Source organism: Coregonus lavaretus (genome assembly GCF_964263955.1).
Source record: "Coregonus lavaretus genome assembly, chromosome: 2".
NCBI lineage: Eukaryota > Metazoa > Chordata > Actinopteri > Salmoniformes > Salmonidae > Coregonus > Coregonus lavaretus.
Genome location: NC_139989.1, coordinates 40,249,087 through 40,392,696, shown reverse-complemented (window position 1 = coordinate 40,392,696; position 143,610 = coordinate 40,249,087). Strand labels below are relative to the sequence as shown.

Here is a 143,610-nt window from a genome sequence, read left to right as displayed (position 1 = left end):
GTTTAAATGTCAGCCTTTACTGAATACAACAGGGGCATATCTAGGTTTACTGACTTTGCTGATAACTACTTTATTGAAGAAAAATATATTACAATGAATGCACTAACTGTAAGTCACTCTGGATAAGAGCGTCTGCTAAATGACTGAAATGTAAATGTAAAATGTTGTTTAACTGTCAGCCTTTACAGAATGCAACAGGGGCTTATCTAAGTTTAACTTATATAAATACCATAAAGAAAAATATGAAATTAATATGATTAATATTATATGCAATATTCATTTTATTAAATGAAAGTAATAAATAATTGATGAATCATTGTATTGTTTGTATTTTGTGCTTTTACATATGGCTATGGCTACGACTTATTACCTATGTGGTATTAGAGAAACATACTGCATATCTGACCCCTGTGGGTAATCAGACTTGTGCTTAGCCCTCATAGTAACCGTGGGAAACTGTAGCATTATTGGAAGTTACAAGCATTTTGATTTCCCTCAGGGAGCATCAATGAGGACCAGGTTACGTTTAGACCCTGGTGCAACTATACGGTCCATTATATGACTGGACGGAATGGATCAAATGACCTATAAACAAATATCCCATGCAGCAGGTCAGTCAAATGAGCAAAATTAGTAGAATAATGTCTCTAGAATAAACACTGATGACCACAGACTACCATCACAACTATGTTATAATATCAACTAAGAATTCCTCGCAGGTAATTAAATGCCATGTATTGTGATGAAATAGTATGTGTGCCAGACTTGCAGCATTGCATGGGGTGACAACAGTCCCAAAGCCAGATTAGATAGTGTTAGTTTATGGAGATGCCGGGTGTTTTTATGAGAGCCCATGACTCTGGTAGTCCAGTCTGTAGAGTAGAAGAGCAGCAGGTGCTCCTCCCTGCCTACGCTCTTGTATTAATCTCCTTCACAAGGCAGCGACCCCTCACCCCTCAGACTGCTCCATACGGGCGCCATGCTAATCACAGTCACAGCCTTGCCTGCCAGCCAGCCACACGGCCCACCACAGATGTGCCTGAGATCAGACTGAACATAAACACCCAGGCCCAGGCCAGCCCAGAAGTCTGGGTATGGGCTAGGCTGTAAAGCCTGGGTTAGCCTGTGTTTAGCCTGTGTTTAGCTAGCACCCCCTTAGCATGGACCATGGGGAGCAGGATTTGCCTTTACTGGGATATAGTCCTACTGCATGCATACCTCAATGTCTTCAAGTGTCGTCTCCCCACATTTTAGTTCTTAATTTTTGACAGAACGTTTAACTATATCAACTTCAATTTGTCACAGTAAAATATCCCATCAAACATTGTCATTTTTCCCTCAATGCATATTTTTTCAAGGCAGCTCTGTCTGGGGACCAAGGAGAGAGCGAGAGATCCACCTGTCTATCTTCCTTTTCATAGAGCATCTGTGCTCATATGACCTGATGACGTGGTGGGGAGGGGACGATCGCTAAAGCTCCCCTACTAAGGCCTCATTAGTAAACACACACCACCATCACTTTTGTCCCCAAGACAAGTTGTGACAGAGACTGTGAACATGTGATCTCCCCACACTGAACCCATTGGCTCTGTTGGGCCCTCCCCAATATCGTTAACCTCCACAGAGCTATTCACTGCGACCAGTGCCAGCCCCAATCAAGGCCACACTCTCTCGCTGGGCCTTTCCCACAACCTCCAGGCACCTTGGAGGAAGTCATCCATGGCTAACTGTGCTCCTTAATCTAAGGCTGAATGTAGAAGTTGTCCCGGAGGTTGGCTGCTGCAAGTGCGGCATTAGCAAAGCACATGCTCTCCTTTCTGCAGAAAACAATGGCACCCATTGTCTTGGTGCAGAACTGTCCATTTTGATTTAGAGGGGCTCGTTCCAGCAGATAGACAATACAGAGGGGATATATTTGGCCCCAATACAGCAGTGCACTATTGGGACTTCACAACATCAGAAAATCAAAAGAGCTCTTTTTATTTGTTATGGCATATGACTCATATCATTATTTTCTAATGTTTGTATTGGAAACATTATGAATTACAGTCTTTTTTAGGTGGGGAAAATGTAACTCAGAAGAACAAAAGTTATACTTGTTTATGATGCATACCTGTTGCTCTCCAAAGCTTACCATAATAAACTAACCATATCAGCAGATTATTGAGTGGTGTTTCATCTACTTAAAGGGTGTCCTTTGTTCAGTGTGTTGTCGTTGTGACAATATGGATTCTACTAGAACTGATGTAACTGGCTCAAGTGAATGTCACAACAAGGGCTTACTGTGACAAATGGATGTTGGGAGAGACAGGACAGGATCCCTGCCTGGGTTTCCTCTCTGATAACAGTAGGTCTACACTGTCTCTAGCAGGAGTGGAATGCTCAGGTTACCCTTCAACAAAAGAAGACAAGAAATGCTCACAGTAAAATACTCTTTTAAATTAGTCTTTAATCCAGACTAGCAATGACATGCTTACAGAATGTGGGATCCATGCCTTAAAATCAAAGACCTGAATATAGGGTCAAAAATATTAACCTTCAACTGTTCTGCTAAAGCCTTATCTCGTGTTGTTTGACCCAATAACTTCAATTGGTTTATTAATAGCACTAACCCATACATAAAAAATAAAAAATAAAACGTTTTGTCCATTGTGTTCCCTTCCTGGTACTGTCCTCACCATTAATGCTCACATCTCTGCCATTCGCTGGTAAACATCCTGCAAACCGTTTGAACTGACCTATTACCACTCACATGGATGATGAGAGTCCTTTTGTCTCAATGGCGATTTCATCATGTAAATATGGTCAAATGAACTGTCAAACTAACAGTCTTCTTTGTTGTGATGATTTTGTACAAAAATACATCTGAAAGTTGTGGCTGGGATTATGACCAGAGCTATTTCAATCTGACATGTAGTGAAATATAAATAAAATATTTGTTAAGATGTTTGAGCGTAACCATGGACAACAGTAGTCCACATGATTGGATGTGTTTGGGAAAAACCTCAAGAGAAGTCTAACAGTGCTGGACTGTTTCATTTTTTTGTTTTGTTTGGTCACTTTCCTGGTGGGACAACTAGAACCAACTGATTGCAACTGGCACTTATGAAAACAATGTCCCAGAACATCAGTTGCTTGACATCACTTTTCATCATGTGGTCAGTTAAATGAAATAAATATAGCATCAACCTGTCAAACCTTATCGCTTGTTGTGTTTTTGTGTTTTAGAAATAAACCCCAGCCTCCAAACAACCAACTTTGCAGATGGCTTTAAATATATATCTTTATGTTTTGTTTACACTTATCATTGACAAGTTTTTCGCTTTTAATGTTATAACTGTTTATTGCATACGTTGGGTTTAGATATCCATTTCCTACACCATAACGGCTGTCTTTGAACTTGCTGACATGTTAACGCAAAAAAAGGGGCAGCTTTTAAAGGGAGAACATAAAACTTGGTCAGACATGGTTTCTTTTCTCTACGTGATTATGCTCCGTATCAGACTGTTTAAGAGGAGCGTTTTAAAGGGAGCTTTAGGGGCTTTAAGCTGGGGCGGTGTGCTGAAGTGGAGGCTCTCCTTTATCCTCTTTCTCTGGGGGCTGCCATTTTCATTGAAATGAAGGCAATCTATCAAGGGCCCGTATAGCTCTTTTCACAGCAGAATAAAGGGTTTGCTGTAGACAGACCTGTCCATGGGCTGCACAGACATGGGACACAACAGATGTGTTAAACACAGTGAACCCTCTGACAAAAGTTTAGAAGGGGGACTTCTGCATTCTTTAAGAGGGGCAGCTTTATGCTAATTGCTGAATAGAGTTGGTCAAAGCTGGTTTATCCCCGATGCCTTTGGTGAGCACGTCCGCGGACGCCCATGTCACAAAGCAAAGAGTAACTGTCTCTTCCCTCCATTTTCAGGTTGTGAGTGTGAGTGAGGTTGTTAAACAAAAGGCTAAGTATGAGCTTCTTCCACTCAGTGAAATACAACGATGCCGCATGACCCCAACATCACAACCCTAGTTTGAGGGGGAAATTGATTTTTTGGTATACATTTCATTCAGTCAAAGTAGTACACACCATACTGTCCTGTTTTTTCATCTATTAAATCTATAAGCCTACTATAGAATCTTAAAATCTATCGATTTGTATCTTCATTTGAACAGGTAGCATGATATTGATCTGTTGTAGTCTGGGGACAGACACATTGTATAGTCAGATCACATGATTTACTATGGTGCTACGTACAGCCTGAAGCCATGTTGGTGCTGGGGCCAAGCCTGACTCCTACTGTGTCAGAGACTCCTGTGGGAATAAAGGTTTAGCACTATCCATATGGGACTGCAGCCTATTCTCCCAATGTAAATCCAACTACACAAAACAAAACTCCCTGGGTTGTGTGAATCTTTTACTTCACTTGAAAAAGTATTTCTCATCTAAAAAGTAAGCAATATCCCTAAACAGAACGTAACCAGTTGTTCAAGAAAAACCTAACTTCTATATTTCATCTGTTACATTTAAATGTCCCTTCTCTGGCGCTGAAGTAGGTGGAGTGACGGTCCCGGCAAGCAGCTTTAAACCCAGGGTAAACAATGGGAGCTTGGTGTGGACAGCCCAAGGCAAGCCATCTGCCATGGAAAGAGTGGAGTCCCATTGTCAGTCATTGTGGAATGTGTGGCCAGATTGATGAGGGCCTGGCATGGGTGATTCCTTCAGGGTCCTCCGAGGCAGCAGACAGCACAGAGAGAACACCATGCACAGGGCACACCACAGGGAACGTCCCCTGGCTCCCTCCCTCTCTCTGTCCCTGTCTCTGTCCCTGTCCACACACATATCCACCAATCACAGGAGGATTCAGCAGGAGGGCCTCACCGAATAGACTTTCTGTAAATATAGAGGAAATTTACTTTTTTAAGTCAATGTGAAGTTAGCCTATGTAAAACCAAGGTTATCAGTGCTCTCAAGGGTTATTTTTCACTTCAGTGGAACATTGTGGACATACCACAAGAGATTAAGCAGATGCTTTGTGGTTTGTAAATGTAGTTTGTAAGACCCATTGAAATTGGGCAATTTCTCAAAGTTAATAGATGAAAGTACTTTAAGAGAATTAATCCTCTTACATCTAGAATGGTTGAACCCATCATACGTTTCAAAGTGAATTCCTTGTTATAAACCCTGTTAATGCCCTACAACAGATCTTTCCAATAGATCACAGTCATTCTCTGTGAAACAACATTTTGATCTGTGTGACATTTCTTTGTGAACCTTATTCGATAACAAATTGCCATATGACTTCATTGGTTGATAATCATCCATAAGATTTTACATTGACTGTAAAATACACAGTCAGGAACGAGAGAGAGGGTATGACTTTCTCCTGAACGTTGGGAGAGAGGGAAACCCCAGGCCTGCCATTGGTTGACAGGAGGCTGGAGTCCTGCTGTGTTGTGGGTAATGTGTGCATGCCTTGGTCGGCGACCCCTGACCCTCTCAGCAGGTGTGTGTGGCCAGGCTTTATTGAGAGAGGCGCCCTCTCTGGCCTTTTCTAGAGGGGGCGGGTCATTGGTGGGGGCAGAGGGGCCTGCATAGGACAGATGTTGTATGTGAAAACCTCTAGGGAAAGTGTGCCGTCACTAAAGGAGGAGGGCAGAACAATAAGGCAGATCTCTGACACAAGCAGCTACACAACACACAAGCCCCTTGGTTTCCATGGCAGCTTGTTGCTCTGGCAGCAGTACTAAGACCCGTCTGTTCACTGTGACATAAACTATGCCCTGGGATCCTGGATCCCCAAAAACAAAATATGCCTTTATTTCACTACTTACTGCAATCATACAACCATGTCTGTTCTAGTTAGAATCCCACAAAATGCATCTGCTTAGCTTCTCATTCAACGCCCTTGATATGGTCAAAACCCACAATGTTTTTGTAAATAGAGAAGTCAGTATGATGACATTGCTTGTCCATATATGTATATATTTATTCTTAAATCCCCTTCCTTACTAGTTTTGTGTGTACTGGGTATATGTTGTGAAATTGTTAGATATTACTGCACTGTCGGAGCTAGAAGCACAAGCATTTCGCTACACCCGCTATAACATCTGCTAAACACGTGTATGTGACAAATAAAATTTGATTTGTTTTGAACCAAATAACAACACTTCACACAGAGCATTGTTGCAGCCATATGGTTTCATCATCTCTCTCACCATCTGTTTGTATGTGACTTCATGAATAGATCATGCCTGCACCACTCATTTGTATAAAACCAAAATGGAGGTTGCACAATATGGTTAACTGTGCCACAAATGTAGAGTAATTTCCATTATGTGGGATGATGAAAGAAGAGCGGTTGCATTTGAACCGTCTCTGACAAACAAACAGTTTTGTGTCCGCTGGGCAGTCAGATAGTCAGTGTTCTGCAGGGTTCATAAAGCGTCTCAGAGTAGGAGTGCTGATCTAGGATCAGTTTAGCCTTTTAGATCATATGTTTATATGGACAAGGGGGACCTGTTCCTGGATCAGCACTCCTAATCTGAGACGAATTATGAATACAGGCCCAGGTCCTATAGTTGTAATAGACTCCATCTTGAATCCTGACCAACGCACATGGACAGAGTGTCTGAGGAATGCACTGTGTCTGTGTCTGGGGACAATTCCAACATGGAATTGCTAAAGCTTCAAAGCGGTGGGGTGTAGCAGACAGCACAGCTTGTTGTCCTGTCTGTTTACTGCGCTTGGGTCGTTTGCTTTGAGGAGATGGCTGCTGCAGAGGAATGTTAGAGTCTGCCGCCGTATTTGATTAAACCACGGCCTAATCAGGTCACAGTACACAATAAATGAGCAGTAAACCAGTCACTTCAATAGCTTATATCGCTGACAACTCTTTCCAATTGAGTAATAATGCACACAAACACATTGCATTGTTACTGTAGTAAACGTTTCTCCAGCTTGGCCACCATAAAATGATATTGGAAGTCACATTGGATCTTGGAAGTCACATCTTTGAAGTGATATTGGATAGCGTAGCTACATGGAAGGTCATAAAACCAAAACAACAAGACAAATCTGTGGGGAGACCTTGCATTCACTTTTCTCTGTGCTGACCTGTTTTTATTGCATTGAATTTACATTCAGAGAGCATTTTGAACTTCGTTCCTGGAAGGTTTTCACTTGAATTACTCAGGGGGAAACGGAGGAAGAACAGGCAACCTCTAAGAATAAATGGTAATCGGACAGGAACCGAGGAGAAAAGTCTTAGGAATAAGTTCTAAAAGGAAGCTGCTGTGAGGAGAAAACATTGCCTCACTGTGCTAGTGTGGTTTTTCCAACATGACCTTGTCTATAAAACATAATTGTTCATTTTGCCAGAGGTCTCTGCTCTTCTCTGCCTGCAGGACAATGTTTGGAGGTTAAACGCTGGCGACTTGTATGGGAGATGTCAGTCCAATGATGCATGACATTTGTATAGCATTACTGATTTCACAGCCTTGGGTCGAAGTGATCCAGGGAAAAGAAAGAGCCAGGGAGAAAGCACAGGTCAAACAACCCTTAGATACGCATCTTGGCTGTAGCTCGGCTTTGAAATTATCTCAAAATTATTGCTTTCAATTTTTTGCACCAAAAGCCATGGTCATCATCGCTCATTGAGAGAGATCGAGCTGCAGCTGCTGCTAAAGGTCTGCAGAAGGACACCAAAGAAGGCCCCTTCAGAACCTATAGAGATGATATACAGTTTGTACAATATGAGGTCTACCATTTGCTTATTCTAATTGTAACCACTTCATTTATTTACCTTACGGAATTTGTGTTGACAAAAGGAATACTATTGAATGGAATGGTTTTTTATTAAGGGGGATGAAGATATGTTATATTTTTTGGACAGATACATAATGTGGGCTCTTGAATGTCTCTGGTTTAGCCAACTTTCACGTGTATATATTTTGTGAGATTAGTAAATGATACACCAGTGATTTACCATGTGATTTGCTTAGCATGCAAATTCACTGACCTGGGCCCGGTTTCCCGATAGCAATGGAATTTAGGCTTACGAGTGTTTTAACGATGCATCTTTCCTACAAGGGCCGATGATGTAACATGCATTTCCCAAAACACCACGCAGAGAACGTTCGCTAAGTGCGTTGTTGAGGCGTGTCGATACTGATAGGATCGAAAGAAAGACAGCGCTGCTCTCGGGTCAGCTTTTTCCATTCAAATCTTACCTAAACAATATAATTATTCCACAATACTGACGACGGATCATCTCCTAGAAAGATATTATCACCTATGGCTGCAAATATTGAGGGGTCTTATTCTAATGCTTACCTTATAATAATGCACTAAATCAAGATTTGGCACATTATTGTGACCATGTAAGGCTATACGTCAACAAATATATTGAGGCAAGAATTTAACAGTAGCCAAATAGCAGATAAAACTAAATTGAATGAACATGAAATTGATTTCAATATCATTGAAATATACAGAAAGTATTCATACCCCTTGACTTATTCCACATTTTGTTGAGTTACAGCCTGAATTCAACATTGATTAAATTGAGTTTTTTTCTCACCCATCTACACACAATACCAATCATGACAAAGTGAAAACATGTTTAATTTTTTGTGTGCAAATGTATTGAAAATGAAATACAGAAATATCTAATTTACATAAGTTTGCACACCCCTGACTCAATACTTTTTAGAAGCCCCTTTGGCAGTGATTACATCTGTGAGTCTTTCTGGGTAAGTCTTTAAGAGCTTTCCACACCTGGATTGTGCAACATTTGCCCATTATTCTTTTCAAAATTCTTCAAATTGTCAAATTTGTAGTTGATCATTGCTAGACAACCATTTTCAGGTCTTGCCATAGATTCTCAAGTAGATTTAAGTCAAAACTGCAACTCGGCCACTCAGGAACATTCACTGTCTTCTTGGTAAGCAACTCCAGTGTAGATTTGGCCTTGTGTTTTAGGTTATTGTCCTGCTGAAAGGTGAATTCCTCTCCCAGTTAATGGCTGCATCACCTTCCTCTGTAGCTCTGCTAGCTCTTTCTATATAATTTAAATTTGTATCACTTTCAGCTCTCAGTAACCACCACAAACACCTTATAGAAAATAGGCTAAAATATAAGGCTGGGTTTCTTCAAATCTAAATGAAGACTCTACCTGTTTTTTTGTCAGACTTTCACATTTTCTACCACAACCACAAACCCTACAGCAGTTTCTCGTTCTCACCTCTGAAATATGATCTTCCTCACAGACAAACTGACAACAGCCTTTCCCAGGGTTTGTTTCCTATTGTGTCATTACAATACAGACAAAACTATTACAATAGAGAGGAGCAACTTAGAGGTTATTCTTTACCACTGTATTGTTAGGACAAAGGGGTTTAAAAGCAATGGTTATTTTAGGAATCCAGCACTGCAGCTAATTTTAAGACATCTTGCTCAATCATATTGGCGTAGTCCAGAACATGCCTAGAGGCAGAAAAATATATTTAAAAAACATATAAACGCAACATGTAAAGTGTTGGTCCCATGTCTCATGAGCTGAAATAAAACATCCAAGACATTTTCCATATGCACAAAAAGTGTATTTCTCTCAAATTTTGTGCACAAATTTGTTTACATCCCTGTTAGTGAGTATTTCTCCTTTGCCAAGATAATCCATCCACCTGGCAGGTGTAGCATATTAAGAAGCTGATTAAACAGCATGATCATTACGCAGGTGCACCTTGTGTTGGGGACAATAATAATAATAATAATAATAATAATAATATGCCATTTAGCAGACGCTTTTATCCAAAGCGACTTACAGTCACAATAAAAGGCCATTCTAAAATGTGCAGTTTTGTCACACAACACAATGCCACAGATGTCTCAAGTTGAGAGAGCGTGCGATTGGCATGCTGACTGCAGAAATGTCCACCAGAGCTGTTGGCAGATAATTAAATGTTAATTTCTCTAATATAAGCCGCCTCCAATGTCGTAACGACGCCAGCCCAGGACCTCCACATCCGGCTTCTTCACCTGCAGGATCGTCTGAGACCAGCCACCCGGATAGCTGATGAAACTGTGGGTTTGCACAACCAAATAATTTCTGCACAAACTGTCAGAAACCGTCCCAGGGTCTTTATCTGACTTCAGTTTGGCGTCACAACTGACTTCAGTGGGCAAATGCTCACCTTCGATGGCCACTGGCACGCTGGAGAAGTGTGCTCTTCACGGATGTATCCCAGTTTTAACTGTACTGGGCAGATGGCAGACAGCGTGTATGGCATCGTGTGGGTGAGCAGTTTGCTGATGTCAACATTGTGAACAGAGTGCCCCATGGTGGCGGTGGGGTTACGGTATGGGCAGGCATAAGCTACGGACAACGAACACAATTGCATTTTAACGAAGGCAATTTGACTGCACAGAGATACCGTGACGAGATCCTGAGGCCCATTGTCGTGCCATTCATCCGCTGCCATCACCTCATGTTTCAGCATGATACTGCACGGCTCCATGTCGCAAGGATCTGTACACAATTCTTGGAAGCTGAAAATGTCCCAGTTCCTCCATGGCCTGCATACTCACTAGACATGTCACCCATTGAGCATGTTTGGGATGCTCTGGATCGATGTGTACGACAGCGAGTTCCAGTTCCCGCCAATATCCAGCAACTTCGCACAGCCATTTAAGAGGAGTGGGACAACATCCCATAGGCCACAATCAACAGCTTGATCAACTCTATGCGAAGGAGATGTGTCATGCTGCATGAGGCAAATGGTGGTCACACCAGATACTGACTGGTTTTCTGATACTGACTGGTTTTCTGATCCACACCCCTACCTTTTGTTTAAGATATATGTGACCAACAGATGCATATCTTTATTCCAGTCATGTGAAATCCATAGATTAGGGCCTAATGAATTTATTTCAATTGAAAGACTCCTTATATGAACTGAAACTCAGTAAATTCTTTGAAATTGTTGCATGTTGCGTTTAAATTTTTGTTCAGTGTAATTTCCAGCAGTTTTGAGTGACCAGCACCCTGGCTATGTAGAGGGATTTAAAACAAATTGAATGAGATTACATTTAAATAATTCATTGAGTGAGCACATGAGCCAGGGTGCTCAGTCAGTAGCAAGCCAGGAGCATTACGATCAATCCTCGTATCCGTGTTTTTCAGTTTGAGCCAAGTCAAACATGGAAACCTCATCATAGTGTGAGCAGAGGTTAGGCCCAGGGGAGGACCCCTTCCTCTCAGCCTATCTCCTCCTGATTAGTGGGAATAAAGGGTCATCCTCCCCTGACATCCCTTTGTGTCTGTACCGACGGAAAATATGAATATCCACTGTTTCCCCTAGGGGAGAGGATCATTACTGATCACGGAACCATCGTTGGTCCAAGCCAAGGAATGTCTGATGTAGACCTGGCTCACCTTTGGCAGGTCTGACCCCTGCTGTAAGACCATATGGACACGGTCACATCTGCAGGAAGACTCCAGATTATGATTAGACCTTTGTGGTCAGCATGGGTTCCTCTTGGTGCCTCTCCCATTTCCTCCTTATCGTGGACACAGGCCTACTTTATTTGTATCTCTGATATGTTTCCAATATGTATGCAGCGTGTCAATTTTCAAAGAGTGACTGAAGCTTGGGCGTTCAAGTTGAGGCGGTGTTGACTTTGAGAGTCCTTTTATGTGTTCAGTAGTGTTTACTGTTTTCAATCTGTTATTTCCCACCATTGTCTGCTGTAAAGGCGTTTTCTGGAAAGCATCAAGATATTTGTTTATCATCTACTTTAACTCTTGCCTTGTCCAAAGAAGCCGCTGCTAAAGATGTCTGTTTAGAAGGTCAGGCTATCTGTTTAGAAATATATATTTGTCTAGAAGTGTTTTATGCTGGGGATATATTTAGCAGCTGGGGGTGATCCTTTGCTATTGTAGGCAGAATGAAAATAACTTCTCAGAGTGTCATTATGTTCTGTTCAAACTCAGGAACATGGTTGTGTACATAACATACATCTTGAAGATACTGTATGCATACTGTCTATAGAGAAACAGAAACTGAGAAACACACCACTGTCTGTATAACAGAAATAGTCAAAACACTAACAAAGGAAAATCATATGAGGATAAGGGATAGTACACAGAATGGTCCAGAAAACGTTTGTTTACAACTTCAGTAAATCTGAAGTGAGCAAACATGAAATTTGGCTGATCTGGGATTTGATCAATTTAGCCTCAGGTGTTGGTTTAAAATCTTCGGAGTTAAAGGGCTTGCTACTGGCACCGCCATGTTCTCTTCTGGCTCTATGGTCTATTGTACACTGTTAATACCATGTTGTCTTCTGGCTCTATGGTCTATTGTACACTGCTAATACCATGTTGTCTTCTGGCTCTATGGTCTATTGTACACTGCTAATACCATGTTGTCTTCTGGCTCTATGGTCTATTGTACACTGTTAATACCATGTTGTCTTCTGGCTCTATGGTCTATTGTACACTGTTAATACCATGTTGTCTTCTGGCTCTATGGTCTATTGTACACTGCTAATACCATGTTGTCTTCTGGCTCTATGGTCTATTGTACACTGTTAATACCATGTTGTCTTCTGGCTCTATGGTCTATTGTACACTGTTAATACCATGTTGTCTTCTGGCTCTATGGTCTATTGTACACTGCTAATACCATGTTGTCTTCTGGCTCTATGGTCTATTGTACACTGCTAATACCATGTTGTCTTCTGGCTCTATGGTCTATTGTACACTGCTAATACCATGTTGTCTTCTGGCTCTATGGTCTATTGTACACAGTTAATACCATGTTCTCTTCTGGCTCTATGGTCTATTGTACACTGTTAATACCATGTTGTCTTCTGGCTCTATGGTCTATTGTACACTGCTAATACCATGTTGTCTTCTGGCTCTATGGTCTATTGTACACTGCCAATACCATGTTGTCTTCTGGCTCTATGGTCTATTGTACACTGCTAATACCATGTTGTCTTCTGGCTCTATGGTCTATTGTACACTGTTAATACCATGTTGTCTTCTGGCTCTATGGTCTATTGTACACTGCTAATACCATGTTGTCTTCTGGCTCTATGGTCTATTGTACACTGTTAATACCATGTTCTCTTCTGGCTCTATGGTCTATTGTACACTGTTAGACGGAGCTGCTCTTCCTCCCGGGGAAGGACTGCCCGCTCCATGATCTCGCCCTCACGGTTGACAACTCCATTGTGTCCTCCTCCCAGAGTGCAAAGAGCCTTGGTGTGACCCTGGACAACACCCTGTCGTTCTCCGCTAACATCAAAGCGGTGACCCGATCCTGCAGGTTCATGCTCTACAACATTCGCAGAGTACGACCCTACCTTACACAGAAAGCGGCACAGGTCCTAATCCAGGCACTTGTCATCTCCCGTCTGGATTACTGCAACTCGCTGTTGGCTGGGCTCCCTGCCTGTGCCATTAAACCCCTACAACTTATCCAGAACGCCGCAGCCCGTCTGGTGTTCGACCTTCCCAAGTTCTCTCATGTCACCCCGCTCCTCCGCACATTCCACTGGCTTCCAGTTGAGGCTTGCATCTACTACAAGACCATGGTGCTTGCCTACGGAGCTGTGAGGGGAAGACCCTACACCCAAACGAGGGCACTACGTTCATCCACCTCTGGCCTGCTAGCTCCCCTACCTCTACGGAAGCACAGTTCCCACTCAGCCCAGGCCAAAGCTATTTGCTGCTCTGGCACCCCAATGGTGGAACAAGCTCCCCCACGACGCCAGGACAGCGGAGTCACTGACCACCTTCCGGAGACACTTGAAACCCTACCTCTTTAAGGAATACCTGGAATAGTATAAAGTCATCCTTCTACCACCCCCCCCCCCCCCCTCCCCCACCCCCCCATTTAAAAAAAAGAAGAAAAAAAGTGGCTGTCCCACTTGCTATCATAAGTTGAATGCACCAATTTGTAAGTAGCTCTGGATAAGAGCATCTGCTAAATGATGTAAATGTCTGCTAAATGATGTAAATGTTAATACCAGCTTAGCAGGAGAGCCTTGGCTAATTATCCTGGTTTACCAGCTCTATGTGATATTAGATGACAGTAGCTCTGATGACCAGAAAAATCTGTACAGTTATGTGACCAAAAACGATCATGGGTGGACCAGGACCCATTACAACCAAAACCTTACTCTTATATTTGCATCCTCACTGAGAGAAAACAAGTCTTAGTGAGAACAAAACTGAGAAAATGAATCATTTGTTTTAGACAGTCCTGTCTATGTGTGTGTGTGTGTCTGTGTGAGCTGGGACGAGGGAATGGAATAACAGGCTAAATTGTGAGTAGGATGTGAGCACCCAACTCTGACCTCCCTCCCCACTGCTTCCTCTCCCAACTCCCTGGGTGGGACTCCCCCCAGGCTGCTAGAAATCACACATATCTACTGTTCTCATGACCATTGTCTTCAATTACGCTAGCCATGCATTCTCTCTCTCTCTCTCTCTCTCTCTCTGCCTGACTAGTGCTTCTCTAGTTAGTAGTCTTAGGGACTGGGACTGAGAGATAACATTTATTGCCTGGCTGGCTGGAGTAGCAGGGAGGGAAATCTGTCAGTTTGTTTCAGTTGGGTTCCTGCCATGGGAGATGTTTTTAAGCAGGAAATGAAAAATAATCCTTAAAACACGTCAAAAGGGTGAAACAGTTAATGAATCCTCTGTCATAACAATAACACTGTGGTATGTCCCTGTTTTCTTTTATAACCTTCCCTTATTATGATCAGTGACTGAGGATTCGAGAGATCAGGCCTTGGTAAGATTTAAATGGTGCATTCGGCAAAATAACAAATCATGAATAATTGCATAATAAATTACGAAAAAGACGTCAGTATAGTCCAGGAACGTGTGACATTTCTGTCTCATACGTGTCACTGAATTTGACATAGCTCATGTTGTCATATCACATCATAAAGCATTCTGCATCACACACAACATGTTGACAATACGTTTAGATGAGTACACGTTTCTGTGCACAAGAGCAGCATTGAAAAGGACACATGGCTTGAATTTGCATCAGTGGATTGTTTGCCTGTGGCCTAAAACAGCTTTAATCTTTATGAAGAAGAGGCGGCTTCTATCTGATGCAGCTCTATCTCTATAGTCTCAACCCCCCAGGAAGCGTGTGCACCAGCACAAGCATGGAAAGTTTACACTGCAGCTGAATAGATCAGTGTTTACGTTGGAGCCACCTCAGTAGGAAGCAGTGTAGCAGCAGCAGTGGTGGGCTCCGACTCCCTGTGTCATTAAATGAGTCATTTTTTCCATTTAATAAGTACAAAGCAAACAGTTTGATTCCACTGTTATTGTGACTCTGCTCTAGAAGACATCATAGAGTTGTTCGGATCTATTGAAATTCCAAAGGAATGTTACAATGGTCCATTATAATCCCATTGACCTAGAATCCACAAAGAGGTTTATCAAGTTAACACTATCTAGATAGAATAACATGAAAAGTCATGTTTTTCTATGACTGGCTATGATGTGGGTTAGTAGTGTATGGAAAATATATACTGGTTCTGTAGTTTCCAGGGGAAAGGTGTGTTGGACCTCAGCTGCTGGTTGAGAATACAAAGTGCTGATAACAGGATTTGCTTTCATGCAGGTTTCCTCCCATAAAGCACACACTCATCACTTTTACTGCTGGGACTGAGAGTCAGTGTAAAAAGTTGTCCTCTCGCTTTAAAATGAGCATAACTGAATTCTGGATCAGGTCCAATACAGCCATTTTTATCTCAATATCAAAATAATTTTGGGTAACAATTAAGTACCTTACTGTGATTGTTTTCAATTAAAATGGTCAAAAGGAAACAAAAGAGCAATTTCTCAAGCAATAATTTTGCTAGGACATTCTGGGACTGGTCTGAGTGTGGAGGGGAATACTGAAAACTAGCTGTTATTGGCAGAGAGGGTTGGAACTCTCTTTCTTATTGGTCTATTAACTAATTTACCGCCTGGGGATGTCACCAGGCAGGCCAAAACTTCATCCTACCAAAACAGGCTGAAATTTCAGGCAGTCTTTTCAAACTGCTCTTACACTAAAAGGGCATTATCATCATTTTCACAATTTTACAGTATTATTCCAACCTCATAGTGTGGAAATATATATAAAACACAAGAAAAACACATCTTTGACTGCACTGGGCCTTTAAAGCTATTTGGGAAACGTTTCTGCATAGTGCGTAATGTATCTCCTTAACTCTATCATGATTGCCTCAAATCAGTTTATTTGGTGCCATACTCTAATATACTCTCTTCTTTGTATACACTTTCTATAATTTTCCAATAGCAGAAAAGAAAGAGATGGAAATGTGTTAGCTCCCTGTCCCCTAGGGCATTAAAATACCCAGAAACCCCTCATGCTTGCTTTGAATTGATGTGGTTTCAGAGATGCTATCTGTCTCCAGATAACAGGAGATACTGTGTGTTTTAACATAGCACAGAATGGGTGACTTTGAGATTTTCAGTCATCTATTTCAAGCCTGTCACACCATAGACTGATGAGAGATATGTTCTTCTGGCAACAAATACAGTAATATTACACAGAGGCACAAGGTTTATCTGTTGCTGTCACTTTTCTGCCTCCCTTTAGAATGACTTAACAGACAAACACGCTCATGAAACCCCCCTCTCTCTCAGTTAGTGCCTGATCACAGCTCTCATTCCCAGCATGCAGGGGATGTCACGGACTGCTGCCTCACTGCCACTGCAAACATCAGACCTGACATGGTGGTCAGCTGCAAACTCTTTTTGTACCTCATTACCATAGGAACTGCAAATCAATCTATTTTTGACCCAGCTACACCACAGTCCCCACTCATTGTGCTAGTATACATATCTGTAGAGTCATGTAAAACCTGAGAAATCTTTTTAAATGCTGAGCTGCAGCAGATTCCTGACCCTACCCCAGTAGAGCCACGATACAGTGTTCTCATTGAGCCTGGTCTGAAACAAGGTTCAATAGAAAACCCTTTTTTCCCCCTTTTCTCGGTCACATTATCATTTTGTCACTATGATGGAATCACAACCTGAAGGTTCTCAGAGAGCACTTGGGTGTGCGCTCACCATTTGATCTCTATTGTTCGCTCTTTCCCTCTACAATTTGCTGAAGGAACAAGATACAGTTTCTTTCTCCTCTCCATAGAAAGTACCTCATTTATGGAACTCCCTTGAAATGGGACTTTTTGCCTCTTTGTACACTTCAGTTTCATCAATTGAGTTTGTTGAAAGACTCTCATAGATAGATTCCACTGGGCACACACTGGTTGAATCAACGTTGCTTCCACGTCATTTCAATGAAATTACATTGAACCAACGTGGAATAGACGTTGAATCGTGGGATTGCTCATTAAGAACCAAATATAATCATATTTTCTATTCATGTTTATAAAGGCGGATGGTTAAAACATTATCTTCAGTGATTATATTTGTTGGGGGTCTTTTTTGAAGGATTATCTTTTTTGTAAATGAGAACAGTGGAATTGATGGACTAATGATCATTGGAGAGCAGTGAGAATGGGGACATTGGGTCAGTCACTATCTGATAGAGATATGCTGGGGTCAGCATGGCGTCTTCTCATTAACATATTCTACTGATTGTATCTGGCCTACATATGACCATTTGTTTTGGCATCTTGAGAAAATGTCCTGGGTACTGGCATATCTTACTGTCATGGTAATGACACTGTATGCATTGTGTGCATTTTATTAAAAGGCATCAGTCAGTTTCCTTCTAACTTGGAGCTAACCCTTTGTCTTCTTGGGGGAACATTATTGTTAAGTGGTTACTCTCTGCTATTCTTTCTGTCTCTCCTTTGTTTGGTTGCACTGTATTTACACTATATTTGCCTTGTGTAACACATCAGGAACAAAAGAGAGAACAAACTACCATATCCACCCACTTTATCTAGCATCACAGCCTGGTCTCATAGACTAGACGTAACATAGTAAAAGTACATCCGAAACACTTAAATTAGTATGATATGTTATGTTTGGTATGGTTACATAAGACAAATGGTTACTTAAGGCAATAACAAAAGAATAACACGAATGTTAAACAACCCAAAGGTTGCGAGTTCGAATCTCATCACAGGCAACTTTAGTTAATTAGCAACTTTTCAACTACTTACTACTTTTTAGCTACTTTGCAACTATTTAGCAGGTTAGCTAACCCTTCCCTAACCTTAACCCTTTTTAGCTAACCTTTCCCTAACCTTAACCCTTTAACCTCTCCTAAACTTAACCCTAATCTTAACCATAACCCCTAACTCCTAGTCTAGCTGGAATTCGTAACATATCATACATTTTGCAAATTCGTAACATATTGTACATTTTGCAAATTTGTAACATATTGTACTAAATGGTCTCTGATTTCGTAAAGAATAATACTAAATGCTCTGAGACCAGGTTGAGCATCAGCAAAAACCACATTACAAACAATCCCAAGTATCTACACTGACACCCAAAGATGTAATTCAACAGATTCCACTAAAAGCATAGTCATTGGTAGCTGACCTCAAATACCAGCAGCAGCAGGAGCAGCAGTATCTAGACTAGCTGTGTGCTGTGATATGAAACGAGATACACTGCTGAGGCAAGATGGAGAGATTGGGCCTGTGTGCTGATTACTGCCAGGTTCCCAGGGTCTTGTCTCTCTCTGGGGAGAGACCTGATCACAGCTTGGGTCTCCCCACTGTCATTACTGCCAATGAGTGCCACAATAGGTCAGGGAGATGAGATAACATTGTGGGTGAAGAGCAGCAGGTGAGAAGCTCAACAGGGCATTATTAGGTATCCGGGTCCCAGGGTGTAGCATTGCCGCTGGCCTCAGGGGTTTAGACTCACCATCTGCCACAGACAATTCCTCCTGCTCAGAGCTCAAGCCAAGGGCCAATTCAACAGGGAAACATTATTTTTGTGTTGTTTTGGCTTTGGTTTGTATCGTTTCTTTGTCTCTTTTTGTTTAGAATAAATAGATGCATGATAATTAATATGCTTTCAAAAAGTGATATCTATAGTAGTGTCTGTTTATCAGAGCCTTAGTGGCAGACTACATCCTAAGGAAAAACTGCTTTGTATTATTTCAGATGTATTCTATCTAGGCTACAGTCATAGGAGCTGACCTGTAGAACACAATGCATGAACAATGAAAATGGAACCTGTCCTTCTGCTAGTCAGATATGTGGCCCACATTATATGGGTTTTCAGATTCTCAGATGTACTGTCTCCAGTAGACTTGCAGAACCATCAGTCACTGAGAGCACACCCCAGGGATGCTCTGATGAAAGCCATGTTGAATGGTTCACACACATGACCCCAGTGTGCTGACGCTGGTTACACCCTGTACCTTGACCTCTGACCCCAGCGCATGTTTGATCTGAAACCCTGGTGTAAAATCAGAGGTACCCATCACACCCACACATGCCAGCCATCCATCCGTTCTGACAGGCAGACACGGCAGAACCTGGGAATATTGAATTAGGACCTGCTGCTTTGACTGGAAAGCAGGAGCCAGTGGTTAAGAGGAGGAGGCTGGCCCCACGTCCTGTCTCTGACCAGCCAGCTTCAAGAGCAGCTGGTAACAGCTGTCAGATTTCACTGACAGACCAAGTGATGTATAATCATTGTGCATTTCTATTAAATATCTCACTGCTCAAAACAAACTTGTAAGTTTGTTTTGAGAGTAAATGCACCAAATTTGAATTACCTGCATTTTCATTTGCATTGATTTATAATTAAACCTTCAACATTGAATAAGGAAATTAAACTTTGATAAGATTATGCTCACTTAATGGATGCAACTCAAGCCATTTCATAAACAAAATTCAGAGATTAATTTATGGTATGGATATCACATTTTGATGAAATGAGACAAGGGTAAGCCCCATCTGCAAAATCCATTAAAATCAGTTAAGGAGTCGACCTCACACTTCTAAATACACTGCTGTTGTTGGTACCAGACACCTCAAGCCATGACCAGCACCTCCGACCTAGGCCTCATATATTCTGACATGCTAATTATCAGCACATCAACTACTATCACTGGCACCAAACATCTTCAGCTCATCCTATATCATCCACAAAAGAGGCTTTTAAGGGTGTAATATACACAATAGAATGCATATGGGTGCCTGTTTGTCTGTTTTTCTATTGACACCCTTGTCATTCAACAGGAAGTTGTTGGACACAAATATAGTTTATTTGATCCAGGGACAGTGGATATCCTTGTGCGCATCTGAAGGGCTGATACATTGTCCAGATGTGGTGTGTGACCCGGCGCTGACCCACATTGCCCCAGAAGACTGCCCGAGACGGAAAATGTACTCCCCTTTGAGAAACAGAAAAGCGTGCAGCTATACATCAGCAAAGCCAATAATTGCTCATTTCGTAACATCTCAAGAGAATGATAACAAACATCAACAAAGACAAGAAAAAAAACTGCAAAACATTAACATACATTTCAGAAGTAGAAATGTTTCTGTATGATTACATACACATGTTGATAGTCCTCTACAACAACTCTTAACATAACATTCACATAATCATACATAAGCCACCAGTGCATCATAGTAAGACAATATCCTCTTCCTACGTACAACCTCAGAGTGCAGTACCTTGACAGCTCTGTGTTGGTAACCCCAGTAGAGCAGATGACCCGGCCCCCACCCCACTCCCGCCTCTGGCTCTGTGCTGACTGCTGACAGAGGGCAGGGGGCCATCTGAGGGGCTGCTGATGCCCAGCCAGGGTCCAGGGTCCACTACGTTACAGTATACAACCCCGCTCTGCTCCCATCTGCTCAAATCATCAGGCCTCCTCCACTGCTGCTGGAAAAGATTTTGTGTGCTTCTTGCTGACATGTTAAAATAAAGCTAGATGAGGGCCCAGTGCAGCACCGTGACCCCTCCTGTCCTGCCCCCTGCCCAGACCCCTGCTGGGACACCATAAGGCCTGTGTTTTTCTTTCAGACATTACCCTTACTGAGATGACCCTCTGAACTAACATCCCTGCTGCTGAATAGACAAGTAAGAAAGCCTGTGTGCATGCTCAATGACACAGGGTAAACATGTAAACATGCAATGTACTGGACTGTTAAGTGGTGGACAGTAAATGTTGTAGAGAGGAAATTAAACCAGGCAGTGATCTGCTGTGGGCTGTAGTGCCATCCCACTGGGAACAAACTGGTTGAATCAACAATGTTTCCACGTTATTTCAACAACAAAAATAAATGTGATGACGTTTAATCAATGGGGAAAACTGATTGGATTTGCAAAAAGTCGTCAATCTAAAGGAATTCTGAATTTTTTCTGCACAATTTTTTTCTTCTTCCCCAAATCCAATAGCACGGTTCAAATTCTTGTTGATTTCACGTTGAATATGCGTTCGCTGACAACTCAATCAAATGTAAATCAAAACTAGATGTTGAAATGATGTCTGTGGCCAGTGGGATGCCACAGTTTAGAGCAGCTCTCTCTCTCCACCCTGGCTGTCTAATCTGAACCTGCTGGGGCAGCATGGGCCCAGGTCACATGCCAGTAATTGATGGTCCATTCACTTCTAACCCTCTCAGTAGTGGTCAGATGTACCTTTTGGGACTTTCTCCAGCTGGAAAGTGTTGAGCTCTTTAGCAGAGAAATTAGATGGGCAGGGACAGGTTTTCCATGGGCCCTCTGTCAACCGTATCCTCACCTGGAGAAATAGCTAGATTCTCCATCAGGATGTTACATGGAAATGATCCCCACTCCATCAGGATGTTACATAGAAATGATCCCCACTCCATCAGGATGTTACATGGAAATGATCCCCACTCCATCAGGATGTTACATGGAAATGATCCCCACTCCATCAGGATGTTACATGGAAATGATCCCCACTCCATCAGGATGTTACATGGAAATGATCCCCACTCCATCAGGATGTTACATGGAAATGATCCCCACTCCATCAGGATGTTACATGGAAATGATCCCCACTCCATCAGGATGTTACATGGAAATGATCCCCCCTCCATCAGGATGTTACATGGAAATGATGCAGATGTTGGTTTAGTGAAGACTTACAGCCACATTACTCACAGCTCAAAAAGTAGCAAATCTCATGAGTCAGGTTACCTAACTAATGATACAGTGAAGATTGAGACATGGAAGAAAATACAAATTAGATGATATTGTAGAGAGAGCAAATCATCTAGAGAGTTTGGCATCTTATTTGAAGCTATAAAAAATATTGAAAACTTACAAGAATAATAATTTAGTCCCATTCTACCCACCGAAAACAGCTAAAAAAGTATCTGACTGAGAAGGAACCAAAAGACGAGAACAATATAGAATATCTGCATCTTCTTCCTGTCTTTCTGCGTTGCTAACATTTATTTTAGAGTTACATTTAATTATTTGGATCCCCCAGTGGGTCATTGGTATTGAACTAACAGCTGCGGCAGGTGTGAGCACAATGATGCACGTATCAAGATGGACTAACAATGAGGTATACTCCATAACAGACTTTAACTGCCATGTAATAAATGAAACAGATATGCTTTGAACTGCTGCAAGTGGTTGCTTCTCAAGTTGTTACATAAGTTAATATTTCCTTGCTTGATGGCATTGTTGTGTGCACCTAGGGTAATGAAATCAGTCACAGGAGTTCCCCCTCTTTGCCAATGGTTTGGTCAGAAAACCTGCAATGCAAAATGTATGTACACAAAATCAGAGATGGGTAACTTCCCACTGGGCACATAACTGGTTGAATCACCGTTGTTTCCACATAATTTCAATGAAATTACATTGAACCAATGTGGAATAGACATTGAATTGACATCTGTGCACAGTGGGTTACTGTACCATGGTTATATGTATTTTATCCACTACAGAAACTAAATCAAGCTGGATTTATGAAAGAGATTTTATTTAAACGCCTTATAAAGACGATATCATAAAACCTTCAAGTATTCTTTCGCAAAACGCATTGCAAAGGTCAATGGCTCAATCTATTTTATGAGGACTGGACAGTGGTGACACTGTGTTCCACACCTTAAAAACCTCCACAACCTTTGATCTCCTGTAATTTATGGACCTATCCTCATCAGACTGAGTCCTGTGTTTATGATTAATAATAAAACCATTCTATAGTCTCTTTAGTTCCAGAATCCTCCATCCTCCACAGAAAACTATAGGGGCTGATTACCTTCCTTGCAATTGATTTCCTTAGCAAATCACCAACTAACACCAAAACAATGATGCGTAGTGACCATTTTAAACATGAGGCTAACAACTTAGTATTTGTCAGTGAAATAAAGTGATATACTCAATTTGAGGGTATTGTCATCCATATCGGGTGAACCGTTTAGAAATTACAGCACTTTTTGGAGTCACTTTTATTTGAAATAAGAAGAGAATATGTTTCTAAACTCTTCTACATTCATGTGGATGCTACCCTGATTACGGTTAATGATGAGTGAGAAAGTTACAGAGGCATAAATATCATACCCCCCAAAAAATTATTGGTAATGCTGAGAGGTTAGCATGTCTTGGGGGTTTGATCTTTGTGCTTGTAACTTCCTCACTCATCATTATTCACGATTCATTCAGGATTATCCGTAATCATGGTAGCAACCAGAAACATATTCTATTCTTATTTACAATAAAAGTGTCTCCAAAATGATACAATACATTAATTACCATTCATTACTATTGGGCACAAAATAATCTGAAACACAACCAAAACGAACTGCAAATGCATCCAACAAGTTTATATTGTCACAAGCTTGATGTAGTCATTTCGTGCTAGGAATATGAGACCAAATACTAAACTTTTAACTACTTTAATACAAATATAAGTGAATTTGTCAGAATACTTTTGGTCCCCAAAAAGTGCTGTAATTTCTACACGGTTCACCCAATATGGATGAAAATACCCTCAAATTAAAGCTGACAGTATGCATTTTAACATCATAGTCATTGTATCATTTCAAATCCAAAGTGCTGGAGTACAGAGTCAAAACAACAAAAAATGTGACACTGTCCAAATACTTTTGGACCTCACTGTAAGTGACGCGGCAAGGTTAAGAGTATCATTAAAGAGAACAAAACCAGATGGACACTATGACTGCTCACTAAACAAACTCACTAAATGATGATTCAGCGCTCTCTCTCCTCTCCCTGGGGTGTCTGCATGTGAGAGAAGCTATGGTCCACAGAGCACCCCAGGGGCCTATCCTAACCCCATCACACAGTCCCCTCTGTCTATGGAGGCCTATGGAGTGATCCCTGACGACCCCATCGTTGGAGACAAGCCTTGCTGATGAAGTAATGCAGTTGGCCCTGTAGTTGTTTGTTTAATCCAGTATTTAGAATGATTTCCATTGAAATGATGTGTCATAATCTTGTGAGTTGATAGAAACTCTACCCTGTTAGACATGTTTCATTTATTTATTTCTGTGTTACTACCTTTCTTGAGAAGCTGTATTGTATGCCATGATTCTGCAGTGATAAGGAGTCAGACAACAGTCTGGTAGAAGGTTTAGGGCTGGATTCAATCCGTATCACTGAAGTATCGTGGAAGAACCACGTTCAAAGGTCATTTCCGATTGAGCCGACCTTGGCAGCGTTTTACCGTGAATGCAGTCTCCGCGAACGTGGGAACATTGCCTTTAAATTTCAATCAAGCTATAACGCGGATCTTCCTCGATACGGATTGAATCCAGCCCTTAATCTGTGATCAGGTCTAATGGGTGGTGAGCTAAGGCTCAGGGATTCTGTGGGACTGCAACCTTCCTATGAATGCTGTCACTTATGGGTCTGGCTTCATCAGTGTGTCTACAATGTGAGAACATGCCCCACTCAGCCCCCTACCATGGCTGGACTCACTCACATCAGCAACATGGGCCTTCCACATCACCACCATATGGTCCACATTCACATAGGCACTGGGAAAGCAGCACCCTCAGCATAATTATGTAAATGCAGATGCCAAGGCCTTGGTAGACCCAGGCAGCAAAGTAGACAGAAGCCCAGCCTGAGGGAGGGGCTGAGGGGCTCTATCTCTCATTCCCATGCAGAGACACTGATGGGTTGGCTGTCAGAATCAAGGTCACGTGATAATGCCTCAGATGATGCATGCAGGCCATTTAGCATGTGTTGCATATGTTTGGGTATGTTTTTGTCTGGATCTCAGACGCCATTGGGCATACAGGCCTATAGCAAAACACCTATGAAACAATGGAACAAGCTGTAAAACAAGCCAATACTAGAATGAGTCCAACCAAGGACTTGTATACGTGATTTTATGTTTGGGTTCAAATGTCTATGGTCTCGTGCGATAAATACTATATTGTGCATCATTCAGACCAACCAAAATTAGGGCACAATAAAAAAAGAATAAAATCTCACATTGCCAGTTCGAAAGGGAAAGCCCCACTGGTATTTGGCAGTTGAAACATTTGAATATTTGATTTCTAAAAGCATTTATTTTGTATTCCACATTGACATGTTTCTTTGTATTCACATTGGGAGTTTCAGTAGCATGTCACAACTCAAAGCAGACCTCCCCCATGAATTGCGAGTACTTCGAATCTATGCTATGTGGACCATGGACCAAGCCTCAGCTGTTTGCCGTGTTGTACGACACACTAAATGTGAATGAATTAAAGGACTGATAAAAATGAATTAATGTTACTACTTTATTTGTCTGATATCACAGATTACTTAAATAAAACTACATCTGAGAATCATTGTTTACTGTTATGGTACTAATAACAATACTTTTTTTCCTCTTTATACACCCAATTTACCTCAATTCCTAAGGTGGAAGCCAGCGTGCTGATATTACCTCAAATCTCATCAGTACATTTTGTTTTGATTTTAAAATAGGTGTTTGTCTCCCTCTGTTGGTTATGCATAGGACAAGCCCACACGCTTTTTGAGTCTTGACGTGGATTTAGTTATCCACTAGGGGTCACTATTGCGTATCCCTCTTTTATTTAACCTTTATTTAACCAGGTAAACCAGTTGAGAACAAGTTCTCATTTACAACTGCGACCTGGCCAAGATAAAGCAAAGCAGTGCGATAAAAACAACAACAACACAGAGTTACATATGGAATAAACAAAACGTACAGTCAATAACACAATAGAAATTATATATACAGTGTGTGCAAAAGTTAAGGAGGTAATGCAATAAATAGGGCATAATACTAAATTGTAATTATTTTGCACTAACACTGGAATGATAGATGTGCAGAAGATGATGTGCAAATAGAGATACTGGGGTGCAAATGAGCAAAATAAATAACAATGTAAATAACAATATGGGTTTGAGGTAGTTGGGTGGGCTAATTAAAGATGGGCTGTGTACAGGTGCAGTGATCGGTAAGCTGCTCTGACAACTGATGCTTAAAGTTAGTGAGGGAGATAAGAGTCTCCAGCTTCAGAGATTTTTGCAGTTTGTTCCAGTCATTTGCAGCAGAGAACTGGAAGGAATGGAGGCCAAAGGAGGTGTTGGCTTTGGGGATGACCAGTGAGATATACCTGCTGGAATGCATGCTACAGGTGGGTGTTGCTATGGTGACCAAAGATCTAAGATAAGGCAGGGATTTGCCTAGAAGTGATTTATAAATGACCTGGAGCCAGTGGGTTTAGCGACGAATATGTAGTGAGGGCCAGCCAACGAGAGCGTACAGGTCACAATGGTGGGTAGTATATGGGGCTTTGGTGACAAAACGGATGGCACTGTGATAGACTACATCCAATTTGCTGAGTAGAGTGTTGGAAGCTATTTTGTAAATGACATCGCCGAAGTCAAGGATCGGTAGGATAGTCAGTTTTACGAGGGCATGTTTAGCAGCATGAGTGAAGGAGGCTTTGGTGCGAAATAGGAAGCTGATTCTAGATTTAACTTTGGATTGGAGATGCTTAATGTGAGTCTGGAAGGAGAGTTTACGGTCTAACCAGACACCTAGGTATTTGTAGTTGCCCACATATTCTAAGTCAGACCCACCGAGAGTAGTGATTCTAGTCGGGCGGGCGGGTGCAAGCACCGTTCGATTGAAGAGCATGCATTTAGTTTTACTAGCATTTAAGAGCAGTTGGAGGCTACGGAAGGAGTGTTGTATGGCATTGAAGCTCGTTTGGAGGTTTGTTAACACAGTGTCCAATGAAGGGCCAGATGTATACAAAATGGTGTCGTCTGCGAAGAGGTGGATCTGAGCGTCACCAGCAGCAAGAGCGACATCATTGATATACACAGAGAATAAAGTCGGCCCGAGAATTGAACCCTGTGGCACCCCGATAGAGACTGCCAGAGGTCCAGACAATAGGCCCTCCGATTTGACACGTTGAACTCTATCTGACAAGTAGTTGGTGAACAAGGCGACGCAGTCATTTGAGAAACCAAGGCTATTTAGTCTGCCAATAAGAATGCGGTGATTGACAGAGTCAAAAGCCTTGGCCAGGTCGATGAAGACGGCTGCACAGTCCTGTCTTTTATCGATCGCGGTTATTATATCGTTTAGGACCTTGAGCGTGGCTGAGGTGCACCCATGACCAGCTCGGAAACCAGATTGCATAGCGGAGAAGGTACGGTGGGATTCTAAATGGTCGGTGATCTGTTTGTTAACTTGGTTTTCAAATACTTTCGAAAGGCAGGGTAAGATGGATATACAGTGAGGGAAAAAAGTATTTGATCCCCTGCTGATTTTGTACGTTTGCCCACTGACAAATAAATTATCAGTCTATAATTTTAATGGTAGGTTTATTTGAACAGTGAGAGACAGAATAACAACAAAAAAATCCAGAAAAACGCATGTCAAAAATGTTATAAATTGATTTGCATTTTAACGAGGGAAAAAAGTATTTGACCCCCTCTCAATCAGAAAGATTTCTGGCTCCCAGGTGTCTTTTATACAGGTAACGAGCTGAGATTAGGAGCACACTCTTAAAGGGAGTGCTCCTAATCTCAGTTTGTTATCTGTATAAAAGACACCTGTCCACAGAAGCAATCAATCAATCAGATTCCAAACTCTCCACCATGGCCAAGACCAAAGAGCTCTCGAAGGATGTCAGGGACAAGATTGTAGACCTACACAAGGCTGGAATGGGCTACAAGACCATCACCAAGCAGCTTGGTGAGAAGGTGACAACAGTGGTGCGATTATTCGCAAATGGAAGAAACACAAAAGAACTGTCAATCTCCCTCGGCCTGGGGCTCCATGCAAGATCTCACCTCGTGGAGTTGCAATGATCATGAGAACGGTGAGGAATCAGCCCAGAACTACACGGGAGGATCTTGTCAATGATCTCAAGGCAGCTGGGACCATAGTCACCAAGAAAACAATTGGTAACACACTACGCCGTGAAGGACTGAAATCCTGCAGTGCCCGCAAGGTCCCCCTGCTCAAGAAAGCACATATACAGGGCCGTCTGAAGTTTGCCAATGAACATCTGAATGATTCAGAGGAGAACTGGGTGAAAGTGTTGTGGTCAGATGAGACCAAAATCGAGCTCTTTGGCATCAAATCAACTCGCCGTGTTTGGAGGAGGAGGAATGCTGCCTATGACCCCAAGAACACCATCCCCAACATCAAACATGGAGGTGGAAACATTATGCTTTGGGGGTGTTTTTATGCTAAGGACACAGGACCACTTCACCGCATCAAAGGGACAATAGACGGGGCCATGTACCCTCAAATCTTGGGTGAGAACCTCCTTCCCTCAGCCAGGGCATTGAAAATAAGTTGTGGATGGGTATTCCAACATGACAATGACCCAAAACACACGGCCAAGGCAACAAAGGAGTGGCTCAAGAAGAAGCACATTAAGGTCCTGGAGTGGCCTAGCCAGTCTCCAGACCATAATCCCATAGAAAATCTGTGGAGGAAGCTGAAGGTTCGAGTTGCCAAACGTCAGCCTCGAAACCTTAATGACGGAGAAGATCTGCAAAGAGGAGTGGGACAAAATCCCTCCTGAGATGTGTGCAAACCTGGTGGCCAACTACAAGAAACGTCTGACCTCTGTGATTGCCAACAAGGGTTTTGCCACCAAGTACTAAGTCATGTTTTGCAGAGGGGTCAAATACTTATTTCCCTCATTAAAATGCAAATCAATTTATAACATTATTGACATGAATTTTCTGGATTTTTTTTGTTGTTATTCTGTCTCTCACTGTTCAAATAAACCTACCATTAAAATTATAGACTGATCATGTCTTTGTCAGTGGGCAAACGTACAAAATCAGCAGGGGATCAAATACTTTTTCCCCTCACTGTAGGTCTGTAACAGCTTGGATCTAGAATGTCACCCCCTTTGAAGAGGGGGATGACCGTGGCAGCTTTCCAATCTCTGGGGATCTCAGACGATACGAAAGAGAGGTTGAACAGGCTAGTAATAGGGGTTGTGACAATTTCGGCGGCTAATTTTAGAAAGAAAGGGTCCAGATTGTCTAGCCCAGCTGATTTGTAGGGGTCCAGATTTAGCAGCTCTTTCAGGACATCAGCTATCTGAATTTGGGTGAAGGAGAAGCAGGGGGGGGGCATGGGCAAGTTGCAGCGGAGGGTGCAGAGCTGGTGGCCGGGGTAGGGGTAGCCAGGTGGAAAGCATGGCCAGCTGTAGCAAAATGCTTATTGAAAGTCTCGATTATCGTAGATTTATCGGTGGTGACAGTGTTTCCTAGCCTCAGTGCAGTGGGTACCTGGGAGGAGGTGCTCTTATTCTCCATGGACTTTACAGTGTCCCAAAACTTTTTGGAGTTAGTGCTACAGGATGCAAATTTCTCTTTGAAAAAGCTAGCCTTTGCTTTCCTAACTGATTGTGTATATTGGTTCCTGACTTCCCTGAAAAGTTGCATATCGCGGGGGCTGTTCGATGCTAATGCGGTACACCACAGGATGTTTTTGTGCTGGTCAAGGGCAGTCAAGTCTGGGGTGAACCAGGGGCTATATCTGTTCTTAGTTCTGAATTTTTTGAATGGGGCATGCTTATTTAAGATGGAGAGGAAAGCACTTTTGAAGAACATCCAGGCATCCTCTACTGACGGAATGAGGTCAATATCCATCCAGGATACCCGGGCCAGGTCAATTAGAAAGGCCTGCTCGCTGAAGTGTTTTAGGGAGCGTTTGACAGTGATGAGGGGTGGTCGTTTGACTGCGGACCCATTACGGACGCAGGCAATGAGGCAGTGATCGCTGAGATCCTGGTTGAAGACAGCGGAGGTGTATTTAGAGGGTCAATTAGTCAGGATGATATCTTTGAGGGTGCCCATGTTTACGGATTTAGTGTTGTACCTGGTAGGTTCCTTGATAATTTGTGTGAGATTGAGGGCATCTAGTTTAGATTGTAGGACCGGCGGGGTGTTAAGCATATCCCAGTTTAGGTCACCAAGCAGTACGAACTCTGAGGATAGATGGGGGGCAAGCAATTCACATATGGTGTCCAGGGCACAACTGGGGGCTGAGCGGCAACAGTGAGACTTATTTCTGGAAAGGTGGATTTTTTTCAAACTGTTTGGGCACAGACCTCTACAGTAGATTGCAACTCCGCCCCCTTTGGCAGTTCTATCTAGACGGAAAATGTTGTAGTTCGGAATGGAAATTACTGAATTTTTGGTGGCCTTCCTAAGCCAAGATTCAGACACTGCTAGAACATCCGGGTTGGCAGAGTGTGCTAACGCAGTGAATAACTCAAACTTGGGGAGGAGACTTCTGATGTTAACATGCAAGAAACCAAGGCTTTTACGGTGACAGAAGTCAACAAATGATAGCGCCTGGGGGGTAGGAGTGATACTGGGGGCTACAGGGCCTGGGTTAACATCTACATCACCAGAGGAACAGAGGAGGAATAGAATAAGGATACGGCTAAAGGCTTTAAGAACTGGTCTTCCAGTGCGTTGGGTACAGAGAATAAAAGGGGCAGATTTCCGGCCGTTGTAGAATACATTCAGGGCATTATGTACAGACAAGGATATGAGTACAGTGGAGGTACACCTAAGCATTGGGTAACTATGAAAGAGATAGCATCGCTGGAGGTACCGATTGAGCCGGTCTCCACGTGTATGGGGGGTGGGACAAAGGAGCTCTCTGAGGCTGGTTGAGCTGAACTTGGGGCTCTACAGTGAAATTGTATAATAAGAACTAACACAAACCGCAATAGGCTAGGCATATTGACATGGGAGAGAGGCATAACGCAATCACAGGTGTTATTCGAGAGGGCTAAGACAACAACTGGTATTGGCGACGAAAGTTTGGGCTGAGGCTAAACAGATAAACAGGATGGGGTACCGTGTAAAGGAACAGTCCAGCAGGCATTAGCTGTGTAGCTGAGTGATCATAAGGTCCAGTGAACAGCACTAAGTAAGTCCGGGAGCAGATCGTAGGCAGCTAAAGCACAGGCGAGCAGGAGGAACGGCTGTTGACTGCGCGTGCTAGTGGGCCGGGGCTAGCAGATGGATCTTCATGGTCGTCGCAAAGGGAAGCCTGTTGAAACCACATCAGACGATTACATCGGCAGACCAGTCGTGATGGATCGGCGGGGCTCCGTGTCGACACTAGGAGGTCCCGTCCGGTTGACAGAGATGGGTTGAAAGCACGCTGTGCAGACTGGCCGATAATTGTCCGGGCTAGAGCTGGCTGGTAGGTAGTGCAGGCCACGGACAGTGGTGAAGACCGCTAACGGTGGCTAATAGCATGTAGCTAGTTAGCTGGCTAGCTGGCTAGTTTCAGCCGTATGTTCTTGATAAAAATAAAGAAATAATAGAATCCGTTCCACATTGGGTGAGGCGGGTTGCAGGAAAGTATATTTGACTGTTGAGCCCAATGATGTGTAGAGTATATAAATAAATATACACTGAGTGTACAAAACATGCACTTTCCATGACAGACTGACCAGGTGAATGCTATGATCCCTTATTGATGTCACTTGTTAAATCCACTTCAATCAGTATAGATGAAGGGGAGGAGTCAAGTTAAAGAAGGATTTTTAAGCCTTGAGGCAATTGAGACATGGATTATATAAATGCGCCATTCAGAGAGTGAATGGGCAAGACAAAAGATTGAAGTGCCTTTGAACGGGGTACGGTAGTAGGTGCCAGGCGCACTGGATTGTGTCAAGACCTGCTACGCTGCTAGGTTTTTTACGCTCAACAGTTTCCTGTGTGTATCAAGAATGGTCATCCAGCCAATTTGACACAACTGTGGAAAGCATTGGAGCCAACATGGGCCAGCATCCCTCTGGAACGCTTTCGACACCTTGTAGCGTCCATGCCCAGACGAATTGAGACTATTCTGTGGGCAAAATTCAATATTAGGAAGGTGTTCTTAATGTTTTGTACAGTCAGTGTAGGCTATATATACACTGAACAAAAATTGGGAAATTTTCAGCTTCCAGGAATTGTGTACAGATCCTTGCGACATTGGGCCATGCATTATCATGCTGAAACATGAGTTGATGTCGGCGAATGAATGGCACGACAATGGGCCTCAGGACCTCGTCACAGTATCTCTGTGCATTAAAATTGCCATAGATAAAATGCAATTGTGTTCGTTGCCCGTAGTTTATGCCTGTCCATGCCATAACCCCACTGTCACCATGGGGCACTCTTGTCTCGCTTCCTCTTCAGTCTCTATGACTTAGACCTGGGACACCAGGTGGGCGCAATTAATTATCAGGTAAAATAGAAAACCAGCAATACTCTGCAGGCTCAGATTTGAATACGTCCAGCTTTGATTATCAGATCCTATTACAATAAAACTAAAGTAGGCCTAAGTTTAACTTGATCTAGGGTGCATTCATGCCAATTCTGTTGCAAAACGTTCTGCAACAGAAAGCATTTACGCCAAACAGAAACCGTTTTGCAGCAAAAGCTAGTTTATTGGACAGATTGAGGTAGGCCTGTTTCATTGCTAGAGTGAACGTTTCATTGCAAGACGTAATTAATACATCCCTAAGTGTTACAATGGGTACATTCATTACTCCAATTCTGTTGCAAAACCTACCCGAATGTCTCCAATAGAAACTAGTTGTTGCAAAACGTGTTGGGTGTAAAATGTTTCCACTGCAAAACATTTTCGCAACACTGACTAATGAATATACCGAAAGGAAAAAGTATTTATTTTTACACTTATTTTTATTTAACTAGGCAAGTCAGTTAAGAATAAATTCTTATTTACAATGACTGCCTACAACGGCCAAACCCGGACGATTCTGGGCCAATTGTGCGCCGCCCTATGGGACTCCCCAATTACAGCCGGTTGTGATACAGCCTGGAATCGAAGCAGGGGGTCTGTAGTGATGCCTCAAGCACTGAGGTGCAGTGCCTTAGACCGCTGCGCCACTCGGGAGCCCAAGGCTGATTTTTCTTGGCGGTCCACAATTTAATGGATCTTGTATACAATTATCTAAGAACCTATACATTTGTGGAAAAGCAAGATCACTGTGCTGGAGTTCCATTTGTACTCCAAGAAAAAAGATTTGCTTTAAAATAGATGGGCAAACAGTCCTGCGGTTCGAGATACCGATTTCACGTTCACAAGGCTACAGGAACACAAGATTTTCTGAAAATTATGGCTGAGCCAATGGTTTTTGAATGGGAGTCATCAGTTGATGGATGGACAACGGAGAGAATTGTCCGGCAGAACGCACAATAAATCAGCCTCAGCCATTACACAAATCGCTCCTTTTCAGTTAATTGGCAAAGGTTCCCCTTTGAATTGTACAAACATAAGTATTTAACAAAAGACAGGCCAGAAGACCAAGAAACAGAACATTTTCTTTATTTCAGATACTACAGAGCAGGTCAGCCTAGAAAGGAAGCCTTCTTGTCAATTGGTCTCATCTCCTGCACATCCTAGATTAGAACTTCTGGAACTGCTTCTTGGCTCCAGCGGCCTTTGTGACCTTGAGGACGTTGAACCTCACAGTCTTGCTGAGGGGTCTGCACTCTCCGACGGTAACTATGTCTCCGACCGAGACGTCTCTGCAGAGAAAAGGAGGGCATTATTGGAGCATAATCCTGAAGTGACCAAGGCACTGCTGTTCAAGGTATGACAACGTCAAGATAATCCAAGGGAAATTGAGAAACCTGGAAACCACTGTGCCATCTCATGTGATAGGTAGGTTCAAACTGCATCAGTGTTGCCATTAGGCAGTGTCGTCAGAGCCACATGGGCTTGGAAGACCATCGTGAGAAAAACATCATTTGCAGCCAACATCAAATCTGATTCAATGGAACTTCAACTGTAGTGTAACAGTAAATTACAGCCATCCTTGCAATAGGAAAGCCACTAGCTAGGCATGATGAGCCCATTATTGGATACAGCCTGGCGAGCAATTTAATTTGGAGAAAAAACATGTGTAAGGAAGAGAGGTTGAAAAGGCTCAACAGTATGACAGGGATCCTCTTACCTGAAGGCAGGTGAGAGATGGACAGACATGTTCTTGTGCCTCTTCTCAAATCGGTTGTATTTGCGGATGTAATGCAGGTAGTCACGTCTGATGACGATGGTCCTCTGCATCTTCATCTTGGTCACCACGCCTGAAAAGGCAGAATCAGGTCAATGTGTGGTCAATCTTAGAATACATCTAAGCACTGATCTAGGGATAGGAGTAGACCGTTGAATAGGGTGAGCAGGGGGTTTGGGTCGTTGCATCAGTAATGCCATAAGGCGTTGTCGTCATAACCAGAAGGCTTGGAAGACCATCGTGAGAAAAACATCATTTGCATTTCAGTGAGAAAACAGTTGGTAATAAAGTTTTACATCCAAACCAAAAACAATGAACAGCAAGTAAATTTAAAGACTAACCGGAGAGGATACGACCACGGATGGAGACATTTCCAGTGAAGGGGCATTTCTTGTCAATGTAAGTGCCATCAATAGCCTGTTGAAACAACATATGTTAGGTTCTCTGCAACTCCTTCCAAAACTCTCAAACCTGGGTAAAAATAAACTATTACTGACCAAAAATATAAGATAACATTCAACAATTTCAACGATTTTACAGAGTTAGTTCATATAAGGAAATCAGTCAATTGAAATAAAATCATTAGGCCCTAATCTTTGGATTTCACAACTGGACAGGGGCGTAGCCATGGGTGGGCCTGGGAGGGCATAGGCCCACCCACTGGGGAGCCAGACCCAGCCAATCAGAATTAGTTTTACCCCACAAAAGGGCTTTAGACAGAAATACTCCTCAGTTTCATCAGCTGCCTGGGTGGCTGGTCTCAGACGATCCCACAGGTGAAGAAGCTGGATGTGGAGGCCCTGGGCTGGCAGTTGTGAGGCCAGTTGGACGCACTGCCAAATTGTCTAAAACGACGTTGGAGGTGGCTTATGGTAGAGAAATGAACATTCAATTCTGGCAACAGCTCTGGTGGACATTCCGGCTGTCAGCATGCCAATTGCACGCTCCCGCAAAACATGAGACATCCGTTGCATTGTGTTGTGACAAAACTGCACATTTTAGTGGCCCTTTATTGTACCCAGCACAAGGTGCACCTGTGTAATGATCATGCTGTTTAATCAGCTTCTTGATATGCCACAGGTGGATGGATTATCTTGGCAAAGGAAAAATCCTCACTAACAGGGATATAAACAAATTTGTGCATTTTAGAGAAATAAGCTTTTTGTGCATATGGAACATTTCTGGGATCTTTTATTTCAGCGCATGAAACATGTTGCATCTATATTTTTGTTCAGTATAGATGCCAAAAGCCCTTCTATAACTGCATCAGTGTTGCCATTAGGCAGTGTCGTCAGAGCCTCAGGCTTGGAAGACCATCGTGAGAAAAACATCATTTGCAGCTTGCAAAGAGCAGTTAACCATACAAGCTAATTGACTACTAGACAAAGCCAGTGTCATGTATTCCAAAGACAATTCAACAAATTAATCATACTGCCCATAAGGAGCACAACTGTAGTTTCAGGATAGTTTAGGTCGTTGGGTAAGTTACCTCTCTTGGGGTTTTGAAGCCTAGCCCAACACTCTTGTGGTAGCGTGGGAGCTTCTCCTTGGCCACCTTGCCACCTTCACCAACAAGAACACGCTTCTTGTTCTGGAAGATGGTCGGCTGCTTCTGATAAGCCCTCTCGGTCTGTGTGGAAGACATAACACCAGGTCAAAAAATGTATCTACGCAGAGACTAACTTGTGGCTCCATCATGGATCTGAAAAGACCCATCTTCAAGTTACACTGCATCAGTGTTGCCATTAGGCAGTGTCGTCAGTGCCGCATAGGCTAGGAAGACCATCGTGAGAAAAACATCATTTGCAGGTAAATCAATGTGCGTTTTGAAATAGACCTGACTACTGTGCATTCATGTTTACAAAATATTGTACGTTCATGAACAGATAAGCAGTAGATCTGAAAGGATGCACTAGCAAGATTTACAATTTATATAGCTGGCCGTAATGAAAGTTCAAAAAAGTTAGATCTGGCTGGAATCAAAAGTAAAGCAAAATAACTAGGTAGCTAAAACAATATCCATAGTACGTCCATAACATTTGGAATATTCAAGTTGAGAAAGTAGACAAAGCAGGTACGACAGTTGAGTTTAGCCAACGAAAGGGTGATCTGGCTAGGTAGCCAGCCAAGTTAGTGTAAAAACTAACCGAACGGCTATAGCTTTTTCCAATACGTCAAGGCTCAGCTTCTCGCGCATACATTTATCTAGCAATGACATGTTTAAGCTATCAACTCTGCCATAAGTCAGTAAACTTCGATTATCAACTACAGATGAAGCATAGGCCCAATGCTGTAAAGGCCTAGTTAGCAAACTTCCCAGCTGGATCTCCGACAATGCGCTCCACAGCACAGGGCCGGTAACGCGATAGTCGAAGTCGATCATACAATTAAGGGCCCAGTCTACTTTGAGAAACTTCAATCGCGTGCTCTTCGCTTAACTAACGCTATATATTGTACGCTACGATGACATGACGTTTATTTTTCTATCAAAAAAGCACATTCATTTCACCACGCTGTTTTGCTGAACGTACTTGTGCGTCCGCCATCTTTGCCAGCCGAGTCGTAAAGAGAACTAAGCATGCGCGCGACGGACAGAAGTCAGAAAGGACAGGATATGACGTTTAAGGAAGGGCAAGGCAGAAGCGAAATGTTGGGTTTCCATTTGTGTCAAAATGTTTGTATTCATTGCTGATTAAACTTGCTATAGTCTTAGTTTTTTGTAAGTTGACTACTCATAAATGTTAACGGCCCTCTGCATAGCGCTCTTGCAAGCTGGCATTTGTGAACGAGCTAAACGAAGCCACTCCTCTGTTGCCGTAAACATATGTCACATGACTGCAGGCGGACGCAGACTCGAAGTAATCTTAGTACAAGATGGCAGCGCCGTCGGGAGGAGGCGATTCAGGTAAGTGACCTAACTATGATAAACACAATCGATACGGAATCGTGCCACTGATATCGTAATTATCGTGAGCCGGACCGAAAAGTGTTTGTCACGATTTAGCTAACTTGTTAAAGAATTTAGGTTTGTTGCCGGTTGGACGCAGGCGTGTTGAGCTAGCAAGCTAACGTTAACTAGCTAACATAACACCCAGCCATCCCATCTCTGAAACATGTCCGTACAAATAACTATGTAAGCTAGCCATCTAGGAAAGCTCAATTATTGTTATCTAGCTGTTCAACTGGGGGAAAGTGTTATAGTTAACTTGCTTACGTTACTCAACAAGCTAGCTTGTAATAAACAATTAATTGGTATATACATATACAGCCCAAACGTTTGTTTTATATTTGATATTCGGTTTTCTCTCGTCAATAACTATTGAACCAAGCATGCCATGACAATGAATGCTGTATATTCTGAATCAGGTGAGGATGCAGAACACGTTTTTTGTGTATATCTTAAAAAATATTTTGAATATTGAAATCTGAAAAGAAAATGAGAAATTCACGCAAAAAGCTCTGGATTGTTCTCCATCCTCCCCTGATTTAGAATATACCACTTTCATTGTCATGGCATGCTTGGTTCAATAGCTATTGACGAGAGAACTGAATATCCATGGAGAATAAAAGCACCTCCTCCCAGCTACCCACTGCACCGAGGCTAGGAAACACTGTCACCACCGATAAATCTACGATAATCGAGAATTTCAATAAGCATTTTGCTACAGCTGGCCATGCTTTCCACCTGGCTACCCCTACCCCGGCCACCAGCTCTGCACCCTCCACTGCAACTTGCCCCCCCCCTCTCCTCCTTCACCCAAATTCAGATAGCTGATGTCCTGAAAGAGCTGCTAAATCTGGACCCCTACAAATCAGCTGGGCTAGACAATCTGGACCCTTTCTTTCTAAAGTTAGCCGCCGAAATTGTCACAACCCCTATTACTAGCCTGTTCAACCTCTCTTTCGTATCATCTGAGATCCCCAGAGATTGGAAAGCTGCCGCGGTCATCCCCCTCTTCAAAGTGGGTGACACTCTAGATCCAAGCTGTTACAGACCTACAGTGAGGGGAAAAAAGTATTTGATCCCCTGCTGATTTTGTACGTTTGCCCACTGACAAAGACATGATCAGTCTATAATTTTAATGGTAGGTTTATTTGAACAGTGAGAGACAGAATAACAACAAAAAAATCCAGAAAATTCATGTCAATAATGTTATAAATTGATTTGCATTTTAATGAGGGAAATAAGTATTTGACCCCTCTGCAAAACATGACTTAGTACTTGGTGGCAAAACCCTTGTTGGCAATCACAGAGGTCAGACGTTTCTTGTAGTTGGCCACCAGGTTTGCACACATCTCAGGAGGGATTTTGTCCCACTCCTCTTTGCAGATCTTCTCCAAGTCATTAAGGTTTCGAGGCTGACGTTTGGCAACTCGAACCTTCAGCTCCCTCCACAGATTTTCTATGGGATTATGGTCTGGAGACTGGCTAGGCCACTCCAGGACCTTAATGTGCTTCTTCTTGAGCCACTCCTTTGTTGCCTTGGCCGTGTGTTTTGGGTCATTGTCATGCTGGAATACCCATCCACAACTTATTTTCAATGCCCTGGCTGAGGGAAGGAGGTTCTCACCCAAGATTTGAGGGTACATGGCCCCGTCCATTGTCCCTTTGATGCGGTGAAGTGGTCCTGTGTCCTTAGCATAAAAACACCCCCAAAGCATAATTTTTCCACCTCCATGTTTGATCTATTAAAGTATTTGAAAGCCAAGTTAACTAACAGATCACCGACCACTTCGAATCCCACCGTACTTTCTCCGCTATGCAGCTCAAGGTCCTAAACGATATAATAACCGCGATTGATAAAATACAGTACTGTGCAGCCGTCTTCATCGACCTGGCCAAGGCTTTTGACTCTGTCAATCACCACATTCTTATTGGCAGACTAAATAGCCTTGGTTTCTCAACTGACTGCCTTGCCTGGTTCACCAACTACTTCTCAGATTTACATTTAACATTTAAGTCATTTAGCAGACGCTCTTATCCAGAGCAACTTACAAATTGGGACCCCAGTATCTCTATTTGCACATCATCTTCTGCACATCTATCACTCCAGTCTTAATACTAAATTGTAATTATTTTCCACTATGGCCTATTTATTGCCTTACCTCCATAACTTACTACATTTGCACACACTGTATATAGATTTTCTATTGTGTTATTGACTGTACGTTTTTGTTTATTCCATATGTAACTGTGTTGTTTTTATCGCACTGCGTTGCTTTATCTTGGCCAGGTCGCAGTTGTAAATGAGAACTTGTTCTCAACTGGCTTACCTGGTTAAATAAAGGTGAAATAAAATATCCTATATAAAACAACCTTTACCTTGGTACTGAACCATATACCTACCGGCTCTCTAAAAAGTCGGTTAAACAATACTTTCCTGGGGATATTTTGTCTCAAATCTCGAGCAGATGAATGACAAACCACACAGACAATCTGTATAGTAAGTTAAAATGTAATTTTATTCAACATTCTGGCAAGGAACATTTACACGATTTTGCAGGCATTCGTTTCAGGCTGTATATACCAATTAATTGTGTATTGCAGACTGATTAGTCAGACTAGTATGTGAGTGCTAGCTAGCTGTGTTTTTACATTTTATTCATTTAGCAGACGCTCTTATCCAGAGTGACTTACAGTTAGTGCATTCATCTTAAGATAGCTAGGTGGGACAACCACATATCACAGTCATAGTAAGTACATTTTTCCTCTAAAGTAGCTGTGGGATTATTTAAGGTACTCTTTTAAGGGGCAGGGACTCTGCTGTTTTCAGGGGGAAGCTGGTTCCACCATTGGGGTGCCAGGACACAGAAGAGCTTGGACTGGGCTGTAGGGGTGGGAGGGCCAGAGGTGGCAGTCCAACGAGTCTTCATATTTAATTGTTGTCATTCCAGAAACATCATTGGCAACTAGCCTAACTGTAGTACATCTTTGGTTCAGTCCAACTGTTACTAATGTCAGCTGACAACTCAACTTTAGAAATTGAGCCAAATGGTGTTTTAACTTTGTTTCACATTCCAAAACTCTCAAACCTGGGTAAAAATAAACGATTACTGAACAAAAATATAAAGGCAACTTTCAACGATTTTACCGAGTTCATATAAGGAAATCAGTCAATTGAAATAAAATCATTAGGCCCTAATCTTTGGATTTCACAACTGAACTGGTCATGAGACATGCATGCTTCATTAGCTATTATATTTATGACTGCCCAGTTTTGATATGACAGACACGCATACCTGGCTGACGCTACCCAAGTGACTCACTGTCAGGAGGACTTCGAGAGTTAGGTGTTAGCCAGACTACCCACACATAGGCCTAGTCTTAAATTGCCTCTACCTGCCCTTGGTTTATGTCCTGGAAATACTCTTAAGTCCAGTGCTGCTTTGTGTTCTCAGGTAATGGAACTGATCAGGTGCTAGAACTGGGAAAAACATTACTGACAGAGTGAGTATACCTTCTTGTTTACTCCTGAATTTGATCTTTATTCACATTTGTCTGATTAGGCTAATCAGGCTGTAATACACAATTGAATTGGTATATATAGCCTGAAACATTGGAGTGCCAAATCTTGTAAATGTTCCTTACAAGCCAGAATGTTGAATACAATTACATTTGTACTTACTTTACCGGTTTTCTGTGCGGTTTGTCCTTCAGCCACTCGAAATTTGAGACAAAATATCCACAGGGCCGGGAGACCCATGGGGCGACGCACAATTGGCCCAGCGTCGTCCAGGGTAGGGGAGGGTTTGGCCGGCAGGGATGTTCTTGTCCCATCGCGCACTAGCGACTCCTGTGGCGGGCCGGGCGCAGTGCACGCTGACGCGGTCGCCAGGTGTACAGTGTTTCCTCCAACACATTGGTGCGGCTGGCTTCCGGGTTAAGCGGGCACTGTGTCAAGAAGCAGTGCAGCTCGGTTGGGTTGTGTTTCGGAGGACGCACGACTCTCGACCTTCGCCTCTCCGTACGGGAGTTGCAGCGATGGGACAAGACTGTAACTACCAATTGGATACCACGAAATTGGGGAGAAAAAAGGGGAAAATCCCCCACCCCCCAAAAAAACGTTTGGACCTGATCAACCACAGGGAAGTATTGTTTACCAAATTTTTAGAGAGCCGGTAGGTATATGGTTCTGTTGGCTTGTATTGCTGGTGTCTATTTTCAATCTACTGACGGATGCGACATACTTGCACAATATGTAAACAATAGCCAAACGTTGCTCGCATTCAGCTGGCGGTGGCAAACCTACCAGCTCTCTAAAGTCTGGTAAAACAATACTTTACCATGGATATTTGGTCTCAAATTTCGAGCGTCTGGAGAACAAACCGCACAGACAACCAGTAGAGTAAGTTAAAATGTTATTCTATTCAGCATTCTGGCTGAACATTTTATAAGATTTTGCACTCTGTATATACCAATTATTCATTTTTCATTTTAGTCATTTAGCAGACGCTCTTATCCAGAGCGACTTACAGGAGCAATTAGGGTTAAGTGCCGTGCTTAAGGGCACATCGAAAGATTTTTCACCTAGTCGGCTCGGGGATTAGAACCAGCGACCTTTCGGTTACTGGCACAACGCTCTTACCCACTAAGCTACCTGCCGCCCTATTAATTGTCTGTTTAATCAGTCACAGATCACATAGTTGTTTACCCGTGACCCTCTCTTCGCAGTTTCATCTATGAGCGGGTTCGTCGCCATGGTGACAGCAGTACTCAGTTGTCAGTGTCACGGACCCAGTTGGGTGGGAGTGAGCTGTGTGACCCCAACCACAAGAAACTGGCCCTGTGCCTGCAGCAGATTGGGGATGAGCTGGATGGCAATGCACAGCTCCAAAGGTATCTTCAACCAAGGACTTAGAAAGGGACTCCAGCTCTTTGCTTGAATAGATAATCACTTTGAATTGACCTCTGGAGTTTGTGCAATACTCAGAGCATCTCTCGTTTTTCCCTTCAGTATGTTAAATGATTCTGCACTCCAGCCCAGCCAGGAGGTTTTTATGAGAGTGGCCTGTGAGATCTTCTCTGATGGGAAGTTCAACTGGGGCAGGGTGGTGGCACTCTTCTACTTTGCCTGTCGGCTGGTCATCAAGGTGAGGGTTGGCAGTGGTAGTATTTTATTTAGCTCTCCTTTCTCTTAATCAATCTCTCGCTCTCTTGTCCTCCGTTAGACAAAGGAAACAGTCGGAATAGATTCCCTGTTTTGTCAACCGTTGCGCTTGTTTGGAATGGAATTGCATTTGATAAGTTTTGGGATGAGTTGGCTTATTCATTGTATAATAAGATGACACTGTCTTTTTCTCCTCAGGCTCTGTTGACCAAGGTCCCCGACATCATCAGAACTATTATCAGCTGGGCCACAGACTACCTGCGAGATCATGTGATCAGCTGGATTACGGAGCAGGGTGGCTGGGTAAGGAATCAGTAGATGTGCTTTCCCCACATTGACTTAAAGGTTTCATACATGTTTTTTTATAAATGTCTTTTTGAAATTGTAATGATGGTTGAAGACAATGGTGTCTCTCTTTTCCTAATTCTTAGGAGGGAATCCGTTCCTACTTTGGCACTCCCACCTGGCAGACCGTGGGGGTGTTCCTCGCTGGAGTTCTTACCACTGTGCTGGTCATCCGCAAGATGTGAGGGGGAGGAGAGCCTGAGAGAAGAAATGACAGAGGGAAGGACAGAAGACTGGGAGGGAAACTGGGTAGTAGAGGCAGACATGATGTGAGGGTAAATGGGAAGTGTTTCTGGTGAAGGAAAAAGTGAGAAATAGAGTTGGGGATGGAAAAACACCAATGTTTGGACCTGATCAACCACTCTTCTTTCCCGCCCTCCATTCATTCATCCATGGCAAAGGATTGAGAGTCAGATTCAAAGTTCTTCTTACCTCCGTTCTTTACACCGCTGAAAATGTGAGCAGCTTTTGACTGCACACACAGGAGAGAAGGATGTGTACAGACTCTGCCAGGGCACATCTTTTAATTAATTTATTTTTTATTTCTTACAAACAAGTCGCTGCATGACATTTTGTTGCTTAAGTCTTATGACATGAACTGAATATTTTTGTCCTCAGGTTAGCCATGAGAATCTCCTATGCTTTCCTGCTGTGCTTTATTTTTGTTGCACTTCTCTTCCATTGAGTCTCCTTTTTCCTATGATCATTGGTATCTCTGCTAGAGTATGCATTTTGGAGTGTGTGTCTGTGAGCATTTACGTGTGATCATAGGATCAACAGATGTTGCAGGTACGTGTGTGCAATTCTACTGCAGACACACACAGCACTGTCCTTCTCTCACAGATGTTTACCCCTCTCTCAGCATAGTGTTCAAAGTACTGTATTCTATGGTGGGCTATTTAAAAGTAGCCCATACCATAATCCTTCACAATCAAATGCTCTTTTTATACACCTTGTTAATGTGTTAACAAATAAGGAAACCTTTTCTTATTTCTTTTAAGTTGTCAGTGCCTTGGACCTTTTTTTTTTTTTTTTTTTTAATTTTCTACAATAAATTGCTTTGATATTGTTCACATTTTCTATATCTTTTGTAAAACTCATGTCCCCCAAAATAATCTTTTTGCAGTGACACTTGTTTGTTTTGTATGTTGTAATATGAACATAAAATAAAATCATTTTATGGATTGCGATCACTATTTAGCTGTGACATATTTGGGGAAAGATTGTGGGGTGTGAATGAAATGAATTTAAAACTACTGCCTGCTTGTACACGAATTCTCAACTGGAAGTATTATATCTAAAGAATATGTCTAGTAGTAATTGGATTTGATTGAATCTTTCCTATTGATCAGCAAATGGATATGAAATACTCGAGTACAGCTTTTATTTCATGACATGATTCCATGTGTACCTGGTTCCATGTTACTGTAAGGTACACAGGGTTGAGATGTTAACATCCTACTGGCTCAGTGCTACTGTTGGGTGTGCTCTAAGTACAGAAAAGGGCTGTCATTTTTGGACAGCTGTATAAAATTATGCTAGGTCTACAGCACTGTCAAGACTTTCCATACCTTTCTTTGAGAAAAGGCAGTTGTAGCTGATTCACATGAACTAATTTTCTCTTGTAAAGAGAACACAAACACCACACGTGTGTGCTTCTGTAATTTACAGGGATATCCATTTATAAGAAACGCATGACGTTTGTCCCTTTATACAAAACGCACAGTTTGATAAAAAGCAGGATAGGCTTTAAGACCGGCGTACAGGAGTGAGTCCACAGTCCTGATGCTTGATGAGACGGGTACTGAATGGGGAGAGTTGATTGATGGCTCAGTCACGAGTCTCCAGAACCCCCTCCTTGACCCTCCATCTCCAGGCCTGACTGTAGTCAGGAGCAGGGACACAGCGGAGCAGAAGGCCAGAGTCCTGCACCTCCTCATCATGGGCCACTGGCTCCCGCTCCTGAGTCTCCATGGTGAACACCCTCTCAGAGATCTAGGGGAGAGAGAGAGACACACAGGTGTAAGGTTTATGGTGGTGTAATGAAGGCCTGTGTGTAGTCGCCTGTGAAAAGGATGAGCATCAAAATGAAAATATGATCATGCATGACTTGTTGTCAGGGGAGGCAGATTCAGCCATGAGCCCTCACTCACCTGGTCGCTGATCCCTGTGGCGATGTGGCCCACCTTCACCCTGCGTTTCTCTCGGATCCGGATGCTTTGCCCATTTACGTCCGTGATGCAGACGTCAACTCCTGAGCCAAACACAGTGCAGAGAAACAGCCAACATGAGTGCACTGCACATGCTTTCTCAGCATGAATGAGATCTCTATGGGATTGAGGAGAATGAGGTCCTATCCAGTGGGAAACAATATGACATGATACTCTTATCTAAACATCCTGAGCTGTAGCACCTTCCTGAATAAGCCCCAGGGTCAGATAATGAGAGATGTCACTCACCCTCAAAGCATTGTGGTGGAGACAGGTGGGTATGGTGAACCAGCCAGTCCATACTGAGAATCTGTCCGTCCGGTTGGCTGTTGTAGGAGAACACGCCAGAGCTGAGGTCATCACCTGGGCTGATGGACCAACGGCCAGAGTCCTGTAGTCAGGGAGTGGGAGAACTGTGAATGTGCTGATAAAATACCAACCCACAGAAACACATTACACACCCTACATCTGGCCATATTATATGGTGGGTTACCTTTCTGTCCCATAAGTCCCTGTTGGAGTAACAGTCACTGCTGCTCAGGCAGGACAGTAGCTGCTCCTGGGTTTCAGCTGAGTGCAGCTGAGACAGACTGGTCAGGTAGAACTCTGCAGACAAACACAGCAAAAGAAGAGTGTTAAGAACAGAAGAGTTGACTTGACTTGATATACCGTAGACACACAGATACACATCAAGTAAAATTTACTTAGATACATAGACTGACAGACAGAAAACACGCAGAATGTTGTAACAACCCTCACCTCTCTCCAGTTTGCGCAGTTCAAGCTCGGACACGGTGGAGGTGACGTCGGCCATCTTGGGATTTTGCCATTCATGGAGTTGTGTCAGTAGAGAGCGAGGTGAGTCTGGAGGTGAGGTTGTCTCTTCACTGCCTTCCTCCTCCTCCTCATCATCATTGTTCATCTCCTTCCCCCCTGGGTTCATGGATTCCAGCCATAGCTCAGGGCTCTCCTCAGAGCAGGTGTCGCTGCTGAAGGGAGGCCGGGGCTGGCTAGACTGGCTGGGGCTGTCATCTATCTGTAGTGGCTCCTTATAGGACCCTCTGATGGGGCTGCTGAGTCCTCCCACTACAGGCACACAGTAGGGTTGTTAGTCAGTTATAACAAAGTTATAACATCTAAGGACTGATCTAAAAGCAGTAGGTTGGTTAGCCAGTATTCACATGAACATGGTTAACAGCCAGTTTTTAACATCTAAGAACTGATCTAAAAACAGTGGCGGTGCTACCCCCTCACCTTCTCTCAGAGCTCTGGCTGCTCTTCCCTTGAGCTCCGAAGCGGAGGCCCTCTTGGTTGGCTCCTTCTGTAGTCCCGCCTTTATGACATCAGCAGTGAAGGGACTGCAGTCGGGCGGGATCTCCCTCAGAGGCGGAGGCTCATTGGCTATCTGTAACCATAGCGACATGAACAATCAATCCATGACATGAAGATTAAATCCAATCAGGGCCTAATATTGGCTACAATTTCCAAAAAAGATCTTCATATAGCTACATACAGTATGTGTCACATGTCAAGTATGAAGACAGGGTGTTGAATGATACCTTGAAGTACAGTGGGCGGGAGTAGTATCGTGTCCAGGGCTGGCAGCCAATGAGCATGTGTAGTAACATGCAGCAGCTGCTCCACACATCTGCTTTGGCTCCGCGGGTTTCCCCTTTCACAATCTCCGGGGCCATGTGAGTCTCTGTCCCCTTCAGATCTGCTCCCACACACATACACAGTGTATACATTTAGACATGACAACCAGGTCAAACCCTCTGTATTTCATAGTGGAGGCTTGAGTTCATATTTTGCTACCTCCTTGGGATGCACTTAGGCTCTGTCCATGAATGTCCATTCTCTCCGAGTGTCCAAAGTCACACAGAAAGGTGTCCCTCCCGTCCTCTGACAGCAACACATTGTCCGCTGCAACACACACACAGGAAGGCATGTTAATCTATGGCTATATGCTGGATTCGGTTATTGTTGTTCTGTAATCCCGGGATGAGACAGCCATATTTAGCAGCACTGTAGCTATGCAGACGGGGCGATGTTCTGGTAGCCAGGGGGAAAAGAGTCAAATCCAAGTCATGTTGGCTATTAAGAAACGGCTGTTGGGGAAGGAATGAATCTGGGGCTTATAGCATAATAGACAGGCAGCAGGTGACTTGGCCAAACCTCCCTGTTGTATCTGTGCCTGTGTGGTGTGGCATGTCTGACACCAGGTGGCGTCTGAGCACTGAGCCTTGCGGTTACGACTGTCTATCCTTTGCTTTCTCGCTTAATCTCTAGTTCTGGCTCTCCCTCTCTGGCTGGCGAGCGCATGCGCCCTCTCTAAAGAGCAGCGGTGAGTCACACTGTGGGAAATTCCCGGCTTGGCGCGTTCTCAGCCTGTGGTGCTCTGGTTTCACAACACAGGTGCTCGAGATCAAGACACGATCTGTGACTCTTGTGTTCCACATAACAACTGCAAAAACAACCGAGAAATAACTTACTCTCACCAAGGCAAAATATGAATATCCTGAACGTCTGCTTCTTCTATTGCTCTTTACATGTGTCGACTGTCAAGACACAAGTCTTGTAATTACTGTTTTAATAGCTGCCATAATCAAACGCCATAATCAAACCTAGTTTGAAAATGCCTAGTGTCATCACCAGAGTCAGTGTATGTGCCCAGACATTTAGTTGCCATGTGTGTTATTAACCTTCTGCTGTAGTTTTGTTCATAAGTCAGCCATTTTCATTATCTCATGTCTCGGCCTACCCTTTATGTCCAGATGCAGCACTCGTCTCTTCAGCAGGTGTTCCAGCGCCCCCAGGACCTGACAGTGGTAGTGCAGGGCCAGGTCCTCAGGTAGCCGACCCCTCTCTTTAATAAGCTGACCCACAGAGCCTAGAAGCAGACAATAGAGAAGAGGGCAGGAGGGGTCAGTGGGTGATGGAAAATCACCTCAAAATCATAGTGGTAATTAGAGGCATCCTACGAGAAACTGTAACAGAGGCATCTAGTTGTGATGCCCTGGTTGACTCATATCCCGCGGTTTCGGATCATTAAATATTGTGTTGATGAAGGGCGGGTGGGTGGCGGGCCGGTTGAATAAAGAGAAACAATACCTTGAAAAAATGCATAAATGTATAATTATTGCGCAATTTATATCTATAGGCTACATTGAGGTTTTTCTTTAATCATTTTAGGCTATCTGGCATTAGTGCATAAACCTAGGGTCTAACTGTACGCGCGCCAAATAGCCTACACGCTAATAACCACGTTTTTGGGAACGGGCAGAAAAAGTTACCGTCAATCCACGGAGGCAAAAAGGACAATGTCAGAGTTGAATACAATAAGAGAAAAGCTACGAAAGGAGAGTTGAAAATAAAGAGAAGGGAGGGCCAGAAAAGTTATGTTTGAGAAAGATTTGGTGAAGTGGTAAAAGTGTGATGATTGTGAGGTGCTATACACATTCAACAGTCACAAGACGGGGACTTCAAATAGGGAAGTTCAAGGGAACTGTAGCCTACTGTTCAGATGGGTTAACTGGAAACTGAAATCTGGACACTGACTGTAGGTCTATAACCTCTCACATAGCCGTAATATTAACTCCTGCAGAATAAAGGATTTCTTGCAGTAAAATGATACACCAAATGTAGGCAAAATTTGGACTCAGGAACAGGAGTGGATAAATATGATTTATTTATTTCAGCATCTTGAGAGAATGCGAATGCTCAGTTAGTACCTCTACATATGGTATCTATCTCTATCAGCATCATAAAAGCTGATAGTATTTCAACCACATGAAAGAGGCATTCTAGACTAACTGAAATATTTTCAGAAACATGTTGGGTCAAACTGATGTCATTTGGAAATTTAGCACAGAAAATCGTTCCCCCTTTAATTATGTTTTGGTCCCTAAACATCTTTGCTCCACGAAAGAAGATGACAGAGAAAAACTATTTTACCGATGTCAACTAGATTGAAGCATTAATTCTATAATTTATTATGTTTCTGGTGAGGAAGGGTTTATTTAGTCTTCCAGGGCAACATATAATGACAGAAGAGAAGCTGCATGTATCTAATTATAGACAAGATGAGTAACAAATAGTCTACCAAAATGTCAGAAATTATAAGCAGAAACATATCTAAAATCAGGAAAAAAACATTCCACTGTCTTGGACTGTAGCCTACAGCATTTTTCTATATTAGCGGGTTAGGGTCGGGCCTCAAATTTTCACTTTATCACATATAGTCGGGCGGTTGCAGATGGGTTATTAGCAATTGCGGGCGGGAGCGGGTGAACAAACAGCTGGCCCGCGCATCACTAGTGTCTAGGTCACTGCCTGAGATCAAGGTACAGTATAGTATATAGTTCACCAGCTTTGAGGTCCATTAAGAGGATGACGTAGGGCCCCTCTCTGATCACTCCGAAGAGTTCCACCACGCGAGGAGACTTCAGGGCACTCCACGTACCCACTTCCTCACTACTAAAACTCTTCAGGAGAATCTGTGAGGAAGGAGAGAGTTCTATAGTTATCAATAGCGAGAGATAACACACAGATAATGTATACACAGAGAGTGTAAGTGCTGTTGTACCTTTTTGGCAGCAAATCTGAAGTGTGTTCTGTTGTCTTGCACACTGCACACTTCCCCGTATGATCCTGTGTTGATAGACTTGCAGAGGCTGTAGTCCTTCTCCTCCCTGTACTCATAATTGACAGGCTGGATATTCTAATAGGAAATGGGAAAGAACAATTGGCTGAGTGAATAAGGAGGAATCAGAAAAAGCCACAAGTAAACAACTGCCTTCATCGACAACTATTGCAGTCTGGAAAGTTACCTCATTGAAGATCAGGCCCTCGTTGGTGTCAGTCTCTGAGACTTCTCCCTCCTCCCTGACATCCCTTTCCACGTCTTTGCAGATGTCTTTGCAGAAGGGACCTGCGTAGCATCGGTCCTCTTGACTGACACTGCCCCTGAGCCCCGCTAGGGCCAGTGAACAGTCTCCCACACTGCAGAGAGGAGAGTCCGAGTCACTCTCCTGCCCATAGATTAAGAGGTTGGAGGGGGGGCTAAACACCTGGGGGCCCCAGCTTTGGTGGGGAGGGCTGGGGCCCCTGTTGCAGTCCTGGAGGGGGTAAGGGGGGCGTCTTGTGTCATGCACCTCTAAACTCTGGATACTGCTACTGCAGAAAGTGCTGATGTTACTTTGGCATCTTTGGGGCTCTGAAGCGTCCTCCTAAAGGGGAGAAAAACAACAACCACCAGGTGATTAAAGGTGACTGTCTGCCAGGAAATAGCTTTCAACTCCAGGTGATGATGCTGACACTGACAACTATCTGTGTGGGTGAGGCTTCAAGACTATGAACACCTGAAAGGAAGCTTTGTCTCAGACAGTCAAGAGTTCTCTGAATCACTTCCTCCTGGTTGGAATGCTAATGTTTGTGCTAGGATGTTTGCTGATAGAAGCTCAAACACTATATGAGACTGTCTACGGTTTATACTACAGACTATGAATCACAAGAAAGGCACTTCAAGTTCAACTAGAGTTCAACATCATCCATTTTGTGTCTGACGGTAGGATGTTACAGGGAGAGTGCTCATCTTACCTGGGTCTGGATCAGTTGAGGAGAACTGCCAGTCTGGCTCTCCTGCTCAGGGACACCAGAAGGCACTCTACGTCTCTGTCTCTGGTTCCCTGTCTCCCTCTCCTCCTCTTTCTTCTCCTTCCTCTTCTGTTTCTTCCTTTGCTTCTTCCTGGGGGAGCGGTGGGCCAGGGAGCCTGGTTTGTCCTGGTTGGAGGCTGCAGTGGAACACGCCACATTGTTGTGCTCTGAGGAGGCCCTGTGGAAGACACAACAGCAATGCCTGTGTGAATAGAGTACTGCCACGAAAACAGAAGACTGTATGAAGACATTAGTGGTTTGACTAATGCTTTGTAGCTAAAGAAGAAAACCAAAGATTGAGAGAGTTGGAAGGAGAGATAATGATGGAGTGTGTTATGGAGGGATAAGTGAGGTCATACCGGTTGATTAAGCAGTTGGGGGATGGGACATAGGAGTGTTTGGAGCCGGAGGGGATGAGCTCCTGGGTCTCTTGGGTTTCACCTGGGGAAGCACAGACAGCAGGTGTTAGCTTGGTGCCATTCTCTCTCTCTCTCTGCAAATAATCCTATTAAAACTAGTATCGCCCCGTCCTGAGTATACTCACATACAGCCTGGGCTATGAACAAGCGATTCTGATAGTTCAGTGGACCTTCTTCACCCACTTGTTCTGCTGTGCCCTGTGTTAGGGCTTGAACTAGTCTGGGTTTTAAACAAGCCATGAAGTCCCCTTTGCTCTTCTTCCCCTTCTCGTCACTCGTCCTGCCTGCTGGGCTGGGGAGGCCTGGGCAAGACCCCTTCAGCTCTATTTGGGATGAATCTAAGAACGGTGTGGTCGAGTTTAAGGGCCTTTGACTCACCGCCATCTCACCTGCTGGAGAAGGAAACAGAAAATGATGTCAATTCAGAATAAAACATGGTTTTATCCTGTTTACTAACTTCGCTGTTGGTTGGACTATTCAAAACGGTCCATCCTTGAACAGCTCAGTGTACAGCACTTCAGTTGAAGCAGATTTCCACAACAACCAACTTGCTGATCTAAGTGATCCTCACACCTGTCCATTAGCAGAGAGCGGAGCAGAGCTTGTGATTGCAGGGACAGCGACTGGGTAATCAAAAACCACAGTATAGCTGATTAACTTCTGCAAAGATCCTCCCTCATGTCAACTGAACTTCACACCTGCTAAGAATGGAACCATGGCCGGCTTTGTGTGGCAGTGAAACAAGTCAATGTAGTAATGGTTTATCTCTGCCTTGTATTGTGGCTCATCACCCCAAAAAAATATTTAGCTAATCTTTTTCTTACTTTTTAACTCTGCATTGTTGGGAATGGGCTCATAAATAAGTATTTCACGGTAAAGTCTACACCTGTTGTATTCGGCGCATGTGACCAATAAAATTTGATTTGAAACATATAACTTTCTCAACATGGAGGAAGTGTATGCTTGACACAGAAACTTGATCGCAACTCCTTCTCTGCTGAAACTTCAAGTTTTGCGGTGAGCGAATGAGACAGGAAACTCGATCACGGCCTTGTTTTGACAGTTACAACTGTGTAGTTAACACCAGGAAGTAGTCGTGTTGTAAAGACTGCTACATGGCATGTTCAAGGAACAGGCCTGCCTCAGTTCCACAGAATAGAAGGAGTGTGTGTGTGTGTGTGTGTGTGTGTGTGTGTGTGTGTGTGTGTGTGTGTTGGAGAGCGCAATATAGGTTCAACAGCACAAAACAATGTGCAAAACACCTGCCAAGATTTACACCTTGAGTTGAAACTCTCTGACAGCCTCTACGCAAAATAAAATACACATGAAAACTGCTGGGATAAGATACAATGAGCTAGACTGGTCAAACATGGCATGATTTCTGTTTGTATACCAACGATATAGGTGTATGCTGTATTCATGTATTTAATGTCAGTTAACAAGCATCAAGCATGGAGTTTGTCTTTCAAATGAAAACTCAGACCCCTCTGATCTGAGCATGTTTAAATCAGTAGAGAAATGGCAGAGAGGCTTTGGACCTAGGCCTGCTTAGTGTACACTGTAAGCTGAGAGCTGTAGAGGTTGCTGCATGTTGCATCAGTGTGCCTGCATTTCACAGGAGTTTATCTTTCCCCCTCACTTTTGATGTTATAATAATAATAATAATATGCCATTTAGCAGACGCTTTTATCCAAAGCGACTTACAGTCATGCATGCATAAAAAAAAAAAATTGTGTATGGGTGGTCCCAGGGATCGAACCCACTACCTTGGCGTTACAAGCGCCGTGCTCTACCAGCTGAGCTACAGAGGACCACATCCCTTAGACAGGTGCCCTGTTCCCTTTATGACAGACCAAGCTCAGGTTGACTGCCAGGGTAAATGCTAAGTAAATACTCAACTACCCTGTTTATACCCAGATATGCAAATCATGTAAGAAATCTCTTAGAACCTGTATAGCATTAGAATAAAACAATCCACACACTGTTCAGTGAATTTTGCTTCCTTGAGAGTCAACTCCCCACTTTGCTGTCTATCTCTCTGTCCCATCCTCCACACACACTTTGTCTAACACAGACTCTGAGCAGGCACACCAGTTTTCTCATTCACTGATCATTACTTCCTGCTAAAGCGAGAGCTCCGCACACGTACCCCTCCTCCAAAACACAGCACCACACCCCAACTGAAGTCAAGTGGGGCTTAAGTAAGAACAGGCCCTTTGACAAAGAACTGGACAGAAAAACAGACGTTGAGGAAGGAAACATAGACCTACCGACAGAGGCAGGTCTGAATTGAAGGTCTGCAGTCTCTTCTGGTTATCCGTTTTTCACTAAACTAAACTGGAGTCATATATTCTGCTAGTATATACCCCTATCCTTACAAATGACAACTAACTCTCTGTAATATAGGTCTCTTTTGACTCTCTCTCTCTCTCTCTCTCTCTCTACTTCACTCTGTAATTTTGCTGTGTATCTCGGTTGCTTGGTGTCGCTTGATCCCACTGGCCCACTGCCAACCTGGGTAGGAGCTGTGATTGGTTGATGGTGATTTACGGGAAATCCATCTCACTTCCCCACATCCCCCCTCCCTCTTTTCCCTGCAGCAGCAGCTTGCTCTTTCTGTGCTTTCTCTCTCTCTCGTGCTCTTTCTGTCCCCTTTCACTCTCCCTAAATAATGGGAAAATTAGAGCACATTATTAAAAAGGGCACCCAACTGTGTCCAAATCTAACCTGGCTAACTCTTTAAATGTTCATTTGGGACCCAAAACAACAAACCCTGAAGAGGGTGAGATTTTTTTTATCTCACCTTTATTTAAGCAGGTAAGCCAGTTGAGAACAAGTTCTCATTTACAACTGCGACCTGGCCAAGATAGAGCAAAGCAGTGCGATAAAAACAACACAGAGTTACATATGGGGTAAACAAAACCTACAGTCAAAAATACAACAGAAAATATATATACAGTGTGTGCGAATGTAGCAAGTTATGGAGGTAAGGCAATAAATAGGCCATAGTGCAAAATAATTACAATTAGTATTAACACTGGAGTGATAGATGTGCAAAAGATGATGTGCAAATAGAGATACTGGGGTGCAAATTAGCAAAATAAATAACAATATGGGGATGAGGTAGTTGGGTGGGCTAATTTCAGATGGGCTGTGTACAGGTGCAGTGATCGCTAATTCCCCAAAGCAAGGGGCTACGTGTTAGTTATTTACTATACTTTGTTATACTCTTTGGCCACACTAAGCCTCTCATTGTGCTACGTTGAGGCTGTAGAATGGGGTCTGGTTTCAGGGTTATGCTCTTAAAACACACTCAGGGACAAATACCAAGCAAACGATGATGCATGAATAAGCCACTTGATCCCATCAGGGTAGAGTAGTCGCATCACTCATGTCCACAGGAACACCATGGTTCTGTTCTACATATAACCAAAGTTATGAGCTCCCATAAATCAATGATGCAGCTATCAATCTCCTCTGTCTGTATAATCTATCATCTATGATTCTTTGTTGTGGGTGTTGAGCTCCGACCTTTAACCCATGCAGTTTGCCCTGCTTATTTAATTGTAATAAATAAAACAACATCAGATTGACATGTGAGAATTGTGAGGTTTTAACTCATAGCAGGGAAAAGGTCGGCCTCCTTTGGGATAATCTCACTTCCCTTTTTGGTTTCCTCTTTTTTTGAGAGAGGAACAACAAATTCCTCAGAACAGAGCCACTAAAGGGCAACTGGGACCTCATGTCTCCTGAGTGGCGCAGTGGTCTAAGGCACTGCATCGCAGTGCTAGCTGTGCCACTAGAGATCCTGGTTCGAATCCAGGCTCTGTTGCAGCCGGCCGCGACCGGGAGACTCATGGGCGGTGCACAATTGGCCCAGCGTCGTCCAGGGTAGGGGAGGGAATGGCCGGCAGGGATGTAGCTCAGTTGATAGAGGGTTTGATTCCCATGGGGGGCCAGTATGAAAAAATATATATATATATGTATTCACTAACTGTAAGTCGCTCTGGATAAGAGCGTCTGCTAAATGACGTAAAATTTGGACATGTCAAACAGCCAACACTTGTATCAAATCATCACAGTGAGTGACAGCTTAAAGCAAGTAGCCTATATGAACTTATCATCACCCTTGACTCTTGCTTTATTTGACCTTGAGTAATATAAAATATTTTACTTGTGATCGTTTAAACAGAGTGAATGTGATCATTTTCTATCCTGGGATTAGCCTACATCCTCTGGCCTTGATGGATCACTCACAAGTAATTTGCCCTCTAATGATAGGTTGTAGCGCTGCACTCCACAGCCCAGAAAACCACTCTGACCATAGGGACCAGTCATTGCAATATATAAAGTAAGTCCTCCCCTAGCTGTACTCAGCATTTGGCAAACTGTGTGCAGATTTTGTGTTTTTAATTTCTCTATGTTGTGTTATTACAGCAATGTAACAACTTTGCTATAACAACATAGGCCCCAGCCTAACTGTCAATGTGACAATCTAACTATGCTTGAGGACCTCTCGACTACCTATCAAAAACACATGCATGAAAAACATGAGCATGATACTCAGTGAGCAGAGGGGTGGTGGACAGTTGGAATCTTGGTAGAGGAGTGAGAGAATGTGGGGGCAGAAAGGACATGAAGGGGAGGAGGTGTGGAAAGGGGACCCCAAAAATGGCAGCTAGATTCTGGGGGAGTGAATGTAGAGAATACAACAAAGAAAGGAACAAATAGAGGAACTGCTGAAAAGATTCAGGATGGATACACACAGACACACAATGATCACTGACTCATATACGCCCACTCAGATTAGCAGAATACCAGAGGCTTGAGTAAGGACTGCCGAGGGCTCCATCTCCTGCAGGACCTGGCTAATTTAACACACCAGTACGCCTCCGCCATCCCTGGATACCTGCCAGTACTCCTGGGCCCCCCAGTCCCTCACAAAGCACTGGTCCGAGGCATTCATTCAGTGACTAGCAAGCAACTCATGGGAATCCAAAATGAATGTCTCAATGAGTGAGTGACGCAGGGTATCAGAGGGGGTGAAGGCCTCTGTGCATAGCAACACATCCTTCACACACCAGAAAGACAAGCACACCTATTTACATGGGTTGCTTCTCTTTCTCACTTCATCAGGTTCGCGTCTGGTCATTGGGTGGAAGACTTTAGCCCAGTGGTGTAATGGGGGCTATACGCAGGTATACGCCGTACACCCACAATGTTTTCAGTGGGCATTGCGTATACTCACTTTTTAATCCCCACTGATAGGGTTCTCTTTTTTTGTTCTACGACCCCCACAAGTGTCACAGGATTAGTCTGAAGGTAACCCAAAAAGGGTTAAATATGTATTTTTTTTTTAATTACAAAATTCTGAGCTTTCTTATATCTCATAGCTATAGGACAGACACTTCAAAACCTTATTCCTTAAGATGTATTTTTTGACTGTCTGTTTTTTATGAATGTGTTATTCAATGCGTTTCTATGGGCAAATTCAATATTTTATCAAATAATGTGTAAATATATTTTTTGCCTTAAATTCTAAATTAAATAGCTAAATGATCCATGGTATGACCGACCATCTTAAAACAATTCCACCCCCCCCCCCCCCCCGTTACCAAGAGGAACTTGATCGCAAGAAGCTAACCACTTAAGCTTACTACAAGCTCTATGCAGACGCACGATTTGGAGTGTTGCAATGTCGTTTTTCGGCACAAAAGGGGCGTCTCTTTGTAATACGCTCCGGCATTTGACATACTTTTTTTACTACAATTATTTTTTAGACACGCCGTATCATTCCTTCCACAGCCGTGGGGGCAGTGTTGTCGCTTGGCTCCTTGATCTGATCTATAAGCTATATAGGCTATTCATCAAGGTTGGGATGGGCATGAGTAATGGAGTACTCGAACGGATGTCAAAGCTCAACCTTTAACCAGAGATCACTTCTTTTTCAAATACAGTAAAACTATTTGGTGGAATGTGATTTGTGGCTGCCCGAATGTGCAAGTAAAATGTTGTCCCAATTGTTTTATTTATTTTGTCTTGAAGATAACTTTAATTTGCTTTGACTCTAGTGTTCCATTTGTACATGTGCATTTGTGGGGCACAACAAAAAAGAAACCAAGCCAAGCATCACACAGTTCTTCTCCCTAAATTCTCTTTCCCCTCTGTGTCTCATTCACTCAATTGTGTTCCAACCACTCCCTACACACACGTGTGCTGAGCGCGCACACAAGCTCCCGATAGACCTACAGAAAAAAATGCATAGAATTGATGGGATACACAAGCTGCATTCCTTGCCAAATGATGACAGTCTTATCACAAATTCAAAATGGACTGGTTGATTGAAGTAGGAAAATATGTGTTCCAACAACAAGCTGCGGTTTTGGAAAGATTGTGTGCCATCTATTTTCCACTTAGGCTACTTTGTGAAATGCTAGTGCCATTTAGAATTGGTTAGCCTATGCTATAACCTCCCTAAATATAGACAGGTGAAAATGCGCAAAAACATTAGTTTGATAAAGACAAAGAGTGTATTTTCATACATTTACATTTACATTTTAGTCATTTAGCAGACGCTCTTATCCAGAGCGACTTACAGTTAGTGAGTGCATACATTTTCATTCTGGCCCCCCGTGGGAAACGAACCCACAACCCTGGCGTTGCAAGCGCCATGCTCTACCAACTGAGCTACACGGGGCCTGAGTTCTGAGTATCTGAGAGAGTTTTAACGCACACGCTTTGCTTGTTGAGCACTCATCTGAAATGAGTGACTGGAGGATGGCGCAGGTAGCAATGTCCTTCCTTCATCAGAATCATTAAGCCACAGTGTTCAATGTGAAATTGTTCATCCATTTAGAAAATTCCAAAGAACAGGCAGAATAAACTAAATCGAAAGTCTGTATGTTGAAAAGAAGACACATTTTGTTTTGTAACCCTGATTATTATTATTTTTACTCGCCTGAGTTCCATTTCAAATGATCACTTCTTGAGAATAACTGTTCCAGACGTGAGATGTGCATCACTTCGCAGTGGCAACATTTAGCATTTGAAAAAATATTCAAAGCAAGGATAGTCTCCCGAGTGGCGCAGTGGTCTAAGGCACTGTGGCGCAGTGCTAGCTGTGCCACTAGAGATCCTGGTTCGAATTCAGGCTCTGCTGTAGCCGGCCGCAACCGGGAGACCAATGGGGCGGCGCACAAGTCGTCCAGGGTAGGGGAGGGTTTGGCCGGCAGGGATGTTCTTGTCCCATCGCGCATGGCCGGCAGGGAGGTAGCTCAGTTGGTAGAGCATGGTGTTTGCAACGCCAGGGTTGTGGGTTCGATTCCCACGGGGGGCCAGTATGAAAAAAAAAGAAAAAGAATAATGTATGCACTAACTGTAAGTCGCTCTGGATAAGAACGTCTGCTAAATGACGTAAATGTAAATATGCCATTGCACTGCCATAGGCTTCTACCAGCAAGCGCCACTGCGGAGGTTACTGAATTTTTAAAGATTGTGTTCCACTATATAATATAACCAGTTGATATTACGATTTCAATAAATGTATCTTAAAATGGCACTTTTTAATTTTTATTGACTGAATATATATGGGGCAATTTAGCAATTAGGATTTGTTATCTGTAATGGTTATAATAAATTAGGCATATCGACATAGGCCTATAGATAAATACACACATTTTCTTTCCAGTGTGGGCCTTGTGTTCTAAAACTTTGAGTACCTGAAAAAAAATAATGTGAGTACTCGGAACAGTCAAAAAATGTCAAATGCCCATCCCTACATCAAAGTAACCTATTTTGCATTGATAACCAAACAGTAAACCAAACAACCAGAATCCACCCAAAAAGGTATTTCGTTTAAAAGTAATTACTACAGCACTAACTAGTGATTATTGTGAAATGGTAGAACCTGCTGTAGCCAACTAGCTAGCCATGTGCTTTTTTTCTCCAGTGACCAAAACATGATGACGTTCTAATTTTAGCTGATATGGAAACGAACACACAAGCAGCATATCAAACTGGGATAATGTTTAAGGTTACACCGGCATGTTTAAGGTTACACCGGCATGTTTAAGGTTACACCAGCATGTATAAGAATGCCAGGGCATATATTTTTTAATTATACAAAGGTTATTATTTCACAAAGGCTAGCTAGCTTGTTATGTTTTTAGCCAGGCTGCCCGGGTCCAGTGTTCCGGTCTAAAAGCACGGTTTCGACTGTTCCTACAATTTTGCATCGATACTGCAGTTAACTAATGCCCGGCCCAGAAAGACAATTTCCATAGACGCCCACATAGAGAAGTCAGATTTGAAAATTCCTAATAAGACACTTTAGTCATCACCTTTGTGCACAAAACATTAATTGAATTATATAAATAATTGTCGCTGAGGCTGATTTTTTCCCACATCACTCACAGCCGAAGATATTAAAATCTTATATTCATCCAAATTCTGCCATGTTTTTGGATGACGTGATGATGTCGTCGCTGCTCCCTGTGCGCTAGTGCGCATGTGATGTTGGCCATATAAACCGGATGCAACCCGGATATAGACGGTCCATGAATCGGCGTATGTAAACGCGAGTAGATTTACCTTGAAAACAATGGTTGGACATCTTGGATGCAGCCTCCAGTTGTTATTATACCTCAGTGGCTGCCAGCTAGCTACTACTAGCAAGGAAAGGCGAATCTTCCTTGTTTTCACAAAATGAAAACACAAAATGAAAAAACGTTGCTATCGCCCCTTGTCAATGGGAGTGGGACCGGCAAGGATATCATGTTACCAAAAGGTTTTTGCTACTCCAAAGATCCCACTCCACCCACGTGCACGCACGCACGAAGAAGATCAATGGAGTGAAGCTTGATAGATAACTAGCTACTATGTTAGCAAACCAAATGCACAACTGCAGAGCATTTAGCACATTTTAGACAGTTAACTTAATAGTTAGTTATATCTAGCTACAAACATTTAGTTGTGAATTCCATACTGTAACTATGCTATGGTGTATGCTGGACAACAGTGAGTGGCTCACAAGGCTTTGGTCTCTCGTCGTTGTGCAGGTGTTTATAAAAGTAGAATCAGCGATATGACGTACGTAGATGCAGAAAGTAAACGGCATAGTGGGGCAATTTCCACAACAACTAAGAGCGTTGAAGCGCGAGGCTCAACTTCTCCTCTGTTTTGGTGCCCCGGCTACCACAGTATGAGCAGATACTGTGTGTGACTGTGTGAGAGCAAAGTCTTGCATCTCACTCATCTAAATATCTGCGGTGCTGCTCGTGGCAACATCAAAGTAGCTACAAATATTTTAATGTATAATAAATCTTCAAGCAAATATTTTTAATGGGATGAAGAACCATCCCGTGGCTATTTCCAAATAACCCGGTATACGGTATATACGGTATACTGCCCAAGCTTATATATTGCACACTTGAAGAGTGACAGCAGACCCTGTACAGAAAACTGGTAGAGGGTTGATAGGCCAATTGGCTTATCAATTTCAGGAGCTTGTCCAAAAATAGCCTACTAGACTAAATTAAACTGCTAAATTAAACCCATATTTTCAACTGGCAAGAAATAGTAATTAATGTAGTATGCTATCATGTGCATATATCAACACATTCTCTTAATTTTACATTGAGTATGATCACTTCTCTGAGAAGGTACTAAAAATATCAGAAAAATGTGTTTATCTTAGAGTCACCTCCACACCTAAGTTTTTTTGCAGCTTTGAAATTGGCCACTAGTAGGAACTTATTCATAACGGGGGCCAGTATGAAAAATGTATGCACTCACTAACTGTAAGTCGCTCTGGATAAGAGCGTCTGCTAAATGACTAAAATGTAAATGTAATAACTGTCAATAACTTTAATAATACATCTAATTGGCTTAAAATAAAAACATGACCTGGTTGAAACATAAAATAGCGCAAAATGTTTCTTTTTTTCTTTGAATGCAAAGATGGAAGTGGGCTTAATGGGTATGTGGTCTAAATAGGTACACTTCTAGGAAACAGACTGTAGCTCTCCAAACCTTTTTCTCCCTATGTAGGGTTTTCAGTGGTTACATTTGCCAACATTGGGCTCCATGTGAACTACACTGAACAAAAATATAAACGCAACGTGTAAAGTGTTGGTCCCATGTTTCATGAGCTGAAATAAAACTTCACAGAAAATTTCCAAACGCACTAAAAATGTATTTCTCTCAAATTTTTGCCACAAACTTTTTTACATCCCTGTTAGTGAGCATTTCTCCTTTGCCAAGATAATCAATCCACCTGACAGGTGTGGCATATCAAGAAGCTGATTAAACAGCATGATCATTACACAGGTGCACCTTGTACTGGGGACAATAAAAGGCCACTCTGAAATGTGCCGTTTTGTCACACAACACAATGCCACAGATGTCTCAAGTTTTGAGGGAGCGTGCAATTGGCATTCTGACTGCAGGACTGTCAACCAGAGCTGTTGCCAGATAATTTAATGTTCATTTCTCTACCATAAGCCGCCTCCAACGTCATTTTAGAGAATTTGGCAGTACATCCAACCGGCCTCATAACCGCAGACTACGTGTATGGCGTCATGTGGACAAGCAGTTTGCTGATGTCAACGTTGTGAACAGAGTGCCCCATGGTGGCGGTGGGGTTATGGCATGGACAGGCATAAGCTACGGGCAACGAACACAATTGCATTTTATCTATGGCAATTTTAATGCACAGAGATACCGTGACGAGGTCCTGAGGCCCATTGTCGTGCCATTCATCCGCCGACATCACCTCATGTTTCAGCATGATAATGCACGGCCCAATGTCGCAAGGATCTGTACACAATTCCTGGAAGCTGAAAATGTCCCAGTTCTTCCATGGCCTGCATACTCACCAGAAATGTCACCCATTGAGCATGTTTGGGATGCTCTGGATCGATGTGTACGACAGCACGTTCCAGTTCCGGCCAATATCCAGCAACTTTGCACAGCCATTGAAGAGGAGTGGGATAACATTCCACAGCCCACAATCAACAGCCTGATCAACTCTATGTGAAGGAGATGTGTCGTGCTGCATGAGGCAAATGGTGGTCACACCAGACACTGACTGGTTTTCTGATCTACACCCCTACTTGTGACCAACAGATGCATATCTGTATTCCCAGTCATGTGAAATCCATAGATTAGTGCCAAATGAATTTATTTCAATTGACTGATTTCCTTATATGAACTGTAACTCAGTAAAATATTTGAAATTGTTGCATGTTGCGTTTAGATTTTTGTTCAGTATTCAATACCGATGCAGTGTTTTAACGTTTAGAAAAGTCAATAATCATCACTTTGAAACCGTTTTTTGAAACATATGTTGATATGCCCCCTATGTTTCACATCAGCACGAAATAATCCTTCAAATAAAAAATATACACTTACTGTAGAGTTTTGTACAGATCCACAAGCTGTGTGTGCCTCCAGTTGAGGAACTACACTTCCTCCACAGTTACACTTACACACTGGTGTTCGGAGCGCATTAGATAGCTAATTAGCACAGGCGGCCACCTATGTCTTCCATAAACAAGCGATGTAACATGGAGATATACCCTATAAAGGTGTGTAGTAATTTAACCTTTTGTTTTATGAAAAAATGTTCTCGCTGATCTGGAAAATACGTTCCTTATGTTTCCAAAAAACGTTCCGCAAGCGATGTGTGTTCATGTTTGCAGCAAGCGTCCGCGGCTCTTAAGAAAACACCCGGGTCAGAAGACAGTATCGTCAACAGGCCGTGTACTGTAATATCTGGCAATATCTACTGTAATAGCCTATCTGGAAACTTCGTGTATAACATCTACCTGCGTCATTTGTTATCTTAAATGTAACAACTAATAAGTTCTTAAGTAATTATGTAGTTTCATACAAATTATTATGCTATGGTCGAGAAAATGTTGACGCGACTTCACTTCACCTCCCTTTCCTCCGCCATTTCAAATATACTTCAACCCAATTGCTAAGAAAGTTATGAATCTTGTGGCCATATTCAATTCTGATATCTGTATAGTTCATATTGACTTACCTTTGTTCAAGTCTGTTGTTTTTACAATGATAAAAGGCGTCGGCTGTTTTCAGCATCTACACAGTCCGCAAAAAAAGTCCAAAATTGAAAATGTTGATTGCGTCATCAGAGGGGTGTGGATATGAAAATCGAAAGTACATGATCGTTTTCGAAGTTAGAATTAAATGGAAGAAGTGTGTGGTTCTTGTGTACAATTACTTTAATAAAATAAAAAGGCTGCGTTTACACTGGCAGCCCAATTCCGATATTTTTTTCCTCTAATTTGTATTTTCTCACCAATCAGATCTTATCACATCAGATGTTTTTCAAAGGCGATCTCATTGAAAAAATATCAGAATTGGGCTGCCTGTCTAAACGTAGCCTAAATGTTTTCACAATGTAGGCACAACTTTTCTCAACTAAATTATATTGAACTGTAGCTGGGCAGCCGCTATTGGAAGCTATGGATAGTGAGGATCCATAGCGACCACTAGCGGCTGCCCAGGCTAATCCAAGCGCTAGTGGAGGTTTCTCTGACAAGGCATGACATTATGCTCTGTGGCACACAAGTATGAGCACGCGAAACGATTAAGCGTGCATAAAGCCAAGGGCAAGCATGTAGGCCTATCAGTAGCAGTGCGTGGGTAAAATCACTGGGGAAGCCAGGAAAAAAACAACAACAACCAAACTTGTGTGTGGAATTTTCATTGTTGGACATAAAATACTGTCAAAAGAAACACCAGGAAATCAACTCCAAGTGATTTTCATTTAAGAAATCTGTTCCAACGTATTCCCACGCATAATAGAGAGACACAACGTGATCGTATACAAATGTAAGCAAGGTTTGAAATGATTATGTTTTAGTCAAACATATGTGTTTGGGCTTCTTTCGGTCAATTTGCAGTCTACAAATTATTTGTAATTATGTTCTGGCCCCCAACCATCTGCTCAAGAAAAGAATCGGCCCGTGGCTGCAGTGTTGCCAATTTAGCGACTTTGTCGCTATATTTAGCGAGAATTCAGACCCCTCTAGCGACACATTTTCAAAAAATCGACTAGCGACAAATCTAGCGACTTTTTCTGGTGTTATTGGAGACTTTTGGAGACTCTGACCTGAAAGCACTTATAGTTCTTACTCTTCTCAACGAGCAGCGGGTGCTGCCGTGGGCCGTGGCGCTGCCTATGACGTCATTTAGCGACTCTAGCGACTTTTAGGACAGGCAAACGCAGCGTTCCATTGAAAATGAATGTACTTCTGGTGTATCAAAATGCAATGATGCTAACGCCTCGATCACACCGACAGCATCATTGCATTTTGGTCCACCAGAAGTACATTCATTTCCAATGGAATGCTGCATTTGCCTTGCAGCATTGCATTGGAGAGGTAGTTGCAGTGCGTTCTGTGTGGTGCATATGTTGGATTTATAGAACGTATGCGTCAAACTGTATGTGTAGAACTTGACAGAAATGGTAGCAGAAGGTGAATGTTGAACTTTTGTTGCACACATATCCAGATGATGCTGCGAACCATTTTGCGCAAATCACTGTCGGTGTGATGAAGGGGTAAAATGGCAAAGTGGAAGAATAAATTCAACTACACCTGTGTTTCATGACAAAACCGTAGTGCAACATCTGACCAGCGAAGTCCACAAAGCATATTGCATGTAACAAACAGTTACATGACCTACAGCATGGTCAAGCGAGTTACTGTTTCTGACATTTTCGGACTACTAAACAACTATTGATTTAGAACCATGGAGAGTTAGGCTACCACAATTAAGTCGCAAAGAAAACAGGAGCTGCCTCCACTATTCCAGCACCATTTCAACTTTAACATTTCAACATAATAAAATCATCTATGCTTAGTCTAATACAGTGACCTGGCAGAGTGGTGCCAGGACAACAACCTCTCCCTCAACATGGGCAAGACAAAGGAGTTTATCGTGGACTTCAGGAAATGGAGGGCCGAACACGCCTCATTCACATCGATGGGGAAGTAGTGGAACGGGTCGAGAGCTTCAAGTGCCTCAGCGTCCACATCACGAAGGACCGATCATAGTCCAAACACACCAACACAGTCGTGAAGAGGGCACGACAACGCCTCTTCCCCCTCAGGAGGCTGAAAATATTTGACATGGGCCCTCAGATCCCCCAAAAGTTCTACAGCTGCACTATTGAGAGCATCTTGACTGGCTGCATCACCGCTCATTCACACAACATGTACACAGAACTATATGTACACTACCAGTCAAAAGTTTGGACACACCTACTCATTCAATGGTTTTTCTTTCTTTTTACTATTTTAAAAGATAGCCCTATTTGGTAAAAGACCAAGTCCATATTATGGCAAGAACAGCTCAAATAAGCAAAGAGAAACAACAGTCCATCATTACTTTAAGACATGAAGGTCAGTCAATACGGAACATTTCAAGAACTTTAAAATGTTCTTCAAGTGCAGTCGCAAAAACCATCAAGCGCTATGATGAAACTGGCTCTCATGAGGACCGCCACAGGAATGGAAGACCCAGAGTTACCTCTGCTGCAGAGGATACGTTCATTAGAGTTACCAGCCTCAGAAATTGCAGCCCAAATAAATGCATAAATGCTTCACAGAGTTCAAGTAACAGACACATCTCAACATCAACTATTCAGAGGAGACTGAGTGAATCAGGCCTTCATGGTTGAATTGCTGCAAAGAAACCACTACTAAAGGACACCAATAATAAGAAGAGACTTGCTTGGGCCAAGAAACACGAGCAATGGACATTAGACCGGTGGAAATGTGTCCTTTGGTCTGGAGTCCAAATTGGAGATTTTTGGTTCCAACCGTCGTGGCTTTGTGAGACACGGTGTGGGTGAACGGATGATCTCCGCATGTGTATTTCCCACCGTAAAGCATGGAGGAGGAGGTGTTATGGTGTGGGGGTGCTTTGCTGGTGACACTGTCTGTAATTTTTTTAACAATTCAAGGCACACTTAACCAGCATGGCTACCACAGCATTCTGCAGTGATACGCCATCCCATCTGGTTTGGGCTTAGTGGGACTATCATTTGTTTTTCAACAGGACAATGACCCAACACACCTCCAGGCTGTGTAAGGGCTATTTTACCAAGAAGGAGAGTGACGGAGTGCTGCATCAGATGACCTGCCTCCACAATCCCCCGACCTCAACCCAATTGAGATGGTTTGGGATTAGTCGGACGGCAGAGTGAAGGAAAAACAACCAACAAGTGTTCAGCATATGTGGGAACTCCTTCAAGACTGTCGGAAAAGCATTACAGGTGAAGCTGGTTGAGAGAATGCCAAGAGTGTGCAAAGCTGTCATCAAGGCAAAGGGTGGCTATTTGAAGAATCTCAAATATAAAATATATTTTGATTTGTTTAACACTTTTTTGGTTACTACATGATTCCATATGTATTATTTCATAGTTTTGGTGTCTTCACTATTATTATACAATGTAGAAAATTGTAAAAATTAAGAAAAACCCTGGAATGAGTAGGTGTGTCCAAACTTTTGACTGGTAGTGTACATATAGTTGTGTGTACGTGTTATGTGAGTGAGCGTGGATGCTGCCTCATACCCCTGCACATCGACTCGGTACTGGTACCCCATGTATATATCCAAGCTACTGTATCATTGCTCAATGTGTATTTATTCTTCATGTTACAAATATTATTATTATTTTAATTTATTTTTTTAAGCATTTCACCTGTTGTTTTTGAAGCATGTGACAATTACATTTGTATTTGATTTGTGTGGCCTTGACGCTATTCAATGTATGGCCATGAGATGGCATGGGAACCTAGCTTAATTGTTATCCAGGTAGTGCTTGTAGAAATATGTAATCTCCCATTGAGCTGTAATGACAAAGTAATAATGTAACGTATACCTCACTGCTCTCTTTCGACAGCTTAAAGTAAAATAATACTATTTCTAATCTAACAAAGTGTACATGAGTGGGCATTTGTGTGGGATAGAAATGTAGGCTAAACTAAATGACCTAGATTGTCATATGAGGGTGGTCGTTTCTGGTTTAGGAACCAGCAAATATGCCTGGGCTCTCTTAATAACAATAACTTACACTGTATTACACATTTGCTTCATTGTTTGAAAGTATACGTCAATCAAAGCATTTGCGAGTTACAATTGGACAGTTGCTTTGTTGGTAACTCAGTAGGCGTTTCCAAGTCCAGCATTCAGAGGAGAGACGAAAGAAGCTGCTGCGTACAGAAAATGGCTGACAGATTTTCTAGGTTCAACGAAGAACGTGATTTCCAGGTAATGTAATGAAATATTTAGCAACTAAACACAATATAGTATAAATAATATCATGAGAATAATTGTGCACCTTAATAACACATTTTAAAACGAATCAGGAATCTAGTTAGGTTCATAGCCTCGCACTATTCGAGAAGTCTGCAGGTATGCTAGCTAGGCTAGTTAGCAGCAACTTGATAGTCCAGTGTTCGACGAGTTGCATTGCTCTCGAGCTCGGCCAGCGAGCAATGGATTGAACACACAACTACCAATTCTAAGCACGTGCTTAGTGGATACAAAATAATATTTGTAATTTTGACAAAGTGAACAGAGTGACCTTGGGGAAATGAGCTAACTACATCGAGCTAGCTAGTTGGCTAGCTAGCTGTCACATTGTTGGTGCTGACAATAACAATGTACATTTTACATTAGTCATTTAGCAGACGCTCTTATCCAGAGCGATTTACAGTTAGTGCGTTCATCTTAAGGTAGCTTACTAGGTGGGACAACCACACATCAGTCATAGTACAATTTTCCTCAAAGTAGTTATCAGCAAAGTCAGAGCTAGAAAGGGGGGGAACATGATGTCTACTGTACTGTAGCCACCAGCTATGTACATAAAATACCTGGCTGTGCAACATTCGGGCGAGTTGAGAATAATATGTGTAACGTTAGCGCTAACTACATGTATTGTTTGCAGCTTTTTAGCTACTGTAGCTAGCTACGCCGCTTGTTGATGAATCATGCACCCGCTTTTGTTAACTACTAGTAGGGTACAGCTAACGTTAGCGGATTCGCTTCTCAGTTGCTCGACAATGCTGGATATGTGTTTTGCTGACGTCGCCGTCGGATTTACCAGTTATGCCAACTAGCTCACGCATTTCTTGGCATGTTACATCTACTGGGCTAGAACTTCAACTGTATTGCTGGCAGCACAACAACACTAACTGTTAACATCACCATATGCAAGTAATGTCTTCAGATCAGTTGCTTAGCTTGTCAGAAACCCAAGACAGGATGGAGTTGAGTTAGTGTCCTGTCCAGTTTCTGCCTGCGACTGACGTCACCCTTGTCTGTTGGTCTTCAAGCGTGTCATTTGAGCCTCTGTTGCCAGTGAATATATACAGTATTTAGAATTTTAAAAATGCCAGTGTTTATGTTGTGGTCTTCAGCAATGTTCCCTCTGATTTTTTTCGGATCTGAGCAAATGTAATGTCTGCTGAGCACAAACTTGAACTTTGTGAAAATTCTGTGCAACTTCCAGCGCGCGTTTACTGTGAACACCCGCTTGAAGTTACCATTTTAACAGTGGCCATGTAGCCTACTACTGTGGCTATTTGATCATAATGTAGTCCAACCAGAGTGGCCTACCATAAAAAACAATGGAGAAAATGCATCCCATAACATTTTAACATGGAAATGGCTGTTCTATCATTCAGCCTACAGTAGCAGCCAATAATATGGTGTTCAATGTAGGCCTACATTCCATGAGACTTGAAAATAAACATGCAGGGCTTGACATTAACCTGTTTATCCACTTGTCCTTCAGACAAGGAGGTGACTGAAGATGTTGTTGTGTTTTTTGATGCATGAAACCACTTTACAAAATAAAATGCATTATTCCCATACCATTATTAAAGATAATCAGACACGTTATGCTACCCTCTGCCTATTGGCTACTTAGCTTATTCAAGCTTGTCTCAAAATACAACAGTGCCCCCTTAAGACATAAAAAAGCTCTTTACCTGGCTCGCTTTTCAAAGATGTCTAGAAATGTACACGTTTTGTGCTCTTGTAGGAAGCAATCACTCCCCTATTGCTGACTACAATTGACTGGGCTAATAACTCACTAACTAGCAAAGGATATTAACAAAATGTGCACACGTGGCTACATGCAGCTCTCGCTTTGATCTCAAAACAAGCGCATCTACTCACAACCGTTCATGCTGTAAACACAGTCCAGTTCAAAGTAAATAGCACAGATCCATATATGGCAATGGTCTATTTGCATATAGGCCTACTGCAGCTCTGATTGTTTATGCCGCACCGGTCTGTGTAAAGTACGGGCTGAGTAGTGTGTGTCAATGCAATAGAATCCTACTCTGATGCGTTCTGCCTTCAACAAAATCTCTTGCATAGTTTGTTTTGGTATGTTGCATTGAAAGTGGCTATTGTGCTGATTCGATCACAATTGCCACAGTAAAGGGAAATGTTGATAGTGTTAACAGGGAAAACTCTAGAACAGTGGTCACCAAACTTTTGAGTCAAAATGCAACTTGAGATCTAACATGACTTAAAAAACGTAAGCCTATGCAAACTTAACCGATTAAAAACAGTACTGTAGCAATGAGGTTTGTGCAGTTAACTATAGGCCCAATACATTATCACTGCATATTGGCTTTGCTTGAATTGCCCTGCTAATGCATTGTTCTTGTTCGGGCCATAAATAAAACATTAAAAAGTATATTTCAAAATTGGAGGTAGGCTATATGATCACACCAGTCGGTAATAGATTGCTTGTGAAGCACAGCTGAGTGAGCATACTTTTAAATCATTTGCTTTTTATTTTTATTTTACTGGGCTGATGGTGCCTGCATCTGATGGTCAGTCTCAGCGGCAGGAGAGAGCAGCAGACTGAGGGTCCGCCTCTCAACATCCCTCCGCTTTCCCTTTCCTCCACTGACATTCACCAAAACTCGAGTCGCACCGCATTATTTTCGCCTCATGCAAAAATTAATTTTTTTACTCCTATGAACAGAGAAAGTGATATTCCTTGATATAAAAAAAGACCCAATCTGCTAATAATAACAACAAAGCAAGCCCATAGATACACTTTCCTACACATTCATTACTGCTGCAGTGCTTGTTTTAGCGCTGAGTGGAAATAGAAAAACTCGCATTTTATGGCTTAAAAGTGTTGAATACAAAGTGTTGACAGTGCTGAGTAAGAACTTAAACATGAACTCACTCATAAAAACAGCATCTCTTTGCTGTATTCATTTACAGTTTCTCTCTAGTCATGGTTTTAAATGTTTTGAAATCTCACAGTATCAACTTTGCTGTAGTTTTCTTTCATGCCTGCTACGTCACTGCAGACACGGTCATCTGAGTCATCCAATTGGCCAGCGTTAGGCCTATAGTGCACCTGATTTGCTCTCTGGGCCCGCCGGGAAGGCAAGAGTTTGTACTTTCAGACACATGAAATGGTTCAAAATTGCAACAGTTCACCTACCGGGCGTGCAGGGCAGCTGATTCGGGTGCATTTTTACAGAAATGTTTGGCGATCGACTAGGAATGCCTTGGAGATCAACAAGTCGATCGTGATCGACCGGTTGGTGACCACTGCTCTAGACAGTTGAGTGAAGTTCCATCTCGAGCTTCTCTCTGTGGGCTGATATTTCTGCATGCAGTCCAGGGGGAGCTGCACGCTCTGGCTACTGCATGCACACGCGCGCAGCTTAGAGGGAACATTGGTCTTCAGTCATGGTTGTCATTGTCAAAGTAGCTCAGAGTTTGAGTGATTGGGACAAGTTGTGTGGAATTGTGTGCCACTGTCAAAGGTGTGCATGTCCTGTGCCAGTTTCTTATATTTTGGCATCACACCACCACCACTGCAATGATCATGTTACAATGCCACAAATTGGGATAACCTACATACTTTTCAAGCTAATTTCCTTTGGTTAAAGCTGCCCAAAGGTCTGGCCAAAGATCTGTTTGCCTTCATGGCTGTGTTGTTTTACTGTACCCTACTTTAGTTGGAGTTGGCACCGGTCTGTGCTTGTGCTTGTATTTGTGGGCAGCTGGAGCTGTCTCCCCACAAGCAGCTTTGGCTGTCTGCTACTCACACTTGTCCTTGAGCATAGGAAACGCTCAAACTCTTGTGAAATGTGTGCTATGTCTACATGCGACATGCTGGGATTATGTATACAGTAATGGAAAGGACGGTCATTATTTTCATATGGTGCCCATAAATAGTGCAAAAGCCAAAGTGTTGCTCTGTCACCACCCTATAGTAAAGTCAACTACTAGGCTATATGAATGTATACTACAAGTTTATTGTACACTGCATAGTGTTTTCTGTTCATTGAGTCCTCATTGTCAGAGAGCGAGTGTTTCCAAAAGAGTCCTGCCACAGTCAGTAATGCTCGCTAGTTGCTAGGTCCCAAGGTAATACAACTCAGCAAATATAAGGTGTTCGTGATACAAATAATGTGCTTTGATATAGCCTACATTTACTTTTTTTATTGGCTGTGTCTGTGATGAATAATGTCTTGCCCTTCAGTCCGCCAATGACTTGCATCTCAAATACCTGGGGCCTATTTGGTGAATGAATTAATTTAGCTCAAGATGTTTCTGAAATATTCATGCCAACACTTATCTTTTGCAGGGTGTGAGAGAAGGCAGAGATTGTGGGGTTGTCGCTGCAGGTTACACTGCGCAATTGAATGTTGAACGTTTCCCATTAACTCGCCTAAATCTCCCTGCTCTGCTCTTACATGCCCTAGCTAGCAAATCTAACCGTCTGCAAAAATTACACATCAGTCATGCCCCTGTCTCATGCTTGTTATGAAAGCAGTTTTTTGTGTTTCCGTTCCTGAACCCAGCAGAAATCTGCTCTCCTAATGAGATTTAGAGCACATTGTGCTAACTGCCCTGTTTTATCCCAGTTTGTTTGTTGTGTGTGTGTTTTCTTTTCCCTGTCACTCACCTCAATTATGGCGAAGGGCCAGGCAGCATAGAGGGAACCAAGACAGGGAAATGGACAGAGCAAGAAAGGAAGAAGGTGTTTGAGAGCACTTTAGGTCAGGGGTCGCCAATCTTTTCTAGCATGAGAGCTACTTTAAAAATATGAAACGTCTTTACTGCTGCTGCTCATTTCATGTCAAAGTTAGCAAATAACTAATAGATATAAATGATATACTTACTCATGATATACTTCTGCCAGGTAAGCCTACTTTGCAGTTAACATTTAATTGAGAAGGTTTTGGAAAAGTATTTCTGTCAAACCACAAGACTGTTATCACATCAACTGGCTACACACCGAGTCATAGACAAACACGCGCACCACTCAGATAAACGGGGACAATATTGCTGGAAATGAATTGGCATATATTTGTTACGAGAATTTCTATCTCTAATTCAACCTAAGCTTGAATCATTACCAGAGGTTGTAAGGCTCTGGTTTTAATCATCAATGATTCAAGGTACACAACCCACAAGGATTATCTGTATCTTTATTCATGGAGAGCTCTGCCGCCAAAACACATACACTCCTGTTTTATACCTCGACACACCAAGGCACCCTGCTCCGCCCACCTCTAGGAGGCCCCCTGTAACCCGTTTTCTCAGTCCCCTTCACCCTGGAATGTTTAGTCCCGCCCCCCTCTGTTACTAGGTTGACAATACATTATAATTCTAACACAGTTCACACATTTATACTGTATTTGGGGTGAAATCCTTTAGTCATTATTCTTAAAATACAAATTAATCTAACAATATTGTGTTAGGTTTGGCTTTTTAAGCCAATAGTGGCTAGCCAGGGGTGGGATAATGTCAATGTTGCGTTGATTAGATAGTAGCTGGGAGCTTGCTGTGTCTGATACTTGTTTATGACAGTTTGCGGTGGAACACGTGAAAATTGCATGTACATTCAGAATTGTTTGGCGAGCTACTCATAGGTGGGCTGCGAGGCACTGGTAGCTCGTGATCGACCTGTTGGAGACCCCTGGTTTAGATCATAAGGGGAAAGCTGAAATGGATTGGGGTGCTGTTCAACGGGCCAGTTGTTCGGAAGAATGAGCAGGTAATATAGGTTTCTTTTGTGTCTGAGGAGTTGTTTCAGTGACTGTTTCTATGTTACTGTCTCAAAAGCAATACCACTCCTGTTTCCAGAATTTTAAGTTATCAATGTCACTGCGGTATGCATGGCATCGCTACGATGCTTCTTTGGGGTGTTTGATATTTATAAGCCTGTGGTCAATCTTGTTTTTGTTTAAGCCATGTCTAACTTGACACATGCCCTGAGTGTTTTTAGCAGCCCATAAGTGAGACATTTTGACAGCTGACACTAGGGGCTTTTTTCTCTAAGTGATGGCAGCACCTATTTTGAATTTGCTTCTGGGTGCTCTTTAATGCTGTGCTCATCCAATACCTGTTTGAATGATCCAAAATAAAATACCAGATCAAGAATGTAGAACAGGGGAACAAGGAAATTACTATTACGATTTCTATTTCCAAACTGTCGGTTACCTAGTGGTCAGCATGGTCGTCAGCTTCTCTGGACCAGAAACATCACTTAAATAATATTTATTTTAGTGTGGACATCCTGTGCAGCAGCTGCCATAGAGAGGGGGGGGGGGGGGGGGGGGTTTAGAACTAGGAGAAGCATCACCAGCACACACTGTCTATTGTGTGGCCTCAGAGCCCAGTGAAGGCTGCTCCAGACCAGCTGTATCCAGATGAGGCCCCCTTACACTACCTCCTGTGAGGAGCAGAAGACAGAGGCATGAGGTCACAGTGAGGTCGGCCCAGCCTCACACAGCCAGAGCCAACCCCGACCAGGCCAGTCTGCTGCCGTGATACTGCTCAGTCTCAATCTGTCGTAGTCAGTGTTTACACTCTGCTGCCTTCATTCCCTCTGAAGCATTCTGCATTTCCATGACCTATTGTCTCTCCAAACACTTTGGGTTTCTATGAATTTGTGAACTTTCTGCTGTCCTGGGTTCCATCATAGTAGGTTTCTCCTAGCTGTGCCCAGCGACCCAGACACCCAGTCTGTTATCTTCTCCCATCGGGAACAACACTACCTCAACATCTACCTTGATGCAGTTGTTGGCTTGATTTCCCAGAGATAATGAGGGGTTTGAATTGTTATTTTATGAACGTAGACCACAGAACAAGCTGTCTATCATACCTTTAATATTCCCCTACCTGATCAGCTCTGTGGTGGTTGGGTGGTATGGGATACTGGGATTATGGGCTTGAATGGTTCTGGTGAATACAGACCCTGGGGGAAGTGTGGCACCTATCATCTGCCTTCTCTCCAGTCGGAGCTCATTCCTCACATTCTGCTGAGGCCAGCATTTTCCCCTTTCGTTAAAGAATATGAGGGGGGAATTGGGGAGGGGGCTTGATGAGCAAGGACAATGAGACTGGGCATTCATGCCCCGAGTGACCCATGTTAGACATGCAAACTCAACAGCACTTGGGTTTTTGAGAGGAAAATGAAATGTTTTTTGTTTGATTTACAATGAAGCCGTCTGCACTTTTCAAAGGCTTGATGATATGATCAGGGTGCAGAAACACAGCATCCAGGATTTGGGTGTCACAGTGGGGACCTCAGAGCCCCTGTAGAGCTGCCTTACTGGCTCCTGGTGAGAGTGTTGGCTCTCTGGTGGGGAGCCCTAGGGCAGGCCATATGTTCCAATGCTTGTAAGATGGGGTCTGCTTGCGAGTCTGGAAGCCCACTGTTCTTCTGAGTTATGTGGCTAAACAGTTGCTCAATTGGATTTAAACTAAGTGGATTTATGATGCTTTTTAACTGTTGTTAGATGATGATTTTAGAAAGTAACATTAAGTGTGTGCATGAGCTTGTGTGTTAGGCTACTTAGTAGGGCTGGGAATCGGCAGGGACCTCCCGATACAATATTATCACGATACTTAGTCTAGGTGCCGATACGATATGTATTGTGATTCTCATGATTCTATATGTATTGCGATTCGATACTGTGATTATAATTTTTTTGTTGCGATTGGATGTTCCAAACATTGCTCACCATATGTCTGCTGCAGAGGGACAAGAGAACCATGAGAAAACATGTTTTGATCATTCATGGAAATAAAAGTGGTGAAAACCAATTGGCTCCCTATTTAAAAAGATGGAAAACAAGCTATGAAGGAAAAATACTGGAGTGTTGGTGCAGGTACAGCCAACTAGCGCAAAAAATAATATTGCTATTTTGTAGATACGATGTATTGTAAAAAATAATATCCAAATATGTAACTATCGATTCCCCCCCCCCCCTCCCGAATGAGTGGGGTTTGAGGCCTAAGAGAGGTTAACCCTAACTCAGGACAGTAGTCTGTGTGAATCTCCGGGCCAGGATACCCAGGCGCTCGGTATTCGCCAGGTGTTTCTCTCCTGGTCTACACGAGAGCCCGCTGCCAAGCAACACTGCACAGGGAACACCCAGAGATCCACAGACAGTCGGTCTAGCCTCAGCCTGTGTACACAGACAGCCCCTGTATCATCCCACCCATCTAATAGAAAGCCCATTGATTTAGACTAGATTGTGATTGGGGCTCAGGCATGTTGCATGTTATAACATTATGCAGAGCATACTGCTCAGTATTCAGAGCAGCCACTCTCTCTTCTATCGCTCTCTTCTTTCATGTCTCCACCATCAGACTCGGTCTGAGCAGCAGACTTCCCCTAATGTGGGGTCATTCAAGTTAAGCATCCGTTTCAATGTTGCAGTGGAAGCGGAACCCCTCAGTTACAAGTTTAGATTGATGTTTATTTATTTTAATACCAAAATATTTATTGTGCTTTTGTGAGTGGTGGAATTAGACCCGAGACGGAGGGGAGATGAGAGAGGACCAGCAGGCAGCAGTGGGGAGATGAGATCATTGTGGCAGGAGCTGCAGCTCGTTACACATTAGGCATTCTGATCACTTCAGAAAATCAAGAGTTGTCTCCCAAATGACACTCTATTCCCTATATAGTGCACTACTTTTGACCAGAGCCCTGGTCAAAAGTAGTGCATTGAATAGGGGTAATTTGGGACGCAGACAAAGAGAAGTGAAATGGAGGAGGCAGGTAGCTTAGTGGTTAAGAGCGTTGTGCCAGTAACCGAAAGGTCGCTGGTTCTAATCCCCGAGCCGACTAGGTGAAAAATCTGTCGATGTGCCTTGAGCAAGGCACTTAACCCTAATTACTCCTGTAAGTCGCTCTGGATAAGAGCGTCTGCTAAATGACAAAAATGTAAATGTGACATGAGGAGAGAGGAGGCAGCCATTGATTTGCTGGTAAATAACCCCCTTCCTCCCTCTGCTCTGTCATAAGGAACTGCCTCTCCCTAATGGAATTCTCTGAAACAAACACACTGATGCCGCTTGCCCTCTAACTGAAATGTGGGATCAGACAGCGGTTTGAGGGTTATTTGTAGATGTTTTTAAATCGGTCAGGCTAGTGTCGTCCTTGGATCTCATGTAAAGCTTTACTGTGGTATAAATCATGTGTGGTTGGAAATAAGGGAACAGGCTATCAGTTTGAATTTTAAGCGTTGTTTTGTCCTGATGGTTTGAGCCAGAATTGCGTGATCTATTCTAGTTAGTTAGTTAGGCTAGTATCTGTGTTCTTCAGTCAATCCCTCAGTTGTAAAGATGAAGCGGTAGTAGACTCTGTACGTGAGTAGAAACAGTCACTGCTGCTGGCTGCCTCCTCTACAGACTTCAGAGCACATCACAGTCTCATCAAAAGACGTCCCGCAGGTTCAAACCCACTTAGGCTTGATGCTCTGCAATAAAAAGGTATTAGAAATGGATCCTCCTCTGAGGTTGTGTGTTAAACTCAATAAGCCTCACGTGGCTCTATAGTGCGACGATTTTACTGAAATATTTGTCATTGTGCTCCTAATTTTCTCTGTGTGCGCTAAGATTTTTCAACTTAGGCGCACACGTGCTCCTTGTAAAAAAAGGTCAGCGTATAGCCCTGCCTCAGTCGTCTAAAACCATTTGAAAAAGTCAGTACTGCAGCACTACCCAAGCCTCAAATATACTCCGAGCAAATATGGGGCTCAGGATCTCTGTATTATTGAACACTTTGGAACAGTGGCTTTCAGTCAGTCTTATTGAACACATTGAAAGAACACTGCCTTGTGTCATTCAGTCTCAGCAGGCTGAAGGTCAAAGAGGAATCTCATCTGCTTTCCAAGGTGACCTTCACGTTGTGCCGTTCTGCTGCCTCTGCTTTGAGTGGTAATGTGTCTTGTCTCGGAGCAGAGACTGCACTGTATACAACACCCACCTTCTGGATGGAGTGACACGCTCGTTACTCATCTCGTGATGTCATCCTCAGGTCAAGGACCCTGTCTCATACAAATAGGATGCCTCATTTTTGCATCCTGCCCGCCCTGAAAAATACAAATAACTCAATCAATTCTAGCCCCTCATTGCAGACAATGTAGTGTAGTGAAATGGGTTAGATCTCTCTGCACTGACCTCATGGTATTGAAATGTTGTGGTAATATAGCTACACACACACACACTCTAGCCTATTATTTTGAACCACCGTAAGCGTTTTAAGCACTCAGGGTGAAAATTTAGTTTCCATCTCTGGAAAGTGGTCCTCTGTAGCTCAGCTGGTAGAGCACGGCGCTTGTAACGCCAAGGTAGTGTGTTCGATCCCCGGGACCACCCATACACAAAAATGTATGCACGCATGACTGTAAGTGGCTTTGGATAAAAGCGTCTGCTAAATGGCATATTATTATTATTATCTGTCTTGTAAGATATGGTGCTCTTCAACTGTCGAACTTAGGCAGTAGAGAACCTTATCTCAACAGTGTGTGTGCATAAAGGTATGTCTTTGGTAGGCATCTATATGTGTTTTTTATATATATATATATATATGTCCATTCCATCCCCTTTTGATTGTGTGTGGTTTCTGTGTAATTGTGAAATGTGTTTTAGCCTCTTGGGAGCTGAAATGGTTTCACTTCCATCAAGGGAACACAAAAACAGTTTGAGTTTCAGTTTGAGTCTTGCTTTTGCAGCGCTGTCTCTCTCTCTCTCGCGCTGTCTCTCTCTCTTTCTCTCTCTCTCTGTCTCTGTCTCTGTGTGTTAGCTGCCTGGTGTCTAACCCTCTGTCCCCATGTCTTCTCTCCTAGGGGGGAAATCACTTTGACCAGTATGAAGAGGGCCAGTTGGAGCTGGAGCAGGCGTCCCTGGACAAGCCCATAGAATCGGTAAGGCCGCATCCTTCCCCCCTGGACCTTTTGGACCAGCCCAACTTGAAACTGTGTTGTGTGTGTGTGTGTGTGTGTGTGAGAGAATGGATGATTGGTCCAGAAAGAGAGGAATAAGATCCTCGCCAACTTCATTCACCCTGTACTGCCTGTGTGATAGACACGTCCAGTGTTCCCTTGACAACCCATTCTCTCTACCCAATCAGTAGAATCACTGTAGACCCCTCCCTTCCCAAGCCATCTGCTTCCTGTGCCATTTCCTGTGTGATAGCTCTTAGCTGGATGAATAGGATATATTTTCATTATTTTAGTTTGACTTTAATCGTAGATCTTAAATCTGAATGTGCACCTGTCTTTTTTTAGCCCTTTTTCAGTCACCCAGGCACTAGTTCACCAGATTGTGAAAGAGTGGAGTGGATAAGGCACTGTTATCAGTCTATAGTTTAAATACCTTCCAATCACTCTGTTAAAAGGGCAGTGTACAGTAAAATGTAATTTGTGTATGTCCTCAAGGGAAGCGCGAGGTCCCTGAGTCTAGTAGTGGAAATGTGCTAATCCCTGTTTGCCTCCCTTGCCCTCGGTGCTAAATTACACAGTGGCTATTTAGCAATAAAGGCCATTTGTACAAACCTCTCTAGCCCCCTCTACAACACATCTCATCACACACACACACACACACACACAGGCAAACTCTTCTTATATACACTACCACTCAAAAGTTTGGACACACCTACTCATTTAAGGGTTGTTCTTTATTTTTACTATTTTTTACATTGTAGAATATTAGTGAAGTCATCAAAACTATGAAATAACACATGGAATCATGTAGTAACCAAAAAAGTGTTAAACAAATCAAAATATATTTTATATTGGCAAGCCACCCTTTGCCTTGATGACAGCTTTGCACACTCTTGGCATTCTCTCAACCAGCTTCATGAGGTAGTCACCTGGAATGCATTTCAATTAACAGGTGTGCCTTCTTAAAAGTTAATTTGTGGAATTTCTTTCCTTCTTAATGCGTTTGAGCCGATCAGTTGTGTTGTGACAAGGTAGGGGGGTATACAGAAGATAGCCCTATTTGGTAAAAGACCAAGTCCATATTATGGCAAGAACAGCTCAAATAAGCAAAGAGAAACAAGTTCATCATTACTTTAAACAATGAAGGTCAGTCAATACAGAACATTTCAAGAACTTTGAACGTTTCTTCAAGTACAGTCGCGAAAACCATCAAGCGCTATGATGAAACTGGCTGTCTTGAGGACCGCGACAGGAATGGATGACCCAGAGTTAACTCTGCTGCAGAGGATAAGTTCATTAGAATTACCAGCCTCAGAAATTGCAGCCCAAATAAATGCTTCACAGAGTTCAAGTAACAGACACATCTCAACATCAACTGTTCAGAGGAGACTGTGTGAATCAGGCCTTCATGGTCGAATTGCTGCAAATAAACCACTACTAAAGGACACCAATAAGAAGAAGAGACTTGCTTGGGCCAAGAAACACGAGCAATGGGCATTAGACCGGTGGAAATGTGTCCTTTGGTCTGGAGTCCAAATGGTAGAATTTAGGTTCCAACCGCTGTGGCTTTGTGAGACGCGGTGTGGGTGAACTGATTATTTCCGCATGTGTATTTCCCACCGTAAAGCATGGAGGAGGAGGTGTTATGGTGTGGGGGTGCTTTGCTGGTGACACTGTCTGTGATTTATTTAGAATTCAAGGCACACTTAACCAGCATGGCTACCACATCATTCTGCAGCGATACGCCATCCCATCTGGTTTGGGCTTAGTGGGACTATCATTTGTTTTTCAACAGGACAATGACCCAACACACCTCCAGGCTGTGTAAGAGCTATTTTACCAAGAAGGAGAGTGATGGAGTGCTGCATCAGATGACCTGCCTCCACAATCACCTGACCTCAACCCAATTGAGATGGTTTGGGATGAGTCGGACCGCAGAGTGAAGGAAAAACAACCAACAAGTGCTCAGCATATGTGGAAACTCCTTCAAGACTGTTGGAAAAGCATTACAGGTGATGCTGGTTGAGAGAAGGTCAAGAGTGTGCAAAGCTGTCATCAAGGCAAAGGGTGGCTATTTGAAGAATCTCAAATATAAAATATATTTTGATTGGTTTAACACTTTTTTGGTTACTACATGATTCCATATGTGCTATTTCATAGTTTTGGTGTCTTCACTATTATTCTACAATGTGGAAAATAGTAAAAAATAAAGAAAAACCCTGGAATGAGTAGGTGTGTCCAAACTTTTGACTGGTACTGTATATACACACACACACTCTCCCATAGTTAATTATAGCTTACTAGCACCTTAGCCACTGAAGCACCATCACGAGATGGACATACTCACGAGGGGCCCTGTCGATGAATAACATCTAATCTAATACTCTCTGGGCTAACAAGATTAGGAGCGTAGCACACAATCGCATACTCACACACATGTTCACAACACATACACTCACTGACACATTGCATAGCGTGGGGGGGAGTGAACAGGCGTATCGGATGATGTGGTCTGATTGTTCTGCTCTGACCTGATTTGGGAAGGGAAAGAGACTCGGTGCCTTATCCACTACACAGCAAGAGAAGAGAAAAAGTCTAGGCTTGGAGATGGAAGTGTGTGTTTAGTATTTGTGTGTGTGGAGGTTGTACTGTATGTGTGTGTATATAGGACAGTTATCTCAGAATGTTACAGTATTGTACACAACTTGGGGTGTTCGACATTTCTCTCCTGCAGCGAATTGGCCCCTATTAGCTAAGCAGCAATGACCCGGTTTGTATTTGCACGCTCTGCTTTCCTACTCCCATCTTTTAGGGTTTCCTTGTAACGCTTCTCTTACTGTCTCTATCACTCTTTCTCTGTCTTCACATCGCTCTACCTCTTTCTGCTCTCTCAATCAATCTTCTCCTCTGTTCTTTTAATGCATCTATGTTCAATCGATTTCTTTCTCTCTCCTCTTTTTTTAAAATCTCTCTACTACACAGTGATTCGGTGTACAGTACCCTCTGTCATTCTGTGCTGGCATGGTGCTTGTGCAACTGGGACTGCATTTTTCGCTGACGAGGCACATGGATAATATCGCAGGCAGCTCTTTTCTTCCTCCCTCCCTCCCTCCCTCCCTCCCTCCCTCCCTCCCTCCCTCCCTCCCTCCCTCCCTCCCTCCCTCCCTCCCTCCCTCCCTCCCTCCCTCCCTCCCTCCCTCCCTCCCTCCCTCCCTCTTTCTCTCTGTCTACCTCTCTCTGAAGCACCATGGAGAGCAGGCCTGAACTCCACTCTTGTCTCCACAATGTCTATCCCCTCTCCTCCTCAGGGCATAGTGGATGTCGTCTGACTCCAACTATTGATCTGACTCTGAGCATCTCAAGGCACAACAGAACATTATCTTAGCCCAGCTGCATTGAGAGTTCATGGCGAGAGTTCCAGCTGCATTGATAAATAAAGCTTTACTTACAAGTAGGCTACGAGGAGGGTTTTTAGGCTTTGTTTTAAAGTATATACAGCCAGTCTACATAGAAACACCCATACAACTATACCGCTAGACAATGAGAGCTAGCCTTAAGAATGTAGCTACAACAAAGCCAAATGATTCAGTCAGGCACTCCGGTGTAAAATAAGCCCTGTGTCTGTTCAGTTGGGAGGCACATAGACAGCAGCAGTAACTACAGCGGTAACAACAAGGTCAGTCTGTCCTTCTCCTAGCTCTGCTGTTGTCCTGCTGCTCTGAAAGCTTTACTAAGCCATACTGAAAAGGCTTCCTTTATGAAATGTGGGGATAAAATCCTCTGCCCCTGACCATTTCTCTATAGACCTTCATGTGACTCATATATATAGTCCCTGGTGGGTTGTCATGGTGGGCGGATTGATCAAATCAAGCTGACCCACGTAGCTCCAACCCACTCACTGGCTCAGGAGCCCACTGTGGGTGGGCGGTAGAGAGGAGGCGAGAGGAGTGGAGAGGAGAGCAGGAGAGGTGGCCTGCCTACCTGGGGAAAGTGGCTCTGTTGCTCCTGCGCTATTGTCTATGGAGGGGCACTGAGAGCCGGGCTGCAGCAGCACAACAGCTCCTGACACACGTGGAGAGAGACGGAGGACTGTCACTTCAGACACATGCGCTTACATAATGCGTATTTCACACACACACCAAACCTTTAATTTCAGTGAAATTGCAGTTGATCAGCTTTGAAATTTCCCAGCTCCACTTAGATATGTCTGATTTTAATAACACACTCACCAACCACAGGTGCATGTGTTTGCCAGTTGACCCCCTCCTACCCCAGCAGCAGTGTCATGGCTCTGGGGTGACAGGGGCCAGTGACAGTCGTCAGCGTGTCTCACGTCACGGAGCTGGCTTTGTGTGTGCAGCGCCCGCGCCCCTCCCCTGCCACTCATTGTGTGTGTTCTGATCTGTAGGCAGCTAGAGGTCTGTGGTACTTTATTGGGATCTGTTTTCTCTCTCTGTCTTTCCCATCTGGTCTCTCGCTCTTTCTCTCTAACATTAGTTTTTTTGCATTGCATGTGTTAACTGGGTATCATTCGGTACTAGCTTTCACACTCTGTCCTAATCACAACACCTTTTCCCCTCCCCTCTCCCCCATTTCTCCAATGTCCCCTACCCCTGTCCCCTCTTCCAAATCCCAGGCCCTGAGAGAGATATGCAGTGGGCAGCCTCAGACACACACGAGAACTAAATTTAAAAAATACCTGTGCACAAACTGTTCTGGCCTCAAATTTGAGAGAGAAGATTGATTTCACACTGTGCCGTTTCACATTATGCTTTTACCTTTGGTTACTGAGACACTGCACCAAGTCAGGGTCAGCTACATTCCAGCACCACTGACAACATCATTCAGTTATAGTCAAACCTCAGTCAGATTAGAACGAAACGTACATGCCCAGGGATTTCTGACAGGTCAAAGGTCATACATCACCCTCTCATGGTGCAATACAACTGCAGTAACACACTGACCCCTGCCCACCCTCCATATGTTATCACCAGTGCTAACAGCCATTTGGTGTGTCTCTGCTCTGGGTCCAGGTGCTGACATCATCAACATGAGGTGGGTCTGACAGACAGTCACGGTGCACCAACTGCTTCAAGGCTACGTCCATGTATCAACAGAGCTGTAGCTGTCTTTGAAACAATCAACATTTTTACATTTACATTTTAGTCATTTAGCAGACGCTCTTATCCAGAGCGACTTACAGTTAGTGAGTGCATACATTTTCATACTGGCCCCCCGTGGGAATCGAACCCACAAGCCTGGCGTTGCAAACGCCATGCTCTACCACTGTCACCCACACACACACACACACAGCCTAGAGGAACACGCACACAATTATACACATAGACTACTGTGCTGTTGCTCAGGCACCAGCTGTATCATTCCTCTGCTCCATGCTGTGTTAAAGTGTTACACTCCCACCACCTCCCAGCCTTAATTTGGGAAAATGAACCCCTGGAAGATTACCAAGGGAAAGGTCAACTGCCGTCAGTCACTCGGCCCCTTTACAACCCTGACCCCGCCGAGGGCTCGAGATCTATTTAGCACCAACTCCAACCCTGCAAGAGGCAGACTGATGAGGTCAGTTTGATGGTAATAGATCCAATGATCCTGACCAAGACTGTCCACCGGTAAAGTCACATAACTCCTCAAGGTCAACTGAACAGACCCAAGATTAGGTGACAACTGCTTCCCAATATGGTGCTGCTAAGAGGGCAGGGCCTTGGTTGGAAGGTGTCTGTCTGTTGTTCTATTTGGCCTGAGTCCCTTGAGGCCCATGCAGGGACCGTTGTTTCCATTTAGTCACACCTATCTGAGCCTCAGCAGGGAGGAATGTGAGCGTGCCAGGCAGACCGACAGAGCGCCAAAGACAACAGAGCTGGAAAAGGAGCTTTACAAGGAAGAGGAGAGGATAGCTGCCCCCCTGCTCTGTCCAACAGACCAGGCTCCACCAGACTCCTGTAAAAACACACATTCCACAGGGGGACGAGAGAAGTGACGCCGGACTGCGACCCTCTTTGTTTTCTACTGTCACATAGTTACTAGTCTCTCTCTCTTGCTCTTTCTCCCCTTCTTCATCTCTCTCTCTGAAATCTCACAGAGATAATCATATGAAATATGACCGACATTATTTGCTGGATTACTGTGTTGTCTGTTCTGTGGGTTAAGGCCTCAGACAGTGATGGTGCAGTAATCCCTGTAAAAACCTCCAGTATAATGCAAGGGGGTTCTGAACCCCAGTGTGAGGCTCACACACAGCCAGCGTCTACTGCACACACACACACAGAGAGAGAACATGACACCGTCCGCATCACAAGGTTTGAAGACTCACACACTCTGAGGTTCCTGTTATGGTGCCCCCTGTATACCTCTTCTTTCCTTGACCCCTATCTATTTGGTATTACCCTCCCTCCTCCTCCCCCCTCCCATGCACTGTGTCAATGACAGCACAATGCACATTACCCTCCATACCACCACACTCTCGGTGTGGATTTCTCTTGTTTGGATAACATTTTCTTTTTATTTCTCCTATATTAACAGTAATCTTTAAATCAGTGAATTTATTGACATGCCTAGTTACCACATTTCTGTTTTGTGTACAGTGTTTTATTTACATTTTAGGGCAAAATAAATATATTTTTAGATTTTTTTGAATAAGAACTAGAAAAAGCTAGAAAACAAATTGCAGTTGAAAGCGTTAGTGACTGGCCGGTTTCTTACATTGTGTCACGTGTGACTGTTCTTTTGACAGCCCAGTATTTTAAAGCCAGGTTCGTATGGAAATGCCTTCACTCCACTTGCACTGCTGTTGGAACTCGCCGTCGTTGCTTTTCATCCATCCGTCTGTCTGTTTTCTTCTTAATTTAGTGCATTCATTCATCTGTTCAGCACACAGCCTGTGCCTCATCTCCGCCCTCACACTATGCTCAGTCCATTCTGATTGGCTCATCGATCAGTCTCAGCTGTTTGGACTGAAGTTTCTCCCCCTCACCAGCCCCACCTGGTTTTCCTCATTCTGATTTACAGATACAGATAGTTATTATGGGGGAGGGTTCCAGACTATTGGCTTACATTTGATTTCCCCCACCAACCTACATAACCCCTGAGAGGTGCTATTAGATGAACTACTACTCTCCTCAGCCAGTGCTTGTGTTTGTGTGCGGGTTGTTGCAGGCAGCTGCAGCACCATCTTACTACAGTGAGAACTGAAAACATCCCCAGTATCTCTGGGTCAGTGGAGCAGGGAGGAGCCCACTGCAGCACTATCTGCAGTGCAGAGAGGAGGCTGCAGAGGATCATGGGAATTGTAGTCATCCAACCCCTCCTTTATTTATATCTTATTTATATCTGTCTAGCAACCAGCATGAACATGTTATATGGTGACACCATGCTAGGTGATGTATAGCCCCAGTTATTATAAGTACATATGTGATCCCTCTCCCCAGCATATGAGGCCCAGTATGGATTCCTCTTATCTGTCCTCGGAGCGGAAGATCTGACAGGCACACAGATACAGCTCATATATCCCCCATTCCCAGGCTCCTCTCTACTGGGTGTTCCTGTCCGGAATTAGACGAGAGGAGAAAAACACAGACCCAAACAGAGCTAGGAAGTGGTGCAGTTACACTTTTCCCTGGTAAGGTAGGAAAACAAATATTTGGGTATTTTATCAGCAAGGCCCTACAACAAATACTGTATATGAGGGAGATTATCAGTGGCTTTGGAGGGGAGTTGTCATTTCAACAATATTTTACGTGACTCACTTAAAACAAACCAATTAGGTAATGATATTTAAGTTGACGATAAGCAAGCGGGGAGCGTTTAATTAGTAATACATATTGGGGGGGGGGGGGGGGGGCACTTGTTTGGGTAGAAATACCACAGGGACTCGGTAAAATGGACTAAAATCCATCTTGGACAAAGGCAGACGGGCGGAGATTCAGCATGTGCTGTGTGTGACCACCACTACCCCTTCCACATGCACTAACCCATACTGCCCCACCACACCACCACCCTTGGAGCTCCATCCACTTCCACGGCTCAGCCTTAGCCTGCTCCACCCTAACCCCCGCCCTCTGCCCTCTCTCTGTCAAGACAACCTCTCTATCAAGACAATCTACTATGACCCTGTCCAACCATCACCTCACCTCTGTGCTTGAGCCCATCTCAGACTAACACCATTGGTCCGTTGGAGTTCTGTTGACCCTCCCCTATATATGCATCATCATATACAGTCCAGTACTAACACTGTCTCTTTTTGTTAAACTCTTTAACAAAAAGCTGCATGCTGTTTTACTGTTTGGTTTCAATCCCTCCCACTTGGTTTTCTGTTTGTGAAATTTGATGTCTACTCTCTTTGTGATTATAAATATCATATTTTGGGTTGGTATGTATGTTTTTGGTAGATTGCAGCACCCTGGTGAATGGTAGTAGAAAAGCTTGGAATAGTTATAATCACAACTGAAACACAACTTTTTTTTTTACAAACCTCATTGTTTCTGTTTTCTTTGTGCTTGATGATGTACTGTAGTTTGTAGTGGTGCGACAGTCTTGCATTTCGCTTTGTTTTACTGCTGACCCATAGCAATATAACAGTCTCAGTCACGCACCTGATGTCTCCCTCTCCTACACACTCATACACACTCTCTCAACCCTGGGCCTTGTAATGGTAACCCAAGGCCCTCTTAGCACTTTCTCTCTCTCTCTCTCTCTCTTTCCCTCTCTCGCTGTATTTCTCTCGTGACAGCTGCATATTTTTCATGGTGCTCCCCTCTGTCTTGGTTATGGAATCACAACAAGCTTGGAGTTTCTGGTCCTCTTTCTGTTAACGCAAGATTTCCATACCTCGTTTTGTTCCATTTGTTTGTGTATGCTAGATCTCACTCTCTAGCGGTTCATATACAGTGGGGAGAACAAGTATTTGATACACTGCCGATTTTGCAGGTTAACCTTCTTACAAAGCATGTAGAGGTCTGTAATTTTTTATCATAGGTACACTTCAACTGTGAGAGACAGAATCTAAAACAAAAATCCAGAAAATCACATTGTATGATTTTTAAGTAATGAATTTGCATTTTATTGCATGACATAAGTATTTGATACATCAGAAAAGCAGAACTTAATATTTGGTACAGAAACCTTTGTTTTCAATTACAGAGATCATACGTTTCCTGTAGGTCTTGACCAGGTTTGCACAAACTGCAGCAGGGATTTTGGCCCACTCCTCCATACATACCTTCTCCAGATCCTTCAGGTTTCGGGGCTGTCGCTGGGCAATACGGACTTTCAGCTCCCTCCAAAGATTTTCTATTGGGTTCAGGTCTGGAGACTGGCTAGGCCACTCCAGGACCTTGAGATGCTTCTTACGGAGCCACTCCTTAGTTGCCCTGGCTGTGTGTTTCGGGTAGTTGTCATGCTGGAAGACCCAGCCACGACCCATCTTCAATGCTCTTACTGAGGGTAGGAGGTTGTTGGCCAAGATCTCGCGATACATGGCCCCATCCATCCTCCCCTCAATACGGTGCAGTCGTCCTGTCCCCTTTGCAGAAAAGCATCCCCAAAGAATGATGTTTCCACCCCCATGCTTCACGGTTGGGATGGTGTTCTTGGGGTTGTACTCATCCTTCTTCTTCCTCCAAACACGGCGAGTGGAGTTTAGACCAAAAAGCTCTATTTCTGTCTCATCAGACCACATGACCTTCTCCCATTCCTCCTCTGGTTCATCCAGATGGTCATTGGCAAACTTCAGACGGGCCTGGACATGCGCTGGCTTGAGCAGGGGGACCTTGCGTGGGCTGCAGGATTTTAATCCATGACGGCGTAGTGTGTTACTAATGGTTTTCTTTGAGACTGTGGTCCAAGCTCTATTCAGGTCATTGACCAGGTCCTGCCGTGTAGTTCTGGGCTGATCCCTCACCTTCCTCATGATCATTGATGCCCCACGAGGTGAGATCTTGCATAGAGCCCCAGACCGAGGGTGATTGACCGTCATCTTGAACTTCTTCCATTTTCTAATAATTGTGCCAACAGTTGTTGCCTTCTCACCAAGCTGCTTGCCTATTGTCCTGTAGCCCATCCCAGCCTTGTGTAGGTCTACAATTTTATCCCTGATGTCTTTACACAGCTCTCTGGTCTTGGTCATTGTGGAGAGGTTGGAGTCTGTTTGATTGAGTGTGTGGACAGGTGTCTTTTATACAGGTAACGAGTTCAAACAGGTGCAGTTAATACAGGTAATGAGTGGAGAACAGGAGGGCTTCTTAAAGAAAAACTAACAGGTCTGTGAGAGCCGGAATTCTTACTGGTTGGTAGGTGATCAAATACTTATGTCATGCAATAAAATGCAAATTAATTACTTAAAAATCATACAATGTGATTTTCTGGATTTTTGTTTTAGATTCTGTCTCTCACAGTTGAAGTGTACCTATGATAAAAATTACAGACCTCTACATGCTTTGTAAGTAGGAAAACCTGCAAAATCGGCAGTGTATCAAATAATTGTTCTCCCCACTGTATGTATGAGCGTGTGATACATATATTACCATCTCCTTTCTCCTCTTCCTCCCTGCCCTCGTACCTCCCAGTCAGCTGATATTCTCTGTGTTACAACGAGTAGAACATGGGACTGTTCATCCCCAGTTTGTAAGCTTTAGAGGTTTTAATCAGCACCTGTTAGGGTAGGATCCTTCTCTACCCCTCAGTGTGGACATAAGGATGTTAGTACAGAGATTACACACAACAACCCCGTCATAGTAGTGGAAGGCTAATCCCTCTTCTCAGTCTCCCTCCCTCCTTCCCTCCCTCCTCACCTCTCCCTGTGCTGGAAGACACTGATGTCACATGGTGTAGGTGGTGATGATGATGATGTGATAGTAGTCCTGTATGTGTTTGTGACCCGTGCCTACGGGGGAAGCTTTTCTTATTATTGGAATATTTTTTGGTCTTTTTCCCCTCTGTTCTGCCTGCCAGGATAACATCGGGCACCGGCTGCTTCAGAAACATGGCTGGAAGCTGGGGCAAGGACTGGGCAAAACCATGCAGGGTAAGAAGACACTCTCGCCCTCTCTCTCTCTCTCTCTCTCTCTCTCTCTCTCTCTCTCTCTCTCTCTCTCTCTCTCTCCCCCTCTCTCTCTCCCCATACTCCTTTCTCAAATGTGCGCTAATACTGTCTCTACTCTGCCTCACCTTTCTCCAGGTTTTATTTTGTACTTTTCTTGTTTTGTTTCTTTTTGACTGTTTCCTTTTTATTTCTTTACCACCATGTACTTTTTCTGATCTCTCTGTCTTCCTCTTTTGGTAGATAGGAAGGATCAGAGTATTTAGTGACATGACCCCGGTACAGTTGTCCCTGTCGGTCTTGAACTGGTCTTCGCCAGAACTAGGTGTAGAAAGGATAGTGTAATGAACCCTGGGACAGGATGGGAGTAGGGGAGGGGCAGAGGGAGGGAGGAGGGTGGTAGTGTTTGTTCTTTGTGTCACTGCTGTTCCCTTCCCATGATGCATTTAGCCTAGAGCAGATTTGACTAAAGTGGGCCGGAATTTTTTTGAAGGGGACGAAGAATGCAAGCTCCCTTGAGACACACTGCCCTCAGCCAATGGGAGCTGCTGTTCATTCTCCTCCATAAATACATAGTCTGATAGTGGAATGCCTGTGTACACCCAGCCTGGTTCCACTGTGAAGTGTGTAGCAGCCAGAGTCCAGGTCTGCTTCTCTGCCTCACTGATCAAGAGTCAAGTTAGTTTCACACTGTGTGTGTTTGCCTTTGAACAACTTTATCATGTTTGGAATTTCACTTCAATTTATAGAATGTCTTCGCTTCATAGCTGTGGTGATTAGTACAGTGAAACTAGCCACTGTAGGGTTAGATATGTGCTCATAGAAGATTGCACAGTTACCATAACTGATGTGGTCTGTATCTAGCTATGTATAGCCTAATATAATAGCCTATTTCATGCCTTTCTGTTCTACCCTCCCCAGTATTTAGTTAAAGTAATTGAGTCAATATTTTGGTAAGATTAACAGTTTTTAATCTCACTCCCTCCATTTCCTTTATCGATCTGGCACTTTATTTAAACAAATTAAAAGCAAATCTGGTTGAAGGATTAATGGGTTACCAAGGGGGCACACTGGTTTTGCGTTATTTCAGGGTTTCCATGGTAATTAACTATTAATTAACTTCTTACTGGAATTAATCGTATTGATGCGTTTTGTGTGCATTGATTGATCACAGCTCATGTCAGATGGTGTTTTTAGTTGGCTGGCAAGTGATTGAGCATAACAGCCTCTGAGTTGAGTAGTGACAGACAGACTGTACAGTCAGTGCACTCGGTGTCTGTCTCTGCAGTTACTCCTCCCTCAGGCCTGTAATGTCCTGGTGAACTTTCATTAGCCTGCCCAAACACGTGTTTGCATGTTATCTGTCTGCACTTCAGTGCTAGTACAAGCTTTCATGTCTGTGTTTGTGTATAGGACTACCTTGGTCTGAAAACGGCCTTCAGAATCTCACGCAGAGCTGTTGGCTGTGGTTCATGGTGTTTTTCCTCTATAGGCAGGGATTGGCTGGCCCAGCATTGACTAGAGCTGTGTAGGATGGAGGGCGGAGCTGGCTGGAGAGAGCTGTGTTTGTGTGGGTGGGGCTTAGGCCACCTCAGCCTCTTCTTTAGTTCAGCTTTGCTCAGCTCACAGCCTCATTGGCTTGGTCCTTGTGGTGCAGCGCCCTGGCTGCTCTCCAATCAACTCCTGCCTGCTATGCTACATTCTCTTCCCTTTCTCACTCACTCTCTGCCCTCCTCCCCCCTCTCTCTCTCTCACCTCTCTTCTTTCTCTCCCTCGCTCCATCTCACTACTCCCTGGCTCTCCCTCTCCTTACCCTATGCTCTCTCTATAGAGGGTGATGTATAGCAGGGGTCTACGCTGACCTTTTTTTATTTTTTACAAGGAGCACATTTGCTAAATATTTGAGGTAATAAAGCTAGAAGCCTTAATTTTTTTAGACGCACTGGGGCTCCTAAATAAAAATTCCAGGTCGCACACCTAAATATTTAGGCGCATATGCGAGTAAAATGGTCGCACTGTAGAGCCCTGTGTAGTGTTGTTTTCCATCAGCTTTGAATGATGTCATAGTTGGCAGGCTGTTAGGTCCATGCAGTCTATTGAGAATTGATTAGAGTGAGTGTGCATACTTTATGGGGCAATGTCCAGGAGCCTTAACCTCTTCATCCAACTCCTTTCACCCCTAGCTAGCTACACAACCCAGACCCGTCTTTCACCCCTAGCTAGCTACACAACCCAGACCCGTCTTTCACCCCTAGCTAGCTACACAACCCAGACCCGTCTTTCACCCCTAGCTAGCTACACAACCCAGACCCGTCTTTCACCCCTAGCTAGCTACACAACCCAGACCCGTCTTTCACCCCTAGCTAGCTACACAACCCAGACCCGTCTTTCACCCCTAGCTAGCTACACAACCCAGACCCGTCTTTCACCCCTAGCTAGCTACACAACCCAGACCCGTCTTTCACCCCTAGCTAGCTACACAACCCAGACCCGTCTTTCACCCAGCCTTCTGTCATCCCTCCATCGTTCCTCTCGTTCACCCCGTTGCCTTAGTCACACCACCCTCTCCCTACACACCCAGCAGGAAGCATCTGGGCTGCATTACAACATGCTAATGGGAAACATCCCAGTCTGCTCATTCTCTGACTATCTCCTAACACAATCTTGTTTTCAACCGGGAGACAGTGCCTGGATGCCTTCTCCCTCTCAAAACCATACGCTACTGGGGACTTGTCCTGTTGTTCAGTCTGACACCCTGACCAGGTGTTGGTGATAGTGAAGAGATTGTAACAATGTGTCGAATGCGACATTTGCATTTTACTGTCTTACTAAGCCCTGTGTTAGAGAACCTTGTTTTTATACTTGCTTTTAGAGGAGGAGGCAGTTAGAATGTTGCTTATGCAACTGTAGACTGCCAGCTTCCCTGCAGCAGCCTCAGGTTCAACATCAGGATCTGCACTGAGTTAAGACCTGCCTCAGTCAGGTCAGCTGGCTAAATGTGTAAGGGAGGCGAGTGTAGTGTACGTAGCTCAGTGCACACTGCACAGTGCATTCTTTTAGTGTCTGCATTTCTGTCTGTAGTGTTTAGCCGTGGCTTATCTAGCTGGTAATCTGTCCCACCCTCCCATTTGGCAGCACTGTGCTAAACACAACAGTCACACAGAGGAATGCTACACAGACACACACACACAGCAGCTTCAAACACAGCAGCCACTGTAAATGGAAACCAACAACGCTCTCGTAGGCTAAGAAGCTTTTTGAAGATGTTGCTACACTTGTATCAATGACTGATCATCTCTGGCCTTGAAGAGAACAGCCTGTGTGTGGCGGCTCGCTTGTTGATGGTCTTGACGCTGTCACATGAGGAATGGTGGATTGAAGTGTTGCCTGTTGAAGGTGGGCTCATGGCAGAGAGAGTGTCAGGGTTGGTTGTAAGGAGGTTGGCAGGGGTTCCTGGTATTGCTGCTCTCTCTCTGCTCATGGACATATAGGGCCTTCAGTCCCCTTCTCTGTTACCAGTTACCAGCCAGAGGCCCTATAGTCCAGGACACTGCCTCCTACAGGACACATTGGGAACTACCTGTCTGTGAGTGGGCAAAAACACTGCAGTGGCCCAAGACTCTGATGCATTGATAACAGGATTGAAATAGACAGACAGTACATTAGCAGCTCTAGATGCTGTTTGTCTGTCTGTGGGTGTTTTTGTTTTTAAATATGCATTTTAAAAATGGACTTGCTGTCTGATTGTCAGTAATCTAGCGAATAAAGGGTGTTGTATTTGTGTGTTGGATGTGATTAGTACATAATCTGTAAGTGTTTACGGCTTATGTACTAAGCAGCAGGTAGCCTAGCGGTTAAGAGCGTTAGGCCAGTAACCGAAAGGTTTCTGGTTCAAATCCCCGAGCCGACTATCTGTGCCCTTTAGCAAGGCACTTAACCCTAATTGCTCCCGTAAGTCACTCTGGATAAGGGCGTCTGCTAAATGACTCAAATATAAAATGTTTAAGTGGGTACATGGGCCCCTGTTCCAGTTGAGTGCACCTCTTGTGTTGTTGCTGTTCGCATGGTGTCAGTACAGTGTGGTTATGTAAGCAGTGTGCTCTGCTCTGTGGGTAGCTGAGTCTGTCTGTGGCGCTAGCCTGCCTGCATGTCCAATTGTTGTGGGTATTAATGGTCCTGTGTCTGAACCCAATAACTGTGGACAAATATGGTAATCTGCTTTACTCCGGAGTGGACAATCACCGTATCACGCCATTACATCACTATAGAATAAATCTGTGGGATCATATTATTATTATTATTATTATTATTATTATTATAATAATAATAATTATAATAATAATAATACAGGATTATAATCGTTCTCTCCCCTCCTGTCAGAACAGAAGCTTTTTTGAATTGATAGCAATGTGTCCCCTGTGCTTTGAGTTTTCACTGTATTGACTCTGTTCTTATTTCTTCTTTTGTTCTTTTTGCCCCTTTTTTAGGTAAGGTTTGTTGGATTCCCTCTGTATGTCAGTGTGTGTGTGTGTGTGTGTGTGTGTGTGTGTGTGTGTATAAGTGCGCGTGTGTGTGTTTCTCCCACTCTACAATTGACCTCAATGTAACACCCCCCTTTACAACGTAGGCTAATACTGGCCTCTCTCAGCTTCCTCCTCTTGGCTTTATAAACTACTAAACTATTATTTCACTTTTCACAATCTGCTCACAAGTACCTACAGCGCTTTGATTCCAAGTACGAAAAACCCAACCAAAATCCAATTAAAATCAAGGTAGATCCTAGTAACCAAAGATTGCATCACATCCTGTAGAATCATCAGCTCCAAGTCTCTTTAGATTTGTGTTTTTCCCATTGCGTGTCTGTGGCTGCCATGGTTTGGGGTCCTGATTGGCTGTGACCACAGCTCAGTCTTTTGAATGGCTTGCAGAGTAGACACGTTTTCCCCATCTTCCTGTCTGCCTGTATCTACCTTCAAACCTGTGGAGTGAGTGTGTACTGTATGTATGTGTGCGGTCGTCATGTGAGACTGAGACGTGTGTATTTGTGTGTGTCAGTCACTGACGGGGGCCCTAGGGAAAACTTACAGGGAAAACCTCACTCCACCCTCCTGCACCCAAAATGTGTCTGCCCCTCCTTCCCATGTCCACCAACGTCACACACACCCATCATCCCTCTCCCTTTGGCCTTCCTCCCTGCACAGCATGCCTGTCCCAGAGGTGCAATCCTGCCTGCCTCCATTGTGTCAGTCATCTGGGGATTTAAGCAGTGCTCCATGTAGGCTACCGTGCTACACTCAAGGGATCCTTCATATACTCCATGGAGTACTTCAAATTCACCTCTAAATAGTAATTTGGCTGTTATTTTCCTGTTGTTGCACACTTATAGTGCTAGACCAAGTCTCCTAAGCACTGCTCAAAGCCCTGTGGCCCCTTTTTCAGGTACATTTCTGTCTATGTTCACTATCCTGGGGGTAAGCATGTCCCAAACTGAGCTTGCTGACAGTGGGACAGTGAAGGGATTTGGGGGAAACTAGGCTAACCAGGCTGACAAGACAAACATCTGTCTGTGAGGCTGACAGAGGGGAGAATGATGGCTGTGAGTGGTGTTCTGTTGTCAGGGGCAACTGATTGGTTGCATGCTCATATCAAACGAGGCATGGCCATTCCTCCTTACTGTACCAGATGCTCTAGATAGATAGATAGAATTTTAACACACTACATTTAAAGCATGATATGTGGGACAGCTGGACAGTGAACCTCGCCCTGTTCTCCTGTTCAAGTGGATCTGTCCTCAGATTCAGCTGTTTAAACAATCATCCCCTACCCTGAAGAACAGAGTCCAACTGAACTCCCCCAGAGCTCTTATCTGATGGGGATGTTATTGATGCCAGCTGCTGGCTCTAGCGCTCATTCTTTGGGGTATGGTGAAGGAAGGGTGAGGGGCCTTGGGGGTTACTTACCACAGATTTCGGGCATACAGGATTTTGGGCGTACCTCAAGAGAGGAACAGGGTTCCAGGCAGCGTCGCAACCCTGGGATATTGGGGTTTAAGAGCCAGCCAGATGGGGCCAGGTTTGGGGACTGGGGACTGGGACGGTGGGTGGGTGAGAAAGTGTGGTGGTGAGAGGAGATCCCTGTAAGCACCCAGAGGGCCAAGAGTGAAGAGAGGAGAGGGGGGCTCTAATCCCCACAACCCTCCCATCCCCAACCCATCCTACCTTCTCTATGTGCCTCGAATCTTCCTGCTTAACCAATTGGTGTTTCTTTTTTACAGCGATTTGATCCTGCCCATGTTGTGCTGATGGTAAACTTAGTGGTAAATGTTATTTTTCCCCCGATTGAATTGTTTTTATATTCTTTTGTTTTTTTTCCTCCCATTTTTTTCATTTGTTGTTTTCCCGTCATCAGAGCACCAATGCTACATAGGCTTTCAATTCTTTCTCTGTATTAGTCCTCAATCTGCTGCTTGTATATTATCATATATACATCTACATTACTCTTAGAAACATTCTCATTTTGTTTGTTTTCAGTTTTTTTATTTTTTCCTTGTGATTCACACTGTGATTTAGATGCACACTTTTTTGTCCGGTCGCTTTCTTTTCCACTGGAATGGGTAATGCTGAAAGTATTGTCACTGTGTTTTTAAAGATGGTGATAGTTGGGGACATCTTCTTTAAATGTAAAAAATCTTATTTCTTGAAGATTGGGTGCCTGGATTGTGACTCCTCCCACGTGTTCTCAGTGAACTGGTCCATTGGTGGAGAGCTTTACTGCAGTGGCCTGTCTGTCTGTCCGTGGACTGGTCTCAAGCACTCCTCCTTGTGGTGGGACTGCACAATATACGCTCTAATAGTCTAGGTCCATCAAACTCAACTCTGGACCTCGAAGCTAGTTCCACTGCATTTTTTCATTGTTCCCCTCTAATTAGGGACTGATTTAGACTGCAATTAATGATCAGGTAGAACAGGAAACCAGCAGGCACCGGACCGCGTAGGGTAAAAGGCGCTGCATGGTCATTCGGACGTCTGCATTGGCCGTGCAGCATTTATGGTGATACGGCCTCTGCGGAAGTCAGGGCATTCATACTTCTTGCGCTTCGGGGAGCAGCACAGAGCTGTTGTGAAGGAAGTTGTCAAGGGACCATCAACCAATCATGTCAATGCGGAGCTATACGGAGCCCTCCACGTTGTTACAACATTTTGGAGGCACACAGCGACGTGGTACGGAGCTCGATTTGGCAATTGTGTCACACCCTCCATACGGCGCCTCTGACCACATTTTCAGATCATGCATAAATTGGCCGAAAGAGTTGAATACCCCTGGTCTAGGAAAATAGCCTAATGGTCTTACTAGGTAATATAACTAGATATGTCTTTATATTATGTAGACTAACTCTGTAAGATGTTATTAAGCCTACAGTAAGTATGGGACCATGCCTTCATGTGTCCAACCGGCGGACAGACACTGTAGTGGGGTTTGGAGTCCAGACAGGCCCTTATTATTTGATACACATGTGGCTATAACTTAAGAATTATGATTATACCATTGGGCTGTGACCATAACAATGATACAAGAACAATTCAGAGAACAGGCAGTTGTTAACAGAGAGGATTTCAATTAAATTTGTGTTTTTTTGCTCCATGGGCTAGGAATTAATTGGTCTCACATCTGTATTCTGGCACTAATGAATACATTAGGTATGTAAGCCTATGCTGCTGCCCTATTATGCCAATGCTGATTAGCACGCTGGCTTCCATTGCAATAGAAGACTGTAGTCAGTCGGCACATAAGACCTTAGTCACTATTATCACTAGTCCCTTTTGATATGTCTTGTTTTATGTAATCAGGCCGCTAATGTCGTTAGAGCCCTACATTATTAGTCATCACATGATTTAAGATGCAAACAAAACATGCTCTTTTAGCTTCAGAATAAGAGACTACAGTCTATCCTCCTCACTAGTGAAGTAGGGGGGCATGTGGATTAGAATTAAGCAATAATGCACGAGGGGGTGTGGTATATGGCCAATATACCACGTACCTAGATACAGCTGTTAGCCGTGGTATATTGGCCATATACCACAAACCCCCGAGGTGCCTTATTGCTATTATAAACTGGTTAACAATGTAATTAGAACAGTAAAAATAATTTATTTGTCATACCCGTGGTATAAGGTCTGATAACCACAGCTTTCAGCCAATCAGCATTCAGGGCTCGATCCACCCGGTTTATAATGGCTAATAGGTTGTGCTATGTGGTAATAATAGTTAGTCATTATTTGTTTCAGATTGTGGATTTGTTAATTCCTAGCCCTGTTAACTATAGACAAGCATCTCTTAAATGTTCATAATCGCTCTTGCCCAAGGGTATAAACTGAGTCTAAAATCGATTAAGAGGATAATAACGTAATCTTGACTAAGGAAAAAAAAAAACTGAAACCAAACTGAAGTGCTGATTGGAGTCTTATCTGATTTACTGTGTACCTGGCTGCCAACCAACAGCCACTGCTGCAGCAGACTAGTCCAAATTCTATTTTGTGCCTTTTTGTTTTGAGAACCCCTGTCTCTGTCTGTCCAACCCCACCCCATACCCTATTTTCTCAGGTAAGTTTCCCCTCCCCTGCACTGTCACCATGGCGATTCCTGGCCTGTGACGTCACTCCGCTGTAGTTCAGTGCTTGTCCTTTTTTACTCCCTCTCTCTCTCTGCTTCGTTTGGCTGATTATGAGTGGATTAAGCAATTACGTATCAAATCTCCAACATAGTTTTTATCTTTTTCTGTTTCATTCTGTTTTCTGGTTGTTCTTGGTTTGTTTATTTATTTTTCTAAAGTTAATTTCCTTCTGATCTAGCTCTTTTCACAGCTTACGTAACATGGCTTAAGTAGACTGAGGGAAAGAGGGGGCCATGATAAGAGAGAGGCCTGGGGTAGAGGGGAGCAGAGGCTGGGTCTCCTATGGGACAGTACAAGGGGTTATGGAGGGTAGGTCAGTGAGTCAGTCACTGAGCAGTTCAGAGCGGGGTGATGGGGAGGCTCTACTGTACTATGTTGTCGCAGTGGTGTTCTGCTCAGTAATCTGTAGCAGCTGCGTCAGCCAGCCCCTCCGGCAGTATTGTCCTTGGTAAACTTGGCGTTCTTGTTGAACAGGACTGCGGTACTGGAGAAGGGAGAGAGAGAGAGAGGGGCTACGATCAGCAGTAGAGACTGGAGGGGAGACAGAGATACTGCGACAGATACAGGCTTAAACCCTGTCCTTGTTTTTCTCCAGTATACTTTATCCCTCCAGTTCCTTGCCCTCTCCCCCTCCCTTATCCAAATGGACGTCTCTGAACTGCTCATATGGCCTCTGCTGGTTACCTCTCAGAACTAGGATCAGTGCAGCAATTTGGATGTATCTTTCTAGAAAAGAGAGAACCCAGCTGAAAAGTAGTCAGGGTACTTAAGCTGTGCTGTGCCTGGTGGCTGTGGTAAGCTGTGAGAATGGCTAGTGTTTGGTTCACTGTAGCTTTTCTGGTCTCTTTGCACTTCAAGGCAATATTCTCTAACCCCAGCACCCTGTGCTCTAAAAGCAGGCTGTCCCCGAGCTGTCCCCCCGTCCCGGTGTCAGAGCCTCACCTCCCCCTCTCTCTGTCTCTCTCCCCCCAGGACGCACCGACCCTGTGCCCATCACCCTCAAATATGATGTCATGGGGATGGGACGCATGGAGATGGAGGTAAGACACTGTCAGTGGCTCGCAAAATATTGATGTTCTACAACGTGTATCCTACGACATACACTCTATAGGTGTAATATGGGTCTGTATTTGTAGTTTGTTCTTATGCGAGTTTGTTAACTTACATATACCCTGAATGTGTGTGTAGTTGGACGTTGCCGAAGATGCTACAGAGAAGAGGAAAGTGCTGGAGGTGGAGAAGGAAGTCACAGAGGAATTACAGCAGAAATACAAGGTGAGGCTCTTCTTACTAGCTAACTCAATCCAGCCATACATACGCCTCTGTTCTCAAGGTCCTCGTTTCAATAATCTCTCAGTAGCATTCGTTCACTCGCTTCAAGGTGACCCTGTTTCCTGCATTTGCATACTTGTTCTTACTCTTTCTGTCCCTTCTTGCTTTTCTCCTGTGCCAGTGAGTCATAGCCCTGTCTGGTTATGATTCTGCTGCCGCTCTGTGTGTCTATGCAATAACATCGGCCTTGGAGGATCATAGAGCCTCTCCTGTTCCTCCTCTCCCACTCCCTGTTTCTCACTCCCTCGCCCTTCTTTTTTGTGGAGAAAATTTGATGACTTCATGTGAGGAGTTGTAGTAATGTTGTCTGTGGTGGTGTGAGATTCTGGATATAGGAGACAAACACAGACAGACAGACGGACGCTCAGTCAATGGAGCTACTGGAACGCTCATACTGTCATGCATGTGCCAAATAATTTATTTTAGCAGGTTACCGGTATGTCTGCAGAAATGGTATTCGGAAAGTATTCAGACCGTTGACTTTTTCCACAGTTGTTACGTTACAGCCTTATTCTAAAATGGATTAAATCTACACACAATACCCCATAATGACAAAGCAAAAACAGGTTTTTAGAAATGTTAACATATTCATAAAAAAATAAAAACTGAAATATGACATTTACATAAGTATTCAGACCCTTTCCTCAGTACTTTGTTGAAGCACCTTTGGCAGTGATTACAGCCTTGAGTCTTCTTGGGTATGACACTACAAGCTTGGCACATCTTTATTTGGGGAGTTTCGCCCATTCTTCTCTGCAGATCCTCTCAAGCTCTGTCAGGTTGGATGGGGAGCGTTGCTGCACAGCTATTTTCAGGTCTCTCCAGAGATGTTCGATCAGGTTCAAGTCCGGGCTCTGGCTGGGCCACTCAAGGACATTCAGAGACTTGTCCCGAAGCCACTCCTGCATTGTCTTGGCTGTGTGCTTAGGGTCATTGTCCTGTTGGAAGGTGAACCTTCGCCCCAGTCTGAGGTCCTGAGCGCTCTGGAGCAGGTTTTCATCAAGGATCTCTCTGTACTTTTCTCCGTTAATATTTCCCTCTATCCTAACTAGTCTCCCAGTCCCTGCTACTGAAACACATCCTCACAGCATGATGCTGCCACCACCATGCTTCACCGTAGGGATGGTGCCAGGTTTCTTCCAGGCATGATGCTTGGCATTTAAGCCAAATAGTTCAATCTTGGTTTCATCAGACCAGAGAATCTTGTTTCTCATGGTCTGAGAGACCTTTAGGTGCTTTTTGGCAAACTCCAAGCGGGCTTTCATGTGCCTTTTACTGAGGAGTGGCTTCCGTCTGGCCACTCTACCATAAAGGCCTGATTGGTGGAGTGCTACAGAGATGGTTGTACTTCTGGAAGGTTCTCCCATCTCCACAGAGGGACTCTGGACCTCTGTCAGTGACCATCGGGTTCTTGGTCACCTCCGTGACCAAGGCCCTTCTCCCCCGATTGCTCAGTTTGGCCGGGCGGCCAGCTCTAGGAAGAATCTTGGTTCCAAACTTCTTCCATTTAAGAATGATGGAGGCCACTGTGTTCTTGGGGACCTTCAATGCCGCAGAAATGTTTTGGTACCCTTCCCCAGATCTGTGCCTCAACACAATCCTGTCTCGGCGCTCCTCGGACAATTCCTTCGACCTCATCGCTTGGTGTTTGCTCTGACATGCACTGTCAACTGTGGGACCTAATATAGACAGGTGTGTGCCTTTCCAAATCATGTCCAATCAATTAAATTTACCACAGGTGAACTCCAAGCAAGTTGTAGAAACATCTCAAGGATGATCAATGGAAACAGGATGCACCTGAGCTCAATTTTGAGTCTCATAGCAAAGGGTCTGAATATTTTTGTAAATAAGTTTTTTTATTTTTTATTAATGTGCAAAAATATAAATAAAACTGTTTTCGCTTTGTCATTATGGGGTATTGTGTGCAGATTGATGAGGGAAAAATTTGATTTAATCCATTTTAGAATAAGGCTGTAATGTAACAAAATGTGGAAAAAGGGAAGGGGTCTGAATACTTTCTGAAGGCACTGTATAAGTAATAAACTGCGAGCACAATCCTTGTACGCCTCAATTTGTTACCTTATGTGATTTAGTTATTTCAGTTATTGAACTTTTAACCTCAATGATAAACAACCATCGAGTTTCCTGTTGGTGATTGGAGAGGGGGCGGATTACTCAACCAGTACCAAGCCCTATTATAGGAGAAGAAAAACCAGATTATACTGGCTCTGGTCTTATTTAATATTTTCATCTCTAATCTGTATCAATGTCACTCACATCTCCTGTGTCCACCCCGCCCCTCCTTAACCCCAACAATAGGACCAGGTGGAAAAGGAGAAGGCCATTGCTAAAGCCCTGGAAGACCTGAGGGCCAACTTTTACTGTGAGCTGTGTGAAAAACAGTACCAGAAGCACCAGGAGTTTGACAACCACATCAACTCCTACGACCATGCTCATAAGCAGGTGAGGAGGACCTCCCCCTACCCCCACGCTGCTACCCCCCTACACACACTGGGTATACTGCCACAGTGTACACAAGCTTAGAGAAACAGAGCCTTAAATCCCAGTAACTCCAGAAACAAGTGTAAGGAGCCTGTCTCAGTGGAGAGGGCTTTGCGGATATAAAATGGTCTTGTTGAATGATGTTGCTGCACCATTGCCCTTGCTGTGGATGCAGAAATCCTTACCTGCTCTCTTTCTCTCCCTCATCCCTCCATCGGACCCAATCTGTCTTTCTCCTCCTCTCTTCCCTTCCTCTCTCCCTCCATCCTGCCCTTGGTGTGCTGCTGCAGAGGCTTAAGGAGCTGAAGCAGAGGGAGTTTGCGAGAAACGTGTCATCGCGCTCCCGGAAGGGTGGGAAGAAGCAGGAGAAGCTGCTACGCAGGCTGCATGAGCTGGCTGAGCAGAGGAAACAGCAGAACCGGTGAGCACATGCTACAGTATATACTGTACACTCAACTGCCCTCTACTGGCTGGAGTGGAGGCTGTGACCCAATAATGAATAATAGCTGTGTGGCAGCTTCCCATCAGTGCAGTGTTTGCAGCACTGACTAGTGGAATGCAGATGTATGTGCAAAGAAAAATTATAATTTAAAATTGTGTTCTGGATGAAACGCATCACACATGAAACACATAACCTTAATATGTTCTTTATTGTTGTGTTTCAGTACCCCAGGAAGTGGTCCCATGTTCAAACCCACCACTGTGGCAGTAGACGGGGAGAAGGGTGAAGACGGGAGTGCTGTAACCCCGGAGTATGTTCCCCCTGCAGACACTGCCATGGAGGGCTCGTCAGGGGAGGAGAAGAGCAGTGGGGGTCAGGCCTCCCCCAAACCAGCCCCCACCATCAGCTTCTCCCTGGGGAAGAGCAGCTCATCCCCGGCCGGGGCCTCCAAGGTCAGCGTGTCCTTCTCCTTCGCCAAGAAACCCCCGGTGAAGCTGGAGACGGCCGCAGCAGTGTTCGCTGAGCTCCATCAGGATGAGGAGGAGGAGGAGGAGGGACAGGAGGGAGGGGAGACGGCCGCGGGACAGGAGGAGACGTTAGGCTGCAGCACCGAGAGCCCCAAGGGAGGAGGAGGGGGGGAGAGTGTAGCAGCAGGGCCAGAGGAGGAGCAGCCACAGCAGGAGCAACTACAACAAGAACAACCAGAGCAGCAGGAGGAGGAGGATGATGGTGCCTCCCTAGCCTCCACCCTCAACAAGCTGAAGATGATGATGAAGAAGGAGGAAGGCTGGGCTGGCCAGGAGCCTGAGTACTACCACTACATCCCACCAACCCACTGCAGAGTCAAACCCCGCTTCCAGTTCCTGGTGTTCATGAAGGCCACAGACCAGTGTGAGATCAGGGAGCAAGAAGAAGAAGAAGAAGAGGTGGAAGAGAAGAAGACAGAGAAGGTGGTAGCAGAGGTTTCCGAGCAGACACCGCCAAAAGCTACTGACTGCAAATCAGAGGAGCCAGAGAAGACTCCTGCAGCTCCAGTCACAGAGCCCACTCCTACATCACCTAAAGTGAAGACTGAAGAGGCCTCCACCAGCTTAACAGACCCCCCTCCCACAACAGCCCCCACTGCAGTACCAGACAGCAAGCAGGAGGCCCCACCCCCAGTCCTAGAGCCCAACTCAGGCCCCAAAATCCCCACAGGCCCCTTCTTCCTGGTCCTGAGCAAAGACGAAAGCACCACTCTGCAGTGGCCCTCTGAGCTGCTGGATTTTACCAAGGCTCAGCCCGCCCTCTCTTACAGCTGCAACCCCCTCTACTTCGACTTCAAACTGTCCCGCAACAAAGGGGCCCGTGCTGGACGAGCAGCCAAGTCCTCCAAGCCCGCTGGTGAAGGAGCTGAGAAAAAACCCAATCCAGAGGCAGCTGCTGCAGTCAATGAGGGGAATTCTGCTGCTGCTGCCACCACCCCTGGGTCCAGCACTGACAACACTGATAAGGAGCAGCCCTCCTTAACAGTTGAGGGTGCCCAAGTGGAGACTGAGGAGCAAAAGCTACAGAGTAACACCAGCGGAGCCAAGAAGAAGAAGAAGAAGAAGAAAAAGAAGCATAAGAAATCTGGCAAAGGCTCCAAACGCAAAGAAAAAGAGAAGGGAGCCGTAGTGGACGGGGACGCAGAAACTGAGATCCTAGGAGAGAAAACCAAAAAGAAGAAAAAACACAAACGAAAGAAGAGCAAAAACAAAGGTGAAGAGGGAGGTGGTGATAAGGAAAAACCTAAAGACGAAAAAGCAGTAGCCGCAATGTTTTCTAGTGCTCCCCCAGCACCACCAGCAGGAACAGGATCTGATACAGGAACGGAACCTGGGAAGAGGAAACGACCAGCCAAAGAAGCACTTCAGAAGTCCGGGGCGGAGGAAGGTGGGGCAGGGAAAGGCTCTGACGAGGCCAAGCCCTCTGAGGAGCACAACGGCACCAAGCGTCTGAAGACAGACCCCAGCGCCCCACCCAGCGCTTCCTGCTCCTCCTCGGCCCAGAAGAGCCCCGGGCCAGGCAGACCACCCAGCAGTGAGAGTGAGGAGGAAGGAGGTGGAGGCTCCGCTTCACGATCCAGCCGCCGCAGGTCCACCCCCCGGGAGGGGCGCCGGCACCAGAGCGAGGACTCTGGCCGCTCCCGAAGCCGCTCGTCGCATCGGGGAGATGGGCGAGGGAGCAGCCGGCGGCGGCACCGCGGCCAGGCCTCCCGTAGCCAGTCAGACTCCAGTAGCTCAGAGCGCTCCTCCAGCGCCTACAGCCGCCGCAGCTACTCAGACAGCTACAGTGACGACAGCGACGGGGGCCGCCACCGGAGACACTCTAAACGCTCCTCTGACTCCGAGTACGATCGACGGGGAAGCGGCGGGCGGCGGCGCTCCAGAAGACGTCACTACTCGTCCTCGTCCTCGGAGGACTCTCGCTCACGCTCACGCAGCCACAGCCGCAGGAAGAGGCACCAGCGGCGGCACCGGAGCAGCTCTCGGAGCTCTAGCAGCAGGAGCCGCAGCAGCAGCGCCAGGTCGTGGAGACGCAGCTACAGCCGCAGCCACAGCTCAGCCAGCCGCTCCTCCAGCTCTACCAAGGGCTCCCCTCACCGGGGTCGGGGAGGCCGGGGGAGCCACAGGGGCCGGGCAGACAGCGCCACACGCCGCCGAGACTTCAACCACTCCTGCATCTACCGCTCCCAGTCCCCCCGCTCTGCCTCATCACGAGCCCCAAACCGCAACAGCAACTCGTCCAGCTCCCAGAGCCAGAGGGCAGGGGGGTCCCGGGGAGACGGAGGGGGAGAACAGAGGAACTCTTCCTCACATTTCACCGCCCGCCAGCTTCTGGATAAGATCCAGTCCAGGAAGGGATCTGATGTCCCAACCACAGGGACCAAGTCTGGCACCAAGATCAAGGACCCACCATCAGGCTACTTTGGGCCCAAACTGCCTCCAGCTCTGGGCAATAAGTCCATGCTACCCCTGTTCGGTAAGCTCCAGGCAGGGAAGAAATACCCTGCGATCCCCCTCACCCGGCCTGATGGTGGAGAGAAGTCGTCAGCGGGGAAAGGTTCAAATGCCGGCGAAGAGGTCATCCTGATGGAGCCCATTCGAGAGTTCCCCCCACCTCCTCCCCCTCCCCCAGTTCATAAGAAGGTGGAGGAGACGGTAGTAGTAGTCCAGGAGGAGGCCCGCCACCTCACCCTGGACACGCGGGTACTTCATGAGCCCCGGTCGCTGTTCGATCAGGAGCCCTCCATGTTAATGCCCATGTACCAGGGCGAGCCCGGACAGGACCCCTCCCAGAACCCCATGATGGAGCCCCTCATGCCCGACATGCAGCAGCAGCAGCCACCCCCCATGCACGCCTACCCCAACTACCCCCCACCCAGCCTGGAGGAGGAGGACATGGGCATGGAGGCAGAGGAGGACGGTCTGGCCCCGCTGGAGAGCCAGCCTATCACCTTCACCCCAGAGGAGATGGAGAAGTACGGCAAGCTGCAGCAGGCTGCCCAGCAGCACATCCAGCAGCAGCTCCTGGCCAAGCACATCAAGTCCTTCCCCTCAGCCGCAGCAGCACAGGCTGCAGCGAACATGGCTAACCATCTGCAGCCGGCACCCCCTCCCCCACAGCAGCAGATGATCCAGATCCACCAGCCTGCCGTGTCTGCAGCCTCGGCCACCTCCATCACCACAGTACAACACCTCATCCAGCAGCACCACGCTGCTCAGGCTGCAGCCATGGGCATTCACCCACACGGCCCCCACCCGCACCACCAGTTAGCCCAGGTGCACCACATCCCCCAGCACCACCTCACCCCCATCTCACTGTCTCACCTGGGACACTCTCTTGGCCACACTCTGGGCCACCAGTTGGGAGTGGGACACGCTGGACTGATCCCTGCCCATCACACGGCCTTCCTCTCTGGCCAGCCCATACACATTATCCCAGCCTCGGCACTTCATCACCACACCCCCTTAGCCCTCCACCACATACCACACTCATCCCTCTACCCAACACTGTTCGCCCCCCGGCACAGTAACGCCGCTGCGGCAGCCGCACTGCAGCTCCACCCCTTCCTGCACCCCATCTTCTCAGGGCAGGACCTCCAGCACCCCCCTAACCACGGCTCCTGAGAAGGACCCTCACTAGAGCCATGTGTCCACATCAGAGGAGGGTGTTTTGGCCAGAGCAGGCCTGGTTAAACATCTGAGTAAACAGGGAGAGAGGGAGGTGTAGTGGCACCATTGTGCAGCAGGTGATGATGAGAACATCATCAGACTGGCCACCATTAGACCACTGGCCAGACAGAGGTGCTGAGATATGCTGCCTGTGCAGAGGTAAACAACAGACATTTCCTGTGGGCTCTTTGAATGGACCCCGCCTCCTGACAGCTGACTGACATTCACGCTGAGGTTTCTGGACAGGGTGGAGGAGGGTTTGAGGCAACCTCAGTTTGTTTTGAATGGACCCAGGTTTAAAGGAGAAAAAAGAAGCCGAAACCTCTGGAGTCTTTTTTTTGTCCCAGTTTATAACTGATTGTTGCTGTCAATGTTCTTTGTTTTCTACAGCCAAAGAGACGCAGTGGCTGAAGCCATAAGCAGGATGGTGGTGTGGGAAAGGAAAGGGGGAGGAGAGATGAGATGGGGACAAAAGGGGACTTAGGGTGGCATCCTAGACTGGAAACAGCCTTGACTTTGTAATGTAATCTGGTGGCTCTAGTCTACTGCCTGACTTCTGTTGTCATTAATATCTTATGTTCTCATACGACTATTTGCTCTCTTCATGACCCGTAATATTCACCAACAATTTGTAATACAGTATAGTGTATATAGATCACTGAGCAATGTGAAGTATCCCTCTAATATGATTGGCATATAAGGGATGTTCTTTATTACTGACTAATGAAATGTTGCCCATAAGGAAATTTAAATTGTCACTGGTGGGGGAACACCGATAAGAGGTTGGGTGAAGCTTAAGTTTTATTGGAGGTACTGTGAGGGGGTCACACCCTCTTAGTGCTGTAGAGTCAAAGGTCATGTTGTTCCAAGTGGTAGTGGTTGTATATCGAAATGACTTGCACTGAAATCTGTACAACAAGATGCTGCTTTCGCATCATGTAACAAATGTATGATTGTAGTATACTGCAATAATTGTATTTTTTTTGTTTTGTTTCTAAATTATTTTCCAAAATGCTCCTCGAGATGTTTTTTTTCCTCTTGTGTAATTTTTGCTCAATGTAAATTGCTGTAGTTAACCCCAATAACATTCTAGAGGTTTGTTGCTACTGTAAAAAATAAATAAATAATAACTGAAGGAACGAAGATGGACAAGAATACTTTATCAAGGCAATTTCTGAACTATTATCCTGTATGGGAAGGGACTGCCCTGTACATGGCAGCAACGGTATGTCTTTTTTTAATATTATGATGTGTCAGCAAATAAAGAGTTTTGAGTTGCTACATGTCTGTCTGTCTTAACTATGTTTAGCTGGTGAAGAGTGAAACGTTTGCAGTGGTATGACTAAGGGGTTGCGAGCAATACATAGAAAAAATGTCCAGTTTGGGTACTTCCAGTATGGTACATTATAAGCAGGTTACATGTAAACTCAGCAAAAAAAGAAACGTCCCTTTTTCAGGACCCTGTCTTTCAAAGATAATTCTTAAAATTCCAAATAACTTCATAGATCTTCATTGTAAAGGGCTTAAACACTGTTTCCCATGCTTGTTCAATGAACCATAAACAATTAATGAACATGCACCTGTGGAACGGTCGTTAAGACACTAACAGCTTACAGACGGTAGGCAATTAAGGTCACAGTTATGAAAACTTAAGACACTAAAGAGGCCTTTCTACTGACTGAAAAACACCAAAAGAAAGATGCCCAGGGTCCCTGCTCATCTGTGTGAACGTGCCTTAGGCATGCTGCAAAGAGGCATGAGGACTGCAGATGTGGCCAGGGCAATAAATTGCTATGTTCATACTGTGAGACGCCTAAGACAGCGCTACAGGGAGACAGGACGGACAGCTGATGTGACAGCTACAGTGGCAGACCACGTGTAACAATACCTGCACAGGATCGGTACATCTGAACATCACACCTGCGGGACAGGTACAGGATGGCAACAACAACTGCCCGAGTTACACCAGGAACGCACAATCCCTCCATCAGTGCTCAGACTGTCCGCAATAGGCTGAGAGAGGCTGGACTGAGGGCTTGTAGGCCTGTTGTAAGGCAGGTCCTCACCAGACATCACCGGCAACAACGTCGCCTATGGGCACAAACACACCGTCGCCGGACCAGACAGGACTGGCAAAAAGTGCTCTTCACTGACGAGTCGCGGTATTGTCTCACCAGGGGTGATGGTCGGATTCGCGTTTATCGTCGAAGGAATGAGCGTTACACCGAGGCCTGTACTCTGGAGCGGGATCGATTTGGAAGTGGAGGGTCCGTCATGGTCTGGGGCGGTGTGTCACAGCATCATCGGACTGAGCTTGTTGTCATTGCAGGCAATCTCAACGCTGTGCGTTACAGGGAAGACATCCTCCTCCCTCATGTGGTACCCTTCCAGCAGGCTCATCCTGACATGACCCTCCAGCATGACAATGCCACCAGCCATACTGCTCGTTCTGTGCGTGATTTCCTGCAAGACAGGAATGTCATGGCCAGCGAAGAGCCCGGATCTCAATCCCATTGAGCATGTCTTGGACCTGTTGGATCAGAGGGTGAGGGCTAGGGCCATTCCCCCCAGAAATGTTGGGGAACTTGCAGGTGCCTTGGTGGAAGAGTGGGGTAACATCTCACAGCAAGAACTGGCAAATCTGGTGCAGTCCATGAGGATGAGATGCACTGCAGTACTTAATGCAGCTGGTGGCCACACCAGATACTGACTGTTACTTTTGATTTTGACCCCCCCCCCCCCCCCCCCCCCCCTTTGTTCAGGGACACATTATTCCATTTCTGTTAGTCACATGTCTGTGGAACTTGTTCCGTTTATGTCTCAGTTGTTGAATCTTATGTTCATACAAATATTCACACGTTAAGTTTGCTGAAAATAAACACAGTTGACAGTGAGGACGTTTCTTTTTTTGCTGAGTTTAGTAATAAATACTAGCACAGACATGCATTCTTTACATAATGTGGCAGACGGCTTCTGAAATTGCAATGAAAAGTTAATTTCTTATGCACAGTACAAGCTTCTTGAGATGAATGCATGTTGCATGCAGCCCTTTTAGACTAGAGGACAAGTCTACTAGACTAATAAGGCTAGAGGACTTTACATCTGCTTTGACTGTCCTCTGAAGGTTATGGAATGCTGAGCTGTCACTAGATGGCACCAGCGCTCAGTAAAGTTCATGTAGCCTCATTTACAGCTAGCTGTACATCAAGACATGTCCAGGAGTGAGACTGTCTGATTTTAGCGTAACATTTTTCATCCATAGTTCCATATCTACCTGCTGGAACACTACATGTGTGCTTATTGCTATCCCAGTATTGTATTTGAAGTAAATGTGTGATAAATGGTTTGTATAAAAGTATGAAAATGTATGCACTCACTACTGTAAGTCTGTATGCACTCACCACTGTAAATCGCTCTGGATTAGAGTGTCTGCTAAATGACTAAAATGTGATGGTAGGGGTTCCTATGCCCACTCAGGAGGCATGGAGTCTGGATAGGGCCCCAGACTAGGGCCCCAGACTAGGTCCCCAGACTAGGGCCCCAGACTAGGGCTCCTCAAGTACTACATTCTTGAAAGCTTCCAGTAATTATATTTCTAACAGTGGAAGGAAAAGCCCTCCAAACAATAGCTTTACTGTTGTAAATTGAAACTCCATATTGTATGACAGGCTCTGACATTTTCTGCGAGAGATTTATTTAAACTATGGGGTATGTTTTATATCCATTGTTAGTTTTGACCCATACCTAATTCAATTGCTAGATTACATGGACAGTAATGTACACTTCAGAGACAGATTAAGACAAATTGTTTTAAAAATTAATGTATATTTTTTTTATCTTCAGAGAATTACAATTTGAACCTTGGTTGCACTCACATAGTGAGACTAGGGCCAAGCAAATGTCCAGATAATTTACATGTTGAAAGTGTGGCAACAATACACTTTGTTCAGATAGTTTCACAAAACTTGACAAACAAAAAATGTGATTAAATATTCTCCATGTTTGTTTTGTTCTTACTGTATCTGTCTGTAGCTTGTGCACAGGTCCCTCTTCATCGCTCGGCTACATACATGTATTTGTTCAACTGACATAAGTATTCTCCAGGCAGCATCGTTAGGATGTGTGATGAGGTAAGGTGCAACATCAGCTTTTCATCCATTTCCAGATAACTATTTTTCTGTCCATTTAAGGATCATCCTCATTTGGGTACATTGGCAGCAAACAGTAAAATAATGCTTCAAATAGATGGTCAAGATGAAACCACACTGAATACCATCCACAAGGCAAGGCAATGGAGAACTGCTCATTATAGGGGAGACTAAGGCAAGCAAGTGGACTTTGAAGGAGAATTGGTTTGAAAAAAGGTAACCAGTCATTTGAAATGTCCTCTTCACCCACCTACAGCTTCACCTTCACACAGAGGCTGTCAGGAGGATGACCACGAGATGAGTGGCAGAGGTCAGTGAGCTGGAATTATGGTTGCAAGGTTCCACGTTGTTCAGTTTAAAGTTAAATTAAAGTATAGACACTGAGTGTTCAAAACATTAAGGACACCTGCTCTTTCCATAACAGACTGACCAGGTGAAAGCTATGATCCCTTATTGATGTCACCTGTTAAATCCACTTCAATCAGTATAAATGAACGAGGATATGGGTTAAACAATTATTTTTAAGCCTTGAGACATGGATTGTGTATGTGTCCCATTCAGAGGGTGAATGGTCAAGACGAGTGCCTTTGAACGGGGTATGGTAGTAGGTGCCAGGCGCACTGGTTTGTGTCAAGAACTGCAACGCTGATGGGATTTTCACACTCAACCGTTTCCCGTGTGTATCTAGAATGGTCCACAACCCAAAGGCCATCCAGCTAACTTGACAACTGTGGGAAGCATTGGAATCAACATGGGCCAGTATCCCTGTGGAACGCTTTCGACACCTTGTAGAGTCCATGCCCCAATGAATTGAGGCTGTTCTGAGAGCAAGAGGGGGGTGCAACTCAATATTATGAAGGTGTCCTTAATGCTTTGTACACTCAGTGTATAAGTCTTGCTTAACACCCATTTTACTGGTGCAAACAACTCGGAGTGGTTGAAATAGAAGTGGGTGGCAAAACCCATGGAAATTAAAAGACTGATAATTCCTTGCCTTCCGATCGTAAACCAATACTTTCAAGGAACCCTCCGATTAGAAGACAAGCTTATTTTATCACCGTTCACGTATCTTATGGGCTTATTGTGCAAAAATGTCCAAGACCAATGCAAAACTGTGGTTGCAGATGCGGTCATGGTCAGCCCAGGTACTTGACCACCAGGAACATGACCACACAGGTGAGCAGCATCCCTCCAATCATGATTAACTTATCCTGGGTGGCCCTCTTCTCGATCAGCCTCATCACTGTGTTGGACAGACCCAGCATGTTGGCCACATCCAGCATCTTCTTATGGGTCCCCTGGATTTAGGGAAGACAGAGAGGAGAAAAGCCATCAAACATTAGCTGCTGAAGTTCCATTGATTGTGCTGTTGTTTCCTGAAGAAAAAGCTGAAGTTAGTTATTAATGGCTATTCTGCTTCATTGCTGTTTGTTTGTGGGAATACTGTATGCACAGTAGTATCATAACCTGCATTTAGCCTAGTCATGACAAAGCTCCATTCAACTGATTAGGGAGAGGCTGTCTGAGGAACCACACCCAGCCGTTCTGTCCTTCCTCAGCTGTTTCTCACGGCCAGCCCATCTGATCACCAGACGCCCTGATAACAGGAGGCCCATAGCAGCCTCCACCAGGAACACCATCTCTTCTCCTCCCTGGAAATATGTACTCAGCCTGCTACTGACGACCACACACACACTTCTACTACACATAGTGATCATTACAGAGGACAGAAACTGGGTCAGCCAAGGTTTGTTTTGGAATACTGATTCCATCGACTGCGATCTGCCCTGCCCTGTCACGGTCAGTGTTCCTTGGCAAGGTGTCAACAACAAAAACAGCATCTTGACATGCAGCATCACCGCTTGGTATGGCAACTGCTTGGCATCCACTACAGAGGGTAGTGCGTATGGCCCAGTACATCCTGGGGCCGAGCTCCCTGCCATCCAAGACTACACCAGGTGGTGTCAGAGGAAGGGCATAAAAATAGTCAAAGACTCCAGCCACCCAAGTGATAGACTGTCATCTCTGCTACCGCACGGCTAGCGTTACCGATGCACCAAGTCTGGAACCAACGGGACCCTGAACTGCTTCTACCCACAAGCCATAAGACTGCTAAATAGTTAATCAAATAGCTACCAAGACGATCTGCATTTTGCACTCTTTTGACTCATCACATACGCTGCTGCTACTGCTTATTATCTATCCTGTAGCCTAGTCACTTTACCGCTACCTGTACATACATATCTACCTCAATTACATCGTACCCCTGCACATCAACTCGGTACTGGTTCCATGTGTATATAGCCAAGTTATCTTTACTCATTGTGTATTTATTCCTCGTGTTATTATTTTTCTATAATTTTTCTCTCTGCATTGTTGGGAAAGGCCCGTATGTAAGCATTTCACTGTTAGTCTACACCTGTTCTTTACGAAGCATGTGACAAATCAAATTTGATTCGTAAGGGGAAACACACACACACACCTTGAGCGTGCCCCTCTGGTCCCTGAGTCCGGTGAGGATGCTGCTGCCGCTGCCCAGGAGGTCGTCCATACCTCTGTGTGCGTTGTTCAGGTTGGAGTTTAACTGCAACGTCTCGTCTATGGGGATGGAGGTGTCTGCATCCTGTTGGGGACAATACCGGTAACATCTCAACAATGTTCCCTCAATAAATGTATTTAGGTTTTATTGCTCATGTTACACCAGTTGTGGTGTGTCAAGCAAAGTTTGTATGCATGTTTTAGGTGATTTTTTAAAAGGTTATCATTACATGAGTATAGACTTTACTGTAGTGCTACATGGGAGATGAGTGTGTTGCTGATGATTATATGTGGTTTTGGAGTGGGCCACTACTACTGACGTTGGTGGTGAAGGTACGACTCATGAGTTCCTCCCTCTCTCGGTCCTGGGCCTCTCGTGAGTAGCGGCGGTGCTGGAAGTTCCTCAGGGCCGTCTGGAGGTGCTGAACATCATACTTCAGCTGGTCTACCCGCCTGCGGAGGGGACACAGACAGAGACCACATTCTTCTTACACCAGCTGAATAATGGCAGAGGAAATCTCACAGGGTAAAAATGTCAGCATTTGCCTCCAGCTCCATCCAGCATTTCAGGGCTGTGGTTTAGTCACTCCTTCACTAACTCATGACATCTCCCTTGGTATGCTCTGTATGGATGTCTTCTAGTTCTCAATAAAAGCTTTCTATCGTCACTAAGATAAGTCAACATGCCTCCCTTCTTCCCCATCTGACATACTTCTCCACTTCTCCACCTGGCTGAAACCCCTGAGGGCCAGTCTCCCGCCACCCCTCTCTCCCTCTCCTCCTGAGCATCACCTGTTCGTGGCTCAGCCCTGCGGCCCCAGTGTACTGTAGCTGTCCTGAGATCAGAGGAGAGCTGTGGAACGGGGCGCAGCAGTGTGTCCCCTGAGGCCTGTTTACCCAGCTCTGAAGTGACGCCTTGCCCAACACGTCAGGAATGCCGGTGATGACGGGGCTTCCAAGGGAATGTTTTCACAGAGCCACGTCGCCACAGGGCAACACACTGCCTGTTTCATCTAGCTGCTACCTCGTCCCGGTCCCACCCATCTTTATGAAACATTCATCGCCACGCCATCTCTGGCGGATTTGGGTCACCGATGCAGTTTATGAGTACTCACAGTTTGGCGTTCTGACGGCGGTTTGGCGGTTCTTTGCTGGCCAGGATATCCAGACGTTCCAAATGGCTGAAGATCTGGTCGATTCTGGCCTGCAGCTCGTTCTCCAACACTGGAGAGCACACACACAGAAACAATTAAAACACACCCCTGAACAGTTGTTTCACTCCCCAAATAGGCCAATCTTTATTTTATTTTATGTTAGTTATGTTCATTCTAATAAATCAGACAAGCCAGATTATGTCAGTGGTTTGTCATACTGTAGTTAGTTTCCCCATTCCATACTACCATGGAATTTAGCCCCACAGTTTCAGGTGAATCCAAGAGAGTGATGAAAGCAAATGTGTTATTTCCTCAAACTTCGCAGAGGAAGTTAATCCACATTGAAACAAAGGGCCTTGTACATAATCTCTTCATGAAGGCAAATCAGCAACTGATTCTTATTTGTAGTCAGATATCCATCGTTACACCCGTTTCATTCTCAGACTGCTGAGATTCTAGATAGCGTTTGATTCCAAGGTGACAGCAGCACTAGGCTTGTGGGAAGCTTTTATCTGCCCTTTAAAAGGACTAGCACCATCTTGTCCCCCACCCCCACCCTTCTCCCTCTCCCACCCTGACTGAGTGACTCCTCGCTCGGACGCGTGCTGCATCCTTCATCCTTCCACCCTCTAACATGCGAGATGATGTCATTGTCAAGACTGGGCGGCCGACTGGCTGCCACCATTATCTTTAGAGAAGCCTTCCCAGTCGTCCCTCTGCCCCCACCCCACTGCTTCCTGCCCTGGCACCAGCCTGGCTCACAGAACACCGCCCGCCCTGCCCACCTCCCAAAACAATCAGTAGGGAGGGCAGGGTACAGCCTGGCTAAAAGGGCTGCGCAACACTGGAAAAGGGGAAAAGAAGGGAGAAGGAAACGGTTTCCTCCTTCAGATGCACATGCTGTCTAGTTGTAAATTCAGAATTTATCATGTATTTATAATTATCTGAATTTCCAGCTGATACTTCAGGAGAGCAAAGCCATTCTGACAGTGGTATCTTATTATACTGAACAAGAATATAAACACAACATGCAACATTTTTATAGATTTTACTGAGTTACAGTTCATATAAGGAAATCAGTCAATTGAAATAAATTCATTAGGCCCCAGTCTATAAATTTCACATGACTGGGAATACAGATATGCACCTGTTGGTCACAGATACCTTAAAAATAAGGTAGGGGCCTCGATCATAAAACCAATCAGTATCTGGTGTGACCACCATTTTCTTCATGCAGCGTGACATCTCCTTCGCATAGAGTTGATCAGGCTGTTGATTGTGGGCTGTGGAATGTTGTCCCACTTCTCTTCAATGGCTGTGCGAAGTTGCTGGATATTGGCGGGAACTGGAACACGCTGTGGTACACGTCGATCCAGAGCATCCCAAACATGCTCACTGGGTGACATGTCTGGTGAGTATGCAGGCCATGGAAGAACTGGGACGTTTTCAGCTTCCAGGAATTGTGTACAGATCCTTGCGACATGGGGTTGTGCATTATCATGCTGAAACATGAGGTGATGGCGGCGGATGAATGGCACGACAATGGGCCTCAGGATCTTGTCACAGTATCTCTCTGCATTCAAATTGCCATCCATAAAATGCAATTGTGCTCATTGTCCATAGCTTATGCCTGCCCATACCATAACCCCACCACCGGGCAATCTCTTCACAATGTTGACATCAGCAAACCGCTCGCCCACACGCTGTCTGCCATCTGCCCGGTACAGCTGAAACCGGGATTCATCCGTGAAAAACACACTTCTCCAGCATGCCAGTGGCTATCGAAGGTGAGCATTTGCCCACTGAAGTCGGTTGCGACGCTGAACTGCAGTCAGGTCAAGACCCTGGTGAGGACGACTAGCACGCAGATTAGCTTCCCTGATACGGTTTCTGACAATTTGTGCAGAAATTATTCGGTTGTGCAAACCCACAGTTTCATCAGCTGTCTGGGTGGCTGGTCTCAGACGATCCTGCAGGTGAATAAGACAGATGTGTAGGTCCTGGGCCGGCATGGTTACATGTGCTCTGCAGTTGTGAAGCCAGTTGGACGTACTGCCAAATTCTGTAAACGATGTTGGAGGCGGCTTATGGTAGAGAAATTAACATTACATTCTCTGGCAACAGCTCTATTGGACATTCCTGCAGTCAGCATGCCAATTGCACGCATCTGTGGCATTGTGTTGTGTAACAAAACTGCACATTTTAGAGTGGCCTTTTATTGTCCCCAGCACAAGGTGCACCTGTGTAATGATCATGCTGTTTAATCAGCTTCTTGATATGCCACACCTGTAAGGTGGATCGATTATCTTGGCAAAGGAGAATGCTCACTAACAGGGATGTAAACACATTTGTGCACAACATTTTAGAGAAATAAGCTTTTTGTGCATATCTAACATTTCTGGGATCTTTTATTTCAGCTCATTAAACATGCAACCAACAATTTACATGTTGCATTGATATTTTTGTTCAGTGTAGATAGGATGGATGGTGGAACAAAGGTTGACACTTGCAACATCCATTGAATGCAGAGAAGATACATTTTTTTAGAATGAGTGAACTCACAGTGGACAGACTGACGATCTGTGTTCTCCAGGCGTCCCATGTACGACTGCACCTCCTGGATTTGCCTGATCAAAAAGGACAAAGAGCAAAGATATATAATTATTCCTCAAATATACTAGGCTACCATAAATATTAAACAGAGGTCTATATGGAAGCTCTATGGAAACATAATATTAGATACAGGTCTATGGAATACACAAGGAACTAGACAAAGTAGTATGTGGCAATTGAAAACACACGCTAGATACATACGTAAGCTAAAGACAGTGAATTCATTGCGCTTTCAAGACAACTAGAAAAAAAAAAAAATATATATATATATATACACACACATACATATACAGTGAGGGAAAAAAGTATTTGATCCCCTGCTGATTTTGTACGTTTGCCCACTGACAAAGAAATGATCAGTCTATAATTTTAAATGGTAGGTTTATTTCAACAGTGAGAGACAGAATAACAACAAAAAAATGTTATAAATTGATTTGCATTTTAATGAGGGAAATAAGTATTTGGCCCCCTCTCAATCAGAAAGATTTCTGTCTCCCAGGTGTCTTTTATACAGGTAACGAGTAGAGATTAGGAGCACACTCTTAAAGGGAGTGCTCCTAATCTCAGTTTGTTACCTGTATAAAAGACACCTGTCCACAGAAGCAATCAATCAATCAGATTCCAAACTCTCCACCATGGCCAAGACCAAAGAGCTCTCCAAGGATGTCAGGGACAAGATTGTAGACCTACACAAGGCTGGAATGGGCTACAAGACCATCACCAAGCAGCTTGGTGAGAAGGTGACAACAGTTGGTGCGATTATTCGCAAATGGAAGAAACACAAAATAACTGTCAATCTCCCTCGGCCTGGGGCTCCATGCACGATCTCACCTCGTGGAGTTGCAATGATCATGAGAACGGTGAAGAATCAGCCCAGAACTACATGGGAGGATCTTGTCAATGATCTCAAGGCAGCTCGGACCATAGTCACCAAGAAAACAATTGGTAACACACTACGCCGTGAAGGACTGAAATCCTGCAGCGCCCGCAAGGTCCCCCTGCTCAAGAAAGCACATATACAGGCCCGTCTAAAGTTTGCCAATGAACATCTGAATGATTCAGAGGAGAACTGGGTGAAAGTGCCAGGGTTGTGGGTTCGATTCCCACGGGGGGCCAGTATGAAAAATAAAATAAAAATAAAATAATAATACTTTTAAAAAATAATGTATGCACTCACTAACTGTAAGTCGCTCTGGATAAGAGCGTCTGCTAAATGACTAAAATGTAAATGTAAATGTGTTGTGGTCAGATGAGACCAAAATCGAGCTCTTTGGCATCAACTCAACTCGCCGTGTTTAGAGGAGGAGGAATGCTGCCTATGACCCCAAGAACACCATCCCCACCGTCAAACATGGAGGTGGAAACATTATGCTTTGGAGGTGTTTTTCTGCTAAGGGGACAGGACAATTTCACCGCATCAAAGCGACGATGGACAGCGCCATGTACCGTCAAATCTTGGGTGAGAACCTCCTTCCCTCAGCCAGTCCATTGAAAATGGGTCGTGGATGGGTATTCAAGCATGACAATGACCCAAAACACACGGCAAAGGCAACAAAGGAGTGGCTCAAGAAGAAGCACATTAAGGTCCTGGAGTGGCCTAGCCAGTCTCCAGACCTTAATCCCATAGAAAATCTGTGGAGGGAGCTGAAGGTTCGAGTTGCCAAATGTCAGCCTCGAAACCTTAATGATTTGGAGAAGATCCGCAAAGAGGAGTGGGACAAAATCCCTCCTGAGATGTGTGCAAACCTGGTGGCCAACTACAAGAAATGTCTGACCTCTGTGATTGCCAACAAGGGTTTTGCCACCAAGTACTAAGTCATGTTTTGCAGAGGGGTCAAATACTTATTTCCCTCATTAAAATGCAAATCAATTTATAAAATTTTTGACATGCGTTTTTCTGGATTTTGTTGTTCTTATTCTGTCTCTCACTGTTCAAATAAACCTACCTTTAAAATTATAGACTGATCATGTCTTTGTCAGTGGGCAAACGTACAAAATCAGCAGGGGATCAAATACTTTTTTTCCCTCACTGTATATTATATATGACGTCTGAGTTCAGTTTTGAACGCGGCGTACCGTTACAGTAGTGATAAGTTTAATATTGTTGGACATGGATCTATGGCTATCTATTAGTTGGTTAGCTAGCTAGTTTCCTGTTGACATCATGACCACTAATTGAAGGGGTTAGTTACAAATATATTTGTCATGAAATGACAGTGTCTGTTGTTAGCTAGCCAGCTAGTTACAAAAACGGTACGTCAAGGCAAGTGAGCTAGCTAGCTGACTGTTTTTTGAAAGAGAACAGAAACACTCACTTATTTGTTTGATGGTACAATGTCTCCATTTTCCTTTATGTTTCAAGCCACAATCCACAAAAAATACCCTCGGTCTATAGAGGAATACCTTTAGCCGGTTTTATTCTGAAACTAAAAACAAGTGGATTTTTGTGCAATGCACACGTCATCAGTTGAGAAGATTTGTGTACGGAAATGGCATTACGGAAGTTCCACCGAGTGATTAAAGCCAAAGAACTGCTGCAGCGACACTACGAGGCAGGTACAGGTAGCTCGACAGCTCCAATCAAACATAATGTAGAAGCAGAACATTTAGGAAATAGGCTAAATACAATTATTTCAAGTTAATGCAATTTTATGCATATCATCATGTTTTCTCTCTTACCTTTCACTATCTTTCAACACTAAAATATGGCATGATAATAGCCTACATTTATGAAGTGGAAGTGAGCTTTCTAGATTTGAGTGATGCTTTTAAATCATGTTTCTATTTTGGTTCATTTGATGCTTAGACTACCATAACAAAAGTAAAAGACTTATTGAACTACATCAATTGTCAGCTTTGACATTAATGTCATATATCATACCCTTAAGCTGAATCACTGACAGTGTGCTTTCTGTTGAAACAAAAACCATCCTCTCCCCCTCAATCCGACCAGGGCTTGAGTGAGGCATAGGCTCATCTGTTGACGGGGAGACACATGTAACTGGAAAGACTTAATGAGAAGACGTCTCCAGGCGAAGTTTTGTCAGCTCACCCTGGCTTTGTCTAATTATCCCTTTTTCCACAGATTGGTGTCGGAATACACTTGTCTGTCCGTCCCAGATTCCCTCCTCTGCCCGCGGATACAGACATACCAACAATAATGATATCAAACTTTCCACGGGCAGATGAAATTGGGAGAAGTCACAAACGGCTGCACCCAGGATGAATGAGGATGAGGTAAGGTGTCAGATTGTTTGTTAAGCTGCCCATCAAATTCGCTCTCCCTTTCAATAAGTGTGTGAAACAGACGTGGTTTGATTTCTCAGAATTATGCTGTGACTGAGTGGTGTTTTTCCCCCCCTGAGATGTTAACAATGGATCCTTAGTGATCCAGAAGAGAGAATCATCCTGGGGCAATCCCTGGCACCCCTACAAAACCACACCTCACATCAGCTCTCTCTCTCTCCTACGCTCCATCAGCCTACCACTGGGGATGCATGAGGTTATAAGCAGAGCAGCAAACAAGTGCAGGTGTCCCATTGGTAGATACTATATGTTCAGGGGAATTGGCTCTTAATGTCTCTATAATGTGTTATTGTTTACCCCACACAGCACAACCGACCTATCATGAGAGAGATGGTTTGCTGAGCCTGTTGGTTGATGGTTGACACTTGTCTCTCCAGGCTACTTGCTTCTCAACAGAGGCCTGTTTTAACCCACCCCCACATGTCAAAAAACATGATTCCTGTTCAAGCCACTTCTTGCTCTTGCTGCTCACCATTTTCGGTTGTCATAACACCTCCCCAGGGCAGTGGTGGGATATGTGCAGTTTTAACATGTAGCTCAGACAAGTAGAGAAGGAGAGGAAGGGCCCCTATGAGCCCTTTGGCAGATTATGTGGGGCGTATTTGCCTCCCTTCTGAGGTCGTAGGGTCCTCACTGTCTGTCCTCTATCTTTCAGCCCTGGAGAAAGGAGGAGCAGAGCTTACCGGTCTTCCCCCCCACACCTGAGCACTACAGGCAGATACTGACACCTAGATTCCAGGTGTGGAGAATGCTCGCTTCACTCTGATTGACCAAGTCATCATCATGTGTCCGTTTCAACCCCGCTCCTGCTAAACTCCCCTATTCTGTTACGTTCAGCTCTCAATGTCATCAGTCACTGAACCCACCTATGGGGAAAGAGCCAAAGAAGGACTGTGTAGGTAGGGTTGAATTAGGGTTTGTTGTTGAGGTTTTCAGGATAGGTCTAGTGTGAAGCTGGATGGTGGAGATGTTTAGCCCTGTGTGTGTGTGGCCCCTTTTCTGAACCAGCAGTAAGGCACCCTATTTCCTGATGCCAGGGCTGGACCCCTGGGGCTGTCAAAAGCAGTTTCCTGGAACTAGAGAGGATTTTGAGCCGGATCAGTCTCCCTCTCATGGCTAGACACCATGGCAGCAGCACTGTTGTTAGGTGGAGGAACTCACCCGTCCCACTGAATGAGTCCCCTATGCCTTTGTTTTATACATAAAGGGAAAATGATATGTTATTAAATCACTTATATTTAATGCACTGAATGATCCTTCTCAGGCAAAATAATACATTATAACTCTACAATCATAGCCCCGGAGAGACAAAATGAAGAGCCCAATTATGAGGAGCTAAATTGCTTCAGGGCAACGATGTTTGGATACCAGTCATTTTTTGGAAGGCAACACTGATCTTCTCATTCTCCTGAGGGAAATGATCCGCTTGTCTTTGAAGCCGTGATGAGAGGTTGAATGATAGCAGATGAGTGCCTGTCAAATAGGAGAGGGAAAATTCATAAGGTCTATGGGGACCAAGGAGAGGGGTTCGACTGGCATTTGTTGCTGCTCTTTGGCTGTAATGGAGCACAGGGGTGAGAGAGCGCGCCCTCTCCTTCTCCCCCCCCCCCCCCTCTCTCTCTCTACCTGCTGCCTTTCTGGCCTGAGAGAGCACAGGGAGCATGGATCATGCAGCTGTCAGCCTCACACACACACACACACACACACACACAGCCCTGTGGCCATACCACCTAGGAGTGGTGACACCTAGACCCCGGAGCATCCGCTGTGCTGTCTCGGTGAGGATGAGAGATCACGTCCACCCCCATGACTGGATGACATGCCGTCCCCCTGCTCTCTGCTCTCCCAGGGAGAGAAGGTAAACAGCAACATGGCACAGAGAGGAGCACCATAGAGCACCTCACCAGGCTTCCCCTGCCTGCCAGTAGCATTACACAGAGTGACAGCTTCCGATCCACAGTCATGCACTAGGGTTTAACCACACTCTCATCATCAAGTCATACGTGTCAATGAGTCTTAAAATGTGGTTTTGGGAAAGTCAAAAGAAAAGATAGATGATAGATTGATGAATACTTTACTTGTGATACTGAAATGAATGAATTGGGGGAATTAGTTCTATGATGAAAATGTAGATATCAAAACTACCACTTTTATGTATCCACGTATTTGATTATTATCCAATAACTTAGAGGTTTAATTTGACAGATGTAGGATGTTAATTTGATCACTAATTTCCCCACACAGCAGGAAATGCAAACTTGTATTTTCCACTTTAAAATGTCAGACTCGATTTGCCTTAATGAAAAATGTATCAACCCCTACAAAACATTTCCATTAATTATAATCCACATAATAATTCACATGTCCTGTTGCTGCAGGATTTTTTTCCTGCTGTAGCAAAATGGCTCAAATTAAGATCCTATATCTATACATGGGGTAATTTTTCTCTAAAAAAAGAATGTATTGCCAATCTTAGTTTCACAATCAAATAGAATTTCAGGTGATACTACATTAATGTAAATATCCCATACAGTATGAATATATGTATGTTCATAGCACCACCAGATGTCATGTGTTGAGAACACAGAGCTCTGGACCTTATCTCTATTTTCCTGTTCTGGACTTTGTTGATCTGGGAAAGCTTTGTTTGTGCTTGTAATGGAGGTCAGGCCTACACTGTGTGTGTGTGTGTGTGTGTGTGTGTGTGTGTGTGTGTGTGTGTGTGTGTGTGTGTGTGTGTGTGTGTGTGTGTGTGTGTGTGTGTGTGTGTGTGTGTGTGTGTGTGTGTGTGTCAAATCAAATTTGATTTGTCACATGCGTCGAATACAACGGGTCTAGATTTAACCCATGAAATGCTTGCTTACGAGCCCTTCCCAATGAGTTAAACAATTATAATAAAAAGGAAAATGGTAACACAAGAGGAATAAAATACACAAGAAAGGAGCTATATACAGGGAGTACCAGTACCAGATCAATGTGCAGAGGTATGAGATATTTGAGGTAGATATGTACATGAAGGCAGGGTAAAGGGACTAGGCATCAGGATGGATAATAATAAGAGTGAAATAAAGAACAGAGTAGCAGCAGCAGCATATTGTGTGTGTGTGTGTGTTGTGTCGGTATGTGTGTGTTTGTGTTGTCGGTATGCGTGTGTGTGTGTGTGCGTATGTAGTGTACAGTATGTGAATGTGTGAGGGTTTTGTGTGAGAGTGTCAATGTAGTGTGTGAGTGTGTATATATATTGTGCGCTGAGAGAAAGGGGGAGGCAGGGAGAGTCAGATAGGGAGGTATAGGGGGGCTTATCGTGGTCTCCTATCACCATAGCTGCAGTGCAATCAGCTGTGTTGGTGCTCCAGGTGTTCCTCCACTGCAGCCATGGGGCTCATGGGAACAGCCTCCCCTACCAGTTTTCCAGTCCTTAGCCAGCCCTCAGCAGCCCTCAGCCATGGAAGAAGGGATTGCCAAGGGCTTACAGATGTAGGATTTTAATTTGAGCCAGTTTGCTACAGCAGGAAAATAATCCTGCAGCAACAGGAAATGTGAATTATTATGTGGATTATAATTCATGGACATTTTTTGTAGGGGTTGATACATATTTCATGTGTGTGAAATGAATTCACTAAAGCAGTTCTTTTCATCTGTCCTGCATCATATCTACTGTCGATTTATGTTTCTCTCCTCTGTGTACTTGTCTCTGAGGTCTTGGCTCGGTCTCCAATGCACCGCATGGTCTCCCTCAGGGTGCCACTTCAACCCTGCACGGGAGGCTGTACTGTTTGAGACATGAAACTGTCAGAAAACAATGTCAGAAAACTCAGTGATACAAAACACAAACACAGCATAGGTATTCTCTCACGTGGGACTTTCATGAGTTCTACCTGTAGTTACCCTTACCCACCAACATAACACCTATTTGTACCCAAACTCCTCAACACCCTCCCAGTCAACCACCAGTAATAACTCCACATCCAGCCACCTATACTTCAGTGGTAGGCCCCTCCATAGAGGTATGCACTCAGCCCTGTCATAGCTCTAGGCATTGCATGTTCTTGTTGTGGGTTGAGCAATTGCATTAGTCATTTCACATTCCAAATTCCTACCCCATGCCGTATTCCCCAACACGCTCTCTCTCTCCTGCTTTCCTTCATAATCCATCTCTCTGTTCATCTCTTCATCACTTCCATTTTGCCAGGGCTTGGTAGGGTGTGGCCTGGTTTGGTGGTTTGGGCATACACACTGATGCTATGCTGCAGTACCCTCTACTTAGAGGAGGAAATGTGACTAGACTTTTGACCCGAGGGTTCAAATTACAGGAGGGGACCTTGCTATATGTATGTATGTATCCTGGAGCGAGGTACCTAGCTACCATAACCTGCTATGCTCCAGTTAACATCTGCTGTACTTGTACAAATAAGTAATATATAAACCTGACAGCTATGTATGTTGCTACAGATAAGGGCATTCGCTAAGCAACGCAAATGTATCATACAAATACATGTATCAAAATGTCCAAGCCCAGAGCTCAATTAATCTTCATCCATCAGAGCATAGTCACCGCCCACTGAACCCGGCCAACACAGACACAAGGGATAGTGTTACTGACACATTGTGTATGTCATTCACGCCTCTGTTGTGTTTCAAGATGACAGTGAAGAGTTTGAGCCCATCCAGCCACCCGCACATGAACACTGGGACTATAAACACACACACACCACTCTCATTATGCTAACCACAGGTGTGCAAGGCGCAAACACACACATATGCAAAAACAATTATCTTCCCTCACCTTGCTGTTTTCAGTTTGCACATAGAAATACACTCACACACACTCACACACGCATGTTACCCCCCTCTGAAGCTCCCCAGACTCCCAACCCTGAGCAGCCTCAGTCCTGTTCCTGGGGGCTTGTGCGTGAGAAGATGGCAGTGGACTCAGCAGCCCCCTCCACTCAGGGCAGTGGGGGGAAATGAAGGCTTTAGGAGTTCATTATAAAACAACAACAGCAGCAGCAGGGGATCAGCCTCCTGGGCTCCAAACGATCCCCCTCTCATCCTTCCATCTACTTCTCTCTCTTTATGTTTCTCTCCATATCTCTCTTTCTCCCCTCGTCCGGCTCGCAGGTAAATGACACATTCTTCCATCTCGTTTTCTTGTTCTTGCGTTCCCGTCCTTTCTCTCTCTCTCCCTCTCCACCCCCTCTTATTGTAAGCAATTATATGTAATAAAGGTAAATGCTGATAAACAGTCATTAGGTGGGGTCCTATATGAGTCAGCAGTCTGCTCATGTCAACCTGTGGCCTGTTGGATGTTTTAATAGAGCAGAGCTCATTATGTTAGAGCAGAGAATGTTAATGTCTAATCACTGTGATCAGAGATAAACATCAAAAGCTCCGGGACACGACACACTGTAAATGTAGCAATATCTCAAACAATAAGCCTCTGTGTGATTTGGTTCTCAGCAGAGAGCCTTCTCTCACAGGTATGAATATTTCCTGTCTAATCATTAGCGTTAGATATGACCTTTTACCCTTTTTGAGGGGCGCACTGTATATTGAGGTCAAAGGCAAAAAACATCACTCTGTAGGAAACATACTTCTGCATCATCATCTTTGACATCATCATCATCATCATTATTGTTGTCATCATGGCTGGCCTGTTGTGCCAGAGGCAGAACACCTGTATGTGTGCTGCTCTCCTCCCCCTGTATGTGTTGGGCGGTTGGTGGTTGAGAGTGATGCTCTGAGACCACAGTCCTTTCAGATGAAAAGAAGGGCAGGGTAGCACGATCAGGAAGTGGTTTTGCTGGAGAGAAAGACTGCTCGCATGTGGCGCTCAGGGCAGGTGTATGGCCGTGGCTTCTGTGACTGATTCTGTGATTGATGTGTGTGTGTGTTTGTGAGAGAGAGAGAGAGACATACAGAGATATAGGGAAAGGGAGAGACAGAAATTGATCAGGATGAAAGAAAGCAAAGTTACTGCCAAAAGGCTCCCATGAGGGAAGGCAATACATATGTATACTTCATTTTAAGACAAGAAAGTAAAATATAGTAACAGGTAACAAGCGTGATCATTACTTATAGTAACTATAAATAGATACTTTTTTTTTTTTTTTTTACAAATGTATATGCTCATTTATTTTTATTGCTTTTAAATAAGAATATACAGTATGTCACAATGTAAATCATATTGTTACATTATACAGCTATGACCCAGTTTAAAGGAATTGTACATTGATCTAAAAATTTGACTTTAGTTTCATGATAGACACAAGGAAGTATTTGCAAGGCAAATACATCATTATGATAATTGCCCAAAGACCAGATGAGGTAGAGATATATACGATTCCACTGTCTAATATGCTTTGAGCCTGGTATGAGTTATATACATGTACATAACTCTATATCTCTGCATAAACAAAAAAATAAACACTGGCACAGGGAACTGAACAGATTGTAAAATATTTTAAACATAAATGGGTGCCTAAAAGCCCTAGGGGCAGACATGCACCTTTAACCCTAACCCATGGACAGACAGAGAGGTCTGGCGTGGAGAGCTGGAGGAATGGCGGAGTAAAATACTGCTATTTTCTCTGATTGGTAATTGAGAAAACAAGCAGCATGATTGGGCCATTTCAAAGACATTAGAGAACAAAGATGTGCCTGAATTAGACTGTAGAGAAAACGGTTTGATTTGGTCAGGGGAACACACTTGAAAGCACAGCACAGTGCGTGCAGACATGTCCACTTATAAATAAAAAACAGAGTTCTTTACAGTGTCAGCAAAGGAAGAACTTTGTACAGTCTTTTTTATGGACAGTGTTTGGAGTTTCCCTTTGTTTGAGTGCTATTTCCTTTGCATTCTTCCTTTACTGTATTAACAATGTAAAACATGTAGTATTATCATAGACATTCTCACAAGAGACAACAGGTCTACTTTACCACACAATAACCCTAGACATACTAACTAGCTATGATTATAGGCAACCTGTACTAACATTCCATGTTCATACATCCAGTGATTCAATGGGACTTTTTAAGGTGTGTGGTGGATATCAGTATTGACCCATATATGTTTCTCACCTTAAAGCAAAGGAGTAAAGTACTATACATAACATAGCCAACATAAGTGCTTCATTTTTCTATTACGAATGAATGAACCCTTAGACTGCTCTCACAGCAAATAAAGAGACAAGCAAACAGCAAATGAGACAGACAGACGGACAGGGAGACAGGTGTCAAGAGGCTCTAGATTCCTTTTTGGCATTTTCTGCGGCTTTGGAAATGCTCTAAATCTTGATATAAGCATTACAGCATAGTAGCAGTTAGACAAACTGACTAAGGAACAGACCGACAAGAGGACAGGACCAATGGAACTGTCAGGGCTCCAACAGAGATGATGTCGCCAAATAATGATGGTGACCTACTGTCCATTCCAGTACCTTGTGAAGAGCCCATTCCCTGCTCATAACTGTCCAACAAGGCAACCCTCTCCCTCTCACTTAAGGTCTGTGATTTCAGTGCATTCAATAGGAGCAAAGCAGAAAGTGGTCTTGATACTGCCTCATTTGAGGAGACAGCGCATGTTCGATTCCAACAAGTGGCAACCTACCAACAACATTATGACCTTGTTCCATTTCCATGCTTCCCAAAACAGTTCTCAGTTCAGAACAGGCATCTGTAAGGGTATGTTTAAAAGTCAAACCCTTCAATTTATCAAGAGTAATGTCTTTGAGTAGTTCTAGTTCCGCCATTTTGAATGTTCTCTCAGTGTGTTGCCGTTTTCCTCTCCCCATCTTTTTCTCTCTCTGTCTCTATCTCTCCCCCTTTTCAGGTATTTTTGCAGGTGTACACTTCCTCCTCCCTGACACAGGTTTGACACTCTACATGGCAGCACCAGCGCACCTGGCAGTGGCAGGAGAGGGTGGTGAGGTGCATGGCCGTGTTGTAGCCGCGCCCGCAGCACAGGCTCTGGCAGCTGGTGTCCTTGGCACAGGAGCGTCCGGCCGTGCCGGGGGAGTAGCGTGACTGCCTGCAGAAGCTGGGGGATTCCTCCAGGAACACCAGGTCAGTGGAGCGGTGGCTCTGGCCGTGGCGACGCGGCCCCGCCAGCTCCGTCTCCCCGGTAGCCGTGTTGGTGACGCTCAGCACACGCACGGCAGTGTCGTAGCGGAACTTGAGCAGCCGCCCAGTGTCGTGGAACGGGGACAGTTGCTTCCAGCAGGTCCGCACGGCACAGGAACCGGAGACGCCGTGACACTTACAGGTAGTCTTCAGGCCACTCTTCACTGCCTGAAAGGGAAGGAGGGGGGAAAGGAGGGGGAGGGGAAGAGAGTGAGATGTCAGTTTCTTCAGTCTGATTCATTAGCTGGGCTCTTATCTTTGGTGCCTGATGGTCTGGGGCTAGTCATCCTTTAGCTCAGCTCAGTCCGAATGGTTGAGATGATGGATTAGGGAGACTGTTCGGCATGCAGTATTTCATTCACCTGACGTCTCGCATTTAGACAGAGCCTGCGGATTCGGTTTTTCAATGTGTTGAAACTAGCTCTTTTTCACTGCTTCTCTCCTGTCTCTCCTATGAAGCCTGAGGCGTTAGAGACAGGCAGCACAGACAGCAGAATCTCTCCACCCTGTTCTTTGTGTGTGCATGCACGGAAAACGATGATAATAGTTTAAAAAGCTTAAACAGTGAGATGGGGAGAGAGTTTGGGTTAGTGGCCAAAGGATGGGACCCTGCCTTCGTTAAAAAGTTCACTGAGCTTGGTGGTGGTGTGGTGAGGGGTGGGGTGGGGGTACCAGTGCTGAGGCACTCAGCCAGAGAGACTCTAATTGGGTGGGGGCCAGAGACAGGTCATGTGGCATGGGGGTCATCCTTACGGGGAGGGGGGAGACCCAGGGGCTACTTCAGGGTTGAAGAGTTCTGCCGCGTTCCGCCCTACACAGGTATGAACCCCTCAGGGGCATCTCAAAACATTACTGAGGGATAAGGGTTGGGGGGGGGGGGAAACCAGCCACCTCCTGGTCTCTACTGAGCCGTATAGGTGGAAGGTGAGGAAAACACCAAACTCAATAAAGATAAGATAAGATAGACTACTTCAGGTCATCCTGTTGTTTTTCTCTCTCCCTCTTTCTCTCTCTCCTTCTCTGAAGGGTCTGCTGCCTCAGGTGAAAGGTAAATGGGAAGAGCCTTGGGGCTGGCTGTTTCTAAGCTACACACACAAACACACACATAGTGGTTACCGTATGAACATTATGTGGATTTATGGAGAGGAGCACAGTTCAGCGCCATACAGTATGTGGAAAAAATGCTCGCTCGTATATTAAAAGAGGCCACAATTATAATCGTTCTCTCTGACGGGAGACCTTTAATTTTCTGTGGACCCGCACAGCAAGCTTTATCATGCCTGCCTAGGAACACCTGGCTCCAGGGATCTGACAGCAGTCTGTCTCCTATCCCTGTTACTAGCTGCCTCCACCAGCTATCTATCCACCAGGGCTACTGGAAGGGAGACACCATGCAGGGGGAGTGGACTACTGGCACTGGATGAGATATATGGGCGAGGAGTCAGGGCGAGACATGGTGAAGTCACACAGTCCCTGCCGCCTCGGTTGGAAGAGTGCATTGTATGATAAGCAGTGTTGGGGTTGTCTTCTGCTGGTGGATCTAAAATGGAGCTGTTATTGGCTAAAATGTTTATGATGCCCTCCTGAGCTTGGGAGGAAACTACTCACTACTGGCATAGGCTTATACCTTTCTCTTTTGAAATAAATGTACTTAAGCCACAATAGTGTCACTCACAATTGCTTAATGGGCTTCTTGTTGTTTTGCTTGAGCTTATCCACACGTCAACACTCACTCACCCGGATTCCAACGTTAATGTTGTGGGAGTCGATCTGCGCCCTCAGGTCTTTGCTGACCCTCTTCTGGCCCAAGAACTTCTTGAGAAATTTGGTGCTGTATTTCAAGTTGTCACCGCAGACCCCCCACTGCCATGCCTCGCGATGCTGTATTCCTGGGGAGTCATCGCATGTGCACCTCTCCATTCTGCCTGAGCTGCAAGCCTTTGCTAGCGCGTGGGACAATGCCGCAGAAGACACCGCAAGAAGAAAGGCCGTCTCCTTGAAGCCTGGAATAGACAAATGACATCAACAATTAATAATAGGCTACCATATTTTTTTTTAAACAATTTTTTAAATTTCGTTTACTCCTTGTAAATTGGCTAGGCCCAGACATGCAAAGACTAGACTATCATCCAAGCTCATGAGATAAATATTTAGGTTACATTCTACTCCCATGTTTCTACTCCAGTGTTCCATTTAAAGAGTTGAGTCATGATTCCTCTGCTGACCGTTCCCGGTGGTTTAGTTTCGCACTGTTATTTGCTTAGCCCAGAGACATTGCTATGGTGTATTTTGATCCAATTAATTATTATTTTGACTAGGAAGGATTTTTTTCGCCAGATGAAAGTGAGTAATCACGCCGCCCTTTTCCTCTGGGAACTGGGCGCTTTTCCGAGATAAAAATAACCACTGGGCCCCCGTAGGCTCCGCCGCACCGGGCTTTTGGCTTTCTAGCCCTTAATTAACTTGGCCCTTCGTGCTGATAGCATACCCATATTTTATAAGGGGTGGCGCGTTAGCCGCTGACTTATTTGTTTTAGTAGGCTATAAAGTTTAGCCTGGCTCTTTATTTTGAGATCACTCACCTACTCCACAGCTGTCAATTTATCAATTCAATATTCTTCCATTTTCAATCAATTGCATTATTGCACTTGAGAAATCCTTTGCATCATCAAGTAGTAATTTGATACTTAAAATATTCACAACACAACAGCAGTCTAGGCTATTAGTCCTACATGTTTACATGCTTCCCATGATGCGTCCCTCCAGATGGAAATCTTTCCCTCATATCTCTCTGTGTGTAAATACATACAACTCTATGAATTGATGACATATTATTGCACCTCTTTTCAGAAGACTCCCGCGGCCGTCCAAGCTACAGTTCCAGCGCTCGTTCCGGAATTGATAGCGGCACTCCAAGAGGCTGAGGCGCACTGATTCACGCAGCGTCTCCGCCAAACCCGGCTCGCGGCGACACAGTCGTTTCTGCCTACGGGTCAGTGTCATCTGCTCGTATTGTTTCAGGTGAGCTTTTCCCGTTGGAGGTTCATTGGAGAACGGCGCAGGCAAAAAGACCAAGGGCTCTCGGCCTGTCAGCCTTTCAAAGGAGACAAATGTATACATTCAGTGCAGTATAGCAGTTATCACTGACGTTACCAAATTCAAAAGGAAAATGTCATATAAATTGTCTTGTCAAGAGAATATAAACATGTAGACCTATAAATAATACCCAACGTTATGGTGGTCCTGAAAATAAAGAAAACATGTTGTTCGAGACTAATTTCTATAACATGTCCAAAATAATTACATTTTGTTTATAGAGCCATAGCCTATACATTTAAACAATATGTATAGTTTTTGCTGACTGTACACGTTTTTAACAACACACTACACATAGGACTACGCGCAATTAAGTATAAACGTAGTAAATCATATCAAAATGTCTGAATTTGGTTCCAAAGTAAAATTACGCACAAATCGGCCTTTATTTGACTTCGTCTGTCCTACCCACATGCGCCCAATAAAACCACACAATAATGCTAAAAAAGGAATCTGAGTGTAGCATTCTAATTTTAAAATAAAATATGAGTACAAATCTGTTTATGCATGCAAGTTAGCTCCCTCATACACATTTTGGCTTTTGCCAAAAAGTGAGAGAATTGAGGTGGTGCCAAACTCGAGAGGTCAGGAAACAGTGAGAAACCACTCACACTCACAGCAAGTCATATATTATTCAAAGGCTATGTTCAATATTCAAATATTCTGCTCTGAGACTTATTTTGCAAATTAATAATAATCAATAATATTATCATAATATGTAGTGGTATTATAAGGCTGTAGGCCTATTTTTTAAATGGTCATATAGCCTGGGAAACTAGCCTACTTTGTTTACTTTTAGATACCAGAAAAATGCAAACATAAATCATCTCTGTGGACTTGAACATCCAAACAAGTCGACAGCTACAGTCCTACATTAAGGTCTCGTGCGTAATTGCGCACGATAGTCTTGGAACGCTGGGCTTCCATCATATAGGCAGGCTATGTACATCGCATCACATGCATTATTTCCTACCGACATCGATCTGCTGTGTATGTTAGAAGCAAGGAAAATACAATAAAACTGCAGAGACATTACAGTAAAAGAGTTGTGGCTGACCCAAAATATGCTGCAGTGTGCGAGAGGAGGATGCAGATCGCAATGAGTCGCAGTAGGCAGGCGGTCCTTGGGAGCCTAGAGCACATGATGACGGGTCGACGCTGCTCTTCATCTCGCTGATTCTGCACTGGGAAAGTCTGTGCCGTCTGGCAGGCTCACCTCCTAAGTGGCCAACACAAACTTCGGTCCACTGCGGCAGGCGCGATCCCAAGGGAGGCAAGGCCTCTGGGGAGCGCATCATCGCGCCACACGCCCATTGGACTCCCTAACCGCCCCGCCCCAACCATTGAAACGCCACCCACTTAGATGGAAATGACAGGTAGGATGTCTACCTGGCTGTGATGAGCATTTGTCTGGGTTTTGTCATTATCGTGCCTCATATTCAAACGTGCTGGTGCATTTTCATTCTACCCACTGACAGATCTACTGTGCCATGTTTATGGTGGATACACCAGTGTCAAGTGTATGGGCATATACCAGAATAACTATAGGCTATAGGATGTGGCTGGCTATAGAATGCCAATAACCAAGTGTGCTCCTTTAAGAAGGTCTGTGGCTGGCTGAGAAGGTAGACATAACCTACAAATAGAAACATGCAGATACACTTGTTATAGCTAAAATGGATCATGGATCTTGGATTATAGGCATAGGATTACATAACATCTACTAGGCAAAAAATCATTTTATACAGTTGGCTCTCCACCATAACTTGCTTACTATTGTCTCATTCTTGATAACTCTATTTTAATTTTGGTCATACAAACCACCAAGCCTCCAATCTAATTTTCTCTACCTAACAGTGCTTTTTCTTTGATTCTTACTTACTGTTTCATACCAGCAGGGAAAAAACGTCTATAAATATATTTTTGTACTCAAATGGATTACCTCTTTATTTTGTAATATATTTATACTAACGTGGGCACTTGACCAAACACCTGCAGGGAGAAGCAACACATTGTGGGACAGACAGCCCTCCTCAACACACAAACTAATAACAAGTGGTATGCCCTCTGCCCACTGCCTAGTCACAGTGAATAAGACATTACTGTATAACAACACATAGACAAACATCAACAATAAGCTTTTTTAAAAATGTAATGCATCTCAAGGCTTATACCCCCCTAATTATTGGATATTCTGTGCTTCATGACACCTGTAGATATAGCTGCCTACCACCCGTGATGTCTCAGTCCATAGAACATTTTCATATAAAATCAATTTTATTCACTTCATGTCCAACAGTAACAACAACAACAACTCTGGTTTACAATCACCATGTGGATGAATGGGTAATCAAATATCTAGTTGTCTGCTCAGTGTGGCACCTGCGTAACTGTGGGAACCGGACAACCAGCTAAATTAGATAACCATGAGCACAAACACATGAAAGGTGGACAAACTTCCACCTGATGATATTGCACTCTCATAGGCCTAGGGCTATGCATATAATTTCAGAGTGGTTGACTTATGGAAATGATTTGCTTTGACTTATTGGGACATTATGACCGCAGCACAGAGACGGTCCCATCTAGTGGATTTAACATGAACAACACACATTGTGTGCCTTTTGAATGACCCCCAACAACCTTGATGAACGCTTGAACCCTGATGCACCTTGAACCTCACAACCCACTTCTCCCCTCTGCCTGCCTCCAGGGGCCCCCCAACTCCAGGTTACCTGTTGGCCATATAGACCTAGCTGTCATTGTAGACCTTGCATGTCAGTGTTGGCCATAGATATCCCATTAAATTACTTCATTAGTATTCTAATTCCTAATTATATGGTGTTGGCTCTTACTCTTTCAGGCTGTTTAAAAGATGAATGACTGAAACAGGCTGGAATTCTTGGATCAGAAATGTAAATTGTAGGCTGTTGCCTATTGATTGAGAGGATGATCTCTATGGCATTATAGGCAAGTAGCCTAGCCATAAGGCATATAAGGCAGCACTTGCTTGCCATATCCAATGTAAGGCTATACACACCCATGGTCCTGTAATTTCCTGAGGTTTTATTTTCTTCTGGATTGAACAATTGCAACCGGTTTGTTTTATTTGCTATCCTCCCCAATGATAATGGGTTGGGCCAGTGGCAAATTTCTCCAGTCTCCATTTGCAGCAACTCCTCAGTAAGGAAAGTAGCTATTGGCTGTCCTAAAAGTCGCTAAATGACGTCATCACATAATTTACATAATTGGCCATGTGCATGTCATTGTGATGGATGCTGTAGGAGAGAGGAATAACGTCGTGGGATAGACAAAAAGTGAGTAAAAAACACCCTACATTTACATCCCGCCCTGAATGTAAGCCAGGGCGGGATCAGCCAGCGGCGGCTTCCCGCATGCGTGATTCATTTGCAGTCTGGACGCGGAGTGGTGAACATCTCCTGCAACTGCAATTGGGAGGGACTGATGCGCGAGGACTGGACCGCCTGTGCGTGCTTTGGGACGCGGTGGGGACCACAGCAGCATCCGCTGCTCATTGAGAAGAGTAAGAATGATACGTGCTTTCACGTCAGAGTCTCCAATAACACCAGAAAAAGTCGCTAGATTTGTCGCTAGTCTCTTTTTTGAAAACGTGTCGCTAGAGGGGTCTGAATACTCGCTAAATATAGCGACAAAGTCGTTAAATTGGCAACACTGAATTAGCAGGAAACATGAGGCGGGGATGCTTGATCCTACGGGAAGTTTGACTGGTCTTTCAGTTTGTAGGGCAAACTGGAGGAGGGTTTTTTGTAAATCTCCGCCCTCAACATTAAATGTTGTGCATCGATTGGTCCGTAGCACGGCAAGGTGGGTTTTTGTGACTTGCATAGATAACATGATTGGTGAAGATCTTACGATGTGCAACGTCCATGACGCGGCTTTCTTGACACTTGTGAAAGACGCCATTTTGTTGTTAGCGGTGAATAGGAGCGTAAAAGAAAGATCGAGAAACCGCCACTAAAAGGTAAAACATGTGTACAATGTAGCAATATAAGATAAGTCATTTCTAGTCTTCTTTATTTTCATGTATCTGGAATGTAAACAATTGCTTATTTGCTTTTGGCTTGACCGCAAACTTTGACACCGAATCCCCTGCGTAGACTCAAGCGAGGATCATCTGCCATCATTAGCTAGCTAGGCTAGCTTGCCCGGCATCATATTCTCACGACCTGTAAAAGTCACGAGAGCATTATTCAGCTAACTGTTAACGTTCTGAAATTGTGTCCGTAAGTATTCGCTGGTCATTGTGATTGGACATTTTGCATCGTCCTATTTTGACAGTCATTATGTCGAGCCGCTTACTTGTGCTAACTTGCTAACGACGTTAGCAAAATTGACGTTAGCTAGCTGGCTAGCTACGCCTATTTTCTGACTGCGTAACGTTAATTTACGTCGATTGAGATTTGGATCGTCCGCCGCTTATTAACTAGCTAACCGACTTTAAACACGTCTCTAAATGAATGTAGTTAACCAGCCTGTGGGTTAAATGGTAAGGTAACTTGGACGTGGTGGTCTCCACGGCCTTCTAGCTGGGTAACTAAGCTGTGCTGGGAAGCTTTAGCTAGCGTAGCTGTTGGCATTGGATGGTTAGATTTGGTTTTGTAAATTGTTGTCAGTGTCTTCAAACTAAAGCGGTCACATGGTTAGTCACTAGCTAGTGAGTTACAAATTAATGTAGCTAACGAGCTAAACCCTTATGTTAGACCCAAGTAATTTTAATGGACAGACAACTGAAGCAGAATAGTGTGTGTGAGAGAGATACATACATAGCTACACACATCTTTGTGTTATGACTGCGAGACCCATGTCTAGACACCCATGTCTCTGTCTTCCATACATTTCTATTTTCAAACATTGAGTTCTCCAGGAATCGCAGTTGCTAATTTCCCTCCTTTGTTCAGGTCCTGATGAGGGGCTGATCAAACAACCAGTGGAACAGGTTAACCCCAGCATGCCTGACGTTTCAACTTTCCCTTATGGAAAAACATTTCTGGACTTAACAGAAAAATGCCCACTATTTGCCTGTCCAACCAGAAAATTAGCCTCCTCGATGCCCCTAGTCTTACCTCAATATTAATGTGACTCACTAGCTCAGCCTTCAACTGTGCATACATACATCTGATGCAGATAATGGTTTTCAAAGATTTTTCAGGACAAGAGAAAAGTCCCTCCCTCTCCCACATTTGCATTCTAGTGAAGGTCATAGGGATGATGTGTGTTTGATAGATTTTTCAGCTCAAGAATGAATTGAAGAAATAGGCTATGCTACACATAGTGTACTGTATGTAGTAGGCTTTACATCACATGCCCCACCCCCTTGTCGTTTGGCCTGTCAATTATTAATCCACATTGGCTCTGCTGAATTTTTAATGAGCATCTCCTTTGGTAACTGACACCTCTGTTAGAACCCCTTAACACTGACTGCCGATGCACCCCAAAAAGACTCCGCTTCAGGCAGCCTATATCACATGCATACTGTGATAAGTTCACTTAACTTCTCTCTGATGACTTGTTGCTGGCCTCCCATACCCGTCCCCCATAATTCCTGTTTCCTCAGAGGATGAAGCATTTTGAGCACTTCCTCTTTACTTTAGTTGAGGAACAGGATGGACAATCCTGATTCAAATGAGCTGTCAAGTCATTGTTGTGATGTCATTGTTAGAAATCTGCAAGCTATGAGCTTTTCTAGTTATGAAACTCCCCTCTGTGGAATGTCTATTGGCTAGATTAGTTGTCACATTCTGAATCAAGGAAGGCACTTTGTGAAACTGACATCTGCCAGTATTGATGATGTTCAAACTCAAATCACACCCCTCCTAGCTTTTGTTTGCCTACAGTCGTTGTATAGTGGATTTCAGAGCTGCCAGGGCGTGTGTCATATTTAAATGGATTTGGCATGTTTCCACTGAAGAATGCCGTTATGAATTATGTTAATTAGTCTACCATTTGCCACACAATTGTCTTGAAGGAGTCTAATAGTAATACTACTGTGTTGGTGTTATCTTATGCATTTCATTCACAGGCATGTGTTAGTGGGAGGGTTTTTGCACAAGATCAGTTGTGTAGCAATATTTTCCATTATTTTAGAAGTAATTATTGTCCTTTGGAGAAAGACTTGAGTGTTCAATAGCCTATTTGGTGTGACAGGATCATTGTTTCCCTGTATCTCTCCTGGTTAATTCAGCAGTGTCTCTGCTTACAGTTGTGTTGTTACCTGTCCCATATCCAGCCTCTAGTACTCTGGTTCCTCTTTCCTCTGAGCGCTGACCTATATTCGCCACATCACTGGCCTCATTGTGTGCTTTTCCTTGAGCTCAGCCTGCCTGCTCTTATTGTTTCACCTACAACACCTGAATGGGTTGTTTATACTGCAGTCCCACTGTCCCCTACTCTTGTCCACTTTGTATTAAGACTGCTTACTTGTCTCAAATATGAATCTGTTTTTGTCATAGTGTTTAGGGTACAACTAGCCTTGAAGCTTATTTTTCTGATGTGAGCCTGTTTCATCATAGGCCGTGTCTTAAATCACTTGATTCTGTGATGTGCTTGGCAACATACTGAATAATAGGAAGGATTGTTATTGCAATCAATATGCCTAATTCAAAATGAAAGTCAACAATTGATATGTTTGTGGGTCGTTCCACGAAAAGAGTGCCTATTGCATCCCTTTGATATTTTAAGTAGAAATTGTGCACCAATATTGGATTTTAAAAGCATGTTATATTAAATGCGGTGCCATTTAATATTATAAACCACATGGAGAATTCAATCAATCTGCCAAAGTTCCAAAATTCAGCAGGATTTTAATCCATGACGGCGTAGTGTGTTACTAAGGTTTTCTTTGAGACTGTGGTCCCAGCTCTCTTCAGGTCATTGACCAGGTCCTGCCGTGTAGTTCTGGGCTGATCCCTCACCTTCCTCATGATCGTTGATGCCCCACGAGGTGAGATCTTGCATGGAGCCCCAGACCGAGGGTGATTGCCGTCATCTTGAACTTCTTCCATTTTTTAATAATTGCGCCAATAGTTGTTGCCTTCTCACCAAGCTGCTTGCCTATTGTCCTGTAGCCCATCCCAGCCTTGTGCAGGTCTACAATTTTATCCCTGATGTCCTTACACAGCTCTCTGGTCTTGGCCATTGTGGAGAGGTTGGAGTCTGTTTGATTGTGTGGACAGGTGTCTTTTATACAGGTAACGAGTTCAAACAGGTGCAGTTAATACAGGTAATGAGTGGAGAACAGGAGGGCTTCTTAAAAAAAAACTAACAGGTCTGTGAGAGCATGAATTCTTACTGGTTGGTAGGTGATCAAATACTTATGTCATGCAATAAAATGCAAATTAATTACTTAAAAATCATACAATGTGATTTTCTGGATCTTTGTTTTAGATTCCGTCTCTCACAGTTGAAGTGTACCTATGATAAAAATTACAGACCTCTACATGCTTTGTAAGTAGGAAAACCTGCAAAATCGGCAGTGTATCAAATACTTGTTCTACCCACTATGTCTGTCCCTCAACACTGTTATGTGAACTGAACTCTCGTTTTAATATGGTGACACTGTCTTTACAAATTTTTTTTCTCCCAAATTAACTTTGAACATCTAAAAATCAAATCATAGAGTAAAAGCAGGTGAGCTGGTTCTACTCTTTTTGGCAATATTGTGGTGGAAAACTGAGCGGGTTGAGCATAACATGTCAGCCCGGTAACCCATAGACTAGAAATGTTGTAACAAGTAATTTTTTTGTGTGAAGCTTGCATTCAATTGCCACTCCCTGTTGCACACACGTTTTTGTGACAGTTTCCCTGTCACAAGTGGATTTATGGCTGATTTAAGAAGAAATCAACCTTGTTACTTCATTTGGCACTTAATATAGTAATACTTTTTTCGATGGGAAAATGTGTATTTCATGAAGTTGAACATCTTTATGATAGAATGTTAGAATTATATGAAAGTCAAAAAACTTTTGATAAGTTACACTTCTCAAAAGGCACCAAATTGGTGGAAAGACCTGTGTACATTTTGAAACACATTTCAACAGTGAGAAAGTTATATAAAAAAAACATGAATTAGTTCTATGTCTACTATTTGGGACTGACTGGGCTATTATATTCTAATCGTTGTGGATGATGTTACAGAGCCTTTTTGTGTTCTTGCCTGGTGGGTGTTGGGCAATAGGTGTTCAGGTGGAGCTATGTTGTAACCAGTCTCTAACCCTGGATCATGTCTCTGGTCTGTGCTCTGCCAGTCATGTGATCCACTTCTCTGCTCCTGGCTATGAGTAAACAGTTGCCTGCCACTCAGAACAACACTGACCTGCAGCCCCATCAGCAAAGTCCTGCTCGTGTGTGGTGTGTGAGACCCAGAGGCGCCGCTGTGAGGGCCCATTGTTAAGACGCAAAATAAACACAGACAGGGACTGAATGCATTTCTCAGCACTTTTTCTCCCCCTCATGAATTTACACTCTAATATGGTTGCCCTTTATCAGAGATAAGGAAGTTTACCCTGACATTATTACCCTCACAGGTCAAAAATCTTTATGAAATTACCAAGGATGGGAATCTGTATTTACATTTATAAATTGGTTAATAAAAAAATTCTGGTTTTACACCGATCCCACACCACCCACATTGCATGCGGGAGCTGTGCAGAATATTTTAAAGTTGACATGTTAATCAATTATTTCATCCAAACTGCTCACATGCGTCAGCGAGCATTTGTGTTACCGAACACATGTGGACGCACACACACGCGGCCGGTTTAGCCTGGTGTTAGGCGCAATTAATGTTGTACGACTACTAGCCTAACCGTTTTTTTTCTGTCTCCCTTCCTCCAGATTAGCCAAGATGGGGAACATGTTTGCAGGCCTGTTTAAGAATCTCTTTGGTAAAAAAGAGATGAGGATTCTGATGGTGGGGCTGGATGCTGCCGGCAAGACCACCATCCTATACAAGCTCAAACTGGGAGAGATCGTCACCACAATCCCTACCATCGGTGAGTAGCCTAGCCTAGACTTATCCACCTTACCTCTCTCGTCACACACTCCTCCCAGAAACAAAGCCCCCCTGAAATGCTCCCTATAGCTCCTCCAATTCCTTGGTCCAGATTGTGTTTTCATGCTGTCTAGGCTCCTTTTTGTTTAGTTGTAGGGGAGTGGAAATGAATCTCATATAAGTACAGCCATGTACTCCCTCTGTCCCCATCTCCTCCTCATCCTAGCCCTGATCACTACCCACAAACCTAGAGTAGCTGCCGTAAACTGCCCTCGGGCTCTGAAGTAATGAGAGTGGGGCCCTGTTAAGACCAATAGTCAGCCTGTACATAGATTTCTTTAGGAGAAGTGGGTCGCGCCCCGTGTAGCCTACCTACATCAGCTGCAGAGCTTTACAGCCCCCCCCCCCCCCCCCCCCAAAAATAAAAAATAAATAAATGTTGCGTTATAGGAATGTTACACGAGGCTGATGACATTTCATATTCCAGTAATGTTCATTCACTTTGCATATTTTCTTCAAATATACCAGCAGTATTCAGGCAAAGACATTTCATGCCTACATTTATGATGTTAAGGGAGTGACTTAGATTGCCTGTTTGGGATTGCTGATATCTCCTCTCACACAGCTTCTTGGAATGTTAGTGTCTTAGGTCGCTGACGTAACTGATCTTTCCCATGCTCCAATTCTCTCGCTTGCTCTCTGTCCACAGGTTTTAACGTTGAGACTGTAGAATACAAGAACATCAGCTTTACTGTGTGGGATGTGGGCGGTCAGGACAAGATCAGGCCTCTGTGGCGGCACTACTTCCAGAACACCCAAGGTGAGTGGACACTGTCACCAGAACCCCCTCGGCACCATCTTCATTCTTTCTGACTTTGAGTTGGGACTGTCCCGGGTAAATGTTCCTATTTTCCTCACCCTCCGTCCTTTCTCTCCCTCTGCTTGTCAGGTCTGATCTTTGTGGTGGACAGTAATGATAGGGAGAGAGTGAACGAGGCGCGGGAGGAGCTGACAAGGATGCTGGCTGAGGACGAGCTGAGGGACGCCGTGCTGCTTGTGTTCGCTAACAAACAGGTGAACTGACTAACTGGGGAGAGACACTAGGGCATCGGGAAAACAGTAGGTTTTTTACCTGCTACAATGGACGTGTAAATTTAGCTTGACGCGTAAAATGTGAGCCACTTAAATCAAGTGTTCTTGGCATGAGCCTTGCATCAAATTCTTTAAAATAAATGTTACACTGAGCAGAGTGAGAATCTAACAAACAGGTTAGCCCACAACACTAAGATTGCGTTTACACAGGCAGACCAATTTTGATAATTTTTCCACTAATTGGTCTTTTGACCAATCAGATCAGATATTTTGACACTAATTGGGCAAAAGATCAGAATTGGGCTGCCTGTGTTAACGCAGCCCAAGGCATCACTAGTAAACTGCATCTGGAATTGGTAGTACAGTATTGTTATTCATATGGTTTGCAGATACTAGTAGTTAAACTCAAGGTCATACAATGGACTCCCTCTATACTAAGATGGCTTGTGAAGGTCTTTTGCAGATGCATGTTTTCCTGGGTTAACCCTTTTCTGTCAATCTCTCCACTCTTCAGGACCTCCCCAACGCTATGAACGCAGCGGAGATCACAGACAAGCTGGGCCTGCACTCCCTGCGCCAGCGTAACTGGTACATCCAGGCCACCTGCGCTACCAGCGGGGACGGTCTCTACGAGGGCCTCGACTGGCTCTCCAACCAGCTGAAGAACGCAAAATGATCCACCATTCCACCGTCTGTCTGCCGTCTGCGTCTTTGTCTGCGCAGTGTGTTATGGGCGACAGCGCTGGTCCCAGCCCCCTCTCTCTCCTCCCGTCTCTCACTCCATCTCCTCGAACCATTGGGGCTTTGACCAGTGCTACCCCGCATATGCGTGTGACTGCAAGTGTTTGGGTGGTTCTTAATGTGTATGTGTGGGTGCATGTGTGTGAGCCGGGAGTGGGAGCAGCCCTGCTGTGCCTTCAAAAGAGTCACACTCACCTGTGGAAATGACAGCATGGCTAACTCTCTAGCACCTCCTCCCATCCCTCCCCTCCTGCCCCACCCTCAGCGGCTCTTAAGACACCCTGGTTTTCACAAGGCAAAGAAAGACCCAGGATGCTAAGTCTTATGTGTAATCTGAAAAATGAATAAAGTTTATAGTTTAAAAACAAAAAACGTTGATTTTACATCCACTAGTGTTGCGATCTGTAAGACTCTTGTTAAACTGTTGGTTTGAGACCCCACACCATGAAATACATCTCTATGTAACCTGTATCAGGTTGGAAAAAAAGACAAATAAAAGAGCTTTTCCATCCTAGATCCTTCTTTGCTTTATTTGGGAAATCATGCTGTTTTGTTCTAGTATGCCCAACTGCGTAGTTCAGGCTGTCTTGTGAACACTAGCTAATAAATTATTAGCTAGCATTCAGTCCCTCTCCTAACCCTCAGAAACCTCAATTGAAGCACGACATATTAGTGATGTCACCATGCCCCTCGTCCACTCGGTTTTGTTGTTGAGAAGCGTATCCACCTTAGTCTGAACGACGGTGGTGCTTGATAAGACCTGCAGGACTTTAGGGTCAGCTGTTTGGTAGGCATTACTGACTGAAATGAGTTGATACTATTGTTTTCGGTTTATTAGAATGGAGACTGACTTTACATGCTGTCTCCATGTAAATAAGTTGTTGATCTAAAGGTAACCATGGTAACCAGCTGCTGACCCTGCTGCCCTTAAGTGATGGCCTCTTTATCACGCTGCATCTTTATTGGTGTCTAACAACACTCCTTTCACAGGGCCTTGTGAGATCATTGATTATGTTTTGATTGAGTGAACGATCCTTACCGCCGGGTATGGAAAACGCAATAAATTGTGTGTGTGTGTGATTGTGTAGTAG

At 44.2% G+C, this 143,610-nt stretch overlaps 7 protein-coding genes across 14 annotated transcripts; 3 read left to right on the top strand and 4 right to left on the bottom strand.

Annotated features, from left to right (window-relative positions):
* Window positions 1–33,772: 33,772 nt before the first annotated feature.
* Window positions 33,773–37,107, bottom strand: LOC311101330 (small ribosomal subunit protein uS17). Of its 2 annotated transcripts, XM_084142457.1 has the most exons (5): window positions 37,009–37,107; window positions 35,967–36,107; window positions 34,819–34,894; window positions 34,421–34,550; window positions 33,773–33,992 (listed from the first exon to the last, which is right to left on the bottom strand). In XM_084142457.1, the coding sequence occupies exons 1-5, from the start codon at window positions 37,021–37,023 to the stop codon at window positions 33,869–33,871; spliced, it is 486 nt and encodes a 161-aa protein (XP_083998583.1). In that variant the 5' UTR covers window positions 37,024–37,107; the 3' UTR covers window positions 33,773–33,868. The 2 variants fall into 2 exon arrangements, with proteins under 2 accessions (XP_083998583.1, XP_083998584.1); XM_084142458.1 differs by lacking the exon at window positions 37,009–37,107 and having other exon boundaries at window positions 35,967–36,137.
* On the top strand, window positions 37,106–44,119 carry LOC311101320 (apoptosis regulator BAX-like). Its single transcript, XM_084142447.1, has 6 exons — window positions 37,106–37,382; window positions 40,877–40,925; window positions 42,150–42,314; window positions 42,433–42,568; window positions 42,784–42,888; window positions 43,017–44,119. Exons 1-6 carry the CDS (start codon window positions 37,352–37,354, stop codon window positions 43,113–43,115), a joined length of 585 nt encoding a protein of 194 aa, XP_083998573.1. The 5' UTR covers window positions 37,106–37,351; the 3' UTR covers window positions 43,116–44,119.
* Window positions 44,120–44,297: 178 nt separating this feature from the next.
* Window positions 44,298–63,367, bottom strand: LOC311101301 (mitogen-activated protein kinase kinase kinase 14-like). 2 transcript variants are annotated; one of them, XM_084142429.1, is made up of 16 exons: window positions 63,261–63,367; window positions 51,340–51,606; window positions 51,155–51,236; window positions 50,739–50,973; window positions 49,970–50,368; window positions 49,726–49,860; window positions 49,507–49,636; window positions 47,902–48,030; window positions 46,956–47,063; window positions 46,700–46,857; window positions 46,395–46,545; window positions 45,900–46,226; window positions 45,634–45,746; window positions 45,390–45,531; window positions 45,084–45,184; window positions 44,298–44,925 (listed from the first exon to the last, which is right to left on the bottom strand). In XM_084142429.1, exons 2-16 carry the CDS (start codon window positions 51,596–51,598, stop codon window positions 44,761–44,763), a joined length of 2,634 nt encoding a protein of 877 aa, XP_083998555.1. In that variant the 5' UTR covers window positions 51,599–51,606; window positions 63,261–63,367; the 3' UTR covers window positions 44,298–44,760. The 2 variants fall into 2 exon arrangements, with proteins under 2 accessions (XP_083998555.1, XP_083998556.1); XM_084142430.1 differs by lacking the exon at window positions 63,261–63,367 and adding an exon at window positions 53,485–53,669.
* Window positions 63,368–67,436: 4,069 nt separating this feature from the next.
* LOC311103235 (G patch domain-containing protein 8-like) lies at window positions 67,437–107,960 on the top strand. 5 transcript variants are annotated; one of them, XM_084144778.1, is made up of 9 exons: window positions 67,440–67,519; window positions 78,388–78,465; window positions 89,449–89,521; window positions 95,811–95,852; window positions 99,180–99,247; window positions 99,396–99,482; window positions 101,859–102,002; window positions 102,332–102,462; window positions 102,707–107,960. In XM_084144778.1, exons 5-9 carry the CDS (start codon window positions 99,221–99,223, stop codon window positions 106,632–106,634), a joined length of 4,317 nt encoding a protein of 1,438 aa, XP_084000904.1. In that variant the 5' UTR covers window positions 67,440–67,519; window positions 78,388–78,465; window positions 89,449–89,521; window positions 95,811–95,852; window positions 99,180–99,220; the 3' UTR covers window positions 106,635–107,960. The 5 variants fall into 5 exon arrangements, with proteins under 5 accessions (XP_084000900.1, XP_084000904.1, XP_084000901.1 ...); XM_084144775.1 differs by lacking the exons at window positions 67,440–67,519; window positions 95,811–95,852 and adding exons at window positions 81,218–81,253; window positions 85,235–85,253; XM_084144774.1 differs by lacking the exon at window positions 95,811–95,852 and having other exon boundaries at window positions 67,437–67,519.
* A 2,393-nt stretch (window positions 107,961–110,353) lies between these two features.
* Window positions 110,354–119,615, bottom strand: LOC311104035 (Golgi SNAP receptor complex member 2-like). The gene is made up of 6 exons (XM_084145686.1): window positions 119,448–119,615; window positions 117,082–117,146; window positions 114,481–114,589; window positions 113,686–113,818; window positions 113,310–113,450; window positions 110,354–112,125 (listed from the first exon to the last, which is right to left on the bottom strand). The coding sequence occupies exons 1-6, from the start codon at window positions 119,474–119,476 to the stop codon at window positions 111,964–111,966; spliced, it is 639 nt and encodes a 212-aa protein (XP_084001812.1). The 5' UTR covers window positions 119,477–119,615; the 3' UTR covers window positions 110,354–111,963.
* A 6,938-nt stretch (window positions 119,616–126,553) lies between these two features.
* Window positions 126,554–132,798, bottom strand: LOC311142881 (protein Wnt-9b-like; the record flags this gene model as incomplete). Its single annotated transcript, XM_084178587.1, has 4 exons — window positions 126,554–128,727; window positions 130,297–130,562; window positions 131,400–131,653; window positions 132,713–132,798. The coding sequence occupies 4 exons, from the start codon at window positions 132,796–132,798 to the stop codon at window positions 128,266–128,268; spliced, it is 1,068 nt and encodes a 355-aa protein (XP_084034713.1). The 3' UTR covers window positions 126,554–128,265.
* Window positions 132,799–134,920: 2,122 nt separating this feature from the next.
* LOC311147732 (ADP-ribosylation factor 2) lies at window positions 134,921–143,033 on the top strand. 2 transcript variants are annotated; one of them, XM_084184502.1, is made up of 5 exons: window positions 134,921–135,199; window positions 140,530–140,687; window positions 141,396–141,506; window positions 141,636–141,760; window positions 142,293–143,033. In XM_084184502.1, the coding sequence occupies exons 2-5, from the start codon at window positions 140,540–140,542 to the stop codon at window positions 142,452–142,454; spliced, it is 546 nt and encodes a 181-aa protein (XP_084040628.1). In that variant the 5' UTR covers window positions 134,921–135,199; window positions 140,530–140,539; the 3' UTR covers window positions 142,455–143,033. The 2 variants fall into 2 exon arrangements, with proteins under 2 accessions (XP_084040628.1, XP_084040627.1); XM_084184501.1 differs by having other exon boundaries at window positions 135,115–135,658.
* Window positions 143,034–143,610: the final 577 nt, after the last annotated feature.

Coding starts and splice junctions, on each gene's coding strand:
- LOC311101330 (XM_084142457.1), bottom strand. Junction 34,551..34,818: donor CCGTGGTCGTATCCTCTCCG/GTTAGTCTTTAA, acceptor CTGCCTTTTCAG/GCGTGGTGACCAAGATGAAG. Junction 33,993..34,420: donor CATCTCTCACCTGCCTTCAG/GTAAGAGGATCC, acceptor TTTTCTCTGCAG/AGACGTCTCGGTCGGAGACA.
- LOC311101320 (XM_084142447.1), top strand. CDS start 37,352: ATGGCAGCGCCGTCGGGAGGAGGCGATTCAG. Junction 42,315..42,432: donor GGCAATGCACAGCTCCAAAG/GTATCTTCAACC, acceptor TTTTCCCTTCAG/TATGTTAAATGATTCTGCAC. Junction 42,569..42,783: donor CCTGTCGGCTGGTCATCAAG/GTGAGGGTTGGC, acceptor TTTTCTCCTCAG/GCTCTGTTGACCAAGGTCCC.
- LOC311101301 (XM_084142429.1), bottom strand. CDS start 51,598: ATGGCGGTGAGTCAAAGGCCCTTAAACTCGACCACACCGTTCTTAGAT. Junction 51,237..51,339: donor GTTCATAGCCCAGGCTGTAT/GTGAGTATACTC, acceptor GTGCTTCCCCAG/GTGAAACCCAAGAGACCCAG. Junction 50,974..51,154: donor CCCAACTGCTTAATCAACCG/GTATGACCTCAC, acceptor TGTCTTCCACAG/GGCCTCCTCAGAGCACAACA.
- LOC311103235 (XM_084144774.1), top strand. CDS start 67,475: ATGGCTGACAGATTTTCTAGGTTCAACGAAGAACGTGATTTCCAG. Junction 99,248..99,395: donor TGGGACGCATGGAGATGGAG/GTAAGACACTGT, acceptor ATGTGTGTGTAG/TTGGACGTTGCCGAAGATGC. Junction 102,463..102,706: donor CAGAGGAAACAGCAGAACCG/GTGAGCACATGC, acceptor GTTGTGTTTCAG/TACCCCAGGAAGTGGTCCCA.
- LOC311104035 (XM_084145686.1), bottom strand. CDS start 119,476: ATGGAGACATTGTACCATCAAACAAATAA. Junction 117,147..119,447: donor TTGTACCATCAAACAAATAA/GTGAGTGTTTCT, acceptor CTTTTTGATCAG/GCAAATCCAGGAGGTGCAGT. Junction 113,819..114,480: donor CGCCGTCAGAACGCCAAACT/GTGAGTACTCAT, acceptor TCCCCTCCGCAG/GCGGGTAGACCAGCTGAAGT.
- LOC311147732 (XM_084184502.1), top strand. CDS start 140,540: ATGGGGAACATGTTTGCAGGCCTGTTTAAGAATCTCTTTGGTAAAAAA. Junction 140,688..141,395: donor CACCACAATCCCTACCATCG/GTGAGTAGCCTA, acceptor CTCTGTCCACAG/GTTTTAACGTTGAGACTGTA. Junction 141,761..142,292: donor TTGTGTTCGCTAACAAACAG/GTGAACTGACTA, acceptor TCCACTCTTCAG/GACCTCCCCAACGCTATGAA.